Raw genomic sequence first — 119,460 nt, 5'->3', positions numbered from 1 at the left:
GTTAAAATGGATGTAAGTAAAGCCAAGTTAACTTTACGCTGTAAATCCATGGAGAATAAACACTTAGGGAAATATTGAATTATAAATAAATTGAAAAATCCAAAATAGTATACTAAAACAACACAAAAAACAGGTCGAATAGAACAAAGGCAAAACAGTCGGTGTCGGCAGTTCAGTTTATTTGAGCATGCGAAAAAATACCGCGGCAATTTAATCTACATGCAATACAACGTAAATTTACGTATCCGTGGTACTTTAAGACCCTGGTAAACACGGAGTAATAATAAGGAGACGTAACTACCAGTGAGATCCGTGCCAAATGTCTGCCTTGGTTCACTGAGTAGTAAAGACTTCTCAAAAATAAAGCGCATGCGCAGTTTGCAACTATTCTTCGTCACTCTTGAAAGAACGATGAGAGAGATCATTATTTGACGTGCGAGTTAGAAAGTGTGTTATGTTTTATTGTTGACAACAGCAACTATACGGGAAAATCAACATTAAATAAGAAAAAATATTAATTAACAAACAGCAAAGAGAAGAGTAAGTACAATATATTATAATATTAATAAATTGTATATATAGGTGTGAGTAGATCCTTTCTTAAAAAAGACATGGAGTGGAAAGTCGAATATATCGAAAAGTATCGAAGTAAGAATGGGCAATGAGAATGTAAAATATTAAGAGAAGGGTGTTTTCAAAATTGTTTGGACATGTGCAGGTGGCGCTGCAGTCGTATGTTATTAAAAAGAGCGCGAATATATAAATTTTATTTTTGTTAAGAGAAAGTACTATAATAAATCTTATTTTGCATTGTAAAAAAAAACGTCAACATTTCAAATATAAATAAGCAAATTATTAACTGAAAAAAATTGAATATATAATGTCTGTATTATAATTAATATTAATATTATTATTAATGAAATAATGGACTTGGACAATGGACATATAAAAACTAGCACCGTAGACGGCCGCTTGCGGCCGTCGGAGGGGCTAGTATTAATAAAAAGATTATTTTTGTCGAACCGGAGTAATTCTTTTCTTTGTATGATAAAGTGAATGAATACAATATAATATAATGCTATAATCGCTATAATGCTAATATAATTAATATCTACTCACACATTTCCTATATTACAATTTATTAATATTATTTAATAGTATAATATATATTGTCAACAGTAAAACATAACCACACTTTCCAACTCGCACGTCAAAATAATGATCTCTCTCATCGTTCTTTCAAGAGTGACGAAGATAGTTGCAAACTGCACATGCGCGTTATTTTTAAAAGTCATTACTACTCAGTGAACCAAGGCAGAAATCTGGCACCAGTTTGGACTAGGGGATACGCTGGAGAGCAGTCTCCTTATTATTACTCCCGTGATTGTAAATTTACAGAATAAAGTATAAGGCTGCACTGTAAAAAAATCTGGTGTAAATTTACTATGTCCGACGTTGGAAGTTTGGTCACTATGTCCGACGTGGTATTCATGGTGGTATTTTTTATCACGCCGACTGTAATCTACATAACCTGCAAATATTTTTGAAATAATATTTTCAGTCGTAACTTTTTGTCATTTATGAAATATAGCCCAAAACTTTTTGTAATATTATTATTACTTATAAATTAGCATATACTTTCTCTAAATGTACATCATTATCTACACTTTTTTACAGTTATTTATAAAAACTTGAAAATTTTTTGAAAATTTTAAAGGAACTAGAAAATTACATTCGCCATGTAATTGTACAGATCGTGCGACGTATATTACGTCAAAGTGTAGAAATACAACGCAATGTAAAAATACACGTCGGACATAGTGATCAAATTTTCCTACGTCGGAGTAGTAAATTTACACAAAACTATTAAATTTACATAGTCGTTAATGTAAAATTATTAAAAAATAGTAAAACTCCTTTTTGAAACGAAATAAATTTACTACGTACAACTATATTTTGATGTGTGAATTACCAAGTTTCGTGTTATTTTACACCAGATTTTTTTTACAGTGTGGAGTCCCATGGTAGCGCTTTTGCGTTGCGTTTGGTAACTTAGGCAATGAGTGTAAGAGAGATGGAGATATATGTTTGCTATATTTGCACTTATGGCACTAGTTACAAAACGCAACGCAAACGGTGCCATGGGACTTCACCCTAAAAACAGACGAGTGCAATATCCACATGCTGGACATAGTGATCAAATTTTCCTACGACGGACGTAGTAAATTTACCACAAAACTATTAAATTGCATAGTCGTATAATGTAAAATTATTAAAAATAGTAAAACTACTTTGGAACCTAGTAAATTTACTACGTCCAGCCTATAATATTGCTGTGTAAATTACATTCAGTAGTTTTAATACACCAGAATTTTTTACAGTGTAGTAGCAGGTCAAAAAAATGTGAAAAAGTATCATTTTGAAAGAAAAAAGTGTCCTCTAAATTGAAAAAAAGTAGCATATTAAAAAATAAAGTAAAATTAGTTTTTTAAGTAAGAAAATTAAGTGAATATATGTTGTTGTCCAAAAAATTTTTTAACAAAAATACTAAAAATAGGGATTCCACAATTTTTTTTTTAAATTTTGATTATAAACATAAAACATGAAAATATAATAGCTTTTTTGTCGATATTTTACATTAGAAAGTTTTATTACATAATGAATGTAATTGTTATATACTTAAATGAAATCTTTCATAAGAATTTGTTTTTGAATAACCAGACTCATAATTTTGGAAGAGTTAAATTGACACCTTCTTTCTCCTATTATTTTTTTAAAACATTATCAATAACTTTTTATCAGCCATCTAATTTTTAAAATGAAACGTAAAACATTTTTTAGTAATTTACTAATAACAACTATCAAAATGAAAAAAATGGATTGGTTTTAGTGATATAAATTTTTTTAAATTTTAAATCCACATAGCCATAATTTGTACAATAATAAAATATGAGCAATTTAATTCTAATAAAAAAATTATAATTTTTCTTCTAGATAGATCTTAATTCTTTATAAATGATTTTTTTATTATTGAACAACCGACTTAAAACACTGTATTATTGAAAATACAATTAATATTTTTAAATTTGACATAAAGTTTGTAAACATAATATAATAAATAATTCACGTTAAATAAATATTATTTTGGATTTTTAATCAAACAATTTATATAACCAAAAGAATTAAGTTTTCATTCTTAATTGATTTTTTCTTAACTTGATGAAACTTTTATAAAGTCAAAAAAGGTATTACTATTAAATTATATAGTGAAAAATGAAAAATTTAGTTTTAATTTTTTAAGAAGCTTAAAGAATAATAAATTAGATACGAAAAATTCGAAACGTTAAAAAGTTGTAATTTAATAAACATCCACTATTAGTAATTATTATAATATATTATAATCACGCGTCCAATAATAAATTTAATTCACTTGGGCGGGTTTTTTTTGAAATCTACGAAATTCACCAAAAAAAACTAAAATTCTTGAATTCTGTAAATTTTTTTTACCTTTTTTGGAAAAAGTAGCATTTAGTATAGCTATTTTGACAAAATAGTAGCAAAAAAGTAGGCTTGACCAAAAAAAGTGTCAAAAAGTGGAAAAGTGTGTCACTTTGAAGCCTGATATTTGATTCTAATCTAATTTTATTTTGTCGAATCGTGGGTAAAAAAATGTACATTTTAAAGAAATCTAGTTTTGCCGAATTTATAACTAACCGAAAAGCATATTACATATTCTTTATTCTTCAGAATGTATGCCATCCCATCACTGCTACTTGACTGATATCATCCCTTGCAACCGCGCACTCGGCGAGTTCTTCTTCCCATCCTCTCATATTTAATAAAATACCTCATTTTCAGTGATTTCCTTAATTTCTTTATATCTTCCGAAGAAATTAACATTTTAGAAGGTTCATAGAATCATTTTAATCGTATTTTTTGTAGAGTTGAGATTTTTTACAAGAATTTATCTGCGTATATTATTTTTTTAAAAGTGCAAGTGATTAAAGTCCTGTAAAAAAAATTGGAAAGATTAGGATTACTATTAAGATGCTAAAAAAGAAGTAGTAAAATAACTATTTCAAAAAAATGTTTAAACTTCGAATAAAGTTTTTTTAAAAACTATTTTCAGTTGTAAAAGTACCTTCAAAATTTTCATACTTTTTTCACTTTCATGACGTTGTATTTTCAAAAGAAATGTTTGTACACGGAGAAAAATACAAAGTAACTTTTACTACGTTCATGGTGAATACATTTCTGGTTCTATGAACATAGTAAAATTTACTTCGAACGTAGCAAAATTTACTACGAAGAAGTAGTAGAAGTTACCAAAAATGCTTCACCAGAAATATTTACGATTCAAATGAGTATTGAACGTTGAAAAACGTAAATTTTTTCGAAAGATATAAAGACCCACACGGAGAGAAATTTATAGTAGTGGGTAACATAATTGTGGTTAGGGTGACCATCTTTAATGCTACGTATACAGACAACTATCTACTATCCGCGAGAAAATGATAGGCCCCTGAAAAATGTTCGAATTTGACTTGAAATATCTCTGTTAAAAAAATTATTTGAAAAAAATGAGAAATATTTTTGGAAAGCGTGGAATCTTATATGTTTGTATACGAAAGGCCAATATTGGAAAAAAATTTTTGCACCGTACAGGTGCAGAATTACATCATAGTGTACCCCATTTTCGACATTTTTAAAAATGGTCGACTTTGGTACAAGATTTTACACCGAAGCGATTATTCAAAAAATTCGAAAAAAGAACTATTTATTAACTGAATCTGTCAAAACGAATCTGCTTCATAATTATTAATAAATCTTAATTATTATTGTATTTATTAACAATAATAGAAGACAATGTTATCTCTGGTTCTAATAGTCTAATTGAAATAAATCAAATTGGAAGTTGTAAATAATTAATCTTTTTATTATCTTAGCTGATTAAGAAAAACGAAATTCTTCTATTAATTACATTTTTCAACATTTATTTGGACAGTTTTTTTTTTCTTGAGAACAAGTGTAAAACGGTTGCAAAAACCCAATTTTTTTCGACAAAATCTTAACCCTGTCATAAATAATACTACGAACTTCTCCAAAATGTGGACTCAGAATAAAGCTAAGAATTTTTTTCACATAGGCTATACAGTGCATGCCAGATTTTTATTTATGACAGGGTTAAGATTTTGTCGAAAAAAATTGGGTTTTTGCAACCGTTTTACACTTGTTCTCAAGAAAAAAAAACTGTCCAAATAAATGTTGAAAAATGTAATTAATAGAAGAATTTCATTTTTCTTAATCAGCTAAGATAATAAAAAGATTAATTATTTACAACTTCCAATTTGATTTATTTCAATTAGACTATTAGAACCAGAGATAACATTGTCTTCTATTATTGTTAATAAATACAATAATAATTAAGATTTTTTAATAATTATAAAGCAAATTCGATTGGACAGATTCAGTTAATAAATAGTTCTTTTTTCGAATTTTTTGAATAATCGCTTCCGTGTAAAATCTTGTACCAAAGTCGACCATTTTTAAAAATGTCGAAAAATGGGGTACACTGTGATGTAATTCTCTCTCACACACATACACACACACACACACACACACACACACACACACATACATCTGGACATTTGCTCAGAATTGAATATACATATGTTATAGATGAAAATGAGTCCATATAACCTTCTTTTGAAAAATTGAAAATCGTCACGAATGCAAAGCTTCCTTATGAGGAAGCAAAATATTTAAAAAATTCTTTTTGTTCGATGATCCTAATATCTTTAAAATCATTCTTGCAAAATATTATAATTTTTTAAAATTAGTCGGCAATGACTTTAGTTAAAATATAATGGAATGGCTCATATGCATATTATATAAATTAATAAAATATAAATTTTATATTAAATTTTGAATTGTAAATTATTAAATAACTCAATTTTAAAAATTTCTACAAGTTATCATTAAAGTATTTTCATAAATTCATAAATTTTATTGATTTAATGTAATATAAGATTATTTGAGGGGCTGATATAAAGTGGTTTAAAAAACATTAGGAGAAAAAAATTTTAAATATTTTTTGATCATTAATTATAATTAATTTATCCATAAATTACAGAATCATTTTAGCCCGTATTTGCGCCCAAGTCACTTATCCCACTTTTGCTCCTAATTACCACTTTTACTATCAACCCCTATCATTTCAACGTATTACGTTTATGCCCTCACGCATGCTACAAAATTAGCACGAGCGACAGCAAAATGTGTCTCATTGAGCAAGCACGTGTGACTCGCACGTCATGTACCTAATGTGCAACAAAATCAGATCGAGTGACTGCTAAATGCGTCTCATTATGCACGCACCGCGTGACTCGCATGTCCTGCGCCCGAAGTGCGACGCATGATTGTTATCGTAAAGGTGTCATTTTTCAGAATTTTATCAGTTTATTAAAAATAAAAAGGAACAAAATTTAGTTATTACATTTTTCAAATTAAAAGTTACTTAATAGTTACTTAATAGTCATCAAAAAGTAGGGGTCGTACAATTACCGCCGATAGTGTAATAATAGAAAAGAATTACAAATTAATTTAAAAATTTAATTATTAGAGACCCTATTTGCTCTGACTGGGACCCTTATAAAAGGGATTTACTTCGCGAGCTACATTATATACAAAAATCTGTACATAATTCAGTCTCATCATTCTCGGGCCGCATTAGGACCTGATATTAAACATGATATAATTTTATTGTTGTGGAAAACTATTACGGGTCACATAACCCAGATAGCACAACATTTTGCAGAAAGTTTGCATTGCAAACTTCGCAAATTGGCAAATATCCGCCTTGTGTAAAGTTTGCTGAGCAAACTTGCTACAAGTTTTCACAGAAAACTTGCAGAAAAGTTGTAACAAACTTGCAGCAAACTTTCTGAAAACTTTAAAAATTTTCAAAAAAAACCTTTTTGTATTCAAAATGTATGTTTTTTTGTGAAATGTTGCCTTCCCTCTTAGGGAAGGTGACGAAATGTAGTGCGCAGCTCTATATGTCACAGAAAACTACTGCGCAGACATTTTAATTTACCTTACCATGCAAGTTTTCTGCAAGTTTGCTCCGCAAACTTTACACAAGGCGGACATTTACCAATTTGCCACAAATTTGCGAAGTTTGCAATGCAAACTTGCTGCAAACTTTCTGTAAAATGTTGTGCTATCTGGGAAGCGACTATTATTGTCAGGAGCTATAATAGCAATTTCTACACAGGAAATTTAAAAAATCGTTGTTTCAAAAGTGATAATAAAAAATGTAGTTTGATCTTAATAAATAGAAGAAATAATTAGTTTAAAATTTCCTTCCATTAGCAATTATTCACAAAAATGGTCGTTTTCAAATAGAATGCTTCATAAATATGAACTTTTTGAATGAGAGAGCAATTTATAACTTTTATTAAGTAAAAGTTCACTTATTATTTAGACTTAAAGAGTATTATAAACAAGTACATATAAAAACCAGAATTTAGAAACATTGAGTTGTAAATGAATTTCAAATAAAATACTTTAAAAATTAAAATAAAAACAATGTGAAGTATATATATATATATATATATATATAAAAGTAAAGAAGCTTTTATGCTACTATGTTACATTACTAATAAAATTTTTTTAGAAATGCTTATATTATTTTATATGCAAATATTTATAAATTCATTCTTTAAAATGTTTTTATGTTTAAAAAAGAAAATTATTTTATATTTATATAGCATATTGAATTAACACTACAAGAAATATTTTAAATTATACACGAAAAAAATTTTTACCTGAAAGTTATAATATTTATCATATATTAGCGAAATTTTTAGTTCTTTTAAATAATACTTTCTCTATTCTAGAGAAAGGAATCGCTGGTCCAGTTAAATATTTTTTCCCGTGATATTATATTTAAGATATTTCTCTCAATTTATACTTGAATAAATCGATTTTGATTAAATATTTCTTCAAATTTTTAGTAAATATTCTTTTATGCAAGCCTTTTATGTCATAAACATTTTAGATCCCTTTACAGAAGGTTCTCATAAAAAGAAAAATTTACTCAAAATGTGATTTTTTACAAGTGTAAGAGTGAGAGAACTATACCTTAACAAAACTAAAACATATATATATATATATTATTTATAAAATTACTTACAATTAAATTCTGTATTTGAAATTCTGATGTAGAAGCTTTCGGAATTTTCAACTCTTTGGCAGCAGAAGCTAAAGGCAGGAGCAGGAATTCTGAACTCTTTGAAGCAGATGAATGCACGCAAAACTCTTCTTCACAACTTAGCACCACAAAGATGAGATAAATTGCAATATTTTTACTGATTTCAAAGTAATACCAAAAACTTTTGAAAGTAATATGATTGTGCTTTTACACTTCTGACACTTTGACACCACAAGGTTTTCTGGTTGAACTCTAGGAATAACCTGTAAGGTCTAGAACGAGAGGATCAACTGAGCAGTTCTTTACTTGCCATTCAGGACGTAGCCTCGAGTGTCATATTAGGACCCTACCCCTTCCCTTGTGGAAGATAAAGGACCCACCCCTTGTGCAGGGATGGTCCCATGCGGGCCTTTTGGGCACTAGGTGTGGCCAAAGAGGGTTGATTTAGGTGGACAATTTTTTTCCATCTGACGTACAACCGAAACATATACAATATATACGTGTATAATAATTAACTTATTTAATTATTTATTAATATCTATAAATAATTCTATAATAGATAGTAAGATAAATATATAATTAGTTATAATATTATATAATATATTGAATTACATATAATAATTAAATATAATAAATTTGAATAAGGAAAACACCACTGACAATTGGTCAAATACAACTGATTTTCAGTAATTCTCGTGGACGAGTTTTCTTTATTTTAATCAGTGAAATATGACGAATTGTCAGTAAAAATTCATTTTTTTTCAGTATAGAATTTCACTGATTTCCAGTCTTTTTTTGCTAAATGAACCAGTTAACCTGTTTTATCAACATTCAAGAAAATAGAATCACTGATTGACAGTTAATTCCTACTGATAATCAGTTAAGATTCACTGATTGTCAGTACCAATTTTACAGAAAGATAAAATAATAAAAACTCTTTAGAGTGATAAATTGTCTGAAATAGTGATTTTATACTCACCTTAAAAAGAAATTCAGCTGTTTTCTAAAACTGAATCATGCGATATATAATATACTTGTATGATTTTAAATTATTTGCAAATGTTGTCAAATTTAGCTGAAATAAATTTAATATTTTAAAAAATTTGAACTTTTTACTTTTAGAAACTATTTTTAAATATTATTGTATTTTTAAAGGATATCAAATTAAAATTTAGAAAATAATTTATTGAATTTGGCAAAAACTTATTGAAGTTTAAAATTTAATTTAAAATTTTAATCAAATATTGAAAAACAGCTATTTACCAGTGAAAGAACATGAAAAATATTAAGGGATCATTCACATATTACGTCACAGGCTTTGGGGGAAGGGGGGTCTACAGTTTTGTGACGGCATGTGTAAAAATTACCAATTTCTATGGAAGAAAATGTGACGTAGGGGGGAGGGATTAAAAATTTTCCAAATTTGCGTGACGTAATATGTGAATGATCCCTAATACATTGTCTAAAAGAAAACGATTTATATATAAAAAGGTTACAAATATTCTAAAACAAAGAACTTATACTATTATACATATTTTCTTAATTATATAACCCACTAAAAAATAAAAAATTATTTTTTAAAATAACTTCCATATTGAAACTATAGTATTATCATATAAACTATATTTTGAAGAAATAAGGAAATGAAAAATATTTTTTTATAGTGCTAAGAATTATTATTTGGGAAATATCGTGCCGAATAAACATTTTGTTCTTTTACTGGTGTCAATTCTTTCACTTATGCAACTTCCCTATTAGCAGGATAAGAAAAAATAGTATATATTTTTTATGAAAGTTAAGAAAACGTCAGGGAAATAAAATACAGAATCAAATTTTTGTTAATTGTCTAAAAGGAGTTTTTTTAGTCGTCAAATTTAATTTTTTGATAGCTATACTTTTTTACTATGTACTTTTTTCAGTCTTAAAGCTACTTTTTGATACTTTTTAAAAATTAATTATGGAGTGCGAAGCCTGAATATTTGTAACTTTTATAAATTTAAGAATGAAAAATATCTTTTTTTATGATAAAGTAATTAGTATTAATGAGTTTAAGGCACAAAGGGGTAAAAATCTAGACAACGCACTAATTCATCTTATTGAAGAAAACTGGTGAATACCCAAAAGTTAATATTGTCGTAGGTCATTAAAATATATTTAAAATGTAATTTTAAACTAATACGAGTGTACAAAAGAATTGAAAAAAACTTGTACTTTCAAATAAAATGAATTCCTTTTTAAATTTTTTCCAAACTATTATATTCTAGATTTATTGTAAAATACTTAAAATTTTATACTTAAAATACCTAACAATTGTGTAAAGATTTAAATGTCCCACTTCAATAAATAAATAAATGTTTAGCATGAAACTTCCTGAACATTTAAATTAAATTTTCGCCTAAATCTATAGACGAAAATGAAATTTAATTGTTCAGAAAAGTTTCACGATAAATTTTCAAGAAAGTTTCAAGCTAAACATTTATTGAAGTGGGACATTTAAATCCTTACACAATTATTTTTAGAAAATTGTTGCAAATTCATTTAGAGGTAAGAATTTTGTCCAAAATTTCGGAAATTAATTATATATTAGATTTAATTGTTTTTTATATACTTACAAACATATATATGAATACATTCGATCGTGACTCTTTGAAAATATGAAATTATTTACCAATTATTCTTAAGAAAATTATTCTTTAAAAATTCAATTTTTTAAAAAAATGTTTAATAAAATTCATTAACAAATTTAATTATTTTCAATTTAATTTCACAAAATTCAAATTAATTTGATATTTCTTTAATCCATTTTTTTAAAATTCAAGTAACTTTCAAAAATTGAATAAAAATATCTCAGAAATATAATTTTTTCAGAATTTTAAATAACATTATTTAAAACATTAAATAATTAATTTTTATTAATTAATAATTATAATAATTTGAAGAAAGTTTCTTAAATTCTAAAATTTAAGGACGTTTATCTGAAAAAAGTAATTAACATTAAAAAAATAAAAAGTTTATTATTATAACTAGCGACAGTTCGCGCGCGGCTGAGTTCTCACTCGCTTTTTTAAATAAAATTAGCAATTTTAAAAATAACCCACATAGCACAATAGTATGAGGTAAGGTTATGTTGAGTACTAATCGTAAGGCTCATAAGGTTACACGATATTGCTGTGGTAGACCTGAGGTGAACTAAAAACTTCCGCCATGGAGGTAAGGTTACATGTTAGGGTGTGGTGACTATATATGTTAAGGTTGAGGTAAGGTTACACGTTAAGGTTGAGGTAACGTTACATGTTAAGGTTGAGGTAAGGTTACACGTTAAGGTTGAGGTAACGTTACATGTTAAGGTTGAGGTAAGGTTACATGTCAAGGTTGAGGTAACGTTACATGTTAAGGTTGAGGTAAGGTTACATGTCAAGGTTGAGGTAAGGTAATTATTAAGTTGTAAGGTTGAGGTAAGGTTGTAATAAGTTTACCAGTTATGGAAAATATTGAAAAAATAATTAATAAATAAATATTTAATTAAAATGTTAAGTTTGTTGCTCTTCTCTATTTTGGAAACCTGACATGAAGCAGAAAATTTTGAAAACTTTGGGGGGACTGGGATTCGAACCCGGGATCGACGCGCATAAACCTATCATTCTAACTAACTGAGCTAAGTAGAGAACTGGCAGAAGGAAAATTAATGTTGCCTTTAAGGTGAACCAAAAAGATGATTAACTCCTTAAAGGCAACATTTATTTTCCTTCTGCCAGTTCTCTACTTAGCTCAGTTAGTTAGAATGATAGGTTTATGCGCGTCGATCCCGGGTTCGAATCCCAGTCCTCCCAAATTTGTTTTCAAAATTTTCTGCTTCATGTCAGGTTTCCAAAATAGAGAAGAGCAACAAACTTAACATTTTAATTGAATATTTATTTATTAATTATTTTTTCAATATTTTCCATAACTGGTAAACTTATCACAACCTTACCTTAACCTTACCTCAACCTTACAACTTAATAATTACCTTACCTCAACCTTGACATGTAACCTTACCTCAACCTTAACATGTAACGTTACCTCAACCTTAACATGTAACGTTACCTCAACCATAACGTGTAACGTTACCTCAACCTTAACATGTAACCTTACCTCAACCTTAAAATGTAACGTTACCTTAACCTTAACGTGTAAGGTTACCATGGCCTTATCATATATAGTCACGACACCCTAACGTGTAACCTTACCTCCATGGCGGAAGTTTTTAGTTCACCTTAGGTCTACCACAGCAATATCGTGTAACCTTATGTGCCTTACGATTAGTATTCAACATAACCTTACCTCATACTATTGTGCTATGTGGGAACAGATTGCAAAAATTTTTAATTCAAATTTTTTTTATAAAAATAAAACATGAATTGGAATATAGGTATATAGTTATAATATTATTATATCTAATTATAATAATCATATATTCTGACATAGGGAATTCAAGGAAATTTTTATTAAAATTATTATTGAAAAAAATTTAATTTTTAGAATTCATAAGAAAATTCTGAATTTTTGTGTCTTTTTTGTTTGACTCATAAACTGTAAAATTAACACGAATTCTAATACAAAACGTTCAATTTTTTCATCTTCTGACAAAAATTTATTTTTAAATAACTGAAATCTTGAACAACTATCATAAAATAAATAAATTATTTAATGAATAATTTTACTTAAATATCTCAAAATTAATTTAATTTTAAAAGAGTTGCGATTACAATTTTCATCAATAAATGAACTTCAAATGGTTTTAATTTGAAATTTTATAAAATTTCAATATTGAATGAATTTAATTAGAAATTTTAATGAACTTAGATTTTTAAAAAATGTTAATAATTCAAAATCTTCTAAAATTAATTAAATTTGTCAATATATATTTAATTAATTATTAAAAATAATGGATTTACAATAGAACCTCGGTTATCCGAGCTTCGAATAAAACGCGGATGGAGCGACCAAGTCTGTAAAAAAATTTTCACAGATATATTTATGTTCAGTGCATTTAAAATTCCGTCTATTTTTGTCGTTTAATATTATTTTAACACTTTAAACACATAAAAAATAATTAAACTTTTTAAAATTTTCATTAGTTCGTATTATCCGATAGTTTTCGATTATCCGAGGCACCTCTTCCCCACATTACCTCGGATAATCGAGGTTCTACTGTATAGAAGAATTTTAGTTAAAAACACTAAAAAATTGAATTTTGAAGAAGTTACAAATGATTGCAGAAATTCAATTATTTTTAAAAGTAATAAAATTCTTACCACCAAATTCAATTATGTTCAAAATTTAGAAGAAAATCTCAAGAAAATCCCATTTATTATCTTTATAAATAAAAAAAAATCTTCTTCAAAATTCAATTATTTGCAAAACTTTTAATAAAATTCTTGTCAAAATTTCAATTATTTTCAAAACTTTTAATAAAATTTATTCTTGTCATAAATTTCAATTATTTTCAAAAATTTTCCTTATTTAATGATTTTTAATATCTACTATTTTATTAAAATTAACAAAAAGAATTCAATTATTTAAAAACAATTTTAATAAAAGTGTACACTAACATTTAATTATTTTCATAAATAATAAAACTCATTGCAGAATTTCAATTATTTTTAATACAATTTTAATCAAATTTCTTGAAAAATGTAACTATTCTAAAAAATTTTATTAAAATTCGTTGATAGAATTCAATTATTTGAAAATTTGTTGATAACGATTTTTTATAGGGATTTGAATTTTAAGAAACGTTCAATTATTCAATAAATTATTTATTTGAATTTTATTAAAACAATTGAAATTAAGAAATAGAATTGATGCAAATTATTTCCTTATGAAAATTGAGAATTTTCTACAAAAATATTAAGAAACGGGAATATCTAATGTTTTTCTTCCTAAAAGAAAAAAATGAGTTTGTAAAAAAATATTGTTATTGAGAAATAAAAATTATGCATAAAATGGGTATATTTCCTACTTCAGTACTTTTTAATCAAAATTTTTTAACAGTTAACAATTTTCTAATATTTTTTATAAATAAAAAAGAAAAGTAATTTGCATAATAATTTAGATCAATCAAACGAAATTTGTTATAGAAAAAACATACAACAAACAAAATGGGTATATTTTTTATTTGTTAATCATAATTTTTAACCAATTTTTTAATTTGTAATATTATTTTATTATAAATCATGAAAAAATACCTGCACATTTTCGATTTGTCAAACAATAATTTTTAAATTTAGAAGATATTTTTGGCCAAATAATCCAAGTGATGTCAAATTTCAATTATTATTTATTAAATCTTGACGTTTCGATGACAGCCTTCATCCTTTTCAAGATTTCAAAATTAAACAATAAATCCAAAAACTTTCTTTTATAAAATATTTTTTAAAGAAAAAAAAAACAAAAGCATACACAGAGACTATAACTTCAAACTGCGGATAGAATGAATGAAAGAATACGGAGATTATTTATATTATACCTATTATGGAAAAACAAAATTTAATTTTCAAGACAAAAATTGAAACCTACAAAATTTATTTGTTTATACAATTTTCACACCATTCAAATTTTTTGTCATCCTATAATTTTTTTTAAAAATGATTCAATTTTAATGCGGCTTATTTTGTTATAAATAATGATTCACAACAACGTAACCGTTCAGATTTTTGAACATTTACGCCGTTTAGAAACTATGCTTATTTGTTTAAAAGAAAATTTGCCTTTTTTAAACAAATAATATTTTCAAAACGATGTGTTTGATTAAAAATCTGAACGGTGACGTTATAGAATATCATTGTTTGAAGAGAATAAGTTCGTATTACATTAAACTTGAATCATTTTTAAAAAATTTTACAAAAGTGGTATGAAAAAAATTGGGATCGTGTGTGAAGTATATAAATAAATATTTTTAATCAATTTTTTTTCTTGAAAATTGATATTATTGTTTTTTGTATATAGAAAATACTATTAATAATATTTTAATTATTTAAATGTTGATTAATTATTTTTCTAGAGGTCTGCATTGTGTTTGATGAACCGAATCACCTTAATTATTACAAAAATAAGAAAACATGAAGGTATTGTTCTAGGTTGCGTGTAATGTTATTCCTCTCATGGCTGTTGAAGAATTTAATTTAAACTAAATTAAAAAATTCATTGTAATGTTTTAAATTTTCAAAGTGATTGAAATAAACAATATGAATATGCTTAAGAATTTTCTATTGATTTTATATGGATCTCGTCTCTTTACCAATACTTTTTGCGATTTAATGACTGTACCTCCTGCAGTGAGAGTTAACCCGGCCACAATTCTCGACAATTTCTTCCCGCAGGGAAATTCAGTTAAAATTTTCTGGCACAAATTGAGGAGACTAATTTTCAAGTCATTGAATTGTATTGACATTTGAAGAAGAATGGTCTTAAGAAATATTAAAATAATAAAATCCTTGTATTTTTTTTGTCTATATGTGTAAGAAAATTCTATGTCATAAAAGACGCTTCTCCTTTCAATTGCATTAAGTATTCTGAAGATTCTTCAAGAATATTGCTCTATTGTTAATTTTCTCCAATATACATAATTTGAGAGAGGATTTCAATGTGCATTGTCTCTCCTGAAACATTACACCCAATACCTGCGCGAACACACCTCCTCAGTCCCTATAGAGAATAATAAAAGATTTAATCTCTGGCAAATTTAGACAAAAACTTAAAATTAACATAGAATATTTTCCTCTTCTCAATTCTAAATTGTGACCAAAGTTTGAATTTTACTAATCAAATTGTAAAACCGAGAGACGAACAACTTGTGAACTATAGCGACCACATGTGTTGAATTATCCTGCATTGTTGGTTAAAATTTTTTAATTTATTAAATTATTAGGTTAAATAAAAATGATTAAAAGTAAAATATGATACTTATCAATTAGAAACAGAATTTCCACTTAATTCATTTATGTTCTTTAAAAACTACAAAATTGTTATCTTAATCATTAATTTTTAAAACTTAGATATTGCGATAATATTTTTATTTTGTTGCAATTATTTAATTGAAAAACAAGTTTACAAAATTTAATAAATAAATTCTTACTTGAAAATTAGTTTCTAAATCAACATTTGGTATTGAAAAATAAAATAAATTCTGCATCTTTTCATAATATAAAAGGAAATATATTCATTTTAAGGAAAAATATTTTAAACAAAAGTGATAAGCCTTTTTATTTTCTATAAAATATAAAATAGTTTTCTACAATTTTCTCAGCCATAGAATGCGAGTTATATGCAAAACAAAATATAATCCCTTTTTCAGTACAACAAACATCAGTTTATTTAATGTACAACAGCGAATTTTTGGCTGAAACCCCTTAATGGCTCCTATTTATTTATAATAAAACTCGTGAAGAATGGAGTTTAATTTATACAGTTCTTTTATTAAAATTGTACCGTGGGATTATATATATATATATATATATATATATATATATATATATATATATATATATATATATATATATATATATATATATATATGTAGAGAAAGAGAAGGAGGTATATTAAACTTTATTATTGATATTAATTTAACTACTAAATAATATCATTTAAATAATGACATTAGATGAAGTTTGTTTAAGTTGGAATGTGAGTTGAGATGAAAATTGAATTTAACTTAAAGAAACAAGATCATCTTACTAATTATATATTATCGGAGTAAAAAAGGAAACAATTAATATAGGAGTACACAATTATTTTACTGTTATTCAAAATAGTGATGCAATGTCGAAACACTTTTTCTAGTTTTTAAGTAAAGATATGTTCAATAATTTAAAATGACATAATTTTTGATATCTCATAGAAATTTTACATTTCTCTTCGACCTTTTAACTATTCTTTTTAGTTTGTATAAATGGATTTCCATGTAAGCGAGATATACAGACAATTATCTCATTTCTAATTTATATATATGTATATGTATTTATAATAATGAAAAGATTTGTTATCGATATCCCATCACTAATCCAAAACACAAAAATAATGCACTAAGATAAAATACATTTAAACATTAACTATCTTTATATTCTAGATTTTATAACTTCAATAACATGACGAGCCAATTGCATTGCAAATATATTATACAAAGCATTTTTTCAGACTTCTGAAAGTCTCATTTATATAAGCACAATACAGCGTAGAATATCAATTTTCTTACCTTCTTATATGTATATACAATATATAATTACTATTTTGCTTCACAAAAGAATTTCAGAAAAAATATATTTATTATCAATCTGAATTCTGCATAACTGTACGCAAGAACTTCACTACAATAGTAATAATGATAAAAATAATATTAATAATTATTATAATAATTAATAACATAATAATAATAAGGGTTGTGCAAACAGCTCGAAATTCATTAGGTTTTTTAATGATTTCGTGCATTAAAACTTTTCGAGTTTCGATACGTGAAGAAAATTTAAACTTGTCTCTTGGATCAAACTAATTCAACTTTTCGAGCTTTTTTCACACCTTTAATAATAATAATAATAATAATAATAATAATAATAATAATAATAATAATAATAATAATAATAATGTAATAATACTATTGCAAATTATTCCAAAATCACAAAATTAACAAGTAGTTACAGTCTTTTGTCGTACTTAAATTTTTTTTCTTTTGATACTGCTTTACTTTTTCTTTTGATACATAATTAGATGAGCAAAAATGTGCAAGACACTAGAAAAAATGTGTCTTTAAAACAATTGAAGCACTCATGAGAAAAACGAGACTTTTCATTAATTTATACTCCATACGATGTGATCATTTTTTTAAAAACTAACATTTGATTTCAGATACTGAGCATCTTATAATTCAAATGTTTACAGTGTCGAAGAATATTTATATAATTCTAAAAACTGCCACAGGCAATTATCATAACAGTGAAGTATTAATTTTGTGCAGCGGATTGTACTAACCAAACAGTAATATAAGTTGGTTACGTACTTGATGTTCTTCTCTTTGTTACTTATAATTTTTCTTCTATTTCAATGATTTTACACAATGAATATTTGATGCATACTTAAATAACAATTGATTTAAAAATTACTATTCGAAAAAATATATATAAAAAACCTAATTAATCAGAAAATTCATACCAATTTAATTTTTATTGTCCTTTTCTCTACTTTTATAAATGTTTCTCCCACTTAAATATATAGTATGCAAATGATTAAGAATTTATTTTACACTAAATTTTCACGATTTTTGATAAAATATAAAAAAATTTAAACATTATTTGTAAAAATTAAAATCTTCTTCCAAAAATTTTATTAAGAAAAAACAAATTCTCTCCTTAATAATGATTAGAAATCATCTTTGATTCTTATTGTGATTTTATTTTTTTAAATTGTGTAATGGGCTCTCTTGTAAGTGCACTATCAAATAATTAAGACAATAATATTATTATGATTATATTATACACTGCACGATTCCAGATGACTAAGAAATGTATGTATTTAAGTTATTAAATTAACTAACCTAGTCTTGGTCTTAAATTTTCAAAAGATAATATTTTTGGCAGTATTTTTGTAAAAATTATTTAAAATTATTATACATAATATCAAAGGCTATTGGTGCTGCAATATCATTCTTCTATATTAATCTTTTATTTGTTTAAAAGGATTTCTTCTCATGTTCTTTTCTATTATAAAAGGTGAAATTTTGTCTTCTTCAAAAGATCACGATACGAAATAAAAATACTATTTAATATGAAATTGAAAATATCAATTATATTTCAAATTTTTTAGTGCCACAAGTCATAAATTTTACTGGTGGAAAATAAAATTTCTCTAGACATGTATTTTAAATAATCAAATATAGATAATATTAAAGCCTTCCTAAATACCTGACATAAAAAATATCTCTATTTTTTAACATAACAAATGATAATTTCAAATTTTTTAGCTTTTTTTGAATAGTCTTTTAAAAATAATTTTATTCTTGAAGTTGTTTTAGAAAAAAACTGCAATTACTTTTCGCCTGTTATTTTTCAACATAAACATAATGTTAATATCGTTTTTTAAGTTTCAAATAATAATTAAATTAGCTGCGAAAAAAATGTTATTTCTACTGCAAAACTCTATTTCTAATCAGTTAAGATACCATAATAGAACGAAAAATTTTCAGAGAAATTATTCACCACCTCTAGTTTTATTTAATCCTTTTCTTCCTCATTATGTTAACTTACATTTCGTATAATCGTTTAAAATATTTTTACTTCTACATTCTACACAAAAACGCATTTAATTATTGAATAACAATTACATCGACATAATTTATAATAAGTGAAAATAAATTAGCAATTTTTCATTTGTTTTGAATTCAAACTCAAAAGTGCTAAGGCACCAAAGGCATATATGCAAAAAAAGTAATAAACGATTTTTTAACAATTCATTTTTTATCAGGATAAACCAAAAAAAATAAGTAACGCTAAATTTTAAGCAACCTATCGATTGGTATTTGATTCTACTTTTACCTTTTTAAATATATATGTTTAAGTCACCGACACTATTTTATAACTTAAAAACAAGTATTTTAATTTGTTTAGAGTTAGAAAGGCATACATGTAATGGAATTACATTTGTGTTGAACACCTAGAAAAAGGGTTTAATTAATATACTCAGAATCTCGATCACGATCTAAAAAATTGGCTTTAGTAATAATTGGTTGGCGTACATATTTTTGTCAACCAAATTACCAGTTGTTGTCAGGATATTTTTTCAGCCAGTTCAGGCCTTTAGTCTTTATTTATTTGATCGCGTATCTAAATAAATCATCCCAATATTTCTCAGCGTGAAACATTCGAATTTATTTTTTGTATTTAATTTTTCCATGTGGCGATGATTTAAACGTAAATTTTAATCATAATCTGCATTCAGCTTAAAATTATACTAATGAATTAAATATGCTGAACAAATCAATTCCAGATATACACTATATTGTGTTTATTAATTAATGGCAGGCTTCGCACTCGATAATTAATTTTAAAAAAGTAACTTTAAGACTGAAAAAAGTAGTAAAAAGTAGCAATCGAAAAATTGAATTCGACGGCTAAAAAAATAAAAACTGGTTTTAGTCGATTTACGAAAACTTGATTGAGCAATTCCCTAACTTTTTCCTGATTTCCATAAAAAATATTCACTTTCTTTCTTATCAGGCTAAAAATTTCAATTCGAATTTCTTCTAAAAATTCAATTATTTTCCTAAATTTTAGTTAAAATTCTTCAAAAATACGATTATATTTAAAAATAATTTCTAAAAGTAAAAAAATAAAATTCATTAAAATATAAAAATTATATTTCAATAAAAAATGTAAATTTAATTTACTCTTTTTAAATTGTTTCCGGGAATTTGATAATCTTCTAAAAGTTTTAATTACAATTTTTCAAAAGACTAATTTTTTATTAAAATTTCTAAATTAAATTATTCAAAACTTAAATAATTATTGTTAAATAAATAATTCAATACTTATTTACTTTTCCACACAAATCAATATTTTAAATATTATCAATATAAAACCTTTTTGAAATTTAATTATTTCTAAAAATTAAAATAAAAAATTCAATCATATTTTGTAGTTTTTGAATAAAATTATTCAAAATTTTAACAATTCTTTTGAAAAATAATAAATAATTAATTTTTTATAATAAATATTTATATATTTAGGTATTAGTTTTACAACAATTAAAATTTTCAAAGACAATTAAAAAATTTTTTGAGATTGAAATATTTAATTATTAAGTACAATTTTATCTGATTTTTAAAAAAATCATTTTTAAATCAATTCTTCTAAGAAATAAATTTTATTTGTCGAAATAATTGAATTCTTGCAAAGAATTTTATTAAATTTTTATTAAATAATTGAATTTTTTATTAAAATTTCATTATTTGTGAAAATAATTGAATTCTTGTGAAAAATTTTCTTAAAATATTTAAAAATAATTTATTTTTTCTAAGAATTTTATTAAAATTGTTGAGAACAATTTTTTTATTTCAATTAGTGAATTTAAAGTTGTGTAAATTCTAAAAAAAAAGAAAAAAGTATCTTTTAGTGTCACAAACCTAAAAAAGTTTCCAAATGATAGGAAATCTGAAGAAAAAAGTAGTAAGTAGTAGGTTTTAGAAGATGAATGCGAAGCCTGTAATGGTTCAAATGATACGACATTATTAACCGAATCAGAAACATCTACACTTTTGCATGCAACTGTATGTATTTCATATATTATTTATTGAAAAGTCTTCTGTACACATATATTTTACTGCTCTCGGCGCATTACAAGCCTTTTACATAATGATTATCTCATGAATATAATATTCGTTCATTAACTGCCCATCTGCCAAAATTTGAAAATAATATTTATTAATCATTTAATAAATCTGAATTGAATTTTTTTTAAATTGATTCCATTGATCGATACGAAAGAATTTGAAAAATAAACCTATTTTTCAATGGATTTTTCTATCATTTCAAATTAAATCATAATTTTTCCAAATAGATTTAGAATGTTTTATAAGTTACGCTTTATGAAAGCATGTATTTTCTTACTATATACTTTTCGATTTAAAATGAATGAGTACAAATCAGTCAATGATTTGTAGATTAGATAGAGAGAGATAGAGAGAGAAAGAGGGAATTAGTCACAATAATGAAAGTGTGTTTAATAATGACGATTATTACGCTCTAATGTGAAAGAAAAAACAAAATTGGCAGTTAATAAGATAAAGCTAACGTTTCTTTAGCCTGTCCAATGTTAACGTGTCTACACTAAGAAATCACTCGATTAATGAATTATAAATAAAATTTTTCTTTAGAGTCTTCGCGTTATCTTTTTCGAGCTAGAAATTGTTAAATGTTGTCCATTTATATTAATGTTCCTTGACTATCACGAGAATTGATATTTATCATCAGGAATGCGCAAGTGCAAACCCAGCGAATCTTGATTCTTTCTTCTCAGTTTTCCAATTTGTGAGCAAATAACTACTGACGATATTGAGAGCAATTCTTGTTCAGTTAACTGCATTGACGTCTAAAGATACGTTGACAACCAACCCAATTTTTGATAAATTCACGAAATGAAATTCTTGATTGCTAGGAAATTTGCTTTTATCCCGTAAGGATATGTTGAGGGAAAAATGACTTTCTCTTGACTTTATTTTTCTTCTTTCTTTCAAAAACTCTTTCAAGTTTGTCAACTCTATGTAATCGATGTTTGGATTCTAAATCGTTTTAAGCGAAACTAAATACTGCGAGTAAATAGTTTCGCGGTAAATAATCGCTATTGTGAAAGTGTTCGTAAAGTCGTTCTTCATCGTGGTTATCTTCTTTTCTCACCGCCTTCTATGGCTTTCTCAATAATCTCGTTTCTTTTTAAACTAATAATTCACAAATTGGTGTACAGAAAAAAAGACTCACGCATATACTCTTATTACACAGTTCCCGCTTGATAATTAATTTGTTGAGAATCAAACTTTGCCACAGGGTGCTCGACAATTCGAAGCTGGTAACTCACGTAATGCGAAGTGTTCTTAAGCGAGGCCAGAAGAGAGTCAGCGAAACGGTCAACACGACAGCCTTTTGAACACTATGGAGTTGTGGGCGGATGGATTAACACAAGTTTGCTACGACACCATCTCATTCCATCCACTACCATTTGATGAATTGCTCTCTGGCACAGCTGGAATAAAAAAATCATTCTTTAATTTAACTACTTCTTCTACTTTTTTTTTTTTTTTTATTATACTCCTGCCCTATTGGCCTTACGCACTTCGACAAGAGTCCCCAAGAAATACTTTTTGGATTAAGCATAACCATTCTACTTATGAAATTTTCTATATATTAACCTAATTTGCGTCTACAGCCGACTTTTATTAGGAGTACTCGCATTCCGCCTGGACCACCCGTCAATGGGTTTTCTCGCCAGAGAAGAGGGAAACTGTAGAAAACCTCTCCTGAGTACAACCGGTTTATTGACAGCCAAGTTTTAACGGTGTGTACTGGACAATAATCGACAGTGCACATCATTATACACTTCTTCAAAATTCAAAATGGCGGATCCAATATGGCGGAAAATTTTTTAAAAAGTGATTAAATTTGCTTGAAAATGGTTACTCGGAAGTTTTTGGGGACGCTTATTACGAATCTGATGTTACTTTTTTAAAATTCAAAATGGCGGATCCAATATGGCGGACATATTTTTTAAAAAGTAATTGGATTTGCTTGAAAATAGTTACTTGGGGGTTTTTGGGGTTGCTGATTACGAATCTGATATCACTTTTTCAAAGTTCAAAATGGCGGATCCAATATGGCGGAAAATTTTTTAAAAAGTGATTAAATTTGCTTGAAAATGGTTACTCCGACGTTTTAGAGGTCGCTGATTACGAATCTGATATCACATTTTCAAAATTCAAAATGGCGGATCCAATATGGCAGACATATTTTTTAAAAAGTGATTGGATTTGCTTAAAAATAGTTACTCGGGGGTTTTTAGGGTCGCTGATTACGAATATGATGTTGCTTTTTCAAAATTCAAAATAGCGGATCCAATATGCTGTTAATTTTTTTAAAAACTGATTGGATTGGCTTTAAATTAACCATTCGGGGGTTTTTGGGGATGCTGATTACGAATCTGTTGTCACTTCTTCAAAATTCAAAATAGCGAATCCAATATGGCGGATAATTTTTTAAAAAGTGATTAGATTCGCTTGAAAATAGTTACTCGGGGGTTTTTGGGGATTCTGATTACGAATCTGATGTCACTTTTTCAAAACTAAAAATGGTGGATCCAATATGGCTGACAATTTTTTAAAAAGTAATTGCATTTGCTTCAAAATGGTAATTCGGCGGTTTTTGAGGATATTATTTACGAATCTGACTTCAGAACAATATTATGTTTATCCTCCACGTCCGTAAGCCGTCAACAAAATTTTAATGACGTTGCCCAGCTCTTACGACAAGGAGGTCGACGTGCAAAAAGCTACTTTTTTATTTTATTTTTAAAATTTTGTTTGTTTTTTTTATTTTAAAATTTTTTTTTTGTATATTTTAATATTTTTTAAAATAAATAATATAAAATTTTAATTCTGCTTTCTAAATCTGAATCAACGATAATTATGACACTTATATAATTATGACATTTTTTTATACAATGGTAAAAAGAGACTAGCACAACACGTGGTTTGATTGAAAACAAGTGACGCACATATATATGCCACATTGAATGCACAATTTTTGTGTCCTTTTGTTGCACTTTGCATGATAGTGGCTATATTTTTTGAGGCAAAATAAAAAAAAAATTTTTAAATAGAATTAAAAAAGTGGCTTTTTTGCACGTCGACCTCCTTGTGGTAAGAGCAACGATAAACCTAATATTGTTCTGATGTTAAATTCGTAATCAGCATCCTCAAAAACCCCGGAATGACCATTTTCAAGCAAATTTACTTTTTAAAAAATTGTCCGCCATATTGGATCCGCCATTTTGAATGTTGAAAAAGTGATATCAGATTCGTAATCAGCGACCCTAAAAACCCCCGAGTAACTATTTTCAAGCAAATCCAATTACTTTTTAAAAAATATGTCCGCCATACTGGATTCGCCATCTTGAATTTAAAAAATGTAACATCTGATTCGTAATCAGCGACCCCAAAAACCCCCGAGTAACCATTTTCAATCGAATCTAATAACTTTTAAAAAACATTACCCGAAAATTTTTTTCGGCCTTTTGCATTTTGGAAAAATTGCCATTTTCATATCCGCCATCTTGAATTTAATAAAAAGTAATTATGGATTTTTATAGCTGAGAGTTCGAGGACGCGATATTTTGTGCTTTAGAGACAATATTGTTTAGTTTTCCATGTCAAAATAATAATTGAAAAATTTTTTTTTCATAAAAAAGTGTGTTTTTTGCAATAAAATTGTTATAAATTTTTTTGAGATAATTATAAACAAATTTTAGCTTCATATTCAAAAAGAGAGATAAAATTTTACGTCGGAAATAGTATTTCCTAAAATTTTTAACTAATTATTTCATACAAAATAAGAGTCGTGAAATTATGGTACATTTTGCGTCATGGTGGGCGTTAATGGGTTAAGGTTTCCCATTTGGTGAAAAATTTTCTGGTTTGATTAAACGTGGTGAAAATGTTTTTGGTAGGGGTAATGGGTGTATCATACAGTACACAAGCTGAACCAGAGAGGCGCAGGAATTCATCCCATAAGACATTTGATCACCTGGCCATTGGATACACGGAAAAAATAAGTTCAGCAGATTTTACGAAACTAATTTCGCACTAGCGGATATTTAAGATTCCTAGACGAAGTTTTTCAAAAACCCAGAAACTTTCACTACTTTAAGCAGAACAATTTTCGAGAAACTGCAACCAGTGTTGTAATTTATAAAACAAGCTTGAATGTAGAAATGTTTCGTATTTTCTGGTGAACATTTTATTAGAAAATGGTAAAAATGTTTCGTGCAATCTAAAAACGCGTGGTTTGAGTTTCCACTTCGCTGTCTATCGTGAATTCTCGAACACAAAGTTTCGTAAAATTCTATACGGAGTGTACCAAAAGTCGCGTTATAAATAGATATGTTGAAGCTTGTCTCGTCGCGTCGGTATTAACTTGTCTGCTGTATATAGAGATAATATGGAAGGAAAAAGAGAACTGCTTTACCTGCCGGTAACATTTGGATAATTGTTTTCTTTTACGTATTTCACATTTCATTGTTCCAAATTCGTAACATTTTTTATGTGCTTTTGTAATCCAAACTTTTAATTATTATTAATTTCTTTTAATTTACAGTCCAATAAATTTTATAGTTTATCATAATATTTACCGATGACAATATATATATTAATTTCTCAAGTTTTAACTGTTATTACTTCAAATTTTAGACAATTTAATATAAACATTTTTTGAGTTTGAATTTAATTTTGAAAATTTTTTGTCAATTTATTTATAATTTAAAATTAAGAATAAAATTATTTTCTAAAAATTGAAAAATTTTATCTAGAGATTTTATAACTAATTATAATCAAAAAATGTTATTTTAAAAACCATAAAATATTTTGTATAACTTTTAAAAAAATGATTTTTTTAAAAATTAATATTCAGTATATTGACATTTCTCACAAGCGCAGTTTTAATCTCCTCAGTTAGTATATAAAGAAACTCAATTCTTTCATCTACAAGTGCGAGTTATATTGTATGTGCGTTGCGTCAGAATTCGTTTATATGTATGCGTATTTCCGTTAAGTTAGTGTCAGAATAAAATAAGCCAATCCAAGCGAACCATTGCGTTGTAGAGTGCAGTCACATGTGTCGAACCAATCATCTATCTCCTATAGAAGACGAGAAAAAATGGTCTTGAGAGCTCATTGGTACATTAAGAAATTCTTTTTTCTGCTTTATTCGTTTTTTTCTCCGTGAATATTTTTTTCCGTGGCGCATGCGCTTCAGGCTAAACATTTTACAAAACTCTTGAATTAGAACGTCCAACCGATCATTTGTGAATTCCATAGAATTTTTTTTGAGTTTTCGAGAAACGCAGTCATCATATATTACTATTGATTCTGTTTTATCTTATACTAAACTCCTCTCCGTATCCGCTATTCCAAAATTAGTTTCGTAAAATGTACTAAATTAATTTTTTCAGTGCAAAGATAATTGAAATTTTGAAGAGAATTTAAAAAAAAAATTATAATTTAATTTCTAGGTTGAATTTTATTATTTATGAAGGTAATTTAAATTGTGCCGAGGATTTTATTATTTATTTAGATAATTGAAATTATGACAAGGATTTTATTAAAATTCTTTGCAAATAATTCAATTTCAGAAAAATAATTTTATTATTCACAAAGATAATTGAATCTTTGAACAGATTTTTTTTAAAAATGTTTAAAAGTAATTGAATTTTGCAGAAGAATTTTTATATTTATAAACATAATTGAAATTTTGACAAGAATTTAAAAAACATTTTTGAAAATAATTGAATTTTATTACTTTTGAAAATAATTGAATTTCAGAGAAGAATTTTAAATTAAAATTTCGACAAGAATTTTATTAAAATTTTTTTTTAATAATTGAATTTCGGAGGAGAATTTTATTCTTTATAAAAATAATTGACATTTCAAAGAGAATTTAAAAAAAATGTTAAAAATACCTAATTAAAATTTTGCTATGAATTTTATTCAATTTTTAAAAATTTTATTCCGGATTGTTTAATATTAATGTATCTGTTGTCGAGAAATATGATAATAATAATAATAATAATTATAGTAAAATAATAATAATTTTTAATAATTATTCAATAACAATAATAATAATAATAATAATAATAATAAATGTAATCTTTGACAATAAAAGGTAATTTTAAAATTAGATAAAGAAAGAAGATAAAGAAGAACTTCCATTTAATATATCTTGATTCCAAGTATTAAAACTGTTTGTATAACTTGTTTGATTATTCTCATATACAAAATAATCAGTAATAACCACTATTTAAAACTATTAATCGCCATAAGAATTAAAATATAATAATTATATAAGAAATACTTGATTATGAGAATAAAACTTTAAAATTTTCCCGCCATTCATGTTTACCAACCAATAAGATTACTTGTACCTTAAGAGAAAGATTTTTTTTTTCTACTCAAGTGTTAGGTTAGCGTAGTTGGTTAGGTAGTTGCGTTGCGTCCGTCGAAATCCGCGTTCGATCCCCCGTTCCCCCGAATTTATTTTCAAGTGTCTTCTTTAATGTTAGGTTTCCAAAAACAAAAATAAGTAGGTAACAACTGCGGGAAAAGTATAAAATAAGTAAATTAAATAATTTAAAAATTTTTTAAATTTTATTTTTATAAAAAAATCCCATTTTGTATAAATATTAAATATTTATTATTATTACGATTATTATGAATATTATTATTATTTTTATTTTAAATAATAATTTATGTAAAATTAACAGAAATAATTTTAGAGAAACTTCCAAAATAAACTTCCTTAAATTTTTCAGGAAATTTACAGTCCTTTTTTCCAGGAAAATTACAATGATAATTTCCTAGAAGTTAACAGCGGAAACTTTAAATCTTGAGACATATCAAGTTTCCTGGAAGTTTCCAGGAACTTAACACGACAAATTTCCGAACTTAACATGGGAAATTTCCTGGAAACTTCCCAGAAAAAACTGTGCTATGTGGGTTGATAGAAAAGTCATTTGATAGAAAAGTCAATTGATAGAAAAGTCATTTGATAGAAAGGTCAATTGATAGAAAAGTCAATTGATAGAATGATTATTTGATAGAAAAGTCATTAGATCGAAAAGTCATTTGATAGAAAGGTCAATTGAAAGAAAAGTCAATTCATAGAAAAGTCATTTGATAGAAAAGTCATTTGTTCGAAAAGTTATTTGATAGAATGGTCATTTGATAGAAATGCCATTTGATAGAAAAGTCATTTGATACACGGAGAAACTTTTTCTTCTAATATTGAATATATTTGGTTATCTTTATTCTAAAAGTACGTTAGAATGTGAGGATTTTTCGTGCGTTGTGCTAATAATTTCAACATTAATACGAAAATATGATAAGTTCGTTATATATTAAGCAACCTTCGGTGTACAAAAATTACTATCTGCATTAGAAATAGTCTTATTTTTCTTTAGAAAAGAATAAAATGCTAGTTTTTGTTTGTGAAATAATACGGTAATTCTAACCTTTTTTCCACATATAGATAGAATATATAACAGACATTCTAACGTAACATACCAATTTTGGAAGGACTGCGGGCGGACTTAACCGATTTCGCCCGAGCATCACCGAGTCCATCACCTGACGTCGCGAACTAACCCTAATGTTTTCGAAGTTGAAATTCACACGTGTATGAAAGAAAAAAACCTTTTATTAATAAACGTGAATGTCTCCTCATGCCAAATTAAATTCAAGAACTGTTTCTCAATATAACATAATTTTTTTCACGACTTTTACTTATTTACATAATTTGATTAGTAAGTTATTTTAAAAAATGCTCTCTCTCGAAGGCACATATTTTTCCACTCGTTTAATATATAAGGACGATTCAGCTGTGTACTTTTAACGAATCGTGCGATCTTTCGGTTTCCGTGACCAATCGTCGTGTCTTTACTTGCGTGTGCGTGTGTGCGTTAATAATATAGGTTAGGTTCTTACGTCGTGTTAAATATATTTACCTACAGTGACATACACTAATGCCATCTACCATCAGATCCAAGTATCACTATCGTCTCTATGAGTATCTATAGACAATTAATTTGTTGTGTTTCTTTTTAATTCATGGCTTTCCCAACTTTGCAAAAATTATTATTTTCTTTCTAAAACAACATACTAATTTTCGTTAGTTTCCTTATGAAGAACTGTAAAATATATACTGAATGAGTGTTTTTGATAGTCTCAATAGCAATTTCTATAACCTATGTCGTTTTTCCCTTGAATCTAACCTAACATACTAAAATGTCTCACCAGTTTTAAGAATTAGTGGTATTAAAAGTTTCTCCGTGTACACGGAAAAAAAAGTTCACGAATCTCTCGTGAACTAGTATATCACTTTTGGATGGGACACAAAATTTCAAAATTTTCATTCACTTTTGATTAGAAATGGCGAACGTCAACGAAAAACTGAAACAAAGTTAATGAATTTTTGATGAACTGTTAATGAAGAGTAGTTCGTCAAAAGTAGAGGTACAAGTTCACGAAAAAATCGTGAACTCGCGAGTGTCAGTAGTATGCGCAGTTCGTAATGCGCATCAAATATGGCTGATCAAGCATTCATCATTCAGTCGGTGTCATCGGTGTTTACATTCGGGAAAATTCTTTGATGAAAGTTATTATTTAGAATCAGTGTTTTTTATTACTTAGTGAATATTTTTGTTTGCTAATTTCCTTTGTGAAACAAATAATTCATAAAATGAATTAAAAGTTACACTGAGAGAAGTCCAGGGCGTAATAGTTACCGCTAGACGTCGCTATAAGCTACTGTTCTTGTTGCGTTTGAGATATTTCGAATCTAGGGCTCAGACGCCCCGAGTCTGTCAAACATTGTTCCCGCATGTGAGAGAACAACTCGTGACCGAAACTAAAAGTTGTAAGTAATCCCGCTTCGGGACGTTCCACGTTTTTTATCGGGGCTTGAGACGTCCCGATCGAGGGTTCACATAAGAACATTCAAAATTATCACTCAAGCCTCGCACGGGACGTATTAGTTCCCGGACTTCTCTCAGTGTACGATAAGGGACTTTTTCTACTTTGCACGGTCCTGAGTTTTACAGCAGACAAAGCTAATCGTTTCGTTTGTCGAAGGACAGTGTATCTAGATTTAGCCGTGGCGGTTAGTTGTTAGAAATATTATGTTATAGGGTATAGGTACTAGGTTCGAATCCCGTGAAGCGAATTACGAATTTTAATGGCGATAAAATTGTGTATTCTGTGTAGTTGCGTGCGTAATAGGCGTCAAGTTATCAAATAAAGTGAAATACTATAAAAAAGTAGTGTCTGGAAATTATTTTTTCTTGTTTTTAGCATTTTTTAAAAGTTCACGAATTTTTCGTTAACTTTGACGAAAAGTTCGGAAACCGTACAATGTTTCTAGTGAAGGAGTTGATGAAATTTTGACGAACTGTGTTTGTTGATTTTCAAGAATTTTGTGTCCCATCCAAAAGTGATTGACTAGTTCACGAGAGATTCGTGAACTTTTTTTTCCGTGTAGAAAAGTTATTAGATAGAAATGTCACTAGATAGAATTTTTTTCGTTGTATAAGTTTCCTTTCTATGTTATACTCAATCATAGTCTCTATTTACCATTTGTCGAGACGCATGCATATCCCCTAATCGACAAGTCGTCGAATGATCAAATATTTGAATGCCAAGTAATCGAATGGACAAAACGTCGAATGCTAAAAACATCGAATCGGCATTTAGTCGAATGCTTAAAACATCGAATTGTCAATACGTCGAATGTTCAAAACATCGAATGATAAAAACGTCGAATGCTAAAAACATCGAATCGTCTTGTAGTCGCGAATGCTAAAAATATCGAATCTTCAGTTAATCGAATGCTAAAAACATCGAATTCTCAATTCGTCGAATGTTCAAAACGTCGAATGTTTATAACGTCGAATGCTAAAAACGTCAAATGTTCAAAACGTCGAATCGTCATTTAGTCGAATTGTAAAACCATCGAATAGTCCATTCGTCGAATGCTTAAATAGTCGAAAAGCCATCTGTTCGAATTATCAAGTAGTAGAATGGTAAAGTTGTCGAATGTTCAAAACGTCGAATCGTCATCTGTTCGAATTGCCAAGTAGTAGAATGGTAAAGTAGTCGAATGGACAAAAAGTCGAAACGCCATCTGTTCGAATTATCAAGTAGTAGAATGGTAAAGTAGTCGAATGTTCAAAACGTCGAATGCTCAGAACATCGAACTGTTAATTCATTGAATGCTCAAAACGTCGAATGATAAAAACGTCGAATGCTAAAAACATCGAATCGTCAAAAGTTCGAAAAAGTTCTTTGTCTTAAGTTAATGTCTACTGAAAACAAAGAACTTTTTCGAACTTTTGACGATTCGATGTTTTTAGCATTCGACGTTTTTATCATTCGACGTTTTGAGCATTCGACGAATTAACAGTTCGATGTTCTGAGCATTCGACGTTTTGAACATTCGACTACTTTACCATTCTACTACTTGGCAATTCGAACAGATGGCGTTTCGACTACTTTACCATTCGACTACTTGACATTTTGAACAGATGGCGTTTCGACTATTTGAGCATTCGACGATTTGAGAATTCGATGTTTTTAGCATTCGACGTTTTGATCATTCGACGTTTCGAACATTCGACGAATGGAAAATTCGATGATTTAAGCATTCGATGAATTAACAATTCGATGTTTTGAGCATTCGACAAATTGATAATTCAACGTTATGAACATTCGACATGTTGACGATTCGACGTTTTTAGCATTCGACGTTTTGAACATTCGACGAATTGAGAATTCGATGTTTTTAGCATTCGACTAAATGACGATTCGATGTTTTGAACATTCGACAACTTTACCATTCTACTACTTGATAATTCGAACAGATGGCGTTACGACTATTTAAGCATTCGACGAATGGACTATTCGATGGTTTTACCATTCGACTAAATGACGATTCGACGTTTTGAGCATTCGACGTTTTTAGCATTCGACGTTTTAAACATTCGACGTTTTGAACATTCGACGAATTGAGAATTCGATGTTTTTAGCATTCGATTAACTGAAGATTCGATATTTTTAGCATTCGACTACATGACGATTCGATGTTTTTAGCATTCGACGTTTTTATCATTCGACTTTTTGAACATTCGACGTATTGACAATTCGATATTTTTAACATTCGACGAAATGATAATTCGACGTATTGACAATTCGATGTTTTAAGCATTCGACTAAATTTTGATTCGACGTTTTGTCCATTCGATTACTTGGCATTCGACTATTTGATCATTCGACGACTTGGCGATTAGGGGATATGCATGCTTCTCGTTTATACTTATGTCCACACAAAAAGTCTTTGCCCCTCAGAATTTGTTAACTTTGCAAGCTTATAACTCTTTTAAAAAAATTTTTTTAATTTTGGAATAAACAGTTAATAAAGCGTAGTTTATCTGTGCAAATAAGTATATGCTATTCTTAAATGGAAAAAATTTTGTTCCTAATTTGTAATCAAATATGTATAAAAATGTCCCTTAAAAATGATACTTTATAAAATGTATGTACTTTCACTAGTCCCTGTGATGTTATTAACAATGGAAAAAATTTACAAAACTTATAGCAGATTTGTTAATAATTAACCTTTATATAGAAGTTTAAAAAATCCTAAAATTATGTTAATTATCGTTGTAATGAGCATTTTTATGCTAATGTGCTATCTGGCTTTAAAATGAGGATACAGCTTTGCGACAAATTGTAAAATATCCAGTACAACATTCAAAAATATTTAAGCTAATAAGTTGTTAATTAATAATTTAAATTTTTAAGAAAAACGGCATTTTTTGGATTGAATATTGAATTGAAAAAAATGTCAGAAAAAATTTAGTGCCACTTGCTGCTCGAAAACATGGCTCACCAGCAAACTATACCTGGGCTTTGGGAGTCAGGGATGTATAATGGAATATTGCAGTAGGTGAAGCCCCTTTAATATAAAAATATTTACGACAATTCTGATTTTCCATGACACATCCCTGAGTTTAAAGGCCTTACAAAGGTTTGGTCTTGAAATTGACCGTAAGAAACTCTCCGGTCGGCAAGTTGCACTTGTCTATGCGACCCTTTTTTCTATGTTTTTTTTACTAAAAGTGAAATCGACACCTCATTAAAAAGTTAAAATTTTCTAAAGGGATAAAGAGCACAATTTAAATTGCATTCAGATACAAGTCTTCAAATTTTGTTTAATTTTCTAAAATATACATTTTACAATTCATCGCAAAGCTGTATCTTTATTCTGAAGCCAGATAGCACATTAGCATAAAAATGCTCATTACAACGTTAATTAATATAATTTTAGGATTTTTTAACCTTCTTTATAAAGGTTAATTATTAACACATCTGCTATACGTTTTGTAAATTTTTTCCATTGTTAATAACATCACAGGGACTAGTAAAAGTACATACATTTTATAAAGTATCATTTTTAAGGGACATTTTTATACATATTTGATTACAAATTAGGAACAAAATTTTTTCCATTTAGGAATAGCATATATTTATTTGCACAGATAAACTACGCTTTCTTAACTGTTTATTCCAAAATTAAAAAAAATTTTTTAAAAGAGTTATAAGCTTGCAAAGTTAACAAATTCTGAGGGGCAAAGACTTTTTGTGCGGACATTAGGAAGGCATTTTTGAAACCTACTGTACAATGAAGCATTGGCCACCGCCTGTTGAGAGAGTCGATTTCGATGGATCGACTCGATATATCGATGTTTTGCGATTCGAGATACCGGTTTTTTAAACTAAAAAAAACTCTAAACACTGTAATAATTAAAGTTGTCAATTTTTACAAACTTTTACATTTATGCTAAATATTTTATACACTAGTTTTTATTATTTATATAATTTAATTAAAATATAAAAATTAAATTAGGAATTACTTTTTAATAAAAGCTGAATTATTTATTGTATCTTATATTATTTACATATACACATAATTATGTGTATATGTAAATAATATAAGATACAATAAGTAATACACATTATTATGGGTATATCTAAATAATATAAGATACAACAAATAATTCAGCTTTTATTAAAAATAATTCCTAATTTAATTTTTATATTTTAATTAAATTATATTAATAATAAAAACTAGTGTATAAAATATTTAGCATAAATGTAAAAGTTTGTAAAAATTAGTTAACTAATAATTTATAATAAAAATAATATATACTGCTTATTTAATTATAAAATATTATTATTTTTATTTAATTATAAATATAAAAATTACATTATTTTTAATAATATAATTACGGTATTTATTGTATATAATATACTTATATATAGCTAATAATGTATTTATTTATAATTAAAAAGATATTGTTTATTTATTAAAAAGTTGGAAGCAATGAATTCTATCAAATTGCCCGAGTAGATTGGGCACACGATCTGTATAATGAAGAAACGTTTATTCCAGCAGATTGTAAGCCTGCTTGGTCCTCTAACATTCGGCTGGCAAAAGTGCTGTGTTATAGCAGGCACACGGTCCGGCGCCCGCTACGTGCCGGGCGTGCCAGACACAATATTGTTATCTGGGTATATATAGTTATTGTCTTAAAATAAAACGCAGTGACAGTTATGTTTCGCGTCGTGTAAATTTCATTGTAATTTCAGTGCTAAACTATTAAAAATAAATATTAAAACTAGTGAAAATATGGTTAAAAAACGCAAAGTGCTTACGATAAAATATAAAATGATACTGAAAAGAATTTTCATGTGTTCAATGCTTTCTAGTGGAATCTTGAGTGGTAGTGAGTCAATTCAGTGGAATAGAAATTTCTACTGATTTGCTGTAGATTCTGATTCTTTTGAATGCGCGTTTCATATTTTTGTGAAGTCAATTCAGAATAATAGATTCTTTTGAAATTTTGGTGGTTCCCGTGGAATAGAGCTCCGAGGTAAATTCGCCTATTAAGAAGAATACAACTTTTTAATTCTTTTCAATTCTACGCTTTTTACCGGGTAACCATTCTATCAATTGACTTTCCTATAAAATGACTTTTCTATCAAATGACTTTTCTATCAAATAACCATTCTATCAAATGACTTTTCTATTATTTGACTTTTCTATCAATTGACCTTTCTATCAAATTACTTTTCTATCAATTGACTTTTCTATAAAATGACTTTTCTATAAAATGACTTTTATATCAAATGACCATTCTATCAAATGCCTTTCTATCCAATGGCTAGTTGATCAAATGTCTTATGGGATGAATTCCTGCGCCTCGCACCAGAACTTTTTCCGTATCATGACATGGATAAAGCCCATTTATACATATATAGTCCTGGAGAAATATAAATTCTAAAACTAATCTATAATGTTGCACAGTATTACATAATATTTTTTATTTATCAAAATATAGGAGGTCTCACAATTTTCAAGGATAATTTTTAATTAAATCTAACAATAAAATCTAAATATATGTCATTTTTTAACTACATGTGACAGAGAAAATACTACTAGCAGAAAACTAGGTTTTAATAATATGGACCGTTGGTTGCGACAGACTTTATTTCTTCAAAATTATAGAAGGACATGCTGTTTTGACCAAATCCTAGAACACTGTACGATGAGAATTTTTCCATCCATGTTCTGTCATCTTTTATTTTTAATAAATAAGACGATATCTTCTTAACCAAGGTTTCTGAAATAATAATAATAATATCTAATAATTTTATTTATGGAATTTAACCTTAATCTATACGCTCAAAAAAGATATGAGACACTGGTATTAGCTTATAATCGCGCGCTCGTGCAACTATTTAATTAAAAATGATAGTAAATTAGGTTTATGCTTCAATGGGACTTATGCAAAAAAAATTTATGTAAACTGAACATTGCAAAAGATTAAGATATCAATACTTGAAAATTCTAGTTAATGAATTTTATTTTAAGTAAGATTTATGGTAAATGAGATTATAAGAAATTAAACTTATGTCCAGTGAAATTTATATTACATTTTAATTATGTCATGTAAGGATTTTAATAAATTATACTTCCGGGTCAAATCTTTTTTATGATAGATATTTGATAAATAAATGATCATGGGAAGGTAAATAATTGAATAAGAAATCCAATGTGTTTCGTCAGTAATGCGACGTTTCGTTGGCTAAGGTTTGCCAACCTCATCAGGCTAAATTTATTAAAAACAGAAAAGGCACTTTAATATTTATAAAGGTTTTCTAAAAAACACTATTTTTCACTAAAGTAATTAACAACGAATAATATCAATTATTTACCTTCCCATGATCATTTATTTATCAAATATCAATTAAACCATGGAAGGATTTAAATCTACTCAATTATCTTTTTTATGATAGTTGACATTTATATTACGTGTCACAATAATTATTAAATTATTTTTATGTCAAATAAAGCTGTTAGTTTAAGAACATATTTTTCATGATCGTATACGTCTTTAGAAATTGTTTGATAAAGCACATGTTCTTTAACTTCAATTTTTTTCTTGTTAGTAGCAAAAAAACTTGAATTTTTCAATTCAAATGAATTGTATAATATACCTGGCATATCCTTATGAACCATTATGCGGTACGGCGCTAATGGACCTAAGCTTGTAAGTATTGAAAGTCTTTCCATTCCTGGTAGATAATTTCTGTGGTATTTTATTACTGGAGATTCTAAAATACCAACTTCTACTTGTTTACTAGCAATCATGTGAAGTGCTGCTAACTGGGAATTTACATCTGTAAATTCAATATTTATTTAGATTTAATTCTTCTACAATCCATGATAAAATTTTGGAAATTAAATTCTACCTAAATTGCTTCCAAAAAATGATGGACCTTCTCCTTTAGATTTGAGGTGATTGAATAATATATTTGTTGCTTCTACGAAATTACTTCTATCTGGTAAAACACATCGACAACCACGTAAATCCAGTAAAGTCTAAAAAAACAGTACTTATATTATTACACTATGTTATTCTAGCATAGAAAACGCGGTCGTCCAATGTAGCATCTGTCAATGTTTTATGTTTACCAATTTGATTCGGAATTATATCGTTAACCTCAAAGTTTTATTTATAATAAAAAACAACCGAGTAAAAGAGTCAGAAAATTAAAATTTACAGAATTAAAGCAGAATTATTATTTAAACAATTTATAAACAAATCATTATTGTTATTTACTAAATTTATACAGAATTATTATTTTTCTTGGTTATCACTTGGTCACTATTTAAGATAGGTGATTAATGATCAATCAATCCTCCTAAGAGCAACGGATATTCAAGGATATCCTACCTTATTGGATAATGTGATTAGATATCCTATCCTAATCACATCTGGAAATTTAAATATTCTTAGGATCAGGACCGTGGAGATCCGGGATGGGCTACGGGAAAATTAACATAGGCAGGCCCCATAGTAGAATTATAAAAACATAAATTATTCTCTTTCAATAAAAATCGGACTTTATTTGAATTATTTCAGACATTACATTTTCATTAAAACTTTTTTATTCAAACATTTTAATTAACAAATTTAATCCCTTGCTAAAAGTATACAAAAAAACTTCAATAATTTTCAATTCACTTATAGTGAAGGAGAATAAAATGAAAACATTCGGACAAATAGTTTTTAAAAATTAGTTTACTCCAACGTTTTGAAATCTAACTGATTTCCTCTTCAGGAAGTCTATAAAAATTTAAAATAATATACAAAAAAATAGGAAATAATATACAAATAGTATATTAAGCAACAAGAGGAGAAAGGCAGCCATTTCTTTACGATGATTTTTGTGACACGAGTGGAGGTCTCGGGGCGCCCTCGACCTCCACTCGTGTCACAAAAATCATCGTAAAGAAATTGGCTGCCTTTATTCTCGTGTTACTTACGATATTTTTTATTCCTAATGCACAAAAGCGGCGATTTCAGTTAGCAGACGACAGGGAGTAAAAGTCGTTCACTTGTTCGATTTGTATGAAAATGGCGGCCGTCTTCTCCCTTGGGCAAGAAAAATGCATGTGAACAGCTAATTTTCTTGCCCTTGGGAGAACACGGCCGCCATTTTCATACGATCGAAGAAATGAATGACTTTCCTCCCTGTCGACTGCTATCAGAAAGCGCCGTTTTTGTGCATGTGGGATAAAAAAAATATAAAAATAATATACAAATAATATACAAAAAATATACAAAAAATATAAATTAATATACAAAAAATTAAAAATAATATACACTACCGTCCACGAGTATCAGGACTATTACACGCAACTCTATGAAAAAATATGTCATCAATTTTTTTCCTACCGGGTACGGAACCCTATTAAAACGGTTACGGAAAATGACTATATACCCTTCCCCCCTGGCGCCCACAGTTATTTACCTAGAGAGCTGGAAATTGGCATACTTATGTATTTTTACGCGTAGATTACTGGAAAAATATAGCAGAAGTGTTTAGAATTGATCTTCAAGGTGTTTTCATCGAAAATCTCTTTTTGCAAGCTCGAAAATACTTTAACCCTTGCTGGTTCTCACAATTCTTAATCTAGTGGACTGACGTTATACATTTTTATTTATTTTTTCGTGTAGATTTCTACCAACATAAAGAACAAATTATTGGAGTTGATCTTCATATTTTTTTTGCGAAAAACTAGAAATTTTTCTTGATTCAGAAAAAAAAGTGTATACCCTTCCCTTGGTTTTCACAATTCTTGGCCTAGTAAACTGCAATTTTGCTTATTTCACCGTCCTACAAAATTTAACTTTCCATTTCACACACAAAAAAATCAAACATTTTCGGAAACTAGGACCAAAAAAAAAATACCCGTGTCTGGCCGTTTTGTTGGATCAAATCGTTTGTGGCATCTAGGGGTGAAAACAACCCTTAAATGAAAAGTGCCAAGTTATATTTTAAAAATAGATTCAATTTGCCTAAAACTCGTTACTCGGGGGTTTTTGGGGTCGCTGATCACGAATACGGTGTCATTTTTTCAAAATTCAATATGGCGGATCTAATATGGCGGCTGTCAAAATAAAAAATTGATCAGATTCGCTTAACAATTATCACTCGGGGGTTTTTGGGGTCGCTGATCACGAATCCAATGTCAGTTTCTTAAAATTCAAAATGATGGATCCAATATGGCTGTCAATATTTTTAAAAATAGATTCAATTTCCCTGAAACTTGTTACTCGGGGGGTTTTTGGGATCGCTGATTACAAATCTTAAGTAAGATTTTCAAAATTCAAAATGTAGGATCCAAATGCAGATTACAGGTCTAGAATGAAACTGGAAGATTTAATTGTGTGATTCTTTTTTGTTTTTTGACATTTTGAATTTTTAAAATCTGACTTAAGATACGTAATCAACGACCCCAAAAAACTCCTGAGTAACGAGTTTCAGGGAAATTGAATCTATTCTTAAAAAAGTTGTCAATTATATTGGATCCGCCATTTTGAATTCTGAAAAACTGACATCAGATTTGTAATCAGCGACTCCAAAAACCCCCAAGTAACAAGTTTCAAGCGAATCCGATCAATTTTTTTTAACAGCCGTCATATTGGATCCGCCATTTTGAATTTTGACAAACTGACATCGTATTCGTGATCAGCGACCCCAAAAATTTCCGAGTAACGAGTTTTAGGCAAATTGAATCTATTTTTATAATATAACTTGGAACTTTTCATTTAAGGGTTGTTTTCACCCCTAGAAGCCGCACAAACGACTTGATCCAGCAAAACGGCCAGACACGGGTATTTTTTTTGGTCCTTGTTTCCGAAAATGTTTGATTTTTTTGTGTGTGAAAAATCGTGTCGGACGGTGTTTTATGTGTTTTCATGTGTAGATTTCAGGAAAAATATAGCGAACATGATTGGATTTGATCTTCATATTTTCTTCAGCGAAAAACTCAAAGTTTTTAAAAATTTTGTCAAAAAAGCATGCATTTTACTCTAGCGCTCACAGTTTTTTACCTAGAGAGCTCAAAATTGGTACACTTATGTATTTTCACAAGTAGATTACAGAAAAAAATAGCGGAAATGATTAAAATTGATCTTCATTGTGTTTTAAGCGACACAATTCTTAATCTAGTAGACTGGCATTGGGACCATTCAAGTATTACGTAAGCATTTAAGGGGGAAAATTTAGCACTTACTTATCATTTAAAAAAAATTAAACAATTTCATTCAACTGAATTTATGGAATAACTAAAATAATTTAATCTCCGAAGCCTTTGAAACATGTTTCCAAGAGGACTTCTGTAAGAAAACTAAATTTTTACTCTCTAAATCTGATTTAATAATAATTTTACTAACAAATAGTGAAATTTTACTATTATAAACGTCTAAACGTCTTACTTTTAGACGCCATTTTTTGCAGTGTGTTATGTACTTTACGAAGCAAAATTAAAATAATAATAAATAGTAGGTAACTATTATAATTCTAAAAAAATTCTAATGCTTAACCCTTTGCGGCATATTAACACTCCTGAGTGTCACCTTTTTTTCTCCACTTTTTTACTTTTTTCAAGCACTGATTCATTTGTTTCAATGACAAAAAGCATACTGCATGTATCAGGGACCATTCCTTACTATAAAAAAAATGAAAAATAAATTTTTTGTTGATAAAATAATTGTTATAAATAAATAAACGTAAAAAAAGCAGTTTTTTACAATAAATGTAATTGTGTCTAACCAACAATATGAAATACTTTGACGATCATATCTAGACAGTTTTTAGGGTCGCTGATTACGAATCTGGGGTCAATTTTTAAAAATTCAAAATGGCTTATCCAATATGCCGGACTTATTTTTTAAAATTGCTCAAGTTTACATGAAACTTGTTACTCAGGGGTTTTTTGGGGGGCTGATTACGAATATGAAGTCAGATTTTCAAAATTCAAAATGGGGGATCCAATATGGCGGACTTATTGTTTTTAAATTGGTCAAATTAATTTTGAATTTGTTACTCGGGGGTTTTTGGGGTCGCTGATTACGAATATGAAGTCAAATTTTCAAAATTCGAAATTTATATATTATATTATTATATACTATATTATATATAAATATAATATATATAATATATACATTTCAAATTTTGAAAATCTATCTTCATATTCGTAATCAGGGACCTAAAAACCCCCGAGTAACAAATTTCAAGCGAATTTGACCAATTTAAAAAAGTAAGTCCGCCATATTGGATCCGCCATTTTGAATTTTGAAAATCTGACTTCATATTCGTAATCAGGGTCCCAAAAAACCCCCGAGTAACACATTTCAAGCGAATTTGAATAATTAAAAAAAATAAGTCCGCCATATTGGTTCCGCCATTTTGAATTTTGAAAATATGAGAAATCCTACTTTAGATTCTTAATCAGCGACCCTGAAAACCCCCTAAAGTGTGCTTGGTTATTAAATACATTGACTAGAAAAATGTATGCTTCAAAGGGTTAAACGAGACTGCTTCTTTTGTGTGTCTGTTTCATAAAATTTACAAACCTCGACATAAGGGGCTCGATCAGTAGCTACAACAACATCTGCATAAATTTGCGGTGAAAATTCTTTATTTAGTCTATGTTCAAAGACAAAAGTGGTAGGTAGAAGAACACCATCTTTCCAATCACCAGCAGCAGGTAAAATTGCTGAAACGTTGAAATTTTTTATTATTAAAAACTTCTAATAGTATGTAGCAATAAGGTAAATGACCCATTCGCTGCACAGTTAAGGTTAAATAATAATATTTTTTATTTTTGAAAATATAAAATTATTAGTGAAGTGGTAATAAATATATAGTTTTGAAAAATAAGATATTACAGTTTCGAATTTAAAAAACATTTTTATCAATTTAATGCTTCAAAAAACATATAAAAGAATAAAGTCATTTATCCCAGTGTAAATAAATAATGTTTTGTAAGAACATTAACCCGTTGACTGTCGCTGACGCATATATGCGCAAACTAAGACTGGTCAAAAGTGTTCATGACGCATATATATATATATATATATATATATATGTGCAACTTAAAAAAGGTGATTAAAAACTTCTTAACTGTTCCTGAAACCGGTTACTCGGGGGTTTTCGAGGTCGCTGATTACGAATATGACATTCGTTTTCCAAAATTCAAAATCGCGGATCCAACATGGCGGACGACAAAATAAAAAAATTGATTGGATTGACTTGAAACGTAATACCCGTGGGTTTTTGAAGTCGCTGATTACGAATCTGACATTAGTTTTTCAAAATTTAAAATGGCGGATCCAATATGGCGGACAACAAAATAAAAAAAAATGATTAGATTGACTTGAAACTGAATACTTGGAGGTTTTTGAGGTTGCTGATTACAAATCTGACATTAGTTTTCCAAAATTCAAAATGGCGGATCCAATATGGCGGACAACAAAATAAAAAATTGATCAGATTGACCCCCGAGTAACTAGTTTCAAGCAAATTCGACGAATTTTGAAAAAGTTTTCGCCATTTTGGATCCGCCATTTTGAATTTAGAAAAATTGATCTCAGATTCGTAATCAGCGACTCCAAAAACCTTAGGGTACTTATTTATTAAAATTTTTTTCAACACACTTTTGGCCCAAACATTGGAAATCTCCTTGACAGCCAACACGGAAAAAAATTAATCTCTAAACTTGAAATAATATTAATTTGAAGTCCAATGAAATATAAGTGTATCTAAATTAAACATTATAGTTACAATTACTGTGATAAGTTGTGTTTGATTCTGTCAAACTTTATACCAGAAAACGCCATAAATTCACATCTCTGATTTAGAGATTTGTTAATTTCACAACTTTTTTTATATGAATTAGGTACATTGTGTTTTAAGTTAATCAGTGACAAAAAAGATTTAAACCATTTTAATTAATTAAGTATTAATTTTATTTTCAAATATCCAAATAAAAGCGAAGGTCTGTGAAGGAAGGTCTGTGAAATTTTAAGGTTACAATTGTCGCCCGACAAAATACGGCACTGACTGATTTAAATGACGTGAAATAGGTAAATAAACATTTTTCAACCACTTTTTCTCTAAACACAGACACTTTTTACAAAATAGGCCAACATACAATGGGTAAGAATCTTCTTAATAACCTAAATTCAAAAGATTGTTTAAATTCATGCAGAAACGCGGTTGTCAAGCGGTTGTAAAATGTAAAATTGGAAATGATTGGAAAGTAATGTAATGACAGACAACAAGAAGCGGATTACTGCCAGTCGCCAGAAGAGGGCAGAAGCATGCAGAGAGCACAATGGTCCAGCTGTTATATTCTTAGCATTACATCACTTTCCAATTTTACATTTTACAACCGCGTTTCTGCATGAATTTAAACCATCTTTTGAATTTAGGTAATTAAGAAGATTCCTACTCGTTCTATGTTGGCCTATTTTGTAAAAAGTGTCTGTGTTTAGAGAAAAAGTGGTTGAAAAATGTTTATTTACCTATTTCACGTCATTTAAATCAGTCAGTGTCGTATTTTATCGGGCGATAATTGTAACCTACAAATTTTACAGACCTTCCAACGCCGTTAAAACAAAAAAATGAAATAAAAATATAACATTCGTATTGTGTTTTAAAAATATCCAACTACTTTTTTATACTTGTCAATGTATATATAGTTCATACAGGGAAAACAATATAAATATTTTGTGAATAATTCTCAGTCTAAATTGTGGTAAATTATAAATTCTTATTACATCGAGTTATTAAAAAAATAAGAATTATGTAAATATACGACTAAAATTTTTAATATTGTTTATTCAAATAATATATTAGATTTGAATTTATTCAAGTAAGTTGATAGTTTAGAACATATGTTCCATGTCATAAAATTTGAGATTCCTAATATCATTTTTAGGCATAAAAAATACGTGTTCTTCACAATACTAATATTCGGATTAGATATAATACCAAATTTCAGTTTTAGTGATCTGCTTACATCTTACGTCCGATTCCAGTGATAGTTTATGCCTAAATCTCAGATTTAATCTCTAATTTAGAGATTAATTTTTTTCCGTGAAGGGGTTGAAAGTTCATATTTTTGATAAATTTATTACTTAACGTGCACACACTGTTACACGTACAGCCACTGGATCATTTACTTTATTCAAGACGTAAGAAATAGTTCTTTTGAATTTTTTTAAACCCCTCGTGGACGAGAAAATTCCCATAAAAAATTGTCTCTAAAATAGTATAAGTAGTATAAAGTGTAGGTATAATGAAACGATTCGTTATTTAACCCTTACGTGCTCGAGTTAGATTTTTGGACTACGCGACCAAGATGAGCCTAACAAACCCAGATATTTAAACGCAATACAAAAAAAATTTATAAAATGTGTTTAATAATTTCAATCATATATCCCTATTGAAAATCCCCATATAGGAAACCACATGGGATCCTATGTCAAAAACCATGTAAAACCCTACTTCCATGAAGGAAACCACGTGGTTTACCATGTGGTTTCCCATGTCAAACCATATGGGAAATTGAGACAGGATTTTAGTTAGGAATAGACATGGGAAATTTGAACAGTTCATCTATGCATAAAACCATATCAAATCCCACATGTTTTTCCCAGTTAAATCCTAAACCGAATCCCATGTGAAAAACAGTATCATTTATTTATAATTATTTTCCCATGTCAAATCCTAAACCAAATCCCATGTGAAAAACATTATCCGCCTTATTGAATATCCCTACATGGGAATCCACTTGGAATTTTACAAGGGATTTCACATAGGATTTTATATGGGAATTGACATAGGATTTCATGCAAGATTTCACCTAGGATTTAATATGAGATATCACATAGTATTTTATTAAAGATCCAATGAAGAAATTTTCAAAGGATTAAAAATTATTTAATAAAAAATTAAATAATAAATAGTATTAGTGTTACAAGTCATCAAAAAAGTAAAAAAAACGATCATTTGAAACACGTCCTCTCTGCTACAGGTTCTCAGCTTTTATATACTTCCAGAGTCGTCTCAACAGCGAGAGAAGTCACTTTCGCCACCTAGCGGTGAAAGTATAGGAGCGACAGTAATCTTTATCATTACTAAGGAAACCATGTGGAATACCACGTAGGATTCCATGTGGTTTCCTACGTGAGGATTTACATGGGATTTTACTTAGGAATTCATTTGGGAATTTATTTCTACTTAAATTCCTAAGTAAAATCCCATGTAAATCCCCACGTAGGAAACCACATGGAATCCTACGTGGTATTCCACATGGTTTCCTTAGTAATGATAAAAATTACTGTCGCTCCTATACTTTTACCGCTAGGTGGCGAAAGTGACTTCTCTCGCTGTTGAGACGACTCTGGAAGTATATAAAAGCTGAGAACCTGTAGCAGAGAGGACGTGTTTCAAATGATCGTTTTTTTACTTTTTTGATGACTTGTAACACTAATACTATTTATTATTTAATTTTTTATTAAATAATTTTTAATCCTTTGGAAATTTCTTCATTGGATCTTTAATAAAATACTATGTGATATCTCATTAAATCCTAGGTGAAATCTTGCATGAAATCCTATGTCAATTCCCATATAAAATCCTATGTGAAATCCCTTGTAAAATTCCAAGTGGATTCCCATGTAGGGATATTCAATAAGGCGGATAATGTTTTTCACATGGGATTTGGTTTAGGATTTGACATGGGAAAATAATTATAAATAAATGATACTGTTTTTCACTTGGGGATTGACTTGGGAAAATAATTATAAATAAATGATACTGTTTTTCACATGGGATTCGGTTTAGGATTTGACTGGGAAAAACATGTGGGATTTGATATGGTTTTATGCATAGATGAACTGTTCAAATTTCCCATGTCTATTCCTAACTAAAATCCTGTCTCAATTTCCCATATGGTTTGACATGGGAAACCACATGGTAAACCACGTGGTTTCCTTCATGGAAGTAGGGTTTTACATGGTTTTTGACATAGGATCCCATGTGGTTTCCCATATGGGGATTTTCAATAGGGATCATTCTATGAATATAGTTTTATGAAGTATTATAAAGTAATCGACATAAAGTAATGTTTCATAAAATATTTAATATATTAAGAAGTTTTGAAACTCTTTTGTAAAAAAACAAAGACTACATATTTTTTATCTTAAGATTCCTTTACACTGCTATTAACTAAAGTCATTTATACAAACTTTAAGTGTATATTCATAAAATAAAATAATTCTATAAGCTATGTTCCATAAATCATAATTTGTAGATGCAGAAAAGGAATAAAAATTAATTTATAAAAAGACATTGTCTTTGATTTGTTGCTTACCAATGTCAACAACTTCTTTGGCAACAGGTCTGTTATTACGAGATTCATACAAAAGCACTACAGGTTTACCAGTGGCAGCTTCAAGGGTTTCTGATAAAATTTCAAAGAGACCTATTGGCAAAGAAGGTACTAAATGAATAGCCATTACTAAAGGTCGAGCTTCCAGAACAGATACTGGCAAGATTGAACGTATCTCACACCTCGCTAAATTAAAGAATCCTTGTGGTTTCTGTAACACAGAAAACGAGGGTAAATCATGCAAATATTTTTACAAAAAGTATTTGTTCTAAAAACTATTTTTAAAGGTTTTTTTTAACTAGGCATATTTCTATTTTAAAGAGTTTTTTTAAAGTAAGATGCGTTGGTAAGGAACAAATATATGTGTATAAAGAAAATTACTATACATCATTAAAGGGTTAAATAGCACATCTTATCACAATATTGCAATTTTAGCAATACTGCTACTAAAAATTGACTCAATATTGTAAATAGATATGTTGATATTTGGGATCAATATTTAATTATGCAGTCCGAACTCTGAAATGTGTAAACTATATTACTATTTTTTATTAAATAATCTCTTTACTGCGACAGACCAAAGGTGGGAATCGTTAATCTAAATGTTAACTTCGTTAATGGATAATCTGTTAATTTAAAGAGTTAATAATTTGTTTTGTTGATCGGAAGAAAATTTTAGTCATATTTATCATTTAATAAGTCAGTTTATTTTAAAAATTTGTAATTGCAAAATAAAATTATTAAGTACTATAAGTCAAAACGGAAAACAACATCAATTTCTTTGAATATTAAAGAGTTAACTTCGTTAATAGTTTTTCCGATAATTTCAAGAAAAACTAACGGAAGTTAGGTTCGTTAAAGTTGAATGTTCCGTAGAAGAAATTTGTAATTACTTTATAATGCTTCCAAAAACTGTTCATGTGCATGAATAAGAATCCGAAAAAGTAACATTTTAAAATTACAAATATCTTTTATATAAAATAATACTTTTCTAAGAAATTTTTGCTTTTCGTCATAAATCTATTATGGAACATAATGCATCTCTTATTATTTCTCATAAATAGTCCAACTCATGTGTTGGACAAACCTTGAATATTTAAGGGTAAACTCTGAGAAGAGATACAGGATGCGTTCCTTTTGCGGAAACTTCCTGCTAGGAAGGTTGCAGGAGGGCAACAACGCTTTGGAGGTACCAAGAATTGTCTTGGACAAAGTAGATAGACGAGAAAGTACGAGCAGTGTAACAAGTCAAGCCATCTGCATTTCTGTCTTCAGTAATGCTTCTGCGATTAACATTGCTAGTTGTAACGAAGATCAAGATGAATGCATTAAGCTGCGGGAAAAAAGGCAGCAAGCATTCTGAAAATAAAAAAAGAGGTCAGCAAGATGCTGAAGTCCTGCGAAATCCAGAAGAATGTCAATATGACAATCAAGGATGAACTCAAAAGGTTAACATCGCTCATAAAGGATGTCAAGGAGAAGCAGCGGCGAGAATTATGAGAAGTTCGGGGATTAACTTGGTCGGAAGAAGCACGGCAAGACCGAAGAATAAGATTTGACCGTTTTAACGCAGCAATGCTAAAAAACGTTGTCTTGGTGAGTCACAAGCGAAAGAGAAGTGGTTCTGAGCTTGCGCAGGGCATAAAGCGGAAGAAGGAGGAGGGACCTCCTAAACAAACTGAAGGCAATGGTACCAAAACGGCACTAAAGATGAATTCAACCAAGAAAGGAAGACAGCCACAACAATGACCGTCAAAGTGACTGAGGGAACATGCTGAAGAAAGATCGTGAAGAGGCTTACGTAGAGACCAGTCAGACAAGGGTCATAGGAGCTTTTCCTACTAAAAAGGGAAATCTCCTTATTAACATTAGAGGGACTTCAAATAAGGCGTCTTTCATCGAGGAGGTGAAAAAGGTAATTAAAGCTTTAGGTAAGGTGCAAATGGGGGACCGGCAAACTACGGTGGAAATTCGCGATGTAGATGCCCTTACAGAAAAGGAGTAAAGTGGTCACCAACCAAGAAGACGCTGACAACTTGGAGAAAATTGGGCACGAGAAGATTGGTTTCGTGTCCTGCAAGGTCAGAAAAAAGTGTTATGGTCACAAGGACCCATAGGTGCCTTGACTACAGCCATATAGGTCGAAACTGTTAAGCAGTAGATAGATGGATAGATAGTGCGACGACAAAGTTGACGTCAGGCAGCGGTTGATGCGAAGTCTTCAGATCAGCCCTTGAGGAGGCCAAAAAGACTCTAGCTAAATCGAAAAATAAATAGTCCAGAAGAAGATCGGCATGAAAGGGTTGCACGAGCAAGAAACTGGGACCTTCACCCCACAAAGTTTAAAGCCAATAGGTAGTTTCGTGGGTTGAAAAATAGTCCAGATTAAGGCAGGAGTTGTTATTAGTGGGTCGACCAGAACAAAAGAGGTCATTCCCAAATAACCTGGCAATCATTATCCAGGTATCTGAATTCACAGATTTCCCACTTCTGACTATAAACAAAAAAAATCTTGCATAATTGAAGAGTTAAAAATTATAATCCCTCTACACAAATCTCATGAAAAATAAGCTTCCATTTCAACAAAAACTGAAAAATATTACTTTATGAAGAAGTACACTTTATACTGTTCAAAATATTTTTTTTGAAAAAAATACAAATTACATGACAGTGAAAAAATATTCTGATAGTTTTATTTTCTTCTTGAGCGTGGCTCAAAAAATGTTCTCATGAAAGAAGAGGAAATTTTCTTCCATTAATAGTAATATTCTTAAATCAAACATAAATTTTTTTGGGATTTTTTTAAGTGGAATTAATAGTATATTAAGCAACAAGGGGATAAAGGCAGCCATTTCTTCACTGTGATTTTTGTGATTATATTTATTTAATTAGAAACGTTTCATTCAGTGCATCAAAATAGTTTTTTTATTCAGCATGCACAAAAATAGCGCTTTCTGATAGCTGAAGAAAGTCTGAAATCGACATTTTTGTGCATTAGGAATAAAAAATATCGTAAGTAACACGGGAATAAATGCAGACAATTTGTTTACGATGATTTTTGTGACACGAGTGGAGGTCTCGGGGCAAAGTGTAAGGTGTCCAGGCTTAAAAGACAAATTTTCCGAAAGTTTGTCGCAAGTAACAAACGTTTCTCTTGTTGGAAGCTTGCTCTGAAAAGCTTGCAAGAATTTAGTCATTTGCACAAGTTTGTAATGCAAGTCAGGAAAAAATGACCAACTTGAAAGAACTTAACACAATGTGCATTTAAATTCTATGACATCTAAGTGCATTTTTATCTCTGATCACAGTGGGCCAAAAACCACGGCCTTGGACAAAACAACTTAGAGGCCGCAATTTTTAACCAAATTTAACAAAAAATTTTTTAATTAAAGCTAATTAAATTGCGCATCGATTCATCAAGGCCGATTTTTTAATAAATAATATCTGACATTTTTTATTTGTTAATAAAATTTTTTTTTTTAAAAATTGTTCAAACAACAAGGGCTAATTTTTGTAAAATTCACTATGTTTATTATTAATCTAACTTAATTAATTAAGAAACTTCTCCTGAACATTTTCCAAAAATAGAAAGTTAATTAAAAAATTTTTCTTATTGTTACAAACAATTTAATGCAGAAAAACTTTTTTATGCACATTTTTTATAATTTATTGTTTGCAAGTAATATTTATTTCTTACAAAGTATATTTAATGAGAAAACTTATTAAAATACTAAAAATTAATAATAATTTGATATTATTTATTAACTTTTGTCATAAAAAATATAAAAAATTATAAATATATAATTTTTTATGACCAATTGAAGCTTCTCTGCTGTTAAACAGTATTAGAATAAGTTAGCTTTTATTTAGTTATAAAGAAGAATAATTTAAAATTCACAACCTTATTGTTCAAATAATATATTAATTAACAAATGGATAACTTTGTTAATTTGTCACATAAAGTACTCATTCCTTTCACAAAATAATTCTAGAAGAATCCGCTTAAAGTTATTGTTTCGTGAAACAACTTTAAAATATTATTAATTGTTTATAAATAATCATAACTAATAAATACCAGATATTATTCATTTCTTTCATAATGAGTTTTTTCAAAACTATTTCCATGAAATTAAAAATCAATTTAATCTGATATTAGTGAAATACTTCTATATGTAGTTATTTAGTAACAATCATTGTTACTAAATTAATTTATTTAATAAATACTATATAATTATATTTACAGATGATGAAGCACTCGCGTTGTTTATTGATTTAAAATAATTTAAAAATAAATATGAGCTCTTGCGAAAAAAATTGAAGGACAAAATGATCGATGTTCTTTTTCCATATAAAAATATCACAAATGCTAAAACGAATTGTTATCCTCAAAGTTCTGCAATAAAAATAAATGAAAAGGGTGCTACAATTAGGCTTCAAGCCTTATTGGATCATACAGCTGAAAGAATCCTCAGTATAAAATAAGTCTGTAGTAATAAGAGCACACAAAATCTGAAATTAATAGTTAAATATGGTTGTGATGGCACTTCTGGATTAGATCCTTATAAATATACACCCGAATGTAGTGAAACGTCTTCTCTAAATTCAAGCAGTTCATTTTAAAAAAGAGACAAAGGAAAAAATTTTGAATGAGCTTAGAGATATTAAACAACAAATTAAAAGATTGAAAAAAGGGAAAATTAAAATTAATAACGTTGTTTACAATGTTGATTATGAACTAATGTGCACTATTGTGGATAGCAAGGTTTGTCAAGTGATCACAGAAACTGCTTCTTTGTGAAATTGTACAATTTGCGGAGCGAAACCCACGGAAATGAATAACTTGCAAAAATTACAAGAAAAATTTGAGAATGAGGATGCATTCCAATATGGATTGCAAACTTTGCACGCCTGCACGGAGAAAAAAATCAGGGCTTTTTAGCATGGAGTGGTCTATAGGTTTAGGCGCTTGGGCGCTTCCTTGCGGCGAAAGAACGAATTTGTACGATTGCAGCAAGAGCTCGCCCTATTTTAGTAAGGAGCCTTGCTGCAATCGTACGAGTTCGTTCTTTCGCCGTAAGGAAGCGTCCATGCGCTAAAGCTATAGACCACTCCATGCTACAAAGCCCTGATTTTTTTCTCCGTGTGTATACGTTCGATGGAGTGTGTTTTACATATCGCCTACAAATTACCAATTCGTCAATGGAAGCAAACTACGGCAGAACAAAAGGCACTGTGTCAAGAGAGGAAACACTCCATTCAAAAAGAGATTCCAGAACATCTAGGAATTATCATCGATGTTGTAAAACAAGGCAGTGGATCGACAAATGACGGAAACACTGCAAGAAAATTTTTTGCAAATTATGAAATAATAGCAGAAATAACCGGAATTAACAATCAATTATTAAAAAATATGTACACAATTTTACAAGTTATGGCATGTGGAAAAGCAATTGACGTAACTAAATTTGAAAAGCTCTGTGATGACACTTTTGCAATTTACGTAAAATATTACAATTGGTATTATATGCCAGTCTCATTGCATAAGATTTTAAAGCATGGGGCTGCTGTAATAAATTCCTTTGTTATTCCTATTGGACAATTGTCTGAAGAGGATCAAGAAGCTAGAAACAAAGACATCAAACGATGCAGAGAAAACAACACTCAAAAAACATCATTTAAAGATATGTTAGAAGACATAATCCACTATTTACTTGTTTCTGCTGATTCCTATTTAAGTAGTTTCAGAACAGAATTCGAGAAGAAAGAAAGATTTTTAATTCCAGAAGCAAGTGAGTTATTGTTGTAAATTGATCATTGAGGTCTCTGAATCCCAATCTGTGATCGAAAATTCAAAATTTCGGCTTCAAATGGCGACCAATCTTAAAATACAAAAATATAAAAAAGTACAAAAAAATGGAGTCGTTGCTGCCACGTCCCCGTTCGTGACTCCAGATTAGACTGAGATCGGTGTTTAGAAAAGAAATTAAGTCAAATATGTATTAATTATAAATTGATAATAAATAAATTCGTCGTAAATTAAACTTTAATTATTATTTATTTATTTAATTCAATCAAAATTATTATTTATTATATTATCTCATATTATTATTTATTGTATTGTATAATTATATAGTAATTATTAAATAAATTAATTTAGTAACAATGATTGTTACTAAATAACTACATATAAAAGTATTTCACTAATATCAGATTAAATTGATTTTTAATTTCATGGAAATAGTTTTGCAAAAACTCATTATGAAAAATGAAATGAATAATATCTGGTACTTATTAGTTAAGATTATTTATAAACCATTAATAATATTTTAAAGTTGTTTTACGAAACAATAACTTAAAGCGGATTCTTCTAGAAACATTTTGTAAAAGGAATAAGCACTTTATGTGACAAATTAACAAAGTTATCCATTTGTTAATGAATATTATTTAAGCAATAAGGTTGTGAGTTTTAAATTATTCTTCTTTATAACGAAATAAAAGCTAACTTATTCTAATACTATGTAACAGCAGAGAAGCTTCAATTGGTTATAAAAAATTATATATTTATCATTTTTTTATATTTTTTATGACAAAAGTTAATAAATAATATCAAATTATTATTAATTTTTAGTATTTTAATAAGTTTTCTTATTATATATACTTTGTAGGAAATAAATATTACTTGGAAACAATAAAATTTAAAAAATTTGCATAAAAACGTATTTCTGCATTAAATTGTTTATAACAAATAAGAAAAATTTTTTAATTAACTTTCTATTTTTGGAAAATGTTCAGGATAAGTTTATAGGTAATATTAAAAAATTTTCCTAAAAGTTTAAACAAAATCGAACAATATTAACATGTGGCTCTAGGTATATGAAATTTTAAATGATATATATGTCGTAGGCCGATAGACAAACCAGGCCGTTAGCCAAAAGCCTAGAGGATTTGCTAATGGCCGGCCAGTAGATAAAATCAAATTCTTATATTCTTTTTACTTCTACTTGCCTAGAAATATCAGGCCGTTAGCTAATAGCCTGACAATATTTAAGCCATTAGAAAAAACACAGTTTTTAATCGTATAATTAAATGAAATGAAATGAATAATAATTCTTATTTTTACTAAATATTATTATTATTATTATTATGAAGATTGTTATGAAGTTCAGGTAGTGTTTTAGAAATATTTATACAGACTTTTAATAAAAAATTTTATTTTAATAAAGAAAATTTTATTAAAATAGTACTTATTTAAAATCATTTAATTCAGGAAATTTTTTGAAAATAATTGAATTTCAAAAAAAGAATTTTATTATTTATAAAGATAATTGAAAATTTGACAATAATTTTTAAAAAAATTTCAAAAGTAATTGAATTTTGAAGAAGAATTTTGCTATTTATAAAGATAATTGAAATCTTAATGAGGATTTAAAAAAAATTTTGAAAATAATTGAATTTTTGCGAAAAATGTTATTACTTTTGAAAATAATTGAATGTTCGTGTAGAATTTTATAAATATTTTTACAGATTTTTAATTAATAATTATTGTTTGGAATTAATTAATTATTTTTTCTTATAATAGTGGCAAAAGAATACATCCTTGCACATAGTTATAAAAAGAACTCTTTTCGAAGCTGTATTGGGACCTATGAAATGTTGCATACAAAATTCTTCTTTACCCGATGAGCTTTTAAATACATTGCACATTAAAGAAGAATTAACAAAGAGACTTAATAATATTCATTGCCATTGTGATAAAATAAAAATAGAATTTTGAACATTTGATTTATATGTAATTATTTTTTATAAGTAAACAACTCATTGGGCTACAGCTTGATTTTGTCTTCTGGTCTAAAAATGGTCAGGCCAGTAGACATCTAACAATTTTTTTGTCTAACGGCCTGATTTTATTTACTGGCCTACCATTACCCAGTGAGAAATTGCCAATAGACTTTAATCGGTCCAATATCGGTCCAATATTGGTTGCCGTGCTGGGGGCCGATTGACTCCCAATATTGGACCAATATGGGCTGATGCTTGGGATGTAACGGCATCGCCAATCATCGGTTGTCAATATTGGTCCAATATTGGCCGAATATTGGCAACCAAGAGAAAAAAAATTTTTTAAATAAATTTTTTTTAATTAAAGAATAATAATAAAAAATTAATGTTTATAATTTTTGTTTAATATATTTATTTGTTTAATTATTTATTTTTAATAATTCATGTAAATAATAAATAATTTATTATTTATAAATTATAATTATTTAAAAATGCAGCAGCTATTAGAAAATAGCATTCTGCAAAAAAATTCTATCATTGAAAAATCAATGATAGGCGAGAGAAATCCGCGTCTTTAAATAGATTCGCAGATGATAGACAAGAGATATCCGCGTCATTAAACGGATTCGCAGATATACTCTGGTCTCGCGACGAATCTCTCGATACTTATATACACTGGAGTCGCCGTGTCAGTTGCGAGAACGGTTACAGCGTCCCTCTTGCGGCAGAGATAAGAATTGTCACGTAAACTGCGGGTATAATAAGGCGGTCGGTAAAGCGATTTAGCAGTTTACGTGACAATTCTTATCTCTGCCGCAAGAGGGACGCTGTAACCGTTCTCGCAACTGACACGGCGACTCCAGTGTATATAAGTATCGAGAGATTCGTCGCGAGACCAGAGTATATCTGCGAATCCGTTTAATGACGCGGATATCTCTTGTCTATCATCTGCGAATCTATTTAAAGACGCGGATTTCTCTCGCCTATCATTGATTTTTCAATGATAGAATTTTTTTGCAGAATGCTATTTTCTAATAGCTGCTGCATTTTAAAATAATTATAATTTATAAATAATAAATTATTTATTATTTACATGAATTATTAAAAATAAATAATTAAACAAATAAATATATTAAACAAAAATTATAAACATTAATTTTTTATTATTATTATTTAATTAAAAAAAATTTATTTAAAAAAATTTTTTTCTCTTGGTTGCCAATATTCGGCCAATATTGGACCAATATTGACAACCGATGATTGGCGATGCCGTTACATCCCAAGCATCAGCCCATATTGGTCCAATATTGGGAGCCTTTATTGGACCGATGATCGGTCTCTTGGCTCCCAATATTGGACCGATATTGGACCGGTGAGAAATTTCTCACTGGGTAGCTACTCCCCTAGGCTTTTGGCCAACAGCCTGGTTTGTCTATCGGCCTACGACATATTCATGTAATTTTGCTTTTCTTCTTTCTTATCCATACAGACTAGAATCTCGTTAGTATGTTTTCAAAGTCTCGAATTATTAAATTTTTGTTAATAAATATGAGTATCCGTCCTGCGAATAAATCAATCGTCTACGAGGATGTTCACAGTGTAGTTTTCCATTCGCTCATAAGCCGTACTTTACTGTACTTTGCCCATCTTCTGTACTTTGATGAACTTTGCTGGATTTAGCCCAAACTTTTATTTCCACGCGGGTATGTTGCTTAATATACTATTAAAGACGTGCCAGACATATTTAAGGCGTCTCTTGGTAAAAAAGGATTTAAAGTCGTACCAGAGACATATTCAGGACGTCTCTTGGTCCGTCATAGAACCGGTACTAAAAAATTAAAGTTTTTCTGGACGTTTTATGATGTTTTCACACTCAACTTACTAAATTACCGGTTTTCAGAAATTAATTTTAATTTTTGGGGATGCATTTGAAACTTCTTGTATGCGAAAGTATCATTTTCACTTCCTGTACTACCTGTTATACATTGTCTTAAAGGTTCATGCATCTATATTCTTTTAGGCATCATGAAGTTTACAAAAAATTATTTATAATAAAGAATAATGTTAAAAAATAATTCCTTTAAAAACTTATAAAAATTCTTAAGCTTTCTCACAGAGTTTTCGAAGACTGATATTTTGTCAGATTTTTTGGCCTGAGTAGATGATGAAGATTCTGAAAATGTATTTTCAATCTGAATTTTTTTTGTAATGTTGTTTTTTGATAATAATGATGTTTGCTTAATCTCATCAGACACATTGGTTTTTAATATCACGTTCTTAACAGATGAACTCTCTCCCTGCTTTTGTTGACTGCCTATTTCCAAACCATCATTTTTAGATTTTGAAGATAATAAGATCTTAGACTTTACAAGCTTTTGAACATTTTTAATATCTTCTTCCATTACTGTCTGTAATAAAAAAACAATAACATATTAATATTGCAGAAATATTTAATATAAAGCAAAATAAATACGAGAAATTCGTATTGATACAAAAAATAAAATATATTACCGCGGTAATATATTTTTTTTATATATGTATATATATATTTTTTTTTTATATTCTAGAAATATTTTTAAAATATTATTTTTGAATTTTAATAAAATAAACAATTTTAAAATATTTAAAAAAAATTTATATCAAATAATTTTTTAAATATAAATTAGTAAAATTGTGAAAATTTGTGGAAAATTAAAAAAATTATTACAAAAATAATTTGTGAAAATCAGCTACTAAAGTTTTGTATACAGTTGAATCATATTGATTTATTTATCACAAAGAAGTGGAATCGTAACGATGATATAAAGTAAGCATAAAAATATAGACCAAAGGCCACAACAAATATCCTCCAATTATAAAAATATAGTATTTAAATTAAAATACTTCTTAACTTATGCGAGATCCGTTAAATAGAATTTGGTCTACTTCTCGATATCTCTCGTGGGGACTGAGGGGGCGAACCCTTCAAAATGGGTCGCCACTATAGAAACCGAATCTTCTGTGTTTCGCTGGGCAGTGTCCCAGGGCACGGGGATTTAGAGGGATATCGATAGAGACGGGATGGACAGAGGCTTAACCGCGGGTCCATTCCGAAGACTTCCTACTGGTGAAAATGTGACCAAGAAGAAACCCTTCCATGGTTACGTTGGCTGTGCCAAGGCGATTGAGGCGCGAGTCTCTGCCACCCAATCCGTGATGAACTCGTGTCCATGGATGAATGATACTAGTGTTACCAAATCCGTCGGGTTCTTCCGTGGGGGGTTGGGGGGGACGACCATCGCTGGGCATTACTTAGCTCTCGTAAGGAGGTATCTTAAACGAGACTCTGAGATACCAGGCGAACTCTCAGATGTATGTTAGTCTTATCCTTAAATAGAAGCTCTGCAAGGATAGACCTTCTTTCCTCTTTTCTCGTGGGACAAACTTAAAACAACAACAACAACTACAAACTTCAAAAATTTAAATTCTGAACATGCGAGTGTTGAAGAGCCCTCTTTGGGGGATCTCAATGCTGGTATGGGGATTACGCTTGGAGCTGGGGTGGGGACCACAGGGGACCCAATCTTGCAACAAGTAGATAGGGTACAGCAACACTTGGGTAACCTTGTCCTTGGGGGCAAGAGACCAAGTGGGGCTGAAATGAGGAGGAGAAGGCGGGATCGAGCTCGGGACCCTCTGAGGACCGGATCGAATACCGCTGGCACCTCTCGGGACACTACTGGGGAGGGCGTCGGGGGCCGGGCTGGCAAAAAGACGGCAGGACTCAGACGAGGCTTCCCCTAATACTAGAATACCGTTAAAAAGGTTAAGAAGTTCACAAGGGGGAACCATATCGTTTGCGGAAAGAACTAGATCGCCATTAGCCGGGACGATCATTGCGGAAAGCTTTCCGAGGGTCTTGATGACGATGGTTAATCTGGACCAATTAAGGGTAGCAATTCATGGTGAGATAGAGGGGGACGAATTAAGACTCTATCCTCACTTTGGAGAGGTTCGCCTTACTAGGGGAGCGATCCTGGTAGAGAGCCTGGACTCAGAATCTAGGGAATAACTAAATAGCCGTATACCTAGGTTTAGTCCGGCGTTAGAGGGTCTTACCATTAAGGTGGTAGATCCGGCACAGATGATCAAGCTGGTAAGGGTTGTGGCTTGGGTACCTGGTCCTAGGGTGAACTAGGCTTCAATCCTTAAAAACCTCGGTAGACAGAATACCGGGGTGGATACTTAGCTGTAGTTAAGGCTAAGTATCTGGAAAAGAACGGAAATAAAAGGGAGGTAGTAATAGCGTCCGCTTATTTTCCGGGATGAACCTGCACCACCTAGAGAGGTGGAGAGGATAGTAGATTACTGTCAAAGGCGAGGGCTCCCTTTGATAATAGGTTGTGATGTCAATGCGCATCATGTCGTATGGGGCAGCACAGACATTAATGACAGAGGCAGAAGACTTTAAGATTTTCTGATAGATACAGATTTAGATATTTTAAATCAGGGTAATGAGACGACTTTCGTTACTGTTAACAGAAAAGATGTGTTGGATATTACGATCTGTTCCAAGTCTTTGTGTGAGGGACTGGAGGGTGTCTGATGAAGATTCCCTCTCGGGCCACAGACTTATTACGTTTAGATTGGAATCGAAAGATCAGGAACATGATGGGGACGTAATCCTAGGAGTACTGACAGGGCTTCAAATATTGAGGACCTCAAGCCCTGCATGGCATACTTCCCCACTTTGTATGGAACGCGGGAGGAGTTAGAGCTTGCAGCGGAATATCTGCGAGATTCTATTGTCTGCTCCTTTGAAAAAAACTGTGTAGTTAAGAAAATGGGCTCCAATGGTGGACCCCCCGTTTGGAGGAACATATGAAAACAGTAAGAAAGCTTTTCAATAAAGCAAAGCAACGTAGGCATCAGAGAGCATGGGATAAATATCATACCGCTCGCGATTCTTACAAAAAAGAAGTAGAGAGGGCAAGGGGTGTCAGCTGGAGAAGTTTTTGCGAGGGAATCGAGAGGGTACCAGAAGCATCAAGACTTCATAAAGTACTAGCTCGTGACCCAATGGCAAAATTAACTACTATTAAGTTGCCTAATGGGCGCTATGCCCAGGATAAAAAGGAGTGTCTAAAGCACCTGATAGAGAAAACTTCCCGGACTTTAGAGAAGGTTTGGAGAACAGCCATGGCGTAGGACCAGGTAGGGACCAAAGCTATCGGGAACACTGAAAACCACCAGCTAGGGTTGTAACTCTTTCAAACCACTTTCAACCACTTTCAAACCACTTTCAAACCATTTAAGGCTTCAGGGAAGAATGGTATATATCCGGCTCTTTTGCAAAAGGGATTGGAGTGTATTAGAGTACCCCTGTGCAAAATTATAAGAGCGTGTATAGCTCTTGGTTACACACCGGAGTCTTGGAAAAAAACGAGGGTTGTGTTTATTCCGAAGGCCGGTCGGTCAGGGACGTCAGGGTATACTGCGGCGAAGGACTTCAGGCCAATTAGCCTAACTTTTTTTACATTAAAGACGTTAGAGAAACTGGTGGATAATTTTATTAGACAGGAATATCTCAGAGATCATCCCCTACATCAGGGACAGCATGCATATAGAACAGGTTTCTTAGTAGAAACAGCCCTCCATTCGGCAGTAGGTAGAATATATTTTAACATAAAAACTCAACAGAAAAAATTCCGCAATAGTAATTTCTTATTGGCCAAAAACCACTCTTTCGAATGGCGTACCAAAATTTTTTATTAATTTATAAATAAACGAATTACATATGTTTTAAAAAAAACATGAAATTTTTAGGTTTTTTTTTTAGTTTTTCCAATTTTAGTACAGGTATTCGTATTAGAACACATCTAAAAGTTCTAAATAACGCATCAAAAATATATTCCCTATCAGATATGGGTATTCCGAAATTTTTTTTTAAATGTCGGACACAAAATGGCGTCTAAAGTGAATTTTTATTTACAATATCGTTTAGTTTAGTTTTGTCAAAGAAATTGCTCATCAAAATTATAAGTGTACGAATTCTGTTCAGGATTACTTAGTTTTCTCTCAACTTCGAGCGGAGTGTAAACTTAAATCTAAACTATGTTATAAAAATTACATGTCTGGTGTTGAGAGCACAATTACTTCGAATCCTAAGAGATTTTGGAAGTTCGTCAACAATTTAAGTGGAAACTCGAGAATTCCGAATGAAATAATATATGGTCCGAATACTGTAAACACTAAAATTGACAGTGCGAATTGTTTTAAAGGGTTTTTTAATTCTGTTTACACACAGCCCTCATTAAATATCTCAGCCTCTGATTTCAGTAAAAATATTAACAATTTTGTTGCTTTAAATCAAATATCAAGAGAAACAATAATGTTAAAGCTTAAAGCGTTGAATATTAATAAGGGTGCTGGCCCTGATGTCATTCCACCCTCCCTTTTGAGATCATGCTGTGCCGCTCTACTTGAACCACTCTATATTTTATTCAATTGGTCTCTTTCTTATGGTGTTTTCCCGCTTGTATGGAAACGTGGAATTGTTGTCCCGGTACACAAAGATGGGGACAAGAAAGAGGTAATTAATTATCGCCCAATTATAATTTTAAGTACTGTTTCTAAAATTTTTGAAAGTATAGTTCATGACGAACTTTACCGTCAAGTTGAGTCGTCAATTATTGAGGAGCAGCATGGTTTCATGAGGGGTAGGTCTGTTTTGACAAACATGTGTGTTTTTTCAAATTTTGTTCTCAACAATTTAGCTAATGGTCTACAGGTTGACGTCATTTATACGGATTTCGCTAAAGCATTTGACAAGGTTGACCATGGAATTCTTCTTGCGAAGCTTGAGGCCCTTGTTTTTTCTGAGAATTTGCTTACGTGGCTTGCAAGTTATCTTGAAAAAAGAACATTATTTGTACGTGTTGATTACGAGTATTCTGATGTTTTTTACCCTACATCTGAAGTTCCTCAGGGCTCGAATCTTGGACCTTTACTGTTTTTACTTTTTATTAATGACATTCATATTTTTAGATTTTGTAAGTTTCTTTTATTTGCTGATGATTTAAAATTGTTTGTACTAATCTCTAATGAATGTGACCATATGCAATTGCAATATGACATTAATCAATTGCAGTTGTGGTGTGAAAAAAATAATCTTTTTTTAAATATATCGAAATGTAAATTAATTTCATTTTCATCATCTTCCAAATTAATTATTTCTAATTATAAAGTTAATGGTATTATATTGTCCAGAGTGTCCATGATAAGTGACCTAGGAATTTTACTTAATGAAACTTTTTCGTACATTGACCACATTATAAATATAGTTAACAAAGCTACTAGAGCCCTGGGTTTTGTCATGAGGAATGCAAAACAGTTTCATAATGTGAGGGCCTTGCTAGAGCTGTATTTTGCGCTTGTTAGGCCTATACTTGAATTTGCCTCTACGTTGTGGAGACCTTGTCAAACTTATTTAATAATGGATATTGAGAGAGTCCAAAATAGGTTTTTAAAATTTACAGCTAGGCAAATTGGTATTGTACTTGACTATCATAACCACGATTATACTGACTTAAGAGCATCACTCAAAATACCATCCATATCTCAGAGATATTTATATGCTGACTTACTATTTTTATTTAAAATTATTAACGGTTTTATCAATTGTTTTTGCTTATTGCGTTTATTTAATTTTCATATTCCACAAAGACCTATGAGACATCCGCAATTGTTTAGCATTCAGTTTTCCAGAACTAATTATCTTGATAATTCAGTAATTTTTAGGTTGCGTAGGGAGGCAAATGAGTTTAACGGTGTCATTGATTTTTTTGGTGTAATAATAATAATAATGTAAATGCGGCCAACTAATTTTTGTAATGAATCCTGTTATACTTCTTATTAAATTTAGTACACTGTACGAATGGGCACAGCCCGTATATATATATCTAAATAAATAAATATCGTAGCCATGTGAACAAAATCACAAAACTTGATAGATTTCTTTAAAATTTGACAGCTAAGTGTTTTTGATGTCCCTGATCACGAAAACAAAGTCAGAGTTTAGAAATTCAAAATGGCGGATCCAACATGGCAGACGAAATTTTTTGAAAATCTGAATTCGATTGAAATTTGTTACTCGGGGGGTTTTCAGGGTCGCTGATTACGAATCCAAATTCAGATTTTAAAAATTTAAAATGCGGATCCAATATGGCGGATAAAATTCAATAGCGCGAATAAAATTGTAAAAAACTAATTGGATTCACTTGAAAATTGTTACTCGGGGGTTTTCAGGGTCGCTGATTACGAATTCAAAGTTAGATTTAGAAAATTCAAAATGGTGGATCCAATATGGCTGATGGCTTTTCTAAAAATGGATTAGATTTGCCTGAAACTTGTTACTCGGGGGTTTATGGGGTCGCTCATTACAAATCCATATGAGCAGCCTTATAAACCCCTGAGTAACGAGTTTCAGGCAAATCTAATCCATTTTTAGAAAAGCTATCTTCCATATTGAATCCGTCATTTTGAATTTTCAAAATCTGACTTTGGATTCTTAATCAGCGACCCTGAAAACCCCCAAGTAACAATTTTCAGTCCAATCCAATAAATTTTTAATTAAGTAATCTGCCATATTGCATCCGTCATTTTGAATTTTCTAATACTGACTTTGAATTCGTAATCAGCGACCCTGAATACCCCCGGAGTAACAAATTTCAAGCGGATGCACAGATTTTCAAAAATTTCGTCCACCATGTTGGATTCGCCATTTTGAATTTTTAAACTCTGTCTTTGTTTTCGTTTACAAGGACAACAAAAACACTTAGCTGTCAAATTTTAAAGAAATCTATCAAGTTTTGCGATTTTGTTCACATGTTCATGTTTTTTTTTAAACATATGTAATTTGTTTATTTATAAATTAATAAAATTTTTTAGAACGCCATTCGAAAGAGTGGTTTTTCGCCAATAAGAAATTAATATTGCGGAATATTTTCTGTTGAGTTTTTATGTTAAAAGATAGTGTAAAATTTTAGTTTAAAAAATTGTACATTTGGGCGTTAATGGGTTAATTAGAAACCTCAACAGCCAGGGATATTATACGCAAAGTTACGCGGATGATTTTTTTATAATTATAAGAGGGCATATAGTAGTTTTCACAAGGAAATATAAGATACCGAGTTTAAAGAAATCGGTATTTTATGGTAAAGAAATTTATGGTATATCTTATGGTAAAGAAATTTCTACATTTTGCTTACTTTCCCCTTTTTGGAAAATCCAGCTCGATCTCGGGTGTTAGATTAGATTAGCTATTGCTTACTTCCATTAGAAAAAATGGCGCTTATGCATATAAAAAATCTTACGATGGGGGAGGGGGGGTATAAAAACCTCAAAAATATGCTTACGTAATACTTACTCCCTGCGTAATACTTGAATGGCCCTATTGGAAATTTTATGCAAATCGAAATAGGAAAAAGTTTCCCACGTGAAACCATTCTACGGAAAGCGCTCTACGGAAATTCCGTAAATAATTACGTAAAAAATTTCCGTACGGAATTTCTTCAAATATTCAACATTTTTTAAGAGTTTTATAGATGCTTTGTTAATTTAATATGCCATGCCTAATTTTAAGGTTAAGCAATAAATAATAATAAAAAAATTTTAATAAATTGAATATTTTATTTCTCACAAAAATTATTAATTCAAATATGCAATAACGGTAATAATTTTGTTGATTTCAAACAGATTGCTGTTGTGAGCGAAAGTTCACAATAATTAATCTCAACACTACAATTAACAGCACTTCCACATTACTTATGCAGCAGAGACGCTGAGAAAATGTGATTTGATGTGACCGGAAAAGAATTCGCTTCTTTTAGTTGGTCCATTGAAAATATTACCTACATTAAAGTAATTTCATCTTAACAAGTCATTACGAATGGTTGTAATAATAAACTTTTAATATTGTAATGAAAATTCTATTCAACGGATCTTGTTTAAGTTAAGTATTTTATTTTAAATACTACATTTTTACATCACTTACTTTAGGAATATCATCTTTTCAATTACACTTCTTTGTGATAAATAAATCAATATAATTCAACTGTATGTAAAGTCTAAAATTATTTTATTTTGTTTTTAATGGCCAGTCGCACTGCAAAAAATGGCGTCTAAAAATAAGACGTTTATAGACGTTTATAAACGTCTTATGTAAATAAGCGTCTTATTTAAGCGTCTTAAATGAAAAACATAACCTCTAAATACATGCATGTTAGAAGGCAAATAAGACGCTTATAAACGTCCAAAATGTGACCACGTAAACGTCTTAAACCAAGACGCTCTTTTTTACAGTGCGGACAGATTGTACACAGGCCAACTAAATTTTGTATAGCTTAACAATGGAAGCCAATTCTTATAGGATTTTGTCTGTAGAATCCGAATTTGACCTAGAAAATATTGAATTGGTTCTAGTTTTTGAGCAATTTACGTTTCAATACGCAAGAATACGCACTTTTTGAATGAATGTAGGGGAAAGGTGTACAAATAAATAAATATAGGTACCGTCAACCGGGGCTATTTTGTGCACCAAATAGCTTTTTTTTACTCAAAGATTTATTAAAATTCAGAATTAAAAGAATAAAGAAAATCAACTTTTGATATATGTTGTGGACATCCTTCTAAAGGTTTCTTATAAATTTGGCAAAGAAAAACAATTTTGTGTCTTAGTTGTAGTCATTGAAAGTTCCCGGGATGGGGCTATTTTGTGCATCGAACTTTGTCTTTTTTAATATATATTTTATAATAATATATTAATATAATTATAAATTGATCGTTTAAACACTTATAAATAACTTTAAAACATCATTTCAATAGGAGCTTTTTTAATGGTTTTGAATGATGTTTTTAAAAAACTTGAAATAAATATTTTTAAAGTTAAATAAATAACAAGATAATATCTAATATACTTTTCAAGTTATTTTAAGAGAAACGAGAAAATAGTTTTAAAACTAATTTGAAAAACTTATAAATATTAATTAAAGTTCATTTTTTGAGGTTACGTTTGCGCACCGGTTGAGGTTTTAATCGTTTCAATGATTTTAATTAACGTATTTACAGTCTTTTGACAGAAAAGTAAGACAAAAATGTATAAAAATGATACACAGAATCTTCTTTACTTACTAAATAAAACATTTATGAAAAATATTTGATTTTTTTAAGTGCACAAAATAGCCCCATGGAATTCTGGTTTTTCAGTTTTTTCCACTTTTCTCTTAAAATAATGAATAAAAAGTTAGCGCATTACGTATGTATCATCACAACACAATTGACAACAAATATCTAACTCAGTTTATGAGATACATTAAAACTCTAGAAGATCTGGTATAATTTTTCCGAACTTTTTCAAAATTTTTGACACAAATTTTCAGTTTTTAGGAATTTTTTTCTTTTAATTGACAAAGAATTAAATAATAACATTTAGTGCTCTCTATTGTCATGTAAATCAAACTTTCATTTTACAAAATAGCAGATTAAAATAATTCATTTTAATAATTTTATTCATTAAAAAACTCGCGTGCACAAAATAGCCCCCGGATGCATATATTTCCTTTTGTTTTATCATACCAACCCCACATAACCTTGGAGTGCGGAATCCAAGGTATCTGTAGGCAGATTTCCCAAAAGTCCCTAAGTAAAAAAAAATATATATATATTCAACAAATTTTTAATACAAATTTTTCAAAATTTGAAAAATTGTTTTCGTATTTTTTAAAATAACTTTTTCCTATTTAGAAATTGTAACTAATTTAAACTTTTTATATGACAAGTGCATCATCTTTTATTGTAGAATAATTATTTTAAATTGTTAAGATAAGTTTTTAAATGTTCAAAATTTTAATTTTTTTTCAATATAAAATAGCTTTAATTATATAAATATTGGTAAACTGTCTACTTTATGTAATCAATTGATTTTTTTCGTACCAGGAATATAATTTTGACAAAAATTAGTTACAATTTCTAAATAGGAAAAAGTTATTTCAGGGTCAAACCATTTTATTTCGCCTAATGTATTTTTGACCTTCATAAAAAATTTCAATACTTCGGGAAAATATTCTTACATGTTTTGGGATTACGAAATGCACAATGATTTGTAAAAAATAATTTCATTTCATATAAAAAAATATATTATAAATTGAGAGTACATGAAAAAAGGTTACATTGACAGGCATTACAAAATATTTAAAAAAGGAGTAATCTCTTTAAGAAATATAAAAAAAAGCGATTGCTATTTATTTTTAAAGACTTAATTTGTGATTTGAACTTGATAAAAGTATCAAATGATTTATAATAAACTGTAAAATATGTTATTTAAGTTTCTGTATGAAATGTCAAAAATCGATCATATTTAACAATTTTTTTTGACAAAGTAATTTAATTTTCGTAAATCAGAATTATTTAAATAATAAGTATTTTAAATACACTTTATTATTATTTAAATACTTTTTTGATTATCAACTGAGAAATATAAAAAAATTTACCTTAAAAATGAACCATTCTTCATTTTATCGGGATTTTGAATGTTTGTAACTTCGTTGGAGAAAACCCGATTTATGCCAAATTTTTGGAGCATGTTGATTAAAACAATATCTTCCTGCTACTAAAATTTCGCGATGAGTTTTGCACTAGTTTTCAAAAAAAATTGATTTAAAAAAAGTGTTTATTTTGAAGGTTAATGACAAGTATTATAGCTGACTTGAAGTTGGTTTGCTACTTGCAATAAAAGTCAAATTCAAAATAAAACGATTTTTTTAAAGTCAGTTTAAAACAAACCAACTTCAAGTCAGCTATAATACTTGTCATTAACCTTCAAAATAAATACTTTTTTTAAATCAATTTTTTTTGAAAACTAGTGCAAAACCCATCGCGAAATTTTAGTAGCAGGAAGATATTGTTTCAATCAACATGCTCCAAAAATTTGGCATAAATCGGGTTTTCTCCAACGAAGTTACAAACATTCAAAATCCCGATAAAATGAAGAATGGTTCATTTTTAAGGTAAATTTTTTTATATTTCTCAGTTGATAATCAAAAAAGTATTTAAATAATAATAAAGTGTATTTAAAATACTTATTATTTAAATAATTCTGATTTACGAAAATTAAATTACTTTGTCAAAAAAAATTATTAAATATGATCGATTTTTGACATTTCGTACAGAAACTTAAATAACATATTTTACAGTTTATTATAAATTATTTGATACTTTTATCAAGTTTAACGGCGTTGGAGGTCGGGAACTGTCAAGTGTTGCCAACCCACTCTCCCCCACTGTCCAGTATGTTTCGTGTAATTTTCCACTTTGATCACTTTTTAAAAAAAAACAAAGAACTTAATCAAAAAAAGGGCTCTTTACCTTAAAATAAAATTAAATAAAGAATTAGTAAAAATTTACTTTGTCTCGATACGATGTTTCTACTAGCCACAATATGGTTATTACGATGACAATTTACAGATGTAGTTGGCTTGATATGGGGAAAAAATGGCCGCACAACAGAAGGTGGAGTAAAGCGGGGTTGCCTACGTAAAGGCATAACAGTATCATAATACAGGGCAGTAAGTTTTATTTTGTTGAAAATTATAAAAATAACATTTTGCAGTAATAAAAACTAATATAATTAATATAAATAAATGGGGTTTTGTTTATAATAATATACATAATATAAAATATGTTGAATTAAAACGAAAAATATGAAAAACATTTTTTTTAAATTTTGTTATTCATTAAAATAATTTTTTAAAGAGATTAAAAATAAAAATTGCTAATTAGTACCCCTAGAGGTACAATTTATTGAATTGTAATTAATGAAAATAATAAAAATGACAAATATACAGAATTTTGAAAAATTAAATTATTTATACCTAAAAATTGAATTTTTTTGTATTATTATATGTAAAAATTAATTAATTAGTAATTGGAAAATTATATAAAATTAAAAATTATTTATTAATTAAAAAACCGTAAAAATATGTATTATTTTTTTCCTTATATATTGGTTACATTATTAGTTATCATGTTTTCTAGTCTATAAAAATTTATTTATTTTAATCCTTTGTATAAAAATAATTAATGTAATTATGTTTTTTTATTCCTCAATTATATAAGATAATAAAAGAAATTTATCGCTAATAAATTTTCTATTCTAAAACAATAATTACTTATTCTACTATTTTGAAGCCCCTTTCAATAGGCGACCAATTTATAAGTTTATTTTTTATGTTGAAACTGTCAATTTGTATAGCGAAAACAATATTGACGCTCGTTGAAAAATCGTATTATTAAAAACAAATTTTTTCTTAAATCGTTATTTCATATATAATCACAATAAAAAGCCTCCTTTTTTTATAAGTTTCTGCTTTTTCTCTTTCCATTTAAATTATCCAACACTTTCAACTGCTTCATACAAAACTTTTTACTTTGACAATTTTTTATAAAATAATTTGACACTTTCTCAAAAAAAGGGCTCTTTATCTTAAAATGAAATTAAATAAAGAATTAGTAAAAATTTACTTTGTCTCGATACGATGTTTCTACGAGCCACAATATGATTATTACGATGACAATTTACTGATGTAGATGACTTGATTTGAGAAAAAAATGTCCGCACCGAAAGGTGGAGTAAGGCGGGGTTGCCTACGTAAAGGCATAACAGTATCATAAAACAGGGCAGTAAGTTTTATTTTGTTGAAAATTATAAAAATAATATTTTGCAGTAATAAAAACTAATAGAATGAATATAAATAAAGGGATTTTTGTTTATAAAAATATACATAATATAAAATATGTTAAATTAAAACGAAAAATACGAAAAAAAAAATTTTTTAATTTTGTTATTCATGAAAATAATTTTTTAAAATGATTAAAAATTAAAATTGCTAATTAGTACCTCTAGAGGTACAATTTAATAAATTGTATAATTAATAAAAATATTAAAAATGACAAATATACAGAATTTTGAAAAAATTAAATTATTTCTAAAATTTATTCAATATTTTTGTATTATTTTGGAAAATTAGTTAATTAGTAATTGGAAAATTATATAAAATCAAAAATTAATTATTAATTACAAAATCATAAAAAAGTATTAATTTTTACCTTATATATTTGTTAAATTATCTTTAATCATGTTTTCTTGTCTATAAAAATTTATTTATTTTATTCCTTTGTATCAAAATAATTAATTTAATTATGTTTTTTTATTCCTCAATTATATGAGATATTAAAAGAAATTTGGAGCTAATAAATTTTCTATTATAAAACAATAATTACTTATTCTACTATTTTAAAATCCCTTTCTATAGGCGACCAGGTCATATAAGTTTATTTCCGACATCAAAGCTGTCAATTATTTGTATAGTGCAGGGCTGATAAAAATCATGACTTTTTTAAAAAATTCATTTTTTTTATTTAAATCATTTTTTTAAATATTTTAAATATTTAATTATTTTATAAGTAGTTTGTTTTTTAATATTAAAAATTATAAAATTAATAATAATAGGGTGGATGGAAAATTTTATTTTAAGAATTCTCTGACATTTCCTGACTAATTTTTCGGTTTCCCTGATTAATAAATTTTTTAATTATTTAATATTCTGCATTGATAATTAAAAATTTTATAATGCTTTTTAAGTAACAATTTTATTTAGAAAGAAAAACATAAGATAATTCAAAATTGTTTGTTAAAAAAAAATTTTAATGTGTTTAAAACTTTTATTATGAAAAAAAGTTAATGAAAATTTACAATTTAAATCGTGCTCAAAAAGTTATATTTATTTATTTAAATATAAACCGCCAATGCCCGTTTATCAAATATTATACAAAAACTAAATTGACTTTTATCAAAGTTTTTTAATTTGTGGTTTTTTTCGATTTAAATTCCCTGACTTTTCCCTGAACAAAAAAATTCTCTGATTTCCAGTTATTCTGTAATTTGAGTCAAATAAACAAAACTAATAATTATTATGTTTACTTTATTATCTCTGTAATGTATTCTTTTTTATTTTTATGAATTCAAAACTTTAAACCAAAATACTAATTTTGCAAACTTTTCTGTTTCTAATGCATTTTGCAGTTTGATTTAAATCATGATTTTAATGACAAGATTTAAATCAAGATTAAAATCATGATTTAAATCAAGTTGATTTAAATTATTGCAGCCCTGGCTATAGTGAAAATAATATTGACGCTCGTAGAAACATCGTATATTATTACAAACAGATTTTTACTTAAATCCTTATTTCATATATAGAATTTTAATAAAGAGCCCTTTTCTCTATAAGTATCTGCTTTTATTCTTTCTTTTTAAATTATCCAACACTTTCCACTGATTTTTATGAAACTTTTTACTTTGTCAATTTTTAAAAAATAATTTGACACTTTCTCAAAAAAAGAGCTCTTTACCGTAAAGCGAAAATAAATAAAGAATTACCTAATTAAAATTTATTTTGTTTTGATATGATGTTTTTATAAGCCACAATCTTATTTCCACCATAAAAATTGAGAGCTGAATGTGACTTGTGGAAGAAAGTGTCCAGAAATTTTGTGAAGGTTGCCTAAGTAAAAGACTAACAGCATCAAAAAATTAGGAATTAGTAAATTCAATTTGTCAAGTAATTTAAACGATATTTTGTAATAATGAAAGTTAAATATAAGAAACATAAATAAAGGGATTTTTATTATTATGAGAAATGTACATAATATAAACATGTCAAATTTAAAAAAAAAGATTTTGATAAATTTTTTATTTTTTCAATTTTGATATATTCATTAAAATAATTTTTTAAAATGATTGAAAATTAAAATTGCTAAATATTTTCTTTTAAGGTACAATTTATTAATTTGTAATTAATAAAAAATTTCGGAAAATTACATTTATTGTATTTTTACATTCTCATAAAAAATGAGAAAGTCTTGGATTTGTGCGATGTTGAGAAATTTCTAATTTTGATAAATCTTCATTTTTCATGACCCCCTGATGAAACGAAATTCCCCCCCGATGAAATTTTCAAAATTTTGTATTTTTTACAATTTTCAAAAAAAATATTTTTTTTCTAATTTTTTTCTTAAATTTTGTACAAAAAAAAACAAATTTACCCTTGGACACTTTTTTGTAAATAAAAAATTAGGAATTTTTTTTTAAAATTTACTATTTAATGCTTTTGCTTCCTCATAAAGGAAGCTTTGTATTAGCAAAATTTTGGATGGTCATTTTTTGACATATTTATAAATTTTTTTTTATTATGCCTAATACTTTAGTACTTTATATATGCACAGGAACTCCCCGTATAAATGTTCTAAATAAATAAAAAAAAATTTCTACGTATTTTGATCTCCGATGTTCAAAAAACGGATTTTAAAAATTTGTCCGGATGTGTGTGTGTGTGTGTGTGTGTGTGTGTGTGTGTGTGTACTAACATTACATTTGCCTCAATATCTCAGAAAGAGAAAGAGCTAAAGGCCTCAATTTTTTTTTAAATTGTAGGTCTCCCCGGGGGACATAAAATGAGAGTATTTTCAGTCCGATTCATGAAGTTTAACTATTTTTTTTTTGCATTTTTCATTTTGTAAAAAAACGTTTTTTGGACATAACTTAAAAAAATGTTAGGACACTTATAAATCTTTTTCTTTAGTTTTGTAGAGTTTTTTCAGACGCATCTTTTGAGCCCTAATTGAACATTTTTCGTCCATATTAACCGGAGATATTAAACTTTTAAAAATCAAAAATTTTGGAAAATTTTAAATTAATAAATTAATAAATTTTAATTTTAATTTTTTTTAGACTTTTTTAAAAAATTTTGTTAAAAAATGTAAAAGTTTTGTTTTGTTTTGTATTTAGTTTTGTAGAGTTTTTTCAGACGCATCTTTTGAGCCCTAATTGAACATTTTTCATCCATATTAACCGGAGATATTAAACTTTTAAAAATCTAAAATTTTGAAAAATAAGACTTTTATAAAAATTTTTTTAAATTATGTAAAAGTAACTTCAAAAAATTATTATCAACTTGAAGAGCATTAAAAAACGCTTCGATTGACCTATTTTTGAACCCGATTCGGGCAGAAATTATTGGTATTTGAAAAATCAAAAATTGTGGAAAATATCATTTTCAACATTTTTGTTTATTAAATTATCTGTAATTATTAAACAATTATTACCCTCTTATAGAATATATAAAAACACATTTTTTAGACCAAGATTTAATGATTTTTAACCCTTTTATATTTTTATAAAAGGTAATAAAGTAATTCTTATATTTCAATTATTATTATTTCTATGAGGAAGCAAAGTGTTCATGAAATGGACACCAAAATTACTTGGCAGCGGTTTTTAAATTTTATGTCAGCCATGTATAAAGTATAGAATATTTTTCCTAGGGGAGCCGTGTTTATAAAAATCAGTTCATATTATGTTAAAATACATCGCTGTTAAAATTAGAATCCACAATTAAATCGCTTATAACAATTTAAAAAATTTTTTCCAAAAAAGTGCAAAAAATGAACTAATAAAAAATTTTAAAATATTAAGATTTTGCTCCAAAATTACTAAATTGCGATTATCTCGAAAACTAGAACCGACAATATGGTCCCTTTTCATGCGGACGTCCACATAATTATATACATGTACTTGCGTAAATTCTATTCCTGGTATTTTTTCTAAATTTATTTTTTGGGTAGAAATATATTCTTGATCTTTTTATTTTAGCTGAATCTTGAGTTGTATGTGGAACATTCCAGGCCAAATCGGAAATTATTTTGCTTTTGCATCTCAAATTTTTTTTAAACTTTTTTTTCTTTTAGTACTCTTTGACATGAGCTACCTTGATTTTTTTCAAATTTTTTCATAAAGCGGTTCAAGAGATACGGATGTTTGAGAAATTTTTTTTTTTTTTTAAATTTTTTTTAACTCGGTCAAAAATTGATTCAATTGCAACCAAAATTTTTTACAGCAAATGCGTTTTCAGACTAAGTCTCTCCAAACTTAACCTATTTTCTGTGTAAAATTGTGTTTGCATACGATCGGACAAGACTTAAAAATTGTTAATTTAGTGTTAGTTTCTTACAAAAAAGTTTGAAAAAAAATCAACCGATACACACATTGTTAAAAATGAAATTTTATTTTAAAAATTTTAAAATCTTATTGTAAATTATTTGCAAATATTTTTATTGCAAGTTACGCGTGAAAACAAAACTTTTTATTATAAAAACATCCAATTTAATCAATTTTGATCGAGTTTTAAGCATTTAAAAAAAATTTAAGTAAAAAACGTCATTTCTCAAAAATCTATATCTCTTGAACCGCTTTATGAAAAAATTTGAAAAAATCAAGGTAGCTCATTTCAAAGAGTACTAAAAGAAAAAAAAGTCTAAAAAAAATTTGAGATGCAAAAGCAAAATAATTTCCGATTTGGCCTGGAATGTCCCACATACAACTCAAGATTCAGCTAAAATAAAAAGATCAAGAATATATTTCTACCCAAAACATAAATTTAGAAAAAATACCAGGAATAGATTTTACGCAAGTACATGTATATAATTATGTGGACGCCCACATGAAAAGGGCCCATATTGTCGGTTCTAGTTTTCAAGATAATCGCAATTTAGTAATTTTAGAGCAAAATCTTAATTTTTAAAAATTTTTTATTAGTTCATTTTTTGCACTTTTCTGGAAAAAATTTTTTTAAATTGTTATAAGCGATTTAATTGTCGATTCTAATTTTAACAGCGATGTATTTTAACGTAATATGAACTGATTTTTATAAACACGGCTCCCCTAGGACAAATTTTCTATACTTTATACATGCTGACATAAAATTTAAAAAAGCATTAAATAGTAAATTTTGAAAAAAATTCATAATTTTTTTTTTACAAAAAAGTGTCCAAGGGAAAATTTGTTTGTTTTTGTACAAAATTTAAGAAAAAAATTAGAAAAAAATATTTTTTTGAAAATTGTAAAAAATACAAAATTTTGAAAATTTCATCGGGGGTGAATTTCGTTTCATCAGGGGGTCATGAAAAATGAAGATTTATCAAAATTAGAAATTTCTCAACATCGCACAAATCCAAGACTTTCTCATTTTTTATGAGAATGTAAAAATACAATAAATGTAATTTTCCGAAATTTTTTATTAATTACAAATTAATAAATTGTACCTTAAAAGAAAATATTTAGCAATTTTAATTTTCAATCATTTTAAAAAATTATTTTAATAAATATATCAAAATTGAAAAAATAAAAAATTTATCAAAATCTTTTTTTTTAAATTTGACATGTTTATATTATGTACATTTCTCATAAATAAGAATCCCTTTCCCGTGTAGAAATTTCCCCATTTGTCCCTATCTCTAGTAGGGACCTCGCTAGATTCTGACTAGAATCTCTAGTCTAGAAAAACTAGTCGGGCTTCAATCAAATTCTAGTTAGATAATTCAGACTGGAAAAAACTCACTAGGACCTTATCGATTTCAAACTAGACAAACTAGTGTACAAGTATGACATACATAAATTATCTTTCTATAGATATAAATAATTCAGATTAATAGATAGAAAAACTTACTAGCATTATTTATTAAAAAATTTTGCATATTATTTAATTATTTAATTTTTTAACATTTTATAAACAAAATTTTTAATATTGTAGAATATTTTTACAAAAAATTCCAATAAAGCAATTTTATTAAATAAAAATCTTTTATTTAATATGTAAATTAAAAGAATAAAACATAAATAAATATTAATTATGTGGGTATAACTAATTTTTATTACCTAAATATTGTAATATTATTCGTAAAAATAATTTTTTTTTAAAAAGATATGTATGTGCAATTATACTTTAAAATGTTTTTCACAATTAATGCAAGTATTTAATAATAATTAAAAGATGCTATAATATTATAATTACAATAATAAATTGAATAATATAATTATAATAATTATAGTAAATATAAAAAGCACTGCAATTAGTAATGTTTAATTTTTCAATAATGTCATAATTAATTATTATTAACTATCATTAGGAATGCAGAGTTAAATAAGAGTGATGAATAATAACTCCCTAAAATTCAAAATATTATGAATTAATTATATCTATAACGTTATTGAAAAATTAAACATAACTAATTTATTACATTACTTTTTATATTTTTATATTTACTATAATTGTTTTAATAAATAATAATAATAATAAATAATATAATAATAAATAATATATTACAATATTTAGTTAATAAAAATTAATTATATCCACATAATTAATATTTATTTATGGTTTATTCTTTTTTAATTTACTTAATAAATAAAAGATTTTGTTTAAATAATTAAAAAATTAAGTAATCAAATAATATGCAAACTTTTTTAATAAATAATGCTTGTAAGAATCATCTAACTAGAATTAGATTGGAACCCGACTAGTTTTTCTCGACTAGAGATTCTAGTCAGAATCTAGCGAGAGCCCTACTAGAGATAGGGACAAATGGCGGAATTTCCAAACGGGATGTACTTTAAGCGGAAGTCCATCCAACCTATCATGGCCGAGAGGTATGTGTATCCGTCTGGTGTCCCCAAGGTCCAAGGTTCGAACCCTCATAGGCACGAGATTTTTCGTGTGCAACAATCATTAATAATGTTAATATGAATGGAGAATTCAATTATAAATAAGTTAAGTTGAAAAATAATAATTTTTAAAACCGGTAGAAGTGAACTAGAACTTCTAGTCGGGGCCCTATCAACTAGAGCGTGACAAAATCGAGTAGAACCCCACCAGTTTCTCTAGTTGGAGCCCTTTTTCAAATGGGGTAAACTGGTGAGGTCCCCACTAGAACCCGACCACCATTTCTACACGGGTATTTATGTTTCTTATATTTAACTTTCATTATTGCAAAATATCGTTTAAATTACTTGACAAATTGAATTACTAATTCCTAGTTTTTTGATGTTGTTAGTCTTTTACGTATAGGCAACCTTCACAAAATTTCTGGACACTTTCTTCCACAAGTCACATTCAGCTCTCAATTTTTATGGTGGAAATAAGATTGTGGCTTATAAAAACATCATATCGAAACAAAATAAATTTTAATTAGGTAATTCTTTATTTATTTTCGCTTTACGGTAAAGAGCTCTTTTTTTGAGAAAGTGTCAAATTATTTTTTAAAAATTGACAAAGTAAAAAGTTTCATAAAAATCAGTCGAAAGTGTTGGATAATTTAAAAAGAAAGAATAAAAGCAGATACTTATAGAGAAAAGGGCTCTTTATTAAAATTCTATATATGAAATAAGGATTTAAGTAAAAATCTGTTTGTAATAATATACGATGTTTCTACGAGCGTCAATATTATTTTCACTATAGCCAGGGCTGCAATAATTTAAATCAACTTGATTTAAATCATGATTTTAATCTTGATTTAAATCTTGTCATTAAAATCATGATTTAAATCAAACTGCAAAATGCATTAGAAACAGAAAAGTTTGCAAAATTAGTATTTTGGTTTAAAGTTTTGAATTCATAAAAATAAAAAAGAATACATTACAGAGATAATAAAGTAAACATAATAATTATTAGTTTTGTTTATTTGACTCAAATTACAGAATAACTGGAAATCAGAGAATTTTTTTGTTCAGGGAAAAGTCAGGGAATTTAAATCGAAAAAAACCACAAATTAAAAAACTTTGATAAAAGTCAATTTAGTTTTTGTATAATATTTGATAAACGGGCATTGGCGGTTTATATTTAAATAAATAAATATAACTTTTTGAGCACGATTTAAATTGTAAATTTTCATTAACTTTTTTTCATAATAAAAGTTTTAAACACATTAAAATTTTTTTTTAACAAACAATTTTGAATTATCTTATGTTTTTCTTTCTAAATAAAATTGTTACTTAAAAAGCATTATAAAATTTTTAATTATCAATGCAGAATATTAAATAATTAAAAAATTTATTAATCAGGGAAACCGAAAAATTAGTCAGGAAATGTCAGAGAATTCTTAAAATAAAATTTTCCATCCACCCTATTATTATTAATTTTATAATTTTTAATATTAAAAAACAAACTACTTATAAAATAATTAAATATTTAAAATATTTAAAAAAATGATTTAAATAAAAAAAATGAATTTTTTAAAAAAGTCATGATTTTTATCAGCCCTGCACTATACAAATAATTGACAGCTTTGATGTCGGAAATAAACTTATATGACCTGGTCGCCTATAGAAAGGGATTTTAAAATAGTAGAATAAGTAATTATTGTTTTATAATAGAAAATTTATTAGCTCCAAATTTCTTTTAATATCTCATATAATTGAGGAATAAAAAAACATAATTAAATTAATTATTTTGATACAAAGGAATAAAATAAATAAATTTTTATAGACAAGAAAACATGATTAAAGATAATTTAACAAATATATAAGGTAAAAATTAATACTTTTTATGATTTTGTAATTAATAATTAATTTTTGATTTTATATAATTTTCCAATTACTAATTAACTAATTTTCCAAAATAATACAAAAATATTGAATAAATTTTAGAAATAATTTAATTTTTTCAAAATTCTGTATATTTGTCATTTTTAATATTTTTATTAATTATACAATTTATTAAATTGTACCTCTAGAGGTACTAATTAGCAATTTTAATTTTTAATCATTTTCAAAAATTATTTTCATGAATAACAAAATTAAAAAATTTTTTTTTTCATATTTTTCGTTTTAATTTAACATATTTTATATTATGTATATTTTTATAAACAAAAATCCCTTTATTTATATTCATTCTATTAGTTTTTATTACTGCAAAATATTATTTTTATAATTTTCAACAAAATAAAACTTACTGCCCTGTTTTATGATACTGTTATGCCTTTACGTAGGCAACCCCGCCTTACTCCACCTTTCGGTGCGGACATTTTTTTCTCAAATCAAGTCATCTACATCAGTAAATTGTCATCGTAATAATCATATTGTGGCTCGTAGAAACATCGTATCGAGACAAAGTAAATTTTTACTAATTCTTTATTTAATTTCATTTTAAGATAAAGAGCCCTTTTTTTGAGAAAGTGTCAAATTATTTTATAAAAAATTGTCAAAGTAAAAAGTTTTGTATGAAGCAGTTGAAAGTGTTGGATAATTTAAATGGAAAGAGAAAAAGCAGAAACTTATAAAAAAAGGAGGCTTTTTATTGTGATTATATATGAAATAACGATTTAAGAAAAAATTTGTTTTTAATAATACGATTTTTCAACGAGCGTCAATATTGTTTTCGCTATACAAATTGACAGTTTCAACATAAAAAATAAACTTATAAATTGGTCGCCTATTGAAAGGGGCTTCAAAATAGTAGAATAAGTAATTATTGTTTTAGAATAGAAAATTTATTAGCGATAAATTTCTTTTATTATCTTATATAATTGAGGAATAAAAAAACATAATTACATTAATTATTTTTATACAAAGGATTAAAATAAATAAATTTTTATAGACTAGAAAACATGATAACTAATAATGTAACCAATATATAAGGAAAAAAATAATACATATTTTTACGGTTTTTTAATTAATAAATAATTTTTAATTTTATATAATTTTCCAATTACTAATTAATTAATTTTTACATATAATAATACAAAAAAATTCAATTTTTAGGTATAAATAATTTAATTTTTCAAAATTCTGTATATTTGTCATTTTTATTATTTTCATTAATTACAATTCAATAAATTGTACCTCTAGGGGTACTAATTAGCAATTTTTATTTTTAATCTCTTTAAAAAATTATTTTAATGAATAACAAAATTTAAAAAAAATGTTTTTCATATTTTTCGTTTTAATTCAACATATTTTATATTATGTATATTATTATAAACAAAACCCCATTTATTTATATTAATTATATTAGTTTTTATTACTGCAAAATGTTATTTTTATAATTTTCAACAAAATAAAACTTACTGCCCTGTATTATGATACTGTTATGCCTTTACGTAGGCAACCCCGCTTTACTCCACCTTCTGTTGTGCGGCCATTTTTTCCCCATATCAAGCCAACTACATCTGTAAATTGTCATCGTAATAACCATATTGTGGCTAGTAGAAACATCGTATCGAGACAAAGTAAATTTTTACTAATTCTTTATTTAATTTTATTTTAAGGTAAAGAGCCCTTTTTTTGATTAAGTTCTTTGTTTTTTTTTAAAAAGTGATCAAAGTGGAAAATTACACGAAACATACTGGACAGTGGGGGAGAGTGGGTTGGCAACACTTGACAGTTCCCGACCTCCAACGCCGTTAAATCACAAATTAAGTCTTTAAAAATAAATAGCAATCGCTTTTTTTATATTTCTTAAAGAGATTACTCCTTTTTTAAATATTTTGTAATGCCTGTCAATGTAACCTTTTTTCATGTACTCTCAATTTATAATACGTCGGGTTAGCGCAATATCATACTTATTCGATAAACAAGGCAAGAACATACTTATTCAGAAAAGAGGCAAGAACATGCTTATTCAAAATATAAAGTAAAAACAAACGAATTCGCAAATTAACCTTTTTAGTCAGACTTTAAATTATCAAGAATATTATAATTTTATTTTAATAATACTTTTCATATTAGAAAAACAAAATATTAAAAAAATTATTCTCAATGGAACTAAATAAAAGTTATTATTCGTAAAACAATTGTACAAAAGTAAAATTTAAAATCTGACTAAAAAGGTTCATTTGCGAATTCGTTTGTTTTTACTTTATATTTTGAATAAGCATGTTCTTGCCTTTTTTCTGAATAAGTATGTTCTTGCTTTGTTTGTCGAATAAGTCTGATATTGCGCTAACCCGACGAATATCTTTTTTTATATGAAATGAAATTATTTTTTACAAATCATTGTAAATTTCGCAATCCCAAAACATGTAAGAATATTTTCCCGAAGTATTGAAATTTTTTATGAAGGTCAAAAATACATTAGGCGAAATAAAATGGTTTGACCCTTCAAAAAATACAAAAAACAATTTTTCAAATTTTGAAAAATTTATAAAAAAAATTTTGTGGATATATTTAGAAATTCTTCTGTTAGATTCTAGGTATTTAAGGATAAAAGCGTATTAAATTTTAAGACAATCCGTAAAAACGTGTCTGAGACAATTTGTACACAACATTTTGTGACACACACACAAACACATGCATAGATCTGGACATTTGATCAGAACTTTATATACCTACTAGCTGTCGTACCCGTCTTCGACGGGTTTTAGTTTCTACCAATACATTTAAGTTTCTACCAATCTGGAAAATCAGGAAATAGCTAGGGAATTTAATTTGACCGGAAAAAAATAATAATTAGTTACCATTATAGCTATTTTAGTAGGAAAATATTACTATTTGAATCAGTGATTGACTTTTTGTTATCAAATTAGTTATTTTAACCAATTCAAATGCAGAGAACAATATTTATCAATTTGTAGTACTTTAATTAATGTATTAAAAAAATTAAATTTTCCATACAGTTTTTGGAGTTATAGTAGAGTCTAATTGGAACTAATTGTATCGCAAGTAGACCCTACGTTACGACTGCTAAAACCTAACATAAGACCTAAATTTTAGGCTGAAAGTAGGGCTTAAATTTTGACTCGGGTCTGTTTTCATAAATATTATACATCAATAAAAATTGAAGTAAAAAGCAATTTTTTAAAAGCGAATTAATATAATGAAACTTTTTCTTAATTTGATAGGAAAATTCCCGGTTCGGCATATTCCCAGCTTTTTACAGTTTTTCCCGTTTGGTAGATACCCAGTTAAATGTATTAGTATAAACAGAAAACTGTACGACAGCAAGTAATACAATCTATATTTATATGAACTTAAGAAACAGTATTTTCATAAAATAAGTAAATTTTTATAGCCATTTGTAGATTTATTTATGGATAAAATCAAGTAAATTTAAATTTGACAAAAAAGAGATAAACCGTGAAAAGTTTGGACAAAGCAGGGAATTTTGTTAAACAAAAATAGACACCGTGTTAACTTATTTTGTCTTTACATTGCTCAAAACATCTCTTAAAGTTAAATCTAGAGTTAAAATGAAAAAACGTTTTAACATGTAAGTTTTTGCCTAGTGGCATAATATGCTTGTATTGTATCACAGGTGACTTACAATTCTTGACATCCTGCGAAATCATTTTAATCATAAAAAATTTCCATTTTCAATATTTCTGAACTTCTTGAAAATATTAGATTGATTTGATAAATAATTTTGAATTGCACTATTTTGACATCAAAATATTAATCAGAGACTCCAAAAATACTACTGAATTATACTTCATATAGGTAATTAGTATCGATTTTTTGATATATTGAAAATTTTTTTATATTTCTTGTAGGATAGTATTTTTTGCAAAATTATGATAAAATCTGACTAAATAACATATAATATTCATTTTTAGAAAGTTTAAAAGCTATCCATTAAAAATTGTGAAATTTGGAAATTTTCCATTTTTCAAGTTTTTGAAAATATTTTTATATTTACATCTTAGTTGTAGAATAGTATTTTTTGAAAAATTATGCTAAAATGTGACCAAATAACATGTAATACTCAAATATAGAAAGTTTAAAAGCAATCCATAAAAAAATGTAAAATTTTGAAATTTTCGATTTTTTGAAAACATTTTTATACTTACATATTAGTTATAGGACTTTATTTTTTGCAAAGTTATGCTATAATGTGACTAAATAACATATAATACTCAAGTATATAAACTTCAAAAGCAATCCATGAAAAATAAAAAATTTTGAAATTTTCGATTTTTTGAATTTTTTGAAAAAATTGAATATCTCCCGTTCTAATTAATATTTTTTAAATCTGTAAATTTATAAACCTTCCTTGGGTCAATACCTAATAACCTACCAAGTTGGACTTAAATCGATTCACATGTTTTTGTGTGATTGGGGTACAAAGTTTTTGTGACAGACAAACATACATACATACATACATACATACATACATACATACATTAAATTTTTTAAGAACATTTTTGGAATCTCTGATGTCCATAATAACTAATCATGTTAACATTTTGAAGTTTTAAGCAATGTACAGACAGACATCTGATTTTATTAATAAGGATATGTATTTTAGATCAAAATAAGTCGATATAACCTTCTTTTGAAAAATTAAAAATTGTGAGAAATGCAAAGCGTCCTTATGAGAAGCAAAATTCACAAAAATCGAGCTTGTTCAAAAATCCCTCTACCGATTTTTTTCATTTTGGGCTCAAATTACTCAGAAAATAGAGTAGAATAATTATCTGAAGAGAACCAAGATGGGCCAAAACTTTTAGGTTAAAGTTAGTCTAAGCCCACCGTGGTACGAGATGATCCCCTGGGGCAAGATGATCCTTTTGAATTTTGGAGAGCCTATTATCGTCACCTTTTAGGTAAATACGGTAATACGTTACCAATGACATACATATGAATCAGTCAAAGTGTCTAAACAACAAGCGTCATTAAAAAAATTCTATTGGAAGAAATAAAAAGGCCTTAGCAGTATAACCCTTTAAAGCCCGAATTATTTCCAACGATTCGATTGCAACCACACTTGGTATATAATGGTTTTTGGGGTAGCTGATTACGAATCTGAAGTCAAAATTGCAAAATTCAAAATGGCGGATCCAATATAGCGGACGAAAAAATAAAAAATAATGGGATTTATATGAAACTTGTTACTCGGGGGTTTTTTGGGTCGCTGATTACGAATTTGAAGTCAAAATTGCAAAATTCAAAATGGCGGATCCAATATGGCGGACGAAAAAATAAAAAATAAATAGGATTTACTTGAATATTCTTACCAGCTGACTATCATTTGTTCTTTTTCATTTAGGTCATGCGCTCCAGGGTTGTCAATTGTTTTTATTGATTGGCCAGCTGATTTTCATTTGTTCTTTTTCGTTCGAGTCAAGCGTTTCAGGTTTCCTTTCACAAATGGATTAAATTTCTTACTTTTATTAAACATAATTCGCCCTATTAGATCCACCATTATGATTCTTAACATTTTAACCTCAGAAACCCCAAAAACCCAAAGCATCAAATTTAATGTCAATCCCATTAATTTGTTATTCTTTTGTCTTTCATATTGTATCCGCCATTTTGAATTTTGCAATTTTGACTTCATATTCGTAATCAGCGACCCCAAAAACCCCCGAGTGACAAGTTTCATATAAATCCCATTATTTTTTATTTTTTCGTCCTCCATATTGGATCCGCCATTTTGAATTTTGCAATTTTGACTTCATATTCGTAATCAGCGACCCCAAAAACCCCCGAGTGACAAGTTTCATATAAATCCCATTATTTTTTATTTTCTCGTCCACCATATTGGATCTGCCATTTTGAATTTTGCAATTTTGACTTCATATTCGTAATCAGCGACCCCAAAAACCCCCGAGTAACAAGTTTTAAACGAATCTGATTAATTTTTTTTAATTTTTTCGTCCGTCATAGGAGAAAATGTATCTTGACACTTTTTTTATTTATTATTATTTTATTTATTATTATTTTTTTACTTTTGTTTTTTTTTAATTTACTGCTAGAAGAGTTTTACTAGAGCTAAGAATTTAAAATTTTTAGTAATATGTATTAGTTTCAAAGTTATGATGACTTTAATGCATTTGTGGTACAGCGTATGTACCACTGGGCGTTAAAGGGATAAGCATGTAAAAAGTGCCCCCTCCTGGATTGGGTCCATATTTAGTAAATAATTTTGACTTATTATGAAACTTATTTTCACCAAGTTTCAACTCGAAAAAAAATTTTGTTTTTAAGTTAAACAATTTTTTTGAAAAATTCAAAAAATTTTTTTTCCTTCAAAATGGCTGAACCGATTTTCATAAAAATTTTTTTTGTACAGTAGAATATGAACAGGTGATAAAAAAAATTGTCGACCGAATTCTAACAAAGAAAGTCAGTAAAATAAAATTTTTTTAAATTATAAATTATTTATAAATTATTTATAAATTATTTTTTAAATTATTTGACCTCAGGAGTTAAAAAATGACATTTTAAAAAAATGTCATTCCGTATGTGTGTGTGTGTGTGTGTAAACATTACATTTTCATAAATATCTCAAGATTATGAAGAGCTTTAGAAACGAATTTTTTTTTATTGCAGGTCTCACGTGCGGACATAATATAAGAGTATTTTCAGCCCGATTCATAAACTTTAACTATATTTTTTTGGATTTTTAATGTTTCAGAAAATTCTTTTTTGACAATAACTTAAAAAAATGTTAGGACACCTATAAATGTTTTTCTCTAATTTTGTAGAGTTTTTTTAGACGTATCTTTTGAGCGCCTATTGAACATTTTTTGTCCATATTAACAGGGCCGGATTTATACAGAGGCAAACTAGGCGACTGCCTATGGGCCCCCACTATCTAAAATATTTTTTACAAAAAATGTAAAAAAAAAATTTTCAAAAAAGTATTTTACAAAATAATTTTAAGTGCTTAGAAATTTAACCCTCCATCCGTCGCATGGTGAGAATTTTCCTCACCCAGTTTCTTTTTTTATTTATAACTTTTAAAATACAAAAAATTATAATTTCATATTCTCAGTACCTTTTACGGCACTCTTCTTCTTTACATTAAAACAATTTTGGTGTTGTTTTATATTTTAATTTCTTTGTTATTGAATTTGAAAGCAGCAAATGTCGGGGATTTTTGACGCGAAGTGAGGGAACTTCTCACCATGCGACTGACCGCGTATACTCGATTTCATTTGTCATTAATTTTTTATTTAAATAATTAACAGGAAATAAAAGTTAATTTTACTGCCAATAGGTTGTTTAGAAATTCTAATGAACATTCAAAAAAAAATTTGGCATTTTAGAACAAGTTTGGACTAATTTATGAGGGTGAGAATTTCCCTCACCTGCGACGGATCGCGTTACAAAAAAAGGTGCGACGGATGGAGGGTTAAGTAGCGCGCTTAGTTCATATATAAAATACACTTTACTTAAAATTTTAATCTTGGTACATTTTTGAGAAACCCTTTCCTTACATGGGGCCCTACATATTAACCGGAGATATTAAACTTTTAAAAATAAGAAATTTTTATTAAAAAATGTAGAAGTACACTACCGACCCGTCCACGAGTATCAGGACGATTACACTCTACTCTATGAAAAAACATGCCATCACTTTTTCAATCATATCTCGTAAATAAAAGGAGATACAAAAAAATCTTAAATACGGTTAGAAAGCTGATTAAGTTCTGCGTAAAATAAGGCGTCTTTGAAGTCATCTCGTTAACTATTTTTTGAGTTATAGAGTGAGAGATAATTAAAAAAAATTATCAAATTTTCTCATTTTTGTCTCTTGACTTCAACTTTTTCAAAAATCCAGAAAAATTAAAATAAAATTTTTCTAAAAACACAGAAATCTTCGTTAGAATTTCAGCTTTAAAATAAGCTTTCGAAAATTAAAAAAGATTAATCCGTCTTCGATATATTATTAAAAATGTGAAGCCGTGTTTCGACCAATTGGTGCATTGAAATTCAATTGTGACGACTCGATTCTAGCCTCGCGAGGCTGCAAATGGGAGAAAAAATAGGTACGGATTTATACTGGGGAATAATAAATAATGGTGTTTCACAAGTAATATAAAGAAACTCGAAAGTTCATCGCTCCCCCGCATGAATTTGATCCTGCTTTCCCGAGTCGAACTTTTAGACCTGCTTACCTCCTTAAAACTGAGGGTTTGTAAGGATGTAATAGGATGAAAGCAGAGTTTATTTGCATTGCAAGTTAACTCTGATTACCTCCTGCAAACCCCTGGTTAGCGACAAATGTAGATGGTAAAAGGAGGAAAGCAGGTGTTCCTAGAACCTTATTAAATACTGCTTGACCCTTACTTACAGAATTCTTTCCTCTCGCTTATAGCATATTTGAGATCATTTTTAACTAATTTTTATAATAACTTTAATTATTAATAAATGGCATTATTATTTAATGATTTTTACTTTTTTTAATTTAATCGTGACCAATAGCGAATTCATAAATAATGTTAGTATATATGTGAGGATTAATACATATCCATTTATATATAAAAAAAAAATTTTAATTTAATATTTGTTAATTAAATTATTTAACGGTGTATATAATCATTAAATTGCATACTTACACCTATACAATACAGAAAAATCGGAATAAACGCAAACCTACGAAATAAATAAAATCTAACTCACGCGAGACTTGAACCTACGACCTACGAACTACGGACTACGAAACTAACGCCCTAACCACTATGCTACGGAACCTAACTGAACACAGACGCTCTATTTTCAGTGACTTGTTGAGTGATTTAATAAAGCATTAATTGACACTAATACACTACAGCAAATAAATAAATTGTTTAATAATAATAACCTTTAAACATTCATAAATTAATATTTTTATTATTTAGAAAAAATGTCAAAACATTTCAGTTAAAAATAATATTTATAAATTAATAATAAAAAAGTACATGTTTCGGTAACCTATTCGCAGTTTGAAGTTAATTGTTGTTTACATTTTGGTTTCTTAATCTTTTTTTAATTTTTCTTTTCAAATATTTTCAATTTTAAAATTAATGTATTGAAAATCTTCCAATTGTTGCAAAGAATTTTATGAAAAAATTTGATAATAATAGAATATTCCTTCAAAGAATTTCTTTATTTAGAAAAATAACTAAATTCTCGCAAAGAATTTTATTGATATTTTTAAAAATCCTAATTAAATTTTTTTGAAAAATTTCTTTGAATTTTTTTTTAAACTAATGGAGATTCTTTAATAATTTTAATTAAAAATTTCGAAAGCAATTGAATTTTATGAAGAAGAATTTTATTAAAATTGTATTGAAAATAAGTGATTTCTTAGGGAGCGTTCATAAACTACGTAGCATGCTAAGGGGGAGGGGCGGGTTCGGCAAAAGTCTACGCTAGTCTACGTGGGGGAAGGGGGGGAGATCGACTCTTACTACGTAGTTAATACATATAAGCTAAAATTAATTTTGCGTCTTTTGAAATTGCGCGGGACCGAATTGTCACGTGGTATACCAAGTCGGCGCAAACTCACTACCCGTTGCCATTGTTAAATGTTGCTATATGCCAAGAATAATATATTTTATTCAGAATATTTGACATTGTTTTTAATTTAATTTTTAATTGTTTTTAATGCGAATATGTGCCTGTCCACGACAAAACACGGCTTAGGTCAAAAAATCAATTTTGAGTTTTTTATGGTAATCGACAGATTTTATGTTGCTTTTTCAAATGCAAAAGTCAAAAGTTAAAAATATCAATTACTTTCGATATATCGTTTTAAAGATGGGTATGTCAAGCGTAGTTAACTTCAATCGTATTCAATCGTAACGGGGCGAGGCAGCCAATTGCTTCTTATTTCTGCATAATTTTTTCAAATCGTGCGGTATTGATAATTTAGACTGCTTATGGTAGTTTACTTTATAGTTGCTGACAGATGGGCATTATTGCTGCAGCAGTTTAGCAATGACAGTATCATTTATGAAAACAGACTTTTTGGATGTAACTTTTCTAAGAGTTATTTTGGTGATTTTAGTTAATAGAGTTACACGAATAAAATACTTGTAAAGTGATTTTTAATGCAGAATTTAGTGCTGAAGACGATGGTGTTAATGAAATTACGATATTTTTAATATTACGGGTTTTGTGGATGTTTTCTTAAAAAAGTACTCGCGGGGTTAGGCAGCCAACACTAAATTTTTCGTCTTTTTGTGGTGATTTTATTGGTTCTTCTAAATGTTTTCTCTTTTTTCCTACTCCAATACATTTTAAACTTAACATTGAATTTTATAAACCATTTTTTAAGAATAACAGATTTATATTTCCTTAAAATGTTCAATTGAATTTAATTAATGTTATTATTATAATATTATTGAAATGTAAATTTTTGAAGTGTACTAACAAAATAAAAGTAAGTTAAAAACAACTACCTTGTTATATTTCACTAAATAATTTTAACTTTAAGTTATGTTTTTTAACTATTAAAATAGTTGGTCGCCTCACCCCACGTTTTTCAAATATGCCAAAATGTGGTCCTTTGGGAAAAGGGTTGTAGAAATTTTTAAGTGCAACCTACGTCAAAATGTTCTATGGCGATTTTTTAGCCAAAAAGACAAGCTTTTTAACGTGTCATTAGAATTGAAAAAACCTATTCAAATAATTGCCTCGCAAACCAAAATGTGCCGTCTTGGATGCCTCGCCCCCAGAGATGTTAACTATTTCAAATAAATCTATTTCAAATGCAAAATAGAAAATGCAAAATGCCTATTTTCTTTTTACATTTTAAATGCATTTGCCGAAAACCATTTTGCATTTTGATTTGAAATGGTTTTTTTCATTATTTTGTATTTGAAAATGCAAAATATAAGAAAATTTTTTTTATATTGTAGCAATTTTTTCTTTTAAGGAGATTCTTCGGCTAATTCATTTTCTTTTAAATTTTACCAAACTTTATGGGATAATATTCATTTTTACATACTAAAAACGGAAATTTTTAGGATCAAAGTTTCAATATTTACATAGGATTTCACATCAAGCATTTGCAAATAAGATATTTTATTTAATTGCTGACAAAGTTTTCTTACAATTTTTTCAAAAAAGTAGTTTATTGTATAAAGTCAAATTAATAGAATAATATATAAAACAGTTTCATAAGGGATACAATATTATTTCATGGAAAAGTCAAAAAGTTACGTAAAAATAAAGTTCATTTAAAAAAAAGCATTTTATTTTGTAAAACCATTTTGAAAATGCGTATTTTCTATTTTGCATTTGAAATAACTTTTTGAAAACTATTTTATATTTTATATTTGAAATACTTTTTGTGATACCATTTAGTATTTAGCATTTTAAATAGGTTTTGAGACCCATTTTTAACATCTCTGCTCGCCCCGTTCTCCACTACTTCAATCGCTTGCCCGGTAAAATTCACGTTTGGGAGCTAAGCCGCGTTTTCTCGTGGACAGTCACATGTTAAATATGCAGTTTGAAAAAAACTACGTAACACACGGGGGGAGGGGGGCTTCAGCAAAAGTCTACGTTAGTCTACGCAGGGGGAGGGGGGGGGGTAAAAAATGACAAAAATAGGTCTACGTAGTTTATGAACGCTCCCTTGCGAAGAATTTATTAAAATTTTAAGAAATAATTAAATTGTTTATGAAGAATTTTATAGAAATATTTAAAAATCATAAAATTTTTTCGAAAAATTCAATTAAAGTTGTTTCGAAAATAATTGAATTTCTTTAAAGAATTTTATTAAAATTAAGTATATTCAAAATAATTGAATTCATCATAAGAATTTTAATTACTTTTCGAAAATAATAGAATTATTTCAATTCTTTTGACGAATATATTCAAAAATTGTATTGAGCTAGTAATTTAATTCTTATATAGAATTTTTTTTTAATATTTTGAGAATAATTAAATTGTTTTTCAAAAATTTTAAATTCTTGTTGAAACTAAATTTTATGGGAATTATTGAAAATAATTAAATTCTTTCGTTTAATTTTATTTTAATTGGGTTAATAATTATTTAATTCTTGCAAAGAGTTTTAGTATTTATAAAAATAGTTGAATTATTTCGAAGAATTTATTAAAGTTTAAGAAAATAATTGCAATTTATGAAAATATTTTAAAATATTTGAATTCATCTAAGGAATTCAATTAAAATTGTTTTGAAAATAATTGAATTCCTGCAAAGAATTTTACTATTTATAAAAATAATTGAATTTTTTCGAAGGATTTATTAAAATTTTAGAAAATAATTGAATTCTTTCGTGAAATTTTCAAAATAAAAAATTTTGTAATTTGCAAAACAATAATAAGTTGAATATCTTGTACCGCGCGTAACATTTCCTATTGCGTAAGAATGTGGTAGAAGCAATACATGGTTTAAGGTTCAATTAGGACTTAAAAAGGAGTTGTCAGAGTTAAATAGAACTTACGCAGGAAGAAAAAAATACCGAGGGTTTGTTAGGTTCAGGTTAGGGTTAAATTATACTTACCAGGAGGTAAGCAGGTCTAAAAGTTCGACTCGATTCTCACTCATTCGCTGCCGCGCGAAGCCAGAGTCGATTCGTCACAGTTGAATTTCAATACACCAATTGGTCGAAACACGGCTTCACATTTTTAATAATATATCGAAGACGGATTAATCTTTTTTAATTTTCGAAAGCTTATTTTAAAGCTGAAAACGTAGGAAACCACATGGAATCCTACGTGGTATTCCACATGGTTTCCTTAGTAATGATAAAAATTACTGTCGCTCCTATACTTTCACCGCTAGGTGGCGAAAGTGACTTCTCTCGCTGTTGAGACGATTCTGGAAGTATATAAAAGCTGAGAACCTGTAGCAGAGAGGACGTGTTTCAAATGATCGTTTTTTTACTTTTTTGATGACTTGTAACACTAATACTATTTATTATTTAATTTTTTATTAAATAATTTTTAATCCTTTGAAAATTTCTTCATTGGATCTTTAATAAAATACTTTGTGATGTCTCATTAAATCCTAGGTGAAATCTTGCATGAAATCCTATGTCAATTCCCATATAAAATCCTATGTGAAATCCCTTGTAAAATTCAAGTGGATTCCCATGTAGGGATATTCAATAAGGCGGATAATGTTTTTCACATGGGATTTGGTTTAGGATTTGACATGGGAAAATCATTATAAATAAATGATACTGTTCTTCACTTGGGGATTGACTTGGGAAAATAATTATAAATAAATGATACTGTTTTTCACATGGGATTCGGTTTAGGATTTGACTGGGAAAAACATGTGGGATTTGATATGGTTTTATGCATAGATGAACTGTTCAAATTCCCCATGTCTATTCCTAACTAAAATCCTGTCTCAATTTCCCATATGGTTTGACATGGGAAACCACATGGTAAACCACGTGGTTTCCTTCATGGAAGTAGGGTTTTACATGGTTTTTGACATAGAATCCCATGTGGTTTCCCATGTGGTTTCCCATATGGGGGTTTTCAATAGGGTCGTGGACGGTTGTGTAACTTTAAAATTATCGTCACCAACTTATAGAGCATTAAAAAACGCTTCGAGTGACATAGTTTTTAATCTAATTCGATAATAAATTTCGAAATTATTGGTATTTTAAAAACCATAAATTGTGGAAAATGACATTTTCTCAACTTTTTTGTTGGAAAATTTTTGTTTAACTTTAAAACTATTATAACTATTTTGTAGGTTATTTAAAAATACATTGATTGACCCAAGAATCAATTACTTTTACCATATTTATAAAAAGTTATTCACATACAGTCCACTCTCGATAAGACAAATTCGAAGGGAGACCGAGAAAACTTTGAGTTATTGAAATGTTTGAGTTATCAAATGTTGATTATGCTTATAGGGAATGATCTGAACCCAAGAATTACTTTGACTTATCGAAAAATTTGAGTTATCGCGCTTTGCCTTATCGAGAGTAGACTGTATTTCTATTATTATTATTATTATTATTATTATTATTATTATTATTATTATTATTATTATTATTATTATTATTATTATTATTATTATTATTATTATTATTATTATTATTATTATTATTATTATTATTATTATTATTATTATTATTATTATTATTATTATTATTATTATTATTATTATTATTATTATTATTATTATTATTATTATTATTATTATTATTATTATTATTATTATTATTATTATTATTATTATTATTATTATTATTATTATTATTATTATTATTATTATTATTATTATTATTATTATTATTATTATTATTATTATTATTATTATTATTATTATTATTATTATTATTATTATTATTATTATTATTATTATTATTATTATTATTATTATTATTATTATTATTATTATTAGTATTATTATTATTATTATTATATTATTATTATTATTATTATTATTATTATTATTATATATTATTATTATTATATTATTATTATTATTATTATTATTATTATTATTATTAATTATTATTATTATTATTATTATTATTATTATTATTATATTATTATTATTTTTTTTTTTTTTTTTTTTGCTTAGGGAATTTTGGGAAATCTGTTTACAGATACCTTGGATTCCGCACTCCAAGGTTATGTGGGGTTGGTAAAATAAAAAAAAGGGAATTTAAAAAAAAGGATAAATAAATAAATGTTATAATAAATTTAATAAACTGGCGACCTACTACCAGCCCGACCCACTAAAACCCGTAACCCTTCTTTTGGAGCCCTTTACCCTCCCTCGGAACTGTCGTAAGACTTTAGCCTTCGAGGGAGGCGCTCCAACTCTATCGCTGCTGCGACTTTGTTCTGTGTCTGCGGTTCTCCTGCGTCAATAGTTAAAAAATTTAAAACTATTTCAATATAAAAGCGGAATTAACAGCACAACAACAATAAAAAACAAAAATTTTAAGAAGTTTAAAAAGTCAAAAGATAAAATTATAAACGGATATATAAAAAAAAAAATAAAAATAAACGCGTATAAAATATTGAAAACATAAAATTGTACAAAGATGAATAAAAAAAAACAAAACAAATTAAAAAAAATGTATAGGGACAAATAAATCACAAAATAAATTAATAAAAAACAAACAAACAAATTAAAAGCTGTTTAAATTACGCTTTTTGGCGGCCGTCGAGATCCTTCCTCGACATAACCGAGATTATGAAGTTCTCGACTTGCCGCCAATTCTCTTCCGACTGGGTCATCAGCGATACCATATTCTCCGGTGTAACTTGACTGTTTACACCTTCGAACATGGCCCGCCTCTCCAAGTCCCATTTTTTGCATGAGAAGAGGGTGTGCTCCGCGTTGTCCTCAGGGAACTGGCAATATGCACACACCTCGTTCTCGCGTAATTTAAAGCGACACAGGTACGAGTTAAAACACCCGTGACCTGTGAGCGCCTGAGTCAAATAATAGGAAACCTGACCGTGTTTCCTATTTATCCAGGTGGCGAGTGCCGGGATAAGGCGATAGGTCCATCGACCTTTTCCCTCACCATCCCATCTTTCCTGCCATCTTTCTATGAGCCTGTGCCTCGCTTCTTTGCGGATCAGGCCCTTGCTTGGTCTTAATTCCTGATCCCAGGAACTGCTTTCTTTAGAAAAGAGAAACATTTCTTCCCTTTCCCTCGCCAAGAGATCTGCTGGCGGGACACTTGCAAGGACCTGCACAGCACTCGTAGATACCGTCTTATATGCTGAGATGATACGCGTTGTTATCGATCTCTGCGCCGACAGTATCTTTTCACAGATGGTAACACATCTTTTACTCCTCAGGGATGGGGCCCACGCTGGTGCTGCATAGAGCATTTTAGCGTGGGCGACACTCGCCACCAGTCTTCTTTTTTGTTCACGGGGTCCGCCAACATTTGGCATTAACCGTGAAAGATTAGCCGCACACTCGATCGCCTTATTCGACGCCGTAGCCATGTGGTGGTGGAAGTTTAACCTTCCATCCAACTCCACACCAAGGTATTTAATTTGTTTACTCCACTTGACCTCGAATCCGTCTATCACGATTCGTGGGAGCTCATAACCACGTCTGTCTGTGACTAGCAGTGCCTCGGTCTTTTCCAGGGCCATTTCAAGACCTCTGGTATCCAGCCAGCTTTTTGCTAGTCGCAGACATTCGTTCACCAATGTCCCAAGAGCCTCCTCACTCTCGGCAGTGCACACGAACAACGCGTCGTCCGCAAAGCCGATGATCATCGCACCTTCGGGCAAATCCATTCGCAGAAAATCATCGTAAGATACATTCCATACAAATGGACCCACCCTCGAGCCTTGAGGAGCCCCACGCTGCATCTCTTCCCTGAGAGTGCAGGTGTCTCCCTCATATATAACCCACCTGTCGCTAAGATAATTATCCATTATCCGCAACAAGTAGGGCGGCATGTTTTTCTTTTCCATCGACTCGATGAGATCTTTCCATCTTGCGGAATTAAACGCGTTGCGTATGTCAATTGCTACCAACGCGCAGAAGCTCTTCTTTTTCCCAGGTCCCAATTTGTTTTTTCCTGCTTTGGCTATGTCCACAACTGCCTGGATGGCATCAACTGTGGACTTGCCTTTACGGAAACCAAATTGGTAATCGGATAGACGATTCTCTTCGGTCAAGTGGCCCTGCATTCTCTGGAGAACCATATCCTCTAGAAGTTTACCCATCGTATCTAGCAGGCATATAGGCCTGTACGATGAAACCTTATCTAGAGGTTTTTCACCTTTCCTTAGGAGGACTAACCTCTGTCGCTTCCAGTCGCGGAAGAACTCTCCTCTCTCAAGGCAAAGATTGAAGCATCGAAGCAGAATCTGGGGTGAAGTGTCGATTACCAACTTTAGGATCTCGTTACTTATCCCATCGATTCCAGGCGCCTTGCCTGTTTTCAATCTTTTGCCTGCTTTTTGCAGTTCACTAAGTGTGAAGAGTTCTTCCTCTTTGACTTTGCAATAACTCCAGTCCCTTCTAAGGTATGGCTCTGCAGGAGGAAACAAAGAATTTATTATCTTTCTGACCCAATCGGGATTGTCCAGGCCGGGGGTCTTTTGCCTCGTCACTAATTTCTTAGTAACGAGTTTAAAAGCCAGACCCCATGGGTCCTTATCGACTTCCTCGATTAGGTCCTTCCAGCTACGGCGTCGCGACTTGCGGATCTCTTTCTTGAGGTTCTTTTTCGCCTCTTTAAAAGCCTCTTTCAGCAAGGGATCTCCCTTAGAACGGGTATATGTCCTTCTTGCTTTGAGGCATTCCTTTCTCAAGGAGGACAGTTTTTCTGACCACCAGTGCAAGGATTTTTTCCTTGGAAAGGCGCCTTTGCGACGTGGCATCGACGCATTGCAAGCGGTGACGATTATATTTCGCACCGCTCGCACCTCTCCATTTAGACTTTTCGGCCTCCTCACCCAACCAGAATCCTCAATTAAGATAGATTCTTTTAGGGACCGGCTGAACTTCTCCTTGTCGAGTTTCTTAATGTTCCACGAGAAGGTTTTGCGACTAGGAGCTTCCTGTCTCTTTCCTCCTCGTGTGTCTCCCATTGAGACTGAGAACTCAATGTACTGGTGGTCACTTGCTGTATATTCCTCAGAGACCCGCCAGTCGCTTATGCGGCTAAATATATTAGACGATGCTATCGTTAGATCTATTATCGATCCGATCGCACCTCGTCTAAACGTCCATGTTTTTCCCCGGTTTACAACTAATAAATCGTTCTTGGAGATCATTTCTCCAATCAGAATTCCTCTCTTGTCGAGCCTCGTCTCACCCCACTCTGGCGACTTTGCATTAAAATCGCCAGTGATGATGACATCCAGCTTGGATTCTATGAGGCTTGATTCTAGGTCTTCTATATTGGCTTCGAAGGTGGTCAGCGGGTCGTTGGGTGAGAAGTAGCAGCTATACATACGTATGTTAGCCACCTCTATCCACACAAACCCGCTGCTTGTCTCCAAGAACTTGTCAACCCGCAATTCTGGGTTGCACAGCTTGATGGCGGCTCTCTTCGCCTTATCCTGATACCAAGGTGCGAGGTCGCTTCCTTGATACTGCTCACTGCAGAACAGGATATCCACCTCATTTTCCCTAGCTGTTTGCATCAGGAGCACCTGTGCATCCTTACTTGTATGCAGGTTGACTTGAAGGAGCTTTAAGGATTTGCCCTTTTAAGTTTCTCCAGTTCCTCCTTGTAAACCGGGCAGGAAATTCTTCCAGGGATATGGTTGACTTCCGTTTTTCCCAAATCTGTACACGTTATGCACTTTGGCTTGTCATTAGTACACTTTTTGGAGAAGTGTCCCGCTTCGCCGCATCTCCGACAGTTTTTTGTTCTGTCGGGGCCCTTGCAAATTCGGGTCACGTGTCCATAGGCTAGGCACTTTTGACATCTTGTCACTTCTAAGTGCGTTCGGATGGATGCATTTATCCAGCCAATACGCACTTTGCCCAGCTTAAGCAGACTCTCGCTGTCCGTTTCATTCAAGCGTACTAGTGCCACTTTCGTACCACCAAAACGTGTCAGAAGTCGGCAAGTCACCTCTAATTCGGGCTTTTGCAACTTCTGCTTTAAGACGGTTAAAACGTCCTCCTCTAAAGTTGTTTCGACAAGATCCCGAATTTCGAGGGTCTTTTTACTGACAAGAGCCGTAACCTCGGCCTTGTCCAGAAGAACGGAGGTAAGATTCTGAGCGAACTTTGAAGTTTCACCCCCCTTTTTCACAACAACAAGAACCTCTTTTTTAAGAGTTCTCCTAATTTTCACAATCTCTGTTCCAGTTTCCTCTGGCTTTACCGAAGTTGTTGCCAGTTTTATGAGATCATGGTAGGTCTCTGGATTCCGGGCCACAATTTTTATTGCCTCCGTTGTTCTAATTTTGGGGGGGCGCTTCTGAAGTCGCTCCCTCTCCTCCGCTTTCTTCAAGGCCTTTTTCTTACGGGCCTCCCGTTTCCTATTGGAGACAGTTTCAAAGTCTTTTTCGTTTTCAGGCTTATTTGCCACAGTTGCCTCCGAATAAGAAGCAACCCTGGCCGAAGCAGCCTTACTCACCTCCGTCTCCATAACAGTAGGGTTTGCCTTGGTCTCCTTGCTCTTAACCCTCTTACCCTTGGGAGTGGTCACAGAAGAATCAGTCTCCGGACCTTCAAACTCTCTAGGGCGCTTCCTTGATTATTATTATTATTATTATTATTATTATTATTATTATTATTATTATTATTATTATTATTATCTCTATGAGGAATCAAAGTATTCATGAAATGAGCACCAAAATTATTTTAAAAATATACAACTTGGCAGCGGTTTTTTTTTCTTTTAGTACTCTTTGAAATAAGCTACCTTAATTTTCTTTCAATTTTTTTATAAAGCTGTTCAAGTGATACAAATTTTTGAAAAATGACGTTTTTTACGTAAATTTTTTTTAAGGAAGTTCTATCGCTTGACGCAGCTAGTCAAAACAGTGAGAAATATTTAATGATTTAACTCACTTGGTAACGTAAAACGTTTGGCAACGCCGAATTATTTCTAACCTGTGATGAAAATTATCATTTAAATTTAATGTGTATAGTGCATGCAACGTTGCCAAACGTTATAAGTGTTGTTTATATTATCAGATGAAATGTAAATTTTGTTTACAAATTGATTAATTGTAAATCTCACAGCTATTAACGCAATTGTTTTAACAGATATGTAATTATTGCACATCGGTTTAGTATTTAAAAAATTTAGATCAATATCTGTTTATTTAATACTTTGCAGTATGTAAATATATATGACAAACTACTCAATTCCCATAAGACTCAATGTTAAATGTTGAAAATCAAAAATGTTTATAACTTTTTTCATAGGTACTTAGAGGTCTCAAAAATTTAACTACGCCTTTATATTAACTTTATCTAGCTGCACATCAAGTTTTATCCAAATCTGTTCATTAAATAAATTATTGATAGAACCTCCTTAAATGCTTATAACTCGGTCAAAAATTAATCAAATTGGACGTCTTTATAACACATGACCACAAAATTTTTTTTAAAGGAAGTATTGACCGGACCATGTTTTTATATGTTTTTTGGGTCGCTTAATTCGAATCCGAACGCAGTTTTGCGCCATCACGTCAAATTCTTCAAAATGGCGGATCCAATATGGCTGTCGAATTTTTTAAAAATGTTTCAGATTTACTTGAAACCTGTTACTCGGGGGATTTTGGGATCGCTGAATACGAATTTCACTTTAGTTTTTCAAAATTCAAAATGGCGGATCCAATATGGCTGACGTATTTTTAAAAAATTTATCAGATTTATTCGAAACTTGTTACTTGGGAGTTTTTGGGGTCGCTGTAACAAGTTTCAGGCAAATTAGGTGAATTTTAAAAAAATCGACGCCATATTGGATCCGCCATCTTAAATTTTGAATATTTACGAGTTTCTTTGATTGTTTAACATTATATAATATTTTTTCAGTGTTTTAAAGTTGTTTTTTAATATAATCTTCTACTTTTCAAAATTTTTTGTAAGAAACTAGCACTAAATTAACAATTTTTAAGCCTTGTCCAATTGTGGGCAAACGATTGGATGTATTTATTTTGAAATTTTTAATTTTTATATATACAGTGAAAACGGTAGGCCTAACTTGCCATTTGACCAAATCACAATTTTACAAAGAAAGAGGCTTAAGTTTGGAGAGACTCAGTCTGAAAACACATTTGCTGTGAAAAATTTGTGCGATTTTGTCAAATGGCAAGTTAGGCATTTGGCCACCACTGCGAATATAAAAATTAAAAATTTTAAAATAAATAGATCCCATCGATTGCGCACAATCGGACAAGGGTTAAAAAACCGCTGCCAAGTTCTACATTTTTATAATTTTGGTGCTCATTTCATAAACACTTTGCTTCCTTATAGAAATAATAATAATTGAAATATAAGAATTAATTTTTATAAAAGAGTTAAAAATCATTAAATCTTGGTCCAAAAAATATTTTTTTATATATTCTATAAGATGGTTATAATAGTTCAATAATTACACATAAGTTAATAAACAAGAATGTTCAAGAAATGATATTTTCCACGATTTTTGATTTTTCAAATAAGAATTATTTGATCATTTTTGACCGAATCAGGTTTGAAAATAGGTCAATCAAAGCCTTTTTTAATGGTCTATAAGTTGGTAATGATACTTTTATATTTTTCAAAAAAAGCTAATATAAACGAAAAATGTTCAATGAAGGCTCAAAAGTTGCGTCTGAAAAACTCTACAAAACTAAAGAAAAACATTTATAGGTGTCCTAACATTTTTTTAAGTTATGGCCAAAAAACGTTTTTTTACAAAATGAAAAAAAATATAGTTAAACTTTATGAATTGGGCTGAAAATACTCTCATTTTATGTCCTCCAGGGAGACCTACAATTTAAAAAACAATTAAGGCCTTTAGCTCTTTCTCGTTCTGAGATATTGAGGCAAATGTAATGTATACACATACACACACACATCGGGACATTTTTTTAAAATCTGGTTTTTGAACTTCTGAGATAAAATTACATCAAAATTTTTTTTTTTTTATTTATAACATTTATACGGGCAATGTCCATTCGTGCATAAAGTACTAAAAGATTAGGTATAATGAAAAAAAGTTTATAAATATGTCAAAAAATCACAATCGAAAATTTTGCTAATACAATCCTTCCTCTATGAGGAAGCAATATTGTTAATTTAGTGCTAGTTTCTTACAAAAATTCTTGAAAAAAATTGATCGATACATATATTGTTAAAAATAAAATTTTTTAAAATATTTTTATTTAAAACTACGTGTGAAAACAAAACTTTTCATTATAAAGAAGTCCAATTTCATCAATTTTTGACCGAGTTATAAACCTTTAAAAAAAATTTACGTAAAAAACGTCATTTTTCAAAAATCTATATCTCCTGAACAGCTTTATGAAAAAATTTGAAAAAATCAAGGTAGCTCATTTCGAAAAGTACTAAAAGAAAAAAAATGTTTAAAAAAAATTTGAGATGCAAAAGCAAAATGGTTTCCGACTTGGCGTGGAATGCCCCATATACTGACTGTGTTTGAAATATAATGTCTACTTATAAGTCTTATTTTTAATAAGTTTTGGAACTATAAAAAAAAACTTATTTAGCAATAATATTCTGCCAATAATGTAATAATTGTTGTAACAAATATTTTAAATTTGACTTACTACGTTTATAAGAAGATTTTATTTTGTTTACACTTGCCTTTGTGACTTGCTAAGAATATGTAACGATTATTTTTTTTTCTGAAACCCAAACTTTAAACTGAATTGAGAATGCCGCTCAGAGCGACACTTTTCTTTGCAATAAATAATTATATGTTGGGACAAAGGTATATGAACTTCTGATGAGACAGCTTATTTTCTGATCTGTTTACTTATCTGCATCTTTTGACCGCGTGATTCTGTCATGTTGATTTTTTATTTTCTTGTTGCTGAGATAATTATATTGTATAACAGTCTAATTGTTTAACATAAATGTGATATAGTAAAACTTCATAAATAATCATTAAATTTAGATTTGATAAATGAAAGTACTGCGTGAAAATTGCCTGAACATTTATTTAGTTAGAACATTTATATCTTCACACAATTTTTACTATATCGCATTTATATATATATATATATAAATGGGGCATTCCTCGACAAATCGAAAATCATTTTGCTTTTGCATCTCAAATTTTTTTCAAATATTGTTTTTCGTTTAGTATTTGTTGAAATAAGCTCCTACGATTTTTTTCAAATCTTTTTATAAAGCGCTTCCAAATGAAAAATCGATAACTGGCGCGCCCATGTGGAAGGATTTCCGGGAAGTTTCCGTATGTGATTTCTGGAATTTTTTCGGAAATATTTACTTTAAAAAAAAGTATAAACAATTAATTTTTATTAAAAATAGTATATTGAGCAACAAGGGTATAAAGGCAGATATTTTTTATTCCTAATGCACAAAAGTGGCGATTTTAGATAGCAGACGACAGGAAGTAAAAGTCATTCACTTGTTCGACTTATATGAAAATGGCGTCCGTTTTCTCCCATTGGCAAAAATAACGCATGGGATCAGCTGTTATGTTTGCCTCTTGGGAGAAAATGGACGCCATTTTCATATAGTCGAACAAATGAGTGACTTTACTCCCTGTCGTCAGCTATCTAAAAGCGCCATTTTTGTGCATGTGGGATAAAAAAATAATTATTATAATTATTTTTTTCAGTAAAATTAATTTTCTCACAAAGTAATTTTAATTCTTTCCTGTCAATACTGTGCCAACATTGGGTCAGTACTGGAATTCCCTTACTGGCACTACGGCATTTGCGCTATGCTGTTGCAATTCCGGCACGCCAAACAACATATATTGGCGAGACGAAACGATCATTATTTACTCGCATAAATGAACACAAAAAAGTGAATGACAACTCTGTAGTTTATCGACACCGAACCAATTTTAATCACGATTTTGACTGGGAAAACACAAAAATCTTGGACAATGAAAAAAATTTTACAAAACGACGAATATCTGAAATGATCCATATTAAAACTAATCGTTCCACTATCAACAGAAAGGAAGATATTTTCACTCTAAACAAAACCTTCTTTCCTCTTCTCAGACGTATAGACTCTTGCCTATAACGATACACAACAATAACATAACTTTCTGACAACCTGTGTTTATATATAAGTTCATTGCCCCTTCTCGTATCAATTTGACTTTCTTATATCGTTAAATTCTAATTTTATTTCAGTTGACACTGAGACAGTGTAATGAAATGTCTTCCTTTCTAAATTTTAACTCTATTTTTAACTATTTAATGTGGAAAATGTGTTGTATTTTATTTATTTATTGTTTTTTATTTCTTGACAAGTTAAAACGTGTCTCTATGTTTTAATGAATTAGGTATGATAATATTATTGTCATTACTTTTATAAAAATAGTGCTTTAAGTCTTTATAAATATTGAAGTGTTTATTCTTTTAATAAATTCAGCCTGATGAGGTTGGCAAACCTTAGCCAACGAAACGTCGCTATACTGACAATACACATTGGATTTTATTCAATTTCCACCTTCCCATGATCATTTATTCAACAACTATATCAACTAAAATATTTCTTGTTTAATTATTTTCGAAAATAACACTATTTTAATAAAATATAAACTTCACACATTCGTCTAGTATACTTTTTAAAGCAATTATCACAATGCATTATTAGTTATTTGTCAAAAAACACGAAAGTGTCCGACTACTAGTACTGTCCGACTATACCCGCACTTACCCTATAATGATTATTAATAATTTAAATTTAAAATTTATAAAAATTTCAATATTGCATTAATAATTTATTGTTATTATAAATTATAATGTTAAATTAAATTAATATTAAATACTAAATTCATTTTAAATGCAGATATAATAATAATTATTATTAATCTGTATTCGTATTATAGTTTATGAAACATTCCAAATTGTAAAGTTAATACTTAATTTATTATTGATTCAATTAATAATGTTAATTTTTATTAATTCACATAACCTATTATGACTAAATTGAAATATAATTAATTAATAAAAATTATTTAACAGTTTATTCTGATTTATTGATAATATTGGTATTTGAATTTTACTATTTTACAGTTGCTCTTTATATATAGTAGACAGTTGAATCCAGAAATATGTAAGTCGGTTCGGTAGTCGCAGTCGTTAGGGCAGTTAGTTTAGGCACTAGGTTAGGTCATGCGTCGGGGTTCGATCCCCGTAGGGTCCAAATTTTAATTTAATTCCGGGAATTAGTTTCAAGTTGTTCCGTATGTAAACAAACTGATACTAATTAATAAAATATATTTTTTAAAATTAATTTGTTGCAACTTTTTGCATATTGTTTAAATAAATAAAACAGAAGTGGCTTAAAAATATGGTCAAAAATGAGATACAAATGGTCTCAAATAGTCACCAATTATGGGCGGGGTCAACAAAGAGGAGGGGATAGTAGCAAACTTGTGACCACTTTAAACTTCCTCACTGATCAGTTGTGATAGATTTCTGACGAGATCCACCTAGAATCGTAAGAAAACTGGATTAAAGTGGTCAGGCGGCCTGACCATTTGTCTGACCATTCCTGATTTTATTTTTAGTAGGGATGTATCGATTAATTTTTTCAAAATTTTTTGTAAGAAACTAGCACTAAATCAACAACTTTTAAGCCTTGTCTGATTGTGGGCAAACGATGGGACCTATTTATTTTTAAATTTTTATATACGCAGTGAAAACGGTAGGTAGCCAAAAGCTCAACTTGCCATTTGACTGTATTACAATTTTACACAGCAAGAAGGTTGCTTAGGATGTAATTCTCGTGCAAATTATACGGATTCAATGAATCAAAGTGGCGTATACGGTTCTCTTATCGAATGTAAAGCAATTTCAAAAACCTTTAAGGGGATGTCAAAGTCGATGCGATTTTCCCATTGAAGCTCAATGCAAAAATCCAATCGACTTTGACATCCCCTTAAGAGTAGTAGTAGTAGTTGAATTAACATTGGCACTATACTATAGCTTTCGCTGTGTATATCCGGCCATGACCAGGTGTTTGAGTGAAAAGAGGGGATCCCACATACCGATAATGCAGATCAAAAATGGTTAAAAATCTGCAACGACCGTTTCTTGAAAAATATAAGGAATTATGACCTATAAATTTGTGAAAGTCATTTTTTATTATAAATACATAGGATGAGTATTTTATTTGTTGTAATTATTAAAAAAAAATATATTGTTAGAAAATTAAATATGGTCAGTTTCCAAGAGCCCAAACTGCAACGACCTTTTCTTGAAAACAACAAAACAAAATAATTTTTCCATTTAATAAACTTAATTTTAATAAAAAATACACATAATAAGATTCATTACATATGAAAACAACAATAAAAAACTTTAATTTATGTAAACTGTTTTGTATAGCAATTTACAACAAGAAGAACACATGTGACAGCTTTTAGTAGTTCATAGAACCAAGAGATGGCGCCAAAGGTTCCAAAACTGACAAATTTTGATTATTTTTAGCTTTAAATTAACAACAATAAAATATAATGTTTTCTTTTTGAGTAAAAATTCATTAGTGATGAAAGACACACAATGAGAGAGATTTATTTTGTTCAAATTATTAAAGAAAAGTTAATGCTAGTAAATTAAATATCAAGTGCCACCGAACAGCTGTCACATATACACTTTACAAAAAATAAAGTTTTTATTTATTCCTGAATGGCAAATGAGTCTCATCCTCCGTATTTTCCTACAAAATTAAATTTCCCAAATAGAAAAATTATTTTGTTTCGTTGTTTTCGAGAAATGGTCGTTGCAGTTTGAGCTAGTAGTCAAAGATGTGTTACAGGGAAACTGCCCATATTTAACTTTCTAACAATAACTTTTTTCAAATAATTACAACAAATAAAATACTCATCCTGTGTATTCATGATAAAAAATGAGTTTTCCAAATTTATAGGTAATAATATCTTATATTTTCCAAGAAACGGTCGTTGCAGATTTTTAATCATTTTAGATCTGCAATCTCGATAAGTGGGATCCCCGTGCGTTTATCTTAAAATGTCTTTTTTCATCTGGTAAGAGTGATATCTCGAGTTCTTATGAAGCGATTTTGAAAAATCAAACGGCATTTGATTCATTGTCATCATGTTTATAAGTGGAACCTCAAAAACTGGAAAATTTACAATTCCCTTTTTATTTATAAGAGAAATTCTGAATAAAAACATGTGTTTTTTCATGTTTTAGGGAAAAAGTACTCTAAAAAAAGAAGGGGAACAAAATTTTACTTTTTTGAGGTTCCACACCTAAAGAAATATCTAACGAAGAGAATGTCACTTCGTTTTTGGTTTTATCTGTTTTAGAAAATTTGGAATCGATCTTACTATAAGAAATGGACATTTTTGAAAATGGCGTATATTGTCGACATTTTGAAATAAAAATATAATTTTTTTTTGCAAATTCTTAAATAAATTATTTGTCACATGTAAAAGAAATTTTATAAATAAATGTCATAGTTATTTTAATAATAATCCTTATATGAAACGAGTAGATATGCAAATTAGGTAAAGAGAGACATTCCGATGTTATTTTCTTTCAAAAGAGGAAGAAAGCAGTATCGTTACCTGAAGAGAGATAGTTTTATAATGTTTTCAAGGAATGAAAGAGAGATAGGTATGCGTTAAATTTTCTGCGTTATAAGCAGAGAGCAATTTATGTTTATTTATTATTACTAGAAAGAGGAAAACAGAATATGTCGCAGGCAATAAGAATAATTAGACATTTAGCTTAATTCCTAGGCATTAAGCTAAATGGTGGCAACTACCTTAATGACACGTAAGAAACTTAAATTTTTCTATTTGCCTGGATTAAATCAGGCAAATAGCCTATTGCCTAGCCATTTAGAAAATTGACAAAAGTGCTCTCGAGAATTAGAAAAATAAAAGAAGTCTGAAAAATTGAAAAGAAATTATTATTATATGCATTATACATTTTTTATGGAGATATTTATTGTTGATCAGAGTCAAATTATTGTAAACCATACATTTTTTATATTATTATTACTTTTATTAAGAAATTAAGAAAAAATTAAATATTTAGCAATATATAATTAAATTATAACAAAATAGTAATTAATTAAATAAAAATATTTAATATGAAAATTTTATTTAATTAGTGTCTTCATTTATTACAACATGTTGAGGTCTGATGGCATCGTGAGTTACATTTTATTTTTGCTTTAAAGCAAGAACACCTTTTTGTATTGCACTGATTAGATGCTACCTTACAATTACAATTACATTTTTTGAACCCTTGTCCACCAGTCATGGACTGTGGAGCTGCAGCTTCTCTGAAAGTTAATGTCACTTCTGTGTAAACATCGTTAAGTTTTAAAATTTCAGTTCCTGATAGTTCTATAGCAGTACAAAGAAACCAACCCTTGATAATCTCACTCGTAGTTTCAATTTGGTACACACCATTTTGGATATCGGTAATTACCCCAAAAATTGTTGGAAAATCTAATGGACCTCGGTCTACAACAGGAACTGCTAGTGTAAGGCAAACGCCCATTATTATTAGGGGAAATTAAGCCTCAGAAAAAGTCGCCATTTTTTGAGCTGCTACTTTCTGTCGGTTATAACAATCGCGTTGATTTTCGAGTAAACTATTGCTTCGGGCACACAAATGACATATTAGATTATTTTCTGTGGCTAAATCTAAATCTCTACATTCAATGTGGATTTGTAAACTACACTTTGTACAAAGTACACTGTCACTCAAATTCAGCTGCAAGTTGCACGATGTACAAAGTTCTGTATCATTTAATTGAATTGATTGTTAAGACGGCTCTCGATTTCTTTTTTCAGTTCCAACTTTATCTTCCTGCTGCTGATTGGAATTAGTAGGAGCTTTTTCTAAATCGTCTTCATCATATAAATTGTTTTGAACTTCTGCAGGTAATGAAATGCTTGACAGTCCACATTTTATCGGCCCGAATATGGCGTTCATATGGCGTTCGATTGATAGTCCTGTGATATGAAGTGTTCTTTTGCCACTATTAAAATAAAAAAAATTATAGTAACAAATAAATGAAGTAAATAAAAAAATTTTAAATAAAAGAGAATAAAAAAATAAAATTAATGAAATATGATATATTAAATTAATGAAGAACATTCGAAATTAAATATAACGAGATAAAATAAATTAATAACCTGCACTTCAAAACAACCACGAGACCAGTTAGTTGATTGCTTATCGTGCATCCAAGCCCTCAAAATATTTTCCACGTCCGCATTGGCCCTTTTAACGCTGCCTTGTGATTGCGGGTGTCTTGGTCTGCCATGTATAATTTTGCAATGTGGCCAAATAAGGGAAAGTTCGTTAATTACACTGGCCACAAATTTTCTGGCAGGATATAAGGTGCGCCAAACGTGAAAAAGATTTTTGATAGTTTTTCGGCAACGTTTACTGCATGTTTCGACTTTAGCGGCCGCAAATGTAAAAATTTCGTCCCATGCTCCTGATAATTTAGCAACCAGCAACCGCATCTATTTTTCTCAAATTTGGCCCATATATTACTATCCATATGACTATAACTTTCTGCAATTTTGAACTCAAAATTCGCTTTTTTGGGGGAGTTATGGAGGGGGAAAGCAAAATAAAAAAACTTATTTTTCTCGAAAGCTATTAATGAAATTTTAAGAGGTTGTAAATATAGATAAGACAATTTTAGAAAAAAATTCAAAATTTTTTTTCAATAAAAATTTTCAAAAATTTTTTTTTAATTTTCAAAATTTTTTTTAGGGTTATTTTTTGAAGTGACCACTTTCTCTTTTGTTGTAAAAAGTACCTTATAATGTCCCCTTAACATGTATTTTTCCAAATTTTTTAAAAATATAGTTTTTGAGTAAAATGTCAAAAACCATGGTCATGCTATTTGTCACGTACGGTAATGCACATATATACATATGGGTCAAAATTCGTGAAGTGGGCAACTAATTTTCAGTTGGTCATGCTATTTGTCACGTACGGTAATGCACATATATACATATGGGTCAAAATTCGTGAAGTGGGCAACTAATTTTCAGTTGGTCAATAAGTTTTCATAAAATTTATGTTTTTCTGTTTGAAATAATAAATAAAAAATACAAGTTGAACAGTTTTGCAAAATTCGTTTTTTTGTTGTACATATTGTTAAACAAACTTTTTTGCATGAATTTAGAAAAGTTTTTTTTTAAAATAAAGTAATAGGTAAAATTTAATGATTTTTGGTATGGTTATATAAAAATAACACGATTTTTGATTAACATCTTTCATTTTAAAATTTAACGTAATTTGATAAAATTATAAACAATTTTTTTAAACAAATGAAAATAAATGCAACTTCTCGATCTGTTATTTTATTTTTCAAAATTGAATATTGTTCCTTATTTAATGCCCAAGTATTACCAAAAAGAAAAAATTGGTATTTTACATTTGTTCAAAAGAAATAAATAATTATGTTAATAATAATAAGCATTAAAAAATCATAAAATCTTAAAAATATTTTTTTTAGCTTCATTAATTAACAAAATTAATTAAAAAAACCTATTAAAATAATGTTTAAGTGTTTCTGATGTATGAAAAAAGTATAACAATTTATTAAATTGTTTAAACAATTAATTGTTGTTATTTTTTTAAATCTGCACTTAGGGCTGGAAATTTCTAGTTTTTTCTCAATAATTGTGCAATTTGTCAAGAGTAAAACATCTTGTAATGATAAAAAATAAAAAAAAAAATAAATTAAACATTGTTTAAACAATTAATTGTTATTTTTCTCATAAAGTGTACTTAGAGCTAGAAATATCTAGTTTTTTCTAAATTCAATCAACTAAAAAAATTAAATTTAAAAAAATAATAAAATAAATGTTAATAAATTGTTTAAACAATGGTTAAATAATAAATTTTTAGTTTTTCTATTACACTTAAGTGTTTAAGTTATATAAAAAATGTCACAATTAAGAAAAAACTAGGAATTTATAGTTTTAAGTACAGTAAATTGAAAAATTAATAGAATAAATTGTTTAAACAATGTTTAAATATTTAATTGTTTGCTTTTCTTTGATACTTAAATGTGGTAGTTACAAGAAAATGCACAATACAGAAAAAACTAGAAATTTCTAATCCCAAGTACACTTTATGAGAAAAATAACAATTAATTGTTTAAACAATGTTTAATTAATTTATTCTTTATTTTTTATCATTACCAGATGTTTTACTCTTGACAAATTGCACAATTATTGAGAAAAAACTAGAAATTTTTAGCCCTAAGTGCAGATTTAAAAAAATTACAACAATTAATTGTTTAAACAATTTAATAAATTGTTATACTTTTTTCATACATCAGAAACACTCAAACATTATTTTAATAGGTTTTTTTAATTAATTTTGTTAATTAATGAAGCTAAAAAAAATATTTTTAAGATTTTATGATTTTTTAATGCTTATTATTATTAACATAATTATTTATTTCTTTTGAACAAATGTAAAATACCAATTTTTTCTTTTTGGTAATACTTGGGCATTAAATAAGGAACAATATTCAATTTTGAAAAATAAAATAACAGATCGAGAAGTTGCATTTATTTTCATTTGTTTAAATAAATTGTTTATAATTTTATCAAATTACGTTAAATTTTAAAATGAAAAATGTTAATCAAAAATCGTGTTATTTTTATATAACCATACCAAAAATCATTAAATTTTACCTATTACTTTATTTTAAAAAAAAACTTTTCTAAATTCATGCAAAAAAGTTTGTTTAATAATATGTACAACAAAAAAACGAATTTTGCAAAACTGTTCAACTTGTATTTTTTATTTATTATTTCAAACAGAAAAACATAAATTTTATGAAAACTTATTGACCAACTGAAAATTAGTTGCCCACTTCACGAATTTTGACCCATGGGCAATTTCACGTGATAGGGTATAGCCAAATAAGTATGGAAAAAGTGACCTGAATATATTTTTCCCATTCATTCCTACCTACTTAAAAATAACTTTTTGAAATTTTTAACTCAAAATTTTGAGTTTTTTGGAACTTATGGAGGGGAAAAAATCGAAAAACGCATTTTTCTCAAAAACTACTGTATGCATTTTAATCAGCTTTGGATATAAAAAATTTTTTAGTTATATTAAAGTGACATTTTTATGTATTTTCTCATTTTATTCTCTTATGTTATCTACTTAATAAAAAAATTTTGTCCGACATGATTTCAGGGTGTGTCACGGTAAATAACTCAAAAACCCAACCCGGTACATTTTTATGTTGTATGTAAATGGTTAATTTTAAAAAACTTGTCAAATATTTTTGCAACTTATAACTAGTGGGTTATTGAGGTTGCTAAATACAAATCTGAAGTTGATATAAAAAAATATTTTTAGACAAACCGTGTCGCACTCTAAAATCGTCTAGGCCATTATTTTTTTAAAAGTAAGACTTTTAAAAAAGTTAAATAAAAAAGTGTGATGTACCGCTTCAACGATCCAAAAAGAAAAAAATTTTAAATGACAAAATAAAAATTTTTGGATTTTTCTTTGGAAATAATTTTTTTTGACATCGATTTCAGACTTATATTCAGAAAACCGCTAAGTATTAATTAATTAATTAAATAATTAATTAATTAACCATTCATATACAAAATAAAAATGTACCGGATAGGGTTTTTGAGTTATTTATTTATTTATTTATTTAATTAGATCAAGTTCCTAGGGCTTGGAGCCCACTAAGGAACTGTGTACATAAATTTACAACTAAGTAAATATTTATACAATTCTTAAAATTATATAACAAAAATGTAGAACTTAAAACTAAAATATATATTAAAAGTAAATAACAATTCTAAAGCAATTATAACTTCTGACAAAAATGATTCAAAAATAAACAAAGTGAGAAAAAAAAACAATTACCAATAAGTAATGTCAAAAAACCCACTAGTTTTTTTGAACAAAAAATCGAAAAATAGTTTTCTAAAAATAAATTGATTATTTGATTCCCTAATTACATTTGGTAGTTTATTCCATAATCTTGCACTTCTAACAATGAATGATCTCTGCATAATACATGTGCGATGAAAGGGTATATCTAAAATATTTTTCCTTTCTCGGAGTTTAGCAAAACATGATTGATTAACATTCTTGCATTTTATAAAGTCGAAAAGATATAAAGGAGTCTTATTATTAATAATTGAATAAAACAAGTTACCAATAAAATATTGTCTTCTAGTAGCAACATTTAATAAACCCGATTTAATTCTAAATGGAGTTATATGCTCAGTCTTAGGTAAATTATATACGAAACGAATGCAGGCGTTCAGTGCTCTTTCTAGTTTTTTATTAAGCTCATCCGTAATATCATCATAAACCTGACAGCAGTAGTCGAAGTTGGGAAGAACAAGTGCTTTTATTAAAATCAATCGAGTAGAAAATGGGAGAGAATCTTTACCACTTAGCAACAAGATCAATATCCATTTGCACCATTTTAAGTAAGTCAGAAAGTGAACTCAGCGGACCAGATAAATAAATTTTAAAGTCGTCTGCATTCTTATGAAATTTACAGAACTTTAGGTCTTTACCAAGATCAGAAATAAAAAGATTAAATAGAAGAGATGAAAGTGCTGCACCCTGAGGAACACCACACTCAAGTCTATCCCACTCTGAAAAATTACCACTTTCACCAATAACTCTCTGAAATCGAGAATCAATATAATTCCTAAACCATTTACACACTGAGTTCGACATATTGAAGGATCTTAGTTTGTCAATCAGTAAGTCATGGTCAACTGATGGAAAAGCTCGCGAAAAATCAAAAAAGACAACGACTGTAATAAATTTCGATTCCATCGCAAGCTTTATATCAGAAGTGAACTTAAGCATAGCAGTACAAGTACTGTGTTTAGCTCGAAATCCCGATTGAAAAGGTTCAAATAAACAATTAGCAGACAGATAAGATGTAACCTGACTGCAAACTATCTTTTCCAGAGGCTTTGATAAGGCACAAATAATAGATATTGCTCTACAGTCGTTGGCAGTTCTAGGATTACTCATTTTAGGAATTGGCCGAATATTGCTAGTTTTCCATATATTAGGAAAAGTACTAGTTTGTAGCGAATAATTATAAATGTGAAGGAGAACAGGGTATATGATAGGAAGGACTAATTTAATCATTTTAATAGAAACAAAATCTGGCCCCATTGCATTAGTTTTAACTTGAGATAAACTATCAATTAAGTCTTTATATGTGATATCATCAAAAAAGAAATTATTTTCGTTAAATGAGTTATGAGCGTAAAATAATGCATCAGAATTAAAATGAGAAGTGTTAGTGGATAATAATTGATTAGAAGTAGATGTATTAGTAGATTTTTGTGCAAAAACACTTACAAACTCATGCGCCTGTAAACCATGGTCAGTTTTATTCCTATTTGATGAAATTAAGTTTAGTTTTTTTAAAATATTCCAAATATTTTGAGATTTACTTTTGTTTTTAATAATGTTTAAGTTATATTTATTATACGCATCTCTTATTCTAGTTTTTACCAAATTACGCATTTTTTTTTAAGTTTGCCTGATCAATGTCACGTTTCGTTCTCCTGACTTTATTCCGAAGTTTATTTCTTTCTTTAATTAGTTCTCGTATTTCATTGGTCATCCACGGAGAAAATCTTCTTTTAACATTAGATAAGTGAAGCGGCGCAAAGGTATCAAACGATAATGTCAAAAAATGAGTGAGCATAAATACCTTCTCATGAATAATTGGCTCAGAGAAGATTCCAGCCCAGTCATGATGAGATAAGTGTAACAAAAAATCATTTTCATTAATATTACGTAGATTGCGAACTAGATTTGGTTGTTGATTTAAATGTAATTTGTTGAATTGAAATTCAAACTCAATATGTATTAAATCATGACTGGACAAGAACTCCACCGAGTGTTGTCCAAATGAGCGCACCTTATCCAAGCCACTGACAAACATGATATTAATTCTGGTACTAGAGTTTAATAAGTGATGTGTTGAGCTGTGAGGAACCGCAGTCAAGCCTGCTGAGTAAGTCATAGATCTAAGATAATTAGTAATACCGGAGGAACCATTTAAATCACAATTAAAGTCACCAGCAATAATAATATTATTAAAGTTTTGTGTTAAGGTAAAAATTTGATTTTCCAAGTCCACACCAAAAGAAGAATTTGGTGGTTTGTAAACTACACCAATCAACATATTATCATGTGGTGATTGGACCCTTAAAAATAAAAACTCCGCAGCTGGATATGATCCCTCACTGCTCATAGACACTAAAGAGCATTCAAAACCCCTTCGCACGTAAAAACAGACACCTCCACCTCTACATCTCAATCTGTCTTTTCTAAAAAGTACATGATTATCAAGCTGAAATTGATTATTAGCACAACTCTCATTAAACCATGTTTCTGTAACGGCAATGATATCAAAATTACTATTATTAAAGAAATTTTTAAATTCAATAAAATGGGCAGGAAGGGACTGAGCATTAACATGACATATATATAAACTATCCATTTTTATTTAAATTTAAAGAAAATAATTCTTAACAAGAACTCCAATATATGCATAAAATTTAGATTAAACATATGGATATAGCAATACAGCTTTTCAAAGTAAGTGCAAGAATCAAAAATAGTGTATATTGAGTAGAAATCGAGGGAGCAAATGAGAAACAGTATTTTCATATATTTACATTGTTCGATGTTTAACTGAAAAGTAAATTTAACAACAAGAAAAAAAATTTTGCTGAAGACAAAAGTATCCACAATTGTAAATTCTAAAACGATTAAAAAAATCAATAAAGGTCTGAAATCTGTTAATTGGTTACTTATTGCTTTAATTAAGAAACATTTATTTATTTGTAACCAATATGATAGTGCATACCAGTAAATCCTATCGAAAAAATAACAGTTAATTAAGTCATGAAAATAATGAACTGAATATTTATACCCTGAAAAACCGTGAGTTATTATCCAGTATGAATTTTTATCCAGTAGTTGCTATTTGAATTTCTCTACATCTTCCAACTGGGTTAATTGAACTCGCAGTGATCCCTCTTCTCTTCTACAGTAGATTTTTCCACCAGAAATCCATAAGTATTTTATTTTATTATCTTTTTTTAACTCGAAAGCTGCATGATAAATTCGACGATTTGTAGGTGCGAGCGGTTCACGTATGAAAATAGGTTGTTTTTCACTCACAGGCCAACCAATGTTCGTTGTACTAAAGTCTGATTTTAATTTGCGCTTACTAAGAATCGTATCCCTCACAATTTGTCGCGATAATTTTAAAATAATTATCGGAGGTCGAGCTAACGTGACACACCCTGAAATCATGTCGGGCAAAATTTTTTTATTAAGTAGATTACATAAGAGAATGAAATGAGAAAATACATAAAAATGTCACTTTAATAGAACTAAATAGTTATTTTCGTAACAAGGGCGCAAAATAGGTGATTGCGACGATGGCGAAATGAAGGGAGCGAGGGGACACAATTTCGCGCCCGAGGCGAAGCCGAGGGAGCGAAAGTGTCCCCGAGGTCCCGAAATTTCGCCAAAGTCGTAATCACCTTTGCGCCCATGATGCGAACATAATTTTTTGTCCTAACTGCATGGAAAGTATGGCATAGAGGGCACGCACGATTAAACGCTCATATTAGTTAAAAATTAAGCTCTATATAAACATTATATCGAATGAAGTCTATAATGATAGAAGTTTTAAAATCCCGTGTGGAAAAGTGAGGTGGGCCCACGGTGGGTCCCAGGTGGGCTTCCCAGGTTCTAGGTGGGTCCCAGCAGGGATGGCCCAGGTGGGCGATTCCTTGGCTTGTAACGGTGAATCCAGCCACAGCCCACCTAGGAAAAATCCAGCTGGGGCCCATAGATTTAGTTTTCATTCAAATTAATGAATAAATTGTTTATTAATAACAAATAAGTCGAATTATAAATAAATAACGTTATTATTTAACGATTTTTACTTTTTTTAATGAAATTGTGACCAAAAGCAAATTCATAAATAATGTTAGCATATATATGGGAATTAATATATATCCTTTCATTCATAAATTAAAAATTTATAAAAAAATTAGAAATTTGTTAATTAAATTATTAAACGGTATATATAATCACTAAATTGCATACTTATACGAATACAATGCAGAAAAATCGGAATAAACGCAAACCTAAGAAACAAATAAAATTTAACGCACGCGGGGATTGAACCTACGACCTACGGACTACTAGACTAACGCCCTAACCACTATACTACGGAGACTAACTACTGAACACCGACGTTTTATTGTCAGTGACTTGTTGATCTGCTGTAATGATTCAATAAAGCATTTACTGATACGAATACACCGTGACAAATAAATAGTTTAATAATAATAATAACAATATTAATAATGTAATAATAAACGATAAATATTCTTAAAATAATATTTATATTATTATGAAAAAAATATATCAATACATTTTTATTAAAAATGTGTTTTTTATTGTTTACAATCATTATAAACATTAATTTGTTGGTCTAAAAAAAAATTTTTTTTTAATTGTTTGGACTTAGAAATTTTTACTAATTAATTATGTGGACATTACATAAAAAAAAATATTGTGAATACATTTTTGTTAAAAACACGTTTTTTCTTAATCTTAGTCATTATAAACATTAATTTTTTGTTGAAAAAAAAATTTTTAGGTTTGGACTTAGAAATTTTTGCTTATATAATTATTGATGTGGGTCCTCAAAAACTGGGAAGCCCAGGTAGGACCCAGCTCACGCCCACTTATAATATTATTTCGCCTGACCGGAACCCACCGTGAGTGGGTCAATAGACAAACTCTAAAATGCTTCCGTAAAATGTTAACATGTTTGTCAATTGTCAATTCATGTACGAAGATGACCATAATTACATCAAAGTTTTATTATTAAATGTTAAAGAAAAACTAAACTATTTAATAATTTTCACTGTAAACGATTTTTGTTATTATATATAATAAATTTTACTAATGTTATATTGCAGTCGTTATTGTTTAAATAAATAATTGTTGTTAATTAGTAACTCCTGACACTAGCTTCCAGAAAGATGCAGTTTTTTTCTAATTTTGCAATTAACTAATTCGAACCACATGAAATAAAAATAATTTAAGGTTTTAACAATTCAAAAATTGTTTAAACAAATGATTGTTGTTATTTACTAATTTTTGACACAAAGCACCTAAAAAAATGCAGTTTCTTTTTAATTTTATATTTAACTAATCTGAAAAGTATGAAATAACAGTATTTTATGATTTAAACAGTTCAGAAATTGTTTAAACAAATAATTGTTATTGTTTATTAACTTTTAATACAAACAATCCAGAAACTTGCAGTTTCTTTCTAATTTTACAATTACTACTACTCTGATTAACTAATTGCAAAATAAGAAAAAACTTCATTCTTCTAGATGCTATGTGTCAAGAGTTAGTAAATAACAACAATTATTTGTTTAAACATTTGATAAATTGTTAAAATTAAAATCATAAAACATCCGAATGATTTACTATTTACATTAGTTAATTGCAAAATTAGGAAAAAACTGCAAGTTTCTAAGTTATGTGTATCAAAAGTTAATAAATAACAACAATAATTTGTTTAAACAATTTCTTAATTGTTAAAACCATAAATTATCTTTATTTTATGTTGTTCGTATTACTTAATTGCAAAATTAGGAAAAAAATTGCAAGTTTCTAAGTTATGTGTATCAAAAGTTAATAAATAACAACAATCATTTGTTTAAACAATTTCTGAATTGTTAAAACCATAAATTTTCTTTATTTTATGTCGTTCCTATTAGTTAATTGCAAAATTAGGAAAAAAAATTGCAAGTTTCTAAGTTATGTGTATCAAAAGTTATTAAATAACAACAATTATTTGTTTAAACAATTATTAAAATGTATTAAAAACCGTTATACCTTGATGAGTTAATTATTAAATAAATAAATTCAGCTGGAACAACTTTAAAATTTCAATAAAACTAAATGTCTGTTAGTGTAGTACAATAAAAGTTTATAATTATTGACAATAATAAATTGTTTAAAATAATAATGATTATTATTATTATGAATTAATTGTAGAATGATTTATTGTGAATAGTTATATTTAATTTTCAGACTTTTTCTATTATAATGTTAATATTTTTATGAAAATGGGAAGCCCAGGTGGGGCCCAGCTGGCTCCCAGTTTTTAACTGGGCTAACTTGGGCAGATTTCCACACGGGATAGAAATAAAAAACAATGTATTCTGGAAACATAGTATTTATTTAGAACGTAGTAATTAATAATTAAACAAAACTGAAACAAGAACTTTTAAAATTGACAATTTTGATAAACGAAATGGGAACAAAACCAAATGTCTCATTATTTTTTTAGAGAAAATAAAAAAAAATTGCAAATTTTTATAGACAAAATAAAACAAGTTGAAAATGTTTGCAGTTTTATAGTCAACACAAAAAGAAAGTCGAAAATGTCGCATTTTAATGAAGAAAATCGAATAACTAACAAGCGGGCGGTAAAGTATTTTCCGCCCGCTCGGAGGTAGGCGAAGCGGGCGGAAAATACTTTACCGCCCGCTGACGTCATACAAGCGGGCGCAAAATACTTTTCCGCCCGCTTCCCCCACTCCCGGGCGTAATGTGTTACTTTGCGCCCGCCTTAAGTGCCCGAAATGACATACTTTCCGTGCAGGTAGGACAAAAAAAATTTTTTTTCAAAATTTCAAAAAATTTTCATTTTGAAATTGAAAAAAAAAAATTTGTGGAATTTTTTGAAAAAAAATTTGAAATTTTTTTTTAAATCTCTTTAATTGTCTTTTCAACATATCCAAAGCTGATTAAAATGGGAAAAATTTTGTAGAATATGTTTCAGAAAGGTTTTTTCGTCCTCTTTCCAATGATGCATTTTATTTTTTAATATTTTAAAAATTTACCCTAACTTTTTATAATTAATATTTAATTTTCAATTTCCCAAAAATCGGTCCGTTTTTTTTTAAAATAAATTATTGCAAACGAAAGCTGAGGTTTTTTTCTATCTGCATGTAAATTTTCAGAATGCCCTTTTTTTGTTTTTGAGTTATTAAATTTTAAAGAATAAATTGCGGCGCGTAGCGTCGCGGTTGCACTGAGCCGCGTGGCAACCGGCGTGAGACGAGGCGCCCGGGACGCAATTTATTCTTTACAATTTAAGAACTCAAAAACAAAAAAAAGCATTCTGAAAATTTACATGCAGATAGGAAAAAACCTCAGCTTTCGTTTGCAATAATTTCTTTTTAAAAAAACGGACCGATTTTTGGGAAATTGAAAATTAAATATTAATTATAAAAAGTTAGGGTAAATTTTTAAAATATTAAAAAATAAAATGCATCATTGGAAAGAGGACGAAAAAACCTTTCTGAAACATATTCTACAAAATTTTTCCCATTAGAAGTATGTTCAGAAAAAATTCACAAAGTAGCCGGTGTTAGCAAAATTGGTCAAATTGACCCCCCTCTACCCCCTCTAAATTTTCGAAAAATTCAAAAATATTTTTTGGGGCACATTTCTACTTGATAGAACAACAAATTCCCTGAGTTTCAATTTTTTCAAGAAGTTGAAATTTCAACTTAGGACATTTTACGTAAAATGCCTCATATGTGCATTACCGTACGTGACAAATAGCATGACCATGGTTTTTGACATTTTACTCAAAAACTATATTTTAAAAAAATTTGGAAAAAATTTATGTTAAAGGGGACATTATAAGGTACTTTTTACAACAAAAGAGCAAGCCGTTCTAGATATACGCCACTTACTTTTGATGAAATATAACATTTTGTCTCGTTCTTCATGTCCTGTACTGGTATGCGCTTCCAAAAGTTTAGGGAAATAATCTTCGAATGGCACCATATAAACTATATTATCAGTAGGATTTTTTTGTTTCACAATCACGGAACTCTCTTCTCCAATTTGAAGAATGTCGTAGTTTTTTAAATAATGATAGTCAGAAAGATTTTTTTCACACCGATTTTTGCATTTCTTAAAATATTTTTTACATTTTCTAACTGTTTTTTGCTCCACATACACCGATTGTTTTTTCCAAGCATTGCATCTCTGCATTTTTTTCAAACTCTTCTCTGTCTACGCCGTCACTAGTAATAGTTTCCATTTCGAAATAAAATTCAACCGTCACTTAATAAAAGTAAAGAGAAACTAATTTTGATTTTCAATTTTCTCAATATTAAAGTAAAATATAGTTTTTGAATATACTTAATTCAATCTAAAACACAAATAATTATTTATAAACAAACTATGACAGCTGATACGAATCTAAGTTTATATTAAATTAACAATTAAACCTTCTAACCAAAACATTTCTTTATTTTGATAACTTTTGAAAAATAATTTCGTAAATTTTTTATTTTCATTTCATTCATTCTTTTATTTTTCTAATTGCCGAGAGCACTTTTGGCAGTTTCCTAAATGCCTAGGCATTAGGCTATTTGCCTGATTTAATCCAGGCAAATAGAAACATATGAGTTTCTCACGCGTCATTAAGGTAGTTTCCACCATTTAGCTTAATG

General features: G+C 28.7%; 2 protein-coding genes across 3 annotated transcripts; both read right to left on the bottom strand.

Moving 5' to 3' along the window:
* Positions 1–35,900: 35,900 nt before the first annotated feature.
* LOC122503090 lies at positions 35,901–100,624 on the bottom strand. 2 transcript variants are annotated; one of them, XM_043613516.1, is made up of 7 exons: positions 100,448–100,624; positions 56,757–57,050; positions 46,846–47,074; positions 42,038–42,180; positions 37,362–37,491; positions 37,107–37,289; positions 35,901–36,229 (listed from the first exon to the last, which is right to left on the bottom strand). In XM_043613516.1, exons 2-7 carry the CDS (start codon positions 57,042–57,044, stop codon positions 36,063–36,065), a joined length of 1,140 nt encoding a protein of 379 aa, XP_043469451.1. In that variant the 5' UTR covers positions 57,045–57,050; positions 100,448–100,624; the 3' UTR covers positions 35,901–36,062. The 2 variants fall into 2 exon arrangements, with proteins under 2 accessions (XP_043469451.1, XP_043469450.1); XM_043613515.1 differs by having other exon boundaries at positions 100,485–100,623.
* A 6,067-nt stretch (positions 100,625–106,691) lies between these two features.
* LOC122503091 lies at positions 106,692–119,062 on the bottom strand. The gene is made up of 2 exons (XM_043613517.1): positions 118,693–119,062; positions 106,692–106,856 (listed from the first exon to the last, which is right to left on the bottom strand). The coding sequence occupies exons 1-2, from the start codon at positions 118,994–118,996 to the stop codon at positions 106,807–106,809; spliced, it is 354 nt and encodes a 117-aa protein (XP_043469452.1). The 5' UTR covers positions 118,997–119,062; the 3' UTR covers positions 106,692–106,806.
* Between the last annotated feature and the right edge of the window lie 398 nt (positions 119,063–119,460).

This window comes from Leptopilina heterotoma, unplaced genomic scaffold (genome assembly GCF_015476425.1).
Source record: "Leptopilina heterotoma isolate Lh14 unplaced genomic scaffold, ASM1547642v1 Lhet_243, whole genome shotgun sequence".
Taxonomy (NCBI): Eukaryota; Metazoa; Arthropoda; class Insecta; order Hymenoptera; family Figitidae; genus Leptopilina; species Leptopilina heterotoma.
Note: the sequence above shows the minus strand (reverse complement) of the source record. Positions and strands in the feature narration are given on the sequence as shown.

What these genes read in the sequence shown, in the direction of transcription:
- LOC122503091 (XM_043613517.1), bottom strand. Translation starts at nt 118,996, where the DNA reads ATGCAGAGATGCAATGCTTGGAAAAAACAATCGGTGTATGTGGAGCAA. An exon ending in AATGTTATATTTCATCAAAA is followed by an intron (nt 106,857 to 118,692) that starts GTAAGTGGCGTA and finishes TTATTTTAATAG; the next exon opens with TGGCAAAAGAACACTTCATA.
- LOC122503090 (XM_043613516.1), bottom strand. Translation starts at nt 57,044, where the DNA reads ATGGAAGAAGATATTAAAAATGTTCAAAAGCTTGTAAAGTCTAAGATC. An exon ending in ATCGAGCCCCTTATGTCGAG is followed by an intron (nt 37,492 to 42,037) that starts GTTTGTAAATTT and finishes CTGTTTTTTTAG; the next exon opens with ACTTTACTGGATTTACGTGG. An exon ending in GGTTCATAAGGATATGCCAG is followed by an intron (nt 36,230 to 37,106) that starts GTATATTATACA and finishes TTATTATTTCAG; the next exon opens with AAACCTTGGTTAAGAAGATA.